Source organism: Procambarus clarkii, chromosome 40 (genome assembly GCF_040958095.1).
Source record: "Procambarus clarkii isolate CNS0578487 chromosome 40, FALCON_Pclarkii_2.0, whole genome shotgun sequence".
NCBI classification, from domain to species: Eukaryota; Metazoa; Arthropoda; class Malacostraca; order Decapoda; family Cambaridae; genus Procambarus; species Procambarus clarkii.
Genome location: NC_091189.1, coordinates 27,766,132 through 27,904,629, shown reverse-complemented (window position 1 = coordinate 27,904,629; position 138,498 = coordinate 27,766,132). Strand labels below are relative to the sequence as shown.

Here is a 138,498-nt window from a genome sequence, read left to right as displayed (position 1 = left end):
TCACATGAGACCAGAAGGCATGGCAGGATGTGCAGAATACCCCCGTTGAAAAGCAGAGGTGCAACAGCTACTTTGAGAGAGAACTCTTATCAACATCAGAGGGCCGAGACTGTTCAACACGCTTCCACTACACATAAGGGGCATAACTGGCCGACCCCTCACAGTGTTCAAGAGAGAACTTGACAAACACCTTCAAAGGATACGGGATCAACCAGGCTATGACTCATACGTCATTCTGCGAGCAGCCACGTCCAACAGCCTAGTTGACCAGTCCAGCAACGAGGAGGCCTGGTCGACGACCGGGCCACGGGGTCGCTAAGCCCCTAAATCACCTCAAGGTAACCTCAAGGTAAGGTAACACGGGAAGAAGGTGGCGGTGGGAGAACTCAGTAGGGATATCATAATCCGGTGCTGTGTGATGAGGTCTGGATTTGAATGTAGGTAAGGTATCAAAGTCATTACTCTGTATATTTAGGCTGGGTCTTTTTTCTTTAATGAGTACAGTACAGACATAGCTTCCGGTATTTACAGTCTTCTCTGGTCTATGGTGGATGCCAGGATTGTTTTTTTTTCTTTTCTACTAGCATGTTCCTAGTGAGTGTTGTGTTATGTACACTTTGCATATGGTTTCTGGGAGGCACCAGCTACCAGAGGAGATTGTAGATGGCGAGTAAGTCTTCTCGAAAGTTTTGTGGTGGTCATACCAATATAAATAGATCGAAGGTGACAGCCTTCATTGGGGCATGTAAATTGGCATACGACGTTTTCTTTTTGGAGAGGGTTGTATTGTTTATTGGGGATGTTTTTAAGTGTTAAATTGGCAGTCCTTTTTGTTTTGTAGTAAATAATGAATTTCAATCTTTGGTCTGTGGCTGTTGGTTTCACGCCATTTGAAATTATATTTTTAATTACTCTTTCTTCAGTTTTGTATTGTGAGCTCATTTGTTCTCTGTTATACAGTACTGTACCATTTTTCTAAATATTTTCTGATATGGGTGTTGACTTCTATTCATGTACCCGTTGTTCATTAATAATTCAAGGCTTCTGTCCAGTTCCTTGTGAATGTGATGCCAGTTAGAACAATGAGTAAGGGCTCCGAGTATAAATGCATTTACAGTATTTCCCTAGTCTTATATCTGTCTGGGCATTCGGAGTGACCATTCATACACATTCCAGTGTTGGTGAGTTTTGTATAAACTTCTGGGTTTAGCATTTGTGGGCTCAGCGGTCGGGTCATACAGTTCTTAGTGGTTTATGGCTCGGGACCATTCAAGCTATCTTTTACATTTGTAGGCCCAGCACAATCCATGAGTACCTGGATTTTATGAAAAACTGTGCCAAAATTGCACTACAAGATCCTCTGGGGGTTTGTCAGTCATGGAGCTCCTGTTATGAGCTCCAGGATTGACAGATTCTTATAGGTGATCAAAGGTGAAGTGGTTTCAGTATTGTGTTCACTGGTGAGTGTGCTCTGGCTAAGCAGATTCGAGTCCTGCATTAGATCATAGAGTTCTTTGTGGTATAAATATATATACACCGGTATGCCAATTGCAAAGCACTTTCAACCTAACTTAACTGGGCCATCATCAGTAGCAAAATGACAGAGGAACGGGCAGTCGAAAGTATAAGAACGCAGCAGGGGAACACATGTTAGAAATAAGGGAAAGAGAGAGAGGGGAGGCCAGGAAGTGACTAGATGAAATGTTACACTTGGTAATCCCACAAATACAGTATACTGGTACAAACACTAGAAAAAGAGATAAGGGGAAAATGAGAAGACACCCATGAATAACAAACAGTCAGAGGGATCTAAAGGTTTTCTGTATGCCCCATTTTCTATATGACTTTAAATGGAAGGCAGAAACGCTAATGTTGAATAACTTTTGATTCATCTCTGTCACACCGTCATTCCCACCCTGGAAAAGGTCTGTGTCACACCCTCCCTCCCATTTAAGCAAGGCATTATGAGCTAGATCGCACCCAATAGTCACCGATAGGTAAGCACCTAAAAATTATATTTAACACAAAGGCTTTATTGCAGCTGGTGAATGGCTCCAGCAGCACGTGTAAGCGTGCCATAGACCTTTCTGCTAGTCCATCGCCCGATAAAAAGCGATTACGAGAAAATGCATTAAATGAACAGGTTAGTGTGGCTTTTATTGTACAGTATAGGTGACTTGTGATCTTACAACCCATGCTCTTGTTTAAATAGTACTTTTTGTAACTGTGTGGCCCATTGTACATACATAGACGTACTGGACAATTAGATAGTAGAATTTGACACAGTATTCACTTTATAGAGCCCCAAAAATATAGCTAAAAACCAAACTTAAATATTCCTAGGCCTAGTATAGCACATATATGTACTATATTAGGTCTCAGATAGCATGTATTAGGCCTATGAAAGTAAGGTTAGGTTATGTTTTCTTTGCAACATCAATACAAAAATTTTTCTTGTTTATCAAAATTTAGTACCGATTTCTACTTTCTAATTGCCTTTTACGTCAGTATATGTATGATGGTTCTCATCATTACTATAAGCACTATCTAAACAGATCTGGATCTTATCATATGTATGGAACTGTGATCATGTGTATGGATCTATGATCTTACTTATAGAGCTGTAATCTTGTCATGTATAGAGTTGTGATCCTATCATGGCTAGAGTTGTGATCTATTACAGAGCATGATGTGATGTGCTGAAATATAACTGATATTATATTTTTTTTCAGACCATCCTTCTGTTTTGGTAGTACTTATAGTAACAATGAGGACAATAGTACTGTATATATACTGATGTACAATGAAATTAGAAAGTAGAAATCTGAACTACAGTATTGAGTTGGACAAACTGGGAAAACTATTTTTTTACTTGGGTTGCTTTGACAAGCTAAACTAACCTTTCTAGGTCTAATACACGATATCTGAGCCCTAATATAGTACATGTGTGCTATACAAGACCTAGGAATGTTTAAGATGTGTTTTAGCTTCATTTATTTCAAAAGAATTCCTCACTAGCCAGTACAGTATACTACTATCTAAAAGCTAAGAAAGTAGGAATTCTGACTATTGATGACCATCACAATAGGTACTATCTAAACAGGAGGATGGGTTGCTTTTGTTAGTATTTCCACAAATCATACTCCTAATTTTATTAAATGATTCTTATTCCCTATTATAAATTAATTTGTAACTCACAGTTGTTAATGTTGAACATAGTGGTTCAGGTGGTAGTGCTGGTACCTGAGGAGTTTAAGGGGGGGCCGGTTCACTCTCATTGTACTCCTTCAAGATTTTCTCCTGGATGTACAGTATCGTATTCCTGTAGTATTATTAGCCCAATAATAGTACACAGCATGTACAGTATATCCACTCATATCTTTTTTCTGGTAACAGACATTCTAATTGTGTAATATACCTAACAGATGGAGTCGGTTCAACGTGAATTTATCGCTCCAGTGGAGGACATGAGCTTACCATTGGATTTAAGCTGCCGAGGGTCAATGGCAACGAGGAATTGTGAGAGACCGGCGGCATCGTCAACGCCAGAGCCAAAAGGGTGCATTAAAATCCAAGAGAAAGACGATGCATTCAGCCCACCGTTATCAGAACACGACCCAACAGAGACATTCAATCACTCTGTGCTGTCTGATCGTGGGCCACTAGAGGATGAGAATGAAAATTTAGTGAATGAAGCCCGAGAACGGGAGAAAGCATTTTTTAATATGGCTCAGAATGAGCAGTATTTAACAGAGGATTCTACGGGCTTGGATCCTCCCCCACCTCTCCCACTTTATGGTGCTGGGGGTGTTGTGAGACATGTGCGAGTGAGCAGCGATGATGGGCCTCCTATGGTGTACAGTGTTCGGCTCCATGCAGAGCAGGTATGGAAAACAGTTTATTACTGTATACAGTTACTGTACCATAGGGAAATTGGAATTAAAAGTACTTGTACACCAAATTTATGCTTGAAAATAAAAAATAGTGTTCCATTCTATACTGTAGTAATATGCATAATAGAGTATCATATATATTGTATTTGCCAGCATATAAGATGCGCCTAATTTACAGGAATACTTGGTGGTAAAAATTTATTTTAGTATTGTACTGTATGTTTCATCATACATTTATTGAAAGTAATTTTCAAGGAGTTTTATATGGAAAAACACACCATTTTGTAAGTGTAAACACAATGTGTATTCAGTTGGTGGTGGACCAAAAGCATGTGTCCTACCCACTGACAAATAGAGTAATCATTGACAAACCTCAGGCTACGTTGGTGATTGACCTCTCTTAATTCGCTTGTAAAGGTGTAGTGGTGTTGCTAGCCATTATCAGAGTTGAAAATGCACTGTTGTAACCGCTTCATGGTTCATTATCTTTTTTATTTTATTTTCATGCTCACTATCTACACAGGTGTTGGTGTCAAGAATCCTGGGTGTTAATGATGAAACGGGTGACAAGATCGAGCTTTACAAGTGTTTTATGTGCAGCGTTGCATTCCCATCAGTGTCGCGGCTACAAGCTCACCTCTCTCAACACAAGCAGAGATTTGTCTGTTGTAAATGCAGCTTCTCGTGTGACTCTAGAGTCCAGTTCTCTTATCATGTTCAGCGTGAACATCTCTCCCCAGCAGTTCAGTCTCGCAGGTAAGAAACTCTGATTATAAATTTAGATATACATGTATATTTAAGTTTTCAATTCTTAGCTACAGGGCAGTGAGGCTCAGCTATCTCTTTACTCCGTGCCAAGTCTCCTTGTTGTACCTGTTGTGTTATACATTTAACTATTGTGACATCTTGCTTTACTCAATTTGTTGAGAGCAAGAAGTTCTTGTCACGCTTAACATCTTTAAGTGTAATAAAATATTGTTCAAGTCTAATATTTTTTCAAATTTTGTTCGGTTAAACAAGACGGAACAGTATTTAAGAATGGGGATCAATAAAAAGCAGTTATTATTGCTTTTCAATTTTTTTTTTATTTAATAATGCATTTTGTAGTTTGTTGCACACCTAATTTAAATATACTTAGTCATTGTGTATTTTTTTTATCATTTGCTCGCTATTGGACAAAATTATTGGGTGGATATAAATAGAAGCTTCATCGTATGGGCCCGGTAGGAACTGCCTCATATGGGCCCAGTAGGAACTGCCTCGTATGGGCCCAGTAGGAACTGCCTCATATGGGCCCAGTAGGAACTGCCTTGTATGGGCCCAGTAGGAACTGCCTCGTATGGGCCCAGTAGGAACTGCCTCGTATGGGCCCAGTAGGAACTGCCTCATATGGGCCCAGTAGGAACTGCCTCGTATGGGCCCAGTAGGAACTGCCTCGTATGGGCCCAGTAGGAACTGCCTCATATGGGCCCAGTAGGAACTGCCTCATATGGGCCCAGTAGGAACTGCCTCGTATGGGCCCAGTAGGAACTGCCTCGTATGGGCCCAGTAGGAACTGCCTCATATGGGCCCAGTAGGAACTGCCTCATATGGGCCCAGTAGGAACTGCCTCGTATGGGCCCAGTAGGAACTGCCTCGTATGGGCTTGGTAGGAACTGCCTCGTATGGGCCCAGTAGGAACTGCCTCGTATGGGTCCGGTAGGAACTGCCTCCTATGCGCCCGGTAGGAACTGCCTCGTATGGGCCCAGTAGGAACTGCCTCGTATGGGCCCGGTAGGAACTGCCTCCTATGGGCCCGGTAGGAACTGCCTCGTATGGGCCCAGTAGGAACTGCCTCGTATGGGCCCGGTAGGAACTGCCTCGTATGGGCCCGGTAGGAAGTGCCTCGTATGGGCCCCGGTAGGAACTGCTTCGTATGGGCCCGGTAGGAACTGCCTCGTATGGGCCCGGTAGGAACTGCCTCATTATGGGCACGGTAGGAACTGCCTTGTATGGGCCCGGTAGGAACTGCCTCGTATGGGCCCGGTAGGAACTGCCTCGTATGGGCCCGGTAGGAACTGCCTCGTATGGGCCCGGTAGGAACTGCCTCGTATGGGCCCGGTAGGAACTGCCTCGTATGGGCCCGGTAGGAACTGCCTCGTATTGGCCCGGTAGGAACTGCTTCGTATGGGCCCGGTAGGAACTGCCTCGTATGGGCCCGGTAGGAACTGCCTCGTATGGGCCCGGTAGGAACTGCCTCGTATGGGCCCGGTTGGAACTGCCTCGTATGGGCCCGGTAGGAACTGCCTCGTATGGGCCCGGTAGGAACTGCCTCGTATGAGCATGTTATAATAATTTTTTTTACTTTAGTATGGAATAACTCTATCCTATATGATTTATTTCAGTTTATGATAAATATAGTATACAGTGTTGGGTTTATTATCATTCTCTTTTATTATATTAGGATACATTTACATGAAGCTAATTTTTGTACATCCCACAGAGATAAAGTAGATGCACGATGTGACATGAGCGACGACTCTAGTAGTGCGGAGAACACTGTCACTGTGGCTGCACTCCTATCAGCTTTAAGAGAAAAGGCTCAGGAGAACAGACCTCTAAATTTAACGCCAAAGGACACATACGAGGAGGAAGAAGATGATCACGGGAGTGAAGATTCATATCCTGTATCTCCTTCTTCGGAATCACAAGAAGCTGGAGATCTACAAGAAGGGGGCAGTGGAGAGGATCTCTTCAAGATGTACACGTGCAGGTTTTGTGGCAAGAAGTTTGATCGTGCTTTTTCCTGCAACCGCCATGAACGTGTGCATACAGGTTACAAACCATGTTTTTGCCGTGTTTGTGGACGGGGCTTTTCCGAACCGAGGAATCTCAGGCACCATGTCATTCGTTTTCATAGTGATGGATCCTTGCGCCATCTCATTAAGAGGGACAGGCGTAAGAAAGGTGACGAGGATTCACCGACTCCCTCGGTGTCCCCCGTACCTCTAAAATATCCTGAAAGTAAGTCGACTAAAGGATGTCCTAAAAGAAACGGCAAATAAGCTTATCTCTAGTTCGAATATTGATATGTCTGGACTCTCAGGGAAGACTAATGGGTTAGAAATTACACTTACTAGTAAAACACTCAGTGACACGGCTAGTAATTACGATGATGGTATCAAAAGAGGAGTGATTCGGTCACCCACCCCTCCACAAGCAGACTTGGCAAAGGAACATGCAGCAGGTGACGTTACGGCAGCAGTCACCACATACACTACCAACCTCACCAAAATTATTGCCGCCTCACTTGACAGTAAGTTACACAACTTTTTTTAGATACACTATTACACATTGTGTATTTGTGTAGGGTGTTCTTGTTATAAGCCACAATGCACTGTCTTGACAATGGAACTGAATCTGATGTATATAATTTGTTGTATTTAACTGTTACTTTTAGACTCACGTCATGTACTTAGTTGTCCCTAAACTCTATACAATATTACATATAAACCTACTTATACAGAAATAATGGTACTGTATATTTTTCTTTGGTTTCTTACTTCTATTATAATGTATCACTTTACATTTAATTTCCTATAACTTATATAACTAGATGAATATATTTGTCTACATATCTAAACTGTATATTAATTGAAGGTTGCTCAGCTAATGCTTCAGACCAACCTCCCAAGACGTTCCAATCCAAAACATAGCATCTTGGTGCTTTTAATACCAATAAAAGAACAAATCCTAAACAAAATTCATTACTTTTATTGACTGAATTGAAGATATCAAATGATTCTTGGGCATTAAAATAGTTGTGTAGTAAAATTCATTAAATTTTATTAATTGCTCACTCAGAAATTTGGAATAATGTAAACTGGGCTTTGCATAAATTGCTGTTCCCGCCTTCCTGGTGTGTATCAACATCCCATCAGCACCTGCATATGGCATTTAGATTGGTGGTAAAAGCTACTCACAACTTACAAAGAGAAAATGGCCAATATGAAGATGAGGAATTTAAGTACATATGTTACAACTTATAATTTCCTAGTACAGTACTTAAATGTGAATAAAGGATATCAAATTATAACTTCATCAGATTCAACACGTGGGAGCAGACGTCACCCTGTTTTCGTCGACAGTTTCCGTAACGATGAACTCGAACCCGGAGAAATTAGATTGGACCGACGTACAAAGATTATTGATGACGGAGAGAGTGGACGGCGGTTGGTTATTGCAGATGACCAGTCTGACGAGAGCCTCGACCATTCACCGCATTTCTCCAATTATGCTCCAAGGTACCATACCTGTGTTGAGTGTTATTTGCTTATTTGCTTTTTGTATAATTTTTTTTTCTTTACATGCCTAATATTTCCAAATTTTTATGCTATACAGTTGAACCTCAGTTTTCGAATTTAATCCGTTCCCAGAGACGGTATGAAAAACTGAAAAATATGAAAACCGAAACAAATTTTCCCATAGGAAATAATGTAAATGGAATTAATCCGCTTCCACTTCCCCAAATATATTAACTAAAAATACATATTATACAGAATAATACTCTTAGGTACCTTACCTTTATTGAGGACTTGTTGGTGTATGGAAGACAGTGAGGAAAGGGGAAGGAGGAGAGGTGTTAGTGTTTGGAAGCGGAGAAGTCCCCCCTTCCATTATAACAGCAGTGATGACATTTCTGGGATACTCTTTCTCTTACATTTTGCAGGCATACCACTAGGACCGGGTTGAGGTTCACTGCTTGCTGTCTTACCAAGAATCTGTCAATAAACACTTTGTTTTCCCTACATTTTAACACTTGTCTATAGTGAGACATCACATTGTCTCACTATGAATGCTCTCTTGTTTTTCTCCTGTTGTCATCCTCACAACTATTTTCTTAGGTTGAACATTACCACTGACTTTCTTGGAACCCGTGGAATGATATATAATAAGAACTCTTATGTTCAGAAACCAAAAAAAGCACAAAAAATTAAATTCTTCACAAAGAATTCAAGTGCGATCATCACTAGGCGGGAGACACTGGTAAACTGAAGCACCGCTCGCTCGGTGGTCCCGTACGTGTATAAACAGACTCCGAACACTGAGGCAAACAACAAGTACCCAATCAAATTTTTCTAAGAAATTGAGTTCGAGTATTGAAAAATAGGAAAATCGAGATTGCACTGTATATTGTATGTTTATGATGCCATATAATAAATAGATAATATTTTAAACATTTTATTATCTTATTATCTAAACCTTCCTTTTCTATATTATTCACTGCTGTCTCTGGGCCAATGCCTTCCAATCCCCATGATAATTGGAATTATTTTCTTGAGCAATAATTCCCAATTGGATCCTTCTGGTAGAGTAGGAAGCTCAGTGCTCATAACTGTACAGTAGCAGGATCCTTCTGGTAGAGTAGGAAGCTCAGTGTTCATAACTGTACAGTAGCAGGATCCTTCTGGTAGAGTAGGAAGCTCAGTGTTCATAACTGTACAGTAGCAGGATCCTTCTGGTAGAGTAGGAAGCTCAGTGCTCATAACTGTACAGTAGCAGGATCCTTCTGGTAGAGTAGGAAGCTCAGTGTTCATAACTGTACAGTAGCAGGATCCTTCTGGTAGAGTAGGAAGCTCAGTGTTCATAACTGTACAGTAGCAGGATCCTTCTGGTAGAGTAGGAAGCTCAGTGTTCATAAACTGTACAGTAGCAGGATCCTTCTGGTAGAGTAGGAAGCTCAGTGATCATAACTGTACAGTAGCAGGATCCTTCTGGTAGAGTGGAAGCTCAGTGCTCATAACTGTACAGTAGCAGGATCCTTCTGGTAGAGTAGGAAGCTCAGTGTTCATAACTGTACAGTAACAGGATCCTTCTGGTAGAGTAGGAAGCTCAGTGTTCACTAACTGTACAGTAACAGGATCCTTCTGGTAGAGTAGGAAGCTCAGTGTTCATAACTGTACAGTAACAGGATCCTTCTGGTAGAGTAGGAAGCTCAGTGCTCATAACTGTACAGTAGCAGGATCCTTCTGGTAGAATAAGATAACAAATTATAACGTCATCAGATGGAACACGTGGGAGCAGATGCCAGCTTACTTTTGCCAACAGTGTTCGTGTTCATAACTACAAGCTGGCAGTCAGGATTCTGTGCTCATCATGCAAAGACAAAATTTGTTGGAGTGGTTCTGAGACTTCTACTTCCCAAGCCCGGGCTGGGGCCAGCTTATCTTGTGATAACTGATCTAGAAAGCTGTTGCAGCAGCCTGCAGGCCTGCATTTCCTGGTGCTGCTGGTCAGTACACCATTAAATGTACTGACCAGTGATCCATTATTTGGTTCACTGGTTGAGATAATCACACCAAGCAGAATTGCTTAGTGGTTTATAATGGTGCATAAACATGTAGATAGTTATATATAATGTGTATACAGCATAATAACAGCAAAAAGTGTCTTTTATTGTTATAAGAATATAATATGGTTGTCCATGTGTAAACAACCATATTATATGGTTGGATTCCTGATTATTATATGGAATTCTTGTCCAGGTGGGATTCTTATGCATATGGGATTTTTGTCAAACATGTGAGTCTTATCTACATGTGATTCCTTGTTTATGTGTAATTATTTTTTCAGGTGTACAGTAATTATTCTTCATGTGTGATTCTTGTCCATGCGTGATTCTCATTCGCATGTGATTCTTGTTCACATGTGATTCTTGTTCACATGTGATTCTTGTTCACATGTGATTCTTGTTCACATGTGATTCTTGTTCACATGTGATTCTTGTTCACACGTGATTCTTGTTTACATGTGATTCTTGTTCACATGTGATTCTTGTTCACATGTGATTCTTGTTCACATGTGATTCTCTTGATTCTCTTGCCTTCCTCCTCATGTATTGTCTTTCTTCAGACTCAACATCATACAAGACCCATAGACAGAGACAAGGCTCTGATGCCAATCACTGATGACATAGGACGAACGTTCTTCGAATGTCCTTATTGCCACAAGCTCTTTGGCAGTACTTTCTGATATGAACCGGCATCTGGACTTTCACGAAGGTACGTCCATGTTCTTGCTAAGTTGAAGATTACACTCTCATAGGTAATGATGTATCCAGAAACATATACTGTATATATTATTGTTTTTGCATGCCTATAAACTGTACTGTACTTTATATTAACCATATTTGTGAATTACATACACCATATTTGTCTGCAATAGGATGCATATTTTTGGTCTACCACCAATCCAACAGTGTATTGTATTTACATGTACAAAATCATGTTTTCTCTATAAAAACTTAAAAATTCCAAGTTAAGTTTTTGTACCCCAGATAAATATATTATATTGAAATATTGAATTTAGTGAAGTAAGTACTGTATAACAGTACTTAATGACGAATATATAACAAATGTGGTCATTTCTGCTTCCTATTTTGTCATCCTGTAACCATGAAATATATTGAGTTTATATGCCATATTAGAGGCAGATATGTTTTGGAGGCAATACTAATGTGTGGAAACATTTTTGTGTGCAACAGATCTGAGGCCCTACAACTGTGAATACTGTGACTACTCGGCACGAACCAACAGCCAGCTTAAGGTGCACAAGATGCGGCACGAAGGTACCCTCCACCAACAGTTTACTTCACCCCGCTCTCTTTTGATTAATTATCATATTTTGCTGGTGTGGTAGATTGAGAACTTGAATACATTCAAGCACTTGAGGCTCTTGAGTTCAGATTGCAATATTTTTAAGGGATGGAAACATTTTTGTTGTATAATTCAACATTTTTTGTTGATCAAATTGTTATTTTATCTGTCTTAACTCTTAAATTATGCAAGGGTTATATTATCTGTATGCCAATAGAAAAATATTTAAAAAAATATTTCTGGGGGGAGCATCTTCGGCTCCCCTGGAGCTATCCAGGCTGATATGGATATATTAGACTTTGTCATCAGTCAGTGTGAATGGAGTTCTTAGGCCTTCCAGGGACCACGAGCCCAGAACCTGACCCCCTCCGAGAGGCACAAGGAACAATGGCCTATAGAATGGCACATGTGATTTGGAGCATTCTATGTCTGACATCGACTGTGTCTGGCACCCAGAAAGGTAAACACCCCAAAACAAACCTCTATTCTGGTTAAACTACTGCTGAAAGCTAAATGAGTGGACAGAACTTCCCAAATGAAAACGAACAAATGAGCATGATGTCACATGTGCCGTGCCTCTTGTCTGCTGCAGCTCCCCCCTCCCCGGGAGGGGAATGAGGTGCCCTAAACCCCTCGCGCTGGCTATCCCCACCTGAGTTCTCGGCTGATGTGTATGACACGGAATGGACTGTTGACGCCGACTCATTCAGTTGGCTCTGCCGGAAGTGAAATCTCTTTGCGTTGGCGTGGTCGAGGTGTCTCCCGGTATATGTGGCGTCCTTCCCCGACTGCGAGGCCGTTGGGGTCGATGCCTTCAGGCAGGACTGGTCGAGGTGGGGCTACCTGTACCTCTTTCCCCCAGTTCAGCTGTTGCTCCAGGTTTCTGGCTTGCTTGGAGACTTACCAGGGGAAGAGTGTCCTCTTGGTCCCTTGGTGGCCAGCCCAGCCTTGGTTTCAGGCACTGCTTGCTCGGTATCCGAACCCAGGGATTTTCCCGCGGCTACGCCTCTTTCAGCAGCTTGGTCCAGTTCGTTACACGGCTGTTCGATCTTCACCTCGAATCTTCGCGTCTGATCTTTTGACCCGAGTCTATCACCATCTGTATGGCGATCAGGTGGCTTCTTTGATGGTGTCCCACTGCGTGCTTCATCTCGGAGGCAGTATGAAGTTCCTGGCGGTCCTTCCAATTCTTTTTGTCTCTTTGTAGGTGTGCTTTGCTCTCTGTTAAGGTTGTCCTGTCCTTTCTCTCGTGGTTGGTTTCGGGAGCTGTCATCTTATGCCCAATAATGGCGCCTCATATCGTGCAGCACTGGCGGAGTCGCTGCAGCTTGCTATCGGTATTGATGTTACTTCTGTGTCATTTTGCAAGCTGTCTCGGGTGTTGTTACATCTCCGGCCTGCTCATGCGCCACCTGAGCCATCCTGGTCTTTGGACAGGGTGCTCTCTTATCTCTCTTTTCCCCTCGGGTTGTAGTGGCTCCTTCGGTTCAGGATTGTTTTCTCAAAGGCTCTTTTCCTGTTGGCTTTGGTCTCTGGGGGTCGGGTTGGGAAGTTTCATGCTCTCTTCCGGTGCAGAGGTTTCTGCTCTTTTGGTTCTGGAACAGTGGTACCTCGGAATGGGATTGTCCCTGTATGCGAGGTTTTCGGAAGGCGAGGTGTATTTACTCCAAAAATTTGTCTCGGAAGGCGATGGTTACTTCGGGAGGCGAGTTTGGACGCGAGTTTGTTGATACGCGTACAGCCGACCTAGCGCGTTCGTCGCCCCTCCGCCCCTCAGTTTATTATTGTCTCGCGCTCAGTGACTACCCCCACATCAATTCTTCTCGCTGATTTTCAGTGTTTTGTTGGATTTTTGGTGATTGTCTATACAATTTGTTATTATATATCTCACCATGGGTCCCAAGAAAGCCAGTGGTAAGGATAAAGGCCAGAAAGCTCATGTGAGGATGACAATAGAGGAGAAACAAGAGATCATTCGGAAGCATGAGAACGGTACACGTGTTGTTGAACTTTGTAGGCAGTACAACAAAGCCACATCAACAATATGCACTATACTTAACACTTTCGCGCTATCTGAACGCGCCGGCGCGTCCGGTTTCGTCTAACGTAAACGCATAGTGGACATAAAGTTATGTCAACTTTTAAAATATTTGTATAAAAATCAATTTTTATCCGATTTACTTTGGGTTTGTTTTAAACTGCACGCTATGAGGCTCTCTTTCTCACCACTAGGCTGCATGGTACAATAAGTTCATGAAAGGTGTGGATAACTTCGATCAAATGGTATTTTGTCCCAAACGGGTTGCAGGTGGGTGACTTTAGCCGTTTATACTGGTAATGCTTTCCCCCATATCATGTATTATATGCATATGTCTGTTTAGGGAATTTTATTCCGATCAATATACAACCAAAAATAACTGTGTGCAACAAGTATAAACTTGACAACATAACAAAAGTAAAAACATTTCGTGTGTGTTTGACGCTCACTGATATGTTCCAGCGTTGTTTTTATATTTGGCGCTATTCTAACTTACGCTTTGTTGATATTTTTTACCTATGGGCACATAGAACATTCTATTGCGAACACATTGACACAAAAATGAATGACGTACATAGAAAATTAATGTCATGAGAGTGAAATAAGTATAAACTTTCAAAGCGCCGTGCGTCGTCCCGTCACCGATACCAGGTAACAATTTCACCACTTCCCACACTCTTGCGGGCGGGCCGCAATCATTATTCTACGCTTATATTCATATCACCGTGTTGGGACTTTTCATTGCGAGTCCATTGATACCAAAATTAACGCTGTAGAACAAGTGTGGAGGTGATTACAATCCCAAGAGTAAAAACATTTTGTTGCTGATGGGCGCTCACGGCGAGTCATCTTCGTAGTTATTTATTTGGTGCTGGTATCCCTATACGTTTCGTGACTTTTTTTACTGATGTTCTTCTAGAGAATTTTATTGCGAACACGTTGGTACCAAAATGAAATACGTAGCATGAGAACTAAGGTCAGAAGAGTAAAAGAGTATACACATTTTTGTTTTTACGCTTAAGCGATAAAAACGCAGCGCGCACATTCGGTTGGCTGAGTGACCCTTTGCGGAGAGCGCGAAAGTGTCAAGAAGAAAAATAAGATTATGGGTGCTAAAGTGGCAAAAGGAGTAAGAACATTAACGGCACAAAGACCACAAATACTTGAAGAAGTGGAAAAGTTGTTATTAATTTGGATACACGACAATGAGTTGAGGGGTGATAGTGTTTCGGAGGCCATTATTTGTGAGAAAGCCAGGGTGTTGCACGAAGACCTTCTAAAGAATACCCCTACAACGAGTGATGCAGATAGAAAGAGTTTAAGGCAAGCAGGGCTGGTTTGAAAAATTTAGAAAGAGAAGTGGGTATCCATAGTGTTACAAGGCATGGGGTTATGTGATGTGATTATGGAAGGGGACTCCCTTCCAAACAGTAACTCCTCTCCTCCTCCCCCCTCCTCACCATCTTCCATACGCCTACAGCACTCGACAGCAAGGTAAGTAATAACTGGAACACAGTTTTGTAGGTTTATTTAGATGAATTAGGTAAATTAGGTATAAAAATTTAGTTTGATGTGGGGTTTTTGGGGTAGTCAGGAACGGATTAATTCATTTCCCTTTATTTCTTATGGGGAAATTAACTTCGGAATGCGAGTTTTCGGAAGGCGAGGCGTTTCCAGGAACGGATTAAACTCTTATTCTGAGGTATGCCTGTAGTAGGTTTGTCTGTTTGCAGCTGTCTTCTTTTCTGGCAAAGAATGAGACGGCTGCTTTCCGGAGGGGTCCTTGGGTTGTTGATGCTTGGTTGGTTAAGCTGAGGGTGCATTCATGTGTTGTGTCCGGTTGCGGCTCTTTGTCATTATCTGTGCGCCACGGCTTCTGTGTCCAGGGACACGCTTTGGGTTGATCCGGTTTCCCTTCTTCCCTGTTCTAGGGTTCGGGTCTCCCAGGTCATCCACAGGGTTATTCGGTCCAGCCAGCCTGCGGTCTATCCCTGTGCCCACGACGTTCGTAAGTTTGCTGCACTTGCTGCCGTCTTCAGTAACATGTCTTGGGCTGACATTTGGGTGCGGGATTTTTGGCAGTCGAACAGGGTCCTAGCTGTGCACTACCTGGTCAATGTTCCAGGGCCTAATCGGGCCTGTGTTGCTTTGGGTCGGCAGTTGCAGCCAGTTGTCTCGACTTTGTGTTGAGGAGCGAGTACTGACTACCTCCAGGATAAGTCCCTCTTGCTTTATTCTTTTGTTAACCCTTAAACTGTGCAATGGTGTGTTGCGTAATTTGCTATAAATTGCGCATCATGTCACGTGATGTGTTGGAGTACTACGCAAGATTTAAATGGCCCACGGATACACGGGTTCACCTCACCTTCATCAGGGCTCTTGTAAACAGATGCCATTTGTAAAAAAAATCGTGGGCCACATTCCCAGGAGTGAGGTCCTCAGTACTGAGAGAGCCACCAAGGCTGGCAAATGTAGCATGAGCTCACAGCACTGCTGTTCAGCTTGTGACCACAGCATTGCCTAAAAATGCCATAATATATATGTACATGCTATTATTTAGCGATGATAGTATTACAGAAGACCCCTGACTGTGATCAAAATGACCAGGATTCTGATAATAGCAAGATTGTTGTGATAATTAGTGCTGTAGTGGGAGGAGTAATCATGGTGGGGAGGGAGGTAGCGTTGTCTGCTGACTCTGTGTGACCACCTTTTACTGTCTGGACTCACTATACCAGCTTAGTTGTTACCAGCTATGGTGAACAAAACATGCAGATACGTATATATAACGTCTGTATATAGTAAATAAAAGCAAAAATAATATGGTCGGAGGAGGAGGGTGGCGAGTCAGGTGAGGAGGGTGGCGAGTCAGGTGAGGTGAGGGAGGGAGCGAGTAACAGCCAGTGGCGGGCTGCTACTGGCTGCCACTGCCACTGCCACTCAGCATACCAACTTAGTGGTTCGTTATGGTGAACACAAATGTAGATACTTATATATAACGTCTGTATATAGTGAATAAAAGCAAGAACAGTATGGTGGGAAGAGGATGTGGGTGAGTGAGGAGTCATTGAGTGAGTGGCGGTGAGAGGCTGACTGGCAGATGTGGTGGCCACACCTCGCCGCTTTTTGACTTGCAATATCAACTTAGTGGTTCGTTATGGTGAATAAAACATGCAGATATGTATATATATATATATATATATATATATATATATATATATATATATATATATATATATATATATATATATATAACCTGTGTATATAGTGTAATACCCGACAAAGTATTTGTTTATTGTTTTATGAACACAATAATGAATCAATAATATGCTCACCATAATTTTGAGTACAGCAATGATTCACACATTTTATTATATAAATATATCACACGCTACACTATTGAATAATATTACAGAAAAAAAACGAAGAAAAATCAATCAGAAACATTGAAATAATTAGGTAATTATCTCTTTGTGGCCACTCCTGCCTGACAGCTGTAGCTGAGCAAACCGCCTCGGACGCACGCTGAGTCAGCGTCTCTTTTTTGCCAGACTTCCCCGCCCTATAGCGGGCAAAATATGCCACTTACGATTTTTTTATTATTTTTTCCGTGATCAGGGAACACAAATTAACAGGTTTAGAAGATTTTTTTTTTTTATGTGCCTGTGGGTGACAATGGCCAAATAGCTCTTAGCAACACAAGGGCTAAGTATCTCCAGGAAGCCGAAGGGGCTCCCCCTAAGAAAACCAGCTTTGAATGTAACGAAACGCCATTTTCTGGGTGAGACCTGGAAGCTTCCTGGCACCACTCCCTCCCTCCCCCTCAGTCGGCAGTGTTTTTTCGTGTGTTTTGACATCCAGCCTCGTAACTGAGGTGGGGATAGGCGGCTCAATGGGTCTGAGGCTCCCCCTTCCTCCTCCCAGGGAGGGAACATCTGCACAGACCAGCGGCACGTGTGACATCATGCTTGTTTGCATGTTTTCATTTAGGGGAGTTCTGTTCACTCGTTTAGCATTCAGTAGTAGTTTTAACCAGATCAGGGGTTTGTTTTGGAATGCTTACCTTTCTGGATGCCTGACTCAGTCGATAGCAGACACAGAATGCTCCAAATCACATGTGCAGTTCTATAGGCCATTGCTTCTCGTGCCTTTCTAAGGGGGTCCTCAGTAGGCCTAAGAACTCCATTCACACTCACTGATGCCAAAGTCTAATATATGGATAGCTCCAGGGAGCCTCTGGTCTTGCCCAGGAAATAGCATTTCATTACCTTCAACGCTGGTTTTTTGTGTTTCTCTAGTGGTAAAAACCGTGCCCCTGGGCATAGGAAAATTATCCCAAAAGTCTTGTCACTTTTCAAGATGACAGATGTTTACTCGAGGTTAACATCTTAACACTTACATTCTGATATTGCCAAAATGAGTCATCCAATTGCTATTTATAAACATTTGTATATTCACTGCAGTCATGCATAATCTGTTATAAATACACTCTTGATTTTTGCAGCTTTTCTCCAAATTTGCAAATATTTTGACACTAAATTTATAGTTATAATCCAAAAAATATCTTGGAAAATGTAAAATAATTGTAAACAGTTTAAGCATTGCCGAGTGGGACCTGTCGAGTCTATGATTAAGGTCGGGAGGGTGCGGAAAGGCCGGACTGCCTAAATGTTAAGATGGTATGCACACCATGGGTTAAATATTTTATTTAAGATGATAGTCCACCACGAGTCGAACATTTCAAGACAGTGTGCACATCATGTTTCGAACATCTCAAGATGGTATGTACATCATGGGTCAAACTTTTAAGATAATATGTACAAGAAACATTTTAAGATGCTATGCACATTCATAAATTAAGTTGCTCTTTGCACCATTGGTCGAACATCTCCCTGCAAACGCACACTGTAACAGTCCCTGTGAATTTCTTGTTACAACTTATAAGAAGATTTAACAACTTTATTACAAGTTTTTATGACATTAGAACAATGTTACAACTTGCTATATTAGTTGTTACAATTGTTAGGTGTTAAAACTTGCTCGAACGTTGTAGCAACGTCGTAGTTTCGTCGTGTGTTTTGCGGGCTTTGACCACTGTACGATGCTCACCGAAATATCTCGTTTGCTCATAAAGAAACCTGACTTGTAGGTATAGTATAGGGAATAGTTCAAAACTCCTGCGGGTACATGGGGCTCACATCTGCTTCCTCAAGCCCCCAGTAAACAAATGTTATCTTGAAATAAAATAATCTCCATCCCTCTTGGCTGTGAAAGCCTCAGTACTGAGTGAGCGAAAAAAGGGTAGTGCTGTGATGGATATGTGGGCTTGTGGGCCACTCCAAGCAACATCCTATTGGACCAAGCTCTCATAAATCAAGCCTGGCACCAGGCTGGGCTTGGGGTGTAGAACTCCCAAAACCCCAGTCCAGATGCAGCTGCAGGTTATAGCATCACTGTACAGCTCAGGGACATAGAATCAGTTAATAATGATGAATAAAATAAGTAACTGCAATTATTTTGCAATGATGGTGTCAAAGATGATCTTGACTGATAAAGACTATGTACAAGGTTCACTTATATCAGTGAACACAATGCTGATTAAGTAATGGTAATGTCTTCTTACAGACATAATAACATAGGATAAAAACCCACACTTGTGTATTTGTGAAATTTATGTAAGGAATTTACACCAAGTCTTTCACACTCTCCCGAGTACTTTGTCAAGGTCTGAGTGTGTTATTAGGACAAGATTTACACCTCAATGTCTTGATTAGACATTGAGATGTGTCTCAATGGTTCACTGGTTCAATAGAACCAGTGAAGAGCAGAGGTGCCATAGGCACAATCAGAGAACACTGTATGAACATCAGAGGTCCACAGTTGTTCGACATCCTCCTAGTGAGTAAGAAATATTGCCGAAACAACTGTGGACATCTTCAAGAGAAAAACTAGATAGTTTTCTTCAAGAAGTGCCGGACCAACCGGGCTGTGGTGGATATGTGGGCCTGCGAGCTGCTCCAACCAACAGCCTGGTGGACCAAACTCTCACAAGTCAAGCCTAGCCTCAGGCCAGGCTTGGGGAGTAGAAGAACTCCCAGAACTGCATCAAGCAGGTATACATGAAGCTCAATGAAGTCATAAGAATATGATCTATGAGTAAATATTTAGGCTGTATAGTGGGATTAACTACACACAGAAATCACAATACAGTAGCGTGATGCATCACATGAACAAATCCACAAGGGCCGTGACAAGGATTTGAACCTGCGTCCGAGAGCATCCCAGACGCTGCCTTAATTGACTGAGCCATGATATGGTATAAGAGTTGCAACCAGAAATTCTACCGAATACTTAGGCAGTGTCTGGAATGCTCTCGGACGCAGGTTCGAATCCTCGTCATGGCCCTTGTGGATTTGTTCATTAGTGAGATTAAGGTTGCATCCCTCGACTGCCCAGGCACATGACAAGTCCAGGGAGGCAGGTTTGATTTCATTGTACGACTGCAGTATTTCCTTACATGTGTCTAAATGTGCATCAACCTCTGTAATATCATTTGCAGTTTTCGTTATATTTTCTAGCCAGTTACCTGGCTATTAATTTTTAAATCAACAACAGAATTTATAGTTTAATCTTCCAAATTTTTTTAACATTACTTTCTAACCAACATATAGAAGAACTTTTACTTCTGCCTAACCCTTAAACAGCTCCAGCCACTACCTGTGATTACCTCCTGTGCTCTGATAGTTAAATGCACATTTTTTCATTGATTGCAAGAACTATTTTTTCTTGTGCCCCACAATATAGTACTCCCAGTTAGCCGAGTCATTTTAGGGATTAAAGTATACTAGTAGCTTTATGCAATGCCAGGATGACTTTTCTTCTTTCATCTTAGAGACTTGTCTGGGTAAAGCACCGCAATTATTGACATCCAAGTCGAGATCTATGACTAACCTGATTTTAAAAAAGGGCGTTACATCTTGGCAACTATTTAACAGACATATGAATTTACTATTAGGATATAAGAAGAAAGGAAATTGCAGAAGCTTTGGCCCATATGAGGCAGCTCCTATTTATACCCACCATTCTCTAAGTATTGATAACCATTAAGAAGCGTGAAGTAACTATTCTAAGGTTTCTACTTTGGTATTACTTGTCAGTTGATTTGATCACTCATAATGAGGCTATACATTTGTTTCAGGTATAAAATTGTATAGTTGCGACGTCTGCAATTACAATGGTGTAACTCAGAGTGACCTGAATAGACACAAGAAGACACAAAGTCATATTGCACGTAGCCAGAATGTCTGCTCCATGTGTGGACTTGGTTTCTATACAGCATCTCAGAAGCAGGTGAGATACTCTTTTACTTGTGCATTATTACCAATTTGAAATAGAATTTCAAAACAATTTGCATGGTTGTAAGACTACAAACTGTATTGTTTATACTGGTGTATTAATTATTTTTAAGAATTTAATGAGGCAATCTGGCCGCATAAGACATACTCAACTACCTGCTGTACAGTATTGGAACCACAACAACAATCCTTCTGCTGTCCTCTACCTCTCATGCATGCATGTAGAGGTCAGGGACAAGATTCACCAAGCAGTTATGCAAGCACTTACGAACGTGTACACCTTTCTTCAATCTTTGACGGCTTTGGTTACATTTATTAAACAGTTTACAAGCATGAAAACTTCCCAATCAACTGTTGTTATTGTTATCAACAGCCTCCTGGTGCTTCAGAGCTCATTATCTGTTTCATAATTATAACCAAAGCCGCCAAAGATTGAGAAAAGATGTACAGGTTCGTAAGTGCTTGCGTAACTGCTTCGTGAATCTGGCCTCCGGGATCTGAGTTCCATTCCACCATAAAGTTTCAATAGTTTTCTTATAGATCTATCACAAAATTGTGATTCCACTGTGCATGCTAACCTCTTCAAAAAGGAGGGCCAAGTATATCCAGATTGGTAATATTTTTCCTAGACCAATGACCGACCTTCCCCTAGATGCAACCCACAACAATTGCACCTATTTATAACTAGGTGAACTGAGGCATCAGGTGAAAGTAAGCATACCTAGTATGTCTGTCCTGGCTGGGGATTGAACCCAGATCTCTCAATTGTGAGGAAAGTACTGAAACCACTGTGCTACAGCTACTCTTTGTATTGACAGGTCCATGTGGTACAGTGTCACCCAGAAGTGGAAGGAGCATCATCACTGATTCAAATGAGTTTAGGACCTCCAGTTGCTCCACTGCTTTCGAGCTCGGAGTACTTTCCTCTCACCTCCACGACCCCTGCTAATGCTCCTCCTCCTCCACCTGCAACAGCAACAGCTCAATAGGAATCCAAGAAATGCAAAGCTGAAAGGTAAAAGCTGGAGAATGAGTGAAGTCATTGATATGACTAGTGGATGTGTTCCAGTGGTGTGATTCACTAACGAAAGAGTTCAAATGATGTGATCTATTATCGCAAGGGTTCAAGTGATGTGATCTACTATCGCAAGGGTTCAAGTGATGTGATCTACTATTGGAAGAGTTCAAGGCAAGTGGTGCAATCCACATTACATACAAATATAATTATTATCCACAGTTTTGTACAAAATATTTTTTAGGTAGAGGATTGCTGTGGAGAAATTCTAAATATGGATATTTGCTTGAAATACATTTTGTTATTTTGGATGTGATTGTTAAAAGTCTTTTGTATGGAAGATACACAAGTTATCTCTATTTAATGTGGCATTAACTTTATTTGTACGAAAATATCAGTGACGTGTACATCTGTCATAACATAAGTCAATAGGTTTTGGAAAGGTTATTCTTGGCCGTGGTGCCTAAAGAAAACATAAATCTAATTTGTTTTTCACCTGTATAAACAAGTAAGACTAGTGAAGCTTTTTAATGCAGCTGTCATTTTGGCCTGGCAGATTTTGGGCACATGATGCCATATTAATAGAATGAAAATTATTAGATAATGGAACTAGCTAACTACCACATTCCCTTAACAAGATACAGTGCATGTTTTCTTCAATGGGGTATAGGATGTAATCATGTTCATTTGGTACCCAAATCAGCTAACTCTACCCAGGAAGATGTGAGGCTTTTCAGAAATCTCAGGAGATGTTCTTTTGTAACATCTTTACCACTTAAAGCCCTAACATTGTTCCGGGGTTGCTTGACACCGCAGTATCACTGAACTCACGGCTTATTAGCTGATGGTTCAGTTCAGATTTGAGAACACTGATGTTTGTATTGGGCACACATGCTCTGCAGGTTTCATAGTTGGGCTCCAATATGAACATGCTGCCCTTGCCTGCATGTGCCACCCTATCAGCACAGGACATACTGTAACACATATTATGAGAAGTAGTTTTGTAATATAAAACCAGTTTATATGTGGGAAATTGGATGAGGTGTGTGATATGAAAGACTGTAACCCTTAAACTGCTAAATTCTGTAAAAGTCCTACATCCAGGTACACAGGACAAAAAAAGTATTGAAACCCCCATAAGGATCAATGTATTGCAACCTTGTAAGGATGATTCACATATGGCATTTGAGAAGTGTAAGGGTTAAAAGATGATGATGAGTGAATAGTCTTTAAGAATCTTGTGAATGACACACTAGTGAGAAGTTTTTTATCATTTTAAATTTGAATAACTATTCTTCATAACATGCTCATTTTGCTAATGGTTATTAAACAGGAAATGCCTGAAGTATGTAGTGTGTTAATGCTTAGACTATTAATGTGACTATTAAAACATCAATGAAAAGTTATGGGACTAGTAGCCCAGAATTTTATTATGAGGAAATGAAAATCTCTTCAGCAAGAACTAATGTTAGAATAACTTCGTACACATTATCAGGTAAGTAAATAGATTCACTGAAACACATTGCATATAATTAATTTCATCATGTGGGTGTTTGTCATAGTGTACAACCTATACTGCGTGTGTTTGTCAAGGGACACACACACACACACACACACACACACACACACACACACACACACACACACACACACACACACACACACACACACACACACACACACACCTGCACACCTGTGGTATGGTGTTTGTCGCAGTGTATAACCTTTAATGTGTGTGTTCGTCAAGGGACAACACACGTGTGCGTGCATGCGAGCACGCACGCACGCACGCACGCACACACACAACACACACAACACACACACACACACACACACACACACACACACACACACACACACACACACACACACACACACACACAAAACTGTGGTACCTAAAAGGTCAAATATCCTGTATTTACCTCACACCAGGATGTCTGGTCCATTTCCATGTATAAAGAGAAGCTGTACTATATACCTCTGATAAATAGATGTGAAATGAAACACGGAAGAGTGAATGAACTGTGGGTTTGTGCGCATGGTTTTGTACGCATGCAATATATGCTGCCCATCATGCCGAGTTGTACCCCTCGTTAAGAGTTTTGATCTTCATATTGTCCGTTTAAACCAAGGATTGTTAACACACTATACTATGTATTTCTTAATGACGTAGTCATCTTTTTATCGGTCCGATTAATCATTTTAACACTTCGTTTATAATGTGACTAGTTCATTTAATACTTCATTTAAAGTCAAGATGAAGGTCAAAGTATTTTAGCAAGTGGAACTAGTGTTGATGGATGCCAAGTACAAGTGTTTTATATGTTAATTGTGCTTTTGTGGTAGCTATGCTTACTAATTCTCAGGTGTCTTTTTCCTGGCAAAGTATTATATCACCATGTTTGACTTGATTTTTTTTTTTTAAATGTTGCCAAATTCACAATTTTAGATATCATTTACAGGTCAAGCTGGTTGATTTCAGCTTTAGCTGGTTGATGATAAGACTTGAGGATGATAATACCTTTTCAAGCAGATTTCAAAATTTCTAAACTTAGAACTTTCAGGCATATGTTATTACATTTAGAAACTCAGAATATACATAAAAAATATATATTAAAGCAACATGGTCCTAAATAGTGCAACACGTTACGTATTCATGTCAGCAGCCGTTATTAACTAATTATCATTTTTTAATCTATACAGATATACAGTAGTCATGAGTAGCTTCTTTAATTATATATTAATGGTATTATTTCAAATATATTTTATTCATTAACATTTCAGTTAAAAAAATGATCTTATTGAGGGTTTTAACATAAAAGTATTAATTGAATCTTGAAGTATAAATATAAAATTTGGGCTTTTATAATGCTTTAAAACAAGTATAAAAAAATTTGTGCTGCTTTAGTATTATTGATGGTTAATAAGTGTGGACGTAAGACGTGCAGGATTCTAAAGTCGTATTTAAATACATTGGAGTGCACTTGGAATTAACCTATGAACTTTATTCACATATTTCTCTTTTATAAATGTCCTCGAGACAAATAAATATGCAAATAGTAAAAAATATAAGAAGTTGAGGATGTAGAGTGACATCACGCGTGATGAAGCTACGAGCAAATGTTGAGAGCGTGCAGTGGGATGGAACTCTCATCCCTGGACTCCCCAGACATACCTTTATTGTGTCGGTAGCGAGTGTGTCCTGCCAGGGAGGCAGGTTCCTCCCATCGTATGCTCACTATTTTCTCATGTCAAGGGTCTGATGCATCTACAGTTCCTCTTACTTTAGTAACTACAGCAGAAATAAATTTACAGTGCATTTCCTCGTGATACTTAAGAGAAGAAAATATTATTACTCGGTACTTTATCCCTCGTTCATCATTTCAAAGTTCCGAGATTTGATTCTTCTGGGTTCTTAGACTTTCGTATCTTCCAGACTTTATTTTTTGTTTGCCTTAAGGCTAGATCTGAAAGACTTATCATAGGTACGTAAGATGTGTGTGCACAATTTATGGAAGTTAAATTTTTTTTATTAATATTAAAGCAGAATCTTTTTGTAATTACAGAATTGAAAATATGCTATAGTATTTTCTTAAAAATTTGTCTTGATTAACAGCAAGCCAGTCTTACCTACGGACATTAGTTTAAGAAATGTTGAGCTAGATATACCCACACCTGAGGTTGTGGCCTTTGTTCTCATGCTTCTCTTCCTTCAAACATTTGTTCATATCTTTTCTTATTCATTGCATTTGTTCTAATTCACATTTGTTTAGGATTTAAATAAGCTCTACCCCATTATTGTCTCTGATAAGCAGAATCTTGCTCCAAGCATTTGTATGTGGTGCTTTTTAAGTCTTTGTTTTAGTTCATCGTTATATTTGTTTTGAAATTGGAGATGAAGTTAGTCATTGAAAGCATTGTAAATTTAGAGGGAGACCTCTCTTGAGATCAAGTGTTACAATGAGAACCTAGTCAAAGGTATGTGATTATTGAAAAGTAATTGTTGGAAATAATCTTGTTAACACATTATGGAAATGACAGTGTGACTAAAAATAAGTGCAGTATCTTTCTTTCTTTCTTTCCTTTCTAACAAGAATGAAATTACCCTGTTGCACTACACCTATTGGCAATAAAGATTTTTATTCAAAATAACCGATTTCTACAAAAAAGTTTCATTAAAGCATACACACATCATATCTAGACTCTTCTGTTGGTAGGATAGATTTTAATGATTTGTGGATGGCTAAGTCACTTTGGGGTTGTACAATGTTCTGTACAGTAAAGGTTACATATTTTGACCATTGATAGTAGGCATCCATCAGCCTCAGGAGACTGATGGCCATTACTGAGGAGTAAATTCTCACTGGCCATGCAAGTACACTTCATTGAGGTATAGTAGCAGTTCTTTTTTTTTAAGTTGTTCCGATCCACTCATCAGGAAGTTTCATCCAGAAAGTAGAAGAGGTGGAGGAAAAAAAAAAGAGAGATGAGAGAAAGCAAAATTAGTAAAGAAGGCTGTAGGAGCACAAGGCTCAAAAAGTAGACTAAATGCCATCCCACTGGGCATCGAACTTTGACCCATCAGAGTGCACCATCGTCGCCCATCACGCCCCCTCACACCGGCAACGGGCTGGATAATAAGGGGTTAATGATTTAAGATTGTTTCAATATTCTTTAATCCTTGGATCCGAGTTGTGTTCTCTCTTTCTCCTTTTTCCGTCACATCTAAACTTGCCGTGTGAAAGACATGCTTTTGATGAAAGTGATTTCATCTCTGAATTACCTAACCTTTTTCTTGAGGTTATAATGCAGGAATATTTACCTCAATGCTAACCAAGCCCCATGTGGGTTGCAGCTTACTAGGCAGCAGCTGCTTTACAGGATAGGGCATCCTAGTCTAGGTTGTTGCAGTCCTGGTGTGGCTTGGAATGCCCCAGAGTTGGAGCTGAAACCCCCTTTTAATGAGATCTTGAAGTGTTTGGTTATGCAGACATGCTCAAAGTATGCGAGTTCAGTACATGAGGAAGTCATGTGGGTTTTATGCATCTGGAAGACTAAATCTTCACTAAAGTTTAAGAGTGAATACCACTATATTCAATCTTTTGGCAGAACCTCCTTAAGTCCCCTCAACCCTGTTTGATTTATAATTTCTTTCATTTGGTTTCTGTTAGATACTCTTACTGTATTTTCAAACTATGTAGGTAGGAAAGTGGAGAAGCACACCTCCCTTCCCCACTCAGTAGTCTACTTACATCTTACCAGTGGTATATATAGCTACAATCTATCAAGACAAATTGATAAGAATTACTGTTGCAAAATTTGTTTGTGGGAACTTGTTTCTGTAATTAGGTTACATGATCTTTTTGAAATCTAGCTGCTTATACATTGTAGATCATGCAAGTATTTTGAGTTATTGACACACGAAGGTGCATAGTTCATTAATTAACAACTGCAGCTTTTATGTATGTAATGTTGATCTAGGGTATAAATAGTTTATTAGAAACACAAGTCAAAGTGTTATGATCTATATATAGTAATATTATGTGCCAAATTATCAATGAATGTGTGCCATGCTGTTGCTATTTTCTTAAGTGAAAAAGCACCAAAAGTCACAATTTCAAAACTTATAGATTAACGAAGGAAAGTTGTCACCATTTACTTTTGACATTTTAACAGGCAAGTTTGGTACGTTTTTAAGGATGCAACAAAATTTCTAGCTTTTGATATCCAATGAATCTTTCCTTACTGTACAACACTTACAGTAACTCCACGTACAAGTTGTGCATGTTGGGATTGTGCTGTGCTACATGTCCACTGTGCACATGTTAGCCTCCACGCTGCCCTCTTACTAATGTCATCCTTGACAAAGGTATGCAGGAAATGGTGTCATTGGTTAACTTGATATACATACAGATTTACTTTCCTGAAAGTATGTAGTTTGGAGGTGCTTAACCAGTGGTGTAAAATTTGTTACATATAGATTTTTGTTATAAATATTTTGATAGTTTTCAACATAGTTGAGTAAAGAATATAGATCGGGCAGTAGAGGTTTGTTTTCAATTAAAATCCTGTTCCTTCTTTTAAGGTGATGTACAGAAGTAACACCTCTTAGTTAATGTTTTAGAACTTTAAAACTCTGCAGTCAGGTGTTACAGTCTGTGTAATAATTATACACATTTCTTTATTGGGGTTGTTCTCAGTATTCTCCAAGTGTAATACCGAGACATTGGATTAAGGAATGGTTTAAGGCTATTTCCTCGACTGTTCATTCCTTTCTGTGAACCCGATTTGTAAATACTACAATTACACTGGACTGCTTTGAATTATATTTTTGTTATTTTTCCTGGTGCTATGATAGTTTTTTCTTTTCCTTTTTTTCAAATACAGTATATGGTCATAATGACTCATATAAATAGACTTATTATTAGATGTTAAGACTAGACAAATGTCCGATTGTGATGGAACATTTTTCCACTAGATAGGTGCTGTAGGAATGTTTCTGTAGGCTTCTGATAAATGTTGCTAGATTTGAATGAAGCTATTGTTAAATAACATTCCATTGCCAGAATAATAATTTATATTTGTTTTAAATTCTATAACTTTATGGAGTAGTTTAGAGAGACGGAAGGTCTTGATACACTGCATCCTTCACACAGCTCTTTGGTAGAGTTTCCTGAAGGGAATTCTTTAAAGCTTTAGTTAAGGGTGCCAATCCTATTTCTTGGAAGTTTTGGCTCCATTAGCCACAACTCAAGTGTACAAGTAGACTTGTGGTACATCAGCAGGAATCACTTACCTCAGTGATTTACATTAATAATTGACTGAGGAGATTCTCATTGTAAATATTTTCTTACCATCAGAATTTTGAGTTGGTTATGTATTCAGCATTAGTTTGTTTTTCATGCTGTAAATCTGAAGTAAATTACACAATGCTGCTTTAGGTGTTTTTTTCTTACAATAAAATCTTTATTATCCAAGGGCTCAGGTACTAGTATTTGTCAACGTACTGCATTTCACGTTTTAAATTGTGAAAGCAGAACAAAGTACGTATGTATTTACAAAAATATTATCTAGGATAATGAAGATTTCTATTCAGTTATGTGAAGCCCAAGTAAAAGAAACAAATATTGTTTTATAAATAGAAATACAGTACAGTTGCTATTATGGACTAGAAATTTAATTCAGTCGTATATTTTGTGGCCAAAAGCTCCTCGCTTTGTTATGTAACAAGTGTGCTATGGAGTTTTACCTCTTATTCAGGGAAAATATTTTCCATGATAGAAATTTCAAAATGGACAATTTTTACATCAGCAGATGTTCATGTATGTCTTAAAAGATTCATTATTTTCAGGCTTATGTTGAAGTATAGTTGTTCCAAGAGCTTGTATGGGATAAATTAAAATACAATTTTCATACATGTCCGAGTACCTTCAATATGATCTTTGCAAGATGTGCAGTGATACAATTATTGAACATACAGTACTTCCAATGTCTTGTGCAAGTCTCAAGGCAAATCAATTTATCATACATTGCACTTTTAGTGTCAAAGATTTTTTTTTTTTTTTTGCAATATTTAAGAATTGTGTACTAATGCAACCCAAAGACACTTGTACAAGTAGTCAGTCCAGATAGTATGAATAATTATATTATTGATTAGTTACAGCACTGTGTCTTTAGGTTATCTTTAGATGATTTCGGGGCTTTTTAGTGTCTCCGCGGCCCGGTCCTCGACCAGGCCTCCACCCCCAGGAAGCAGCCCGTGATAGCTGACTAACACCCAGGTACCTATTTACTGCTAGGTAACAGGGGCATTCAGGGTGAAAGAAACTTTGCCCATTTGTTTCTGCTTCGTGCGGGAATCGAACCCGCGCCTCAGAGTCACGAGTCCTGCGCGCTATCCACCAGGCTACGAGGCCCCATACCCAGAAAAAATTTTCTGTGTGTACCCAGAAAAAATTTTCTGTGTGTACCCAGAAAAAAAAGCAAGTGGTGCTAATCATAACATTAAACCTGGAATTTTTACATTATTTTTAACCCAGACTGACATTCAAGTGTTGAGTTGCAGAAGCGTTCTCTATGGCCCCAAGACAAGACAAACTGTGATCGTGTTTGTGGAACATTGTGCTGCACGATTCCTATACACTACATGCTCCTTCATTTCCTTCAAAAGATTACATAGCACTTGTGTTAAATATTTGTCTTAACATGTGTTTTTTTTTGTTTTTGTAGTGAAGACAGAACTATATTTAGGTAATTGCCAACTGCATAATATTGACATTATTAAATTAAGTCATAAAAAGTTGTATGTGGTGTGTTAATGCTGCTACAACTTTAATTAGAAAGTTGAAATGTCTCGAGTGTTCCAGAATAACGGCCAGCACGTCTTTCTATCTGCTGACTGACATAATATTTATTTATGTGATTTATCAAACTTGTTTCTATTTTCAGACCTGTATATATTTGTATTTAAATATACTGTAATTTTACTCATTGTTTTCTGATAGTTAATTTTGTGCATTATATCAGATATTTATTAAAGTATTTTAGGTAACTTGGTGATGCTTGGTCTCGCACTACTGAGTTACATCCTGCTTTGAATGTCTTCTCTTTTGTTCTACTCAACTGTTAAGAGGTTTTAATATGTTTAGAATCTCACATCAGAATACATAGGTCAAATATGATTGTTTATGTGTAATTTAGTGCCATTATATTTCCTTGTAAAAGTGATCCTTAATTTGAAGTTAAGAGTTAGGAAACAATGACCTGGTTTTGTGCAGATAGTGGAGAACAGTTGTCTAGCATACATTGAGTCATTATATATTATATACAAGATATATAATTTATTCCATCCAGTGTATTGCATCATATTGTTTTATAGATAGCTTGTTCCTGTGAAAATGTTGTATGTTTGGCCATCACAGGAGCCCTTAAGTAGGGATGCTCTTAGTGTGATTTTGTTGCCTTAATCTTTGTAATATATAATGTCTCCAAAATACATCAATTGTTATAGGTGAAATAGTGTAACTTAGTACTAAACAAACATTCCGTATGTATTGAGATAATTTAATGTCCATAAGCTTTTTTTTTTAGTTAAATTATACAAGAAGTTTGATAACATTTAACACTAAATTAGCGGCGAGCAACGTTTCTTTGTTTCATTGAATACTCTGCGTCTTGTCAAAACAGACTTCTGACAACCTGGTGACTTATAAATGGTGCACACAAAAGACAATAAAAAGAACTCTGTATGTGTACACATTTTCATTTACCTTGAAGAAGCAGACAGTGGTAAAGATTGTATTATATAGGAAGGGGGGGGAGGTGGCCACCCTCCCCCTCTTATTTCTATATAAAGTTAAGCTTGTTCAGCAAGAGATTCTTCGTGAAAACTTTCTGCAAGAGTAATGTAACTTACATTTTTGTTTACAAATTTCTGACATGTTTCTGATTATACACTTATACAAATGCTGTAACTGATATTATTCACTTCATATACATCACAAAATCAGCCAATAAATTTATTACTTACCAAATTGCAGTACTATAGTTTAATATATAAACAGTTTCATGTGCCTAATAATGTCATTTATTTCAGGTTAGAGCATTAATGATATGTACTTGCTGATATGAAATAACATGATACCAAACTTTAATGCAATACTTAACAGTACAATATGTTTAGCTTTACAGTATCTACACAACTGCTGCAACAAGCCGAGAACGCACAAGCATGCAGTATTGGCTCTTTGGGCCCCAGAGATCTGGCATTACACTATTAAAAGAAATATAAATGAAGATTTGTAGATTCTGTGAAAACAAACTTGTTAAATATTTACCCATTTTTGTCCTATGCTCAAATAATCTATAATAATAAAAAAAAAAGATATCACAAGGTCACTCAATGCTACAAAATCTACAACAATGCATCACTAAGTTCTATCTGCATGTACAAGGTCATTACACCCAACTGTACAAGTATATATAGGAATAATATGTTATGGAAATATCTTTTCACAGATATTATATATAAACATAAGATAAAAAAACCACACATTTTGTTACAGCTGTGACAAATCAGTTTTATAGCTTTAAAAATTAGTGTAAACAAGGACATAGGCTGTGATAAGACAATTCAAGGACTCGTTAATTATATACAACGGCAAAGGCAAATGTTAATGTGCAACACTATAAACTATGCTAGAAACTCATTCCATATTACTAACCGGGATTTTGAATTGTGGATTGTATTTTTAGCCCCAATTAGCTTCACATTAAGTTGTTACTCAGATAAGCAACTCATTAAGAATGACACTTGCATGAACAATAAGCCAGAACTAAATGTGCTTTATATGTACTAACTAAATGTACTAACAAATATAGCTTTTTTACTAATATTACAAAACAGTCACAAATATTACTTTCCCAGCTTATAGTTATAGACAACTTGCAGCCATCTTAACATAAGCAGTTATTCTATTATACGTAACTTTATCAACTCTATTTTATTTTTAAGTTGCTTTATTATTTTAATACCATATACATTACAGTGTTTAAATTAAGTTGGCTGCCGATAGAAGTAAGTAAATATCAAAAGAAGGCACCGAACCGGGAAGGCTATGTAGCACCGGCTGCCCATTGAAAAATGGCAGTTTGTCACCTCTTGCTAATAAAAAACTTTTCACTGTCTTAATCTCTGATAAATTCACTTTTCACTGACAACCCACAAGTAATGTTTTTTTCAACCCAAGACAAATGGCTCCTTACACGAATAGCCCTGCTAGTAACAAATTATTAGTTTCCTAATTAAGTCAGGTGTAATTACAATACAACATTACAGGTTGACCTGATCTTTGCAAATAGTTGACTTGCTGTTTTAAATTAATTTTGTCCAATAGTTTCTATAACTTTAGTGACTGTGTGGAATGACACATGAAATGCTACTTTCACATTATTTGTGAAACCTGTGGAATATATCAAACAGTTATAATGAATACTGTACGATACTTTTTGAGACTTAACACTTTTGGGCTGGTCAGTCAGATTTGAATTTGTCAATAAATTAATGTATTCTTGTATTCATATTGTCACCCAACCACATCACTCATTTTCTTTACAGCATGTACAATTTGTGTGAAGGTTTTCTCCTGATGACTGTTAAACGACACTTCGTTGGGAGCTTCAGAAAGTAAAGCACAGGTTTCCTAGCCCCATGGGGTGTACCCATATATGGTAAATATTTAATTAAAAGTTTTATTTACTCGAGGGCGGCCAATATCATTCTAATGCCCTCAATAAGGACAGGAAGCCGGCAGCTTTTCAAAGGGTCCCCCAATTTGTCTTTGTGATTTTATAGAGTTGGATTTTGAAATTCAGCAGGGTTTTGGCATTTATGGCTTCGGTGGGTAGGTAGGTAGGTCCATGGGTTTATTACCATAAAAAGTATCTTTTGTTCTCAGTCCTACATTGTGTCCTGTTAAGATTGAAACACTTGCTCCTTGCTTGTGTTACATTTGACCTTTTAAAGACGTTGTCTGGAGCAATATTTCCAAATTGTTCAGTATTTTAAAAGCTTCAATGAGATCAGCCCTGTCATGTCTGGTTTGTAGTGTTTAGTCCTGTGGCCCTCAACCACTCCTGGTATGCGAGTTGACTTAGCTCTGGAATGAGTTTTGTTGCCCGGTGTTGAACTTTCTCCAAAGCAGCTGTCTCTGAAAATGCAACCCATGCTCAGACCAAGTCAATTCCATCCAGCGGTCAACCTCTAAGATGCATTCCTAAATTTTAACATGCTGTTCATTCAAAATGGAATTCTCAAATATAACGTAATATTTTATATTAGCATATTTTGCATATTTTAAACACTAGTTAGGTTATGTGTTCAGGTTCTGTTGGCAATTATTTGTATTTGTAGTAGGTGGGTGAAGCACTTACAGTGTTGTGGTTCGAACAAAAGTCGTCAGCAAAGCACTTGTTCCGAAAGTGTTTGGACGTAATCAGTTATGAGTCATGTGTAAACCGTTTTTTATTCATAAACAACAACGGTTTATGACCGTTATAAATCTTCACCCACTATTTTGGTGGGTGAATGGAATGGACTTTGGCCTTTGTTTATGCGGATGGACTGGAAGATGAGGTCTCCATACTTGGATACAATAGTCCAAATCTCTGGTGTGCCAGAGATATACAGTTGAATAAACACCTTTTCCTTTAAGTCAAAGAGTTGACTATACCTAGGATTTGCTTTGCCTGTTTTTTTCAGGCAAAGTGATTGATGGAATCTGACTCCAAGGTGCTTTTCTTCAAGCTGCTGCAAGGTAGTAATTTTTTATTTTTAATGTAAAAAAAAAAAAAAATACAAGGTCTTGCATTTTTTACATAAAAATGTATTTGCCAGTCTTCCAACCATTTATAGAGTTCATGTAGATCTTGGGGTAGATGTCATCAGCAAATTTGATGATGTGCTTTGTAACAGTCTCACCTGTGTAAATGATGTATATTACAAAAAGGGTTCCTCAAAATGGACACTTGTAGTACCCTTCTCACCACAATTCTCCAGTCAGATTCAGTTCTGTTTAGGACAACCATTTGTTTTCTTTGTTTTATCCGTTTTAGTACCTGCCATTTATTCCATGTGTTTGTACAGTAATTTCCTTACTAGTCTTATGTGGTACCTTGTCAAAAGCTTTGGCAAAGTCCATGTTTAGTACACCAACTGGAAGTCCTTTGTCTGAATAGATGTTACAGTTTCCAAAAATGTGAACAGGTTTGTAAGGCAGGATTTATATTTAACAAATCCATGTTGCATTGAATATACTAAACTGTTCATGTTGCGATGGTCAATTATTCCCTTCCTTAGGATTCTCTCCAGAAGCTTGCATATGTATCAAGTCAAAGAGATTGGATGGTACATTTCTGCTGAGATCTTTTTGCATTTTTTTGAAACTAGGTGACATTTGCACATTTTCAATCTAGAGGAACTATTCCTTGGTAGAGATTTTCTGAAAAGGAATTCAAGTGGTAAACAGCTTATCTGCCAAGTCATCGACTTTACATTGAATTCCATCCACACCTCGGGGCTTTTGAATCTCGTAGAAGGGTATTGACAATATTACTATATCACACATTATAGCAATATCTCTCAATTCATTCTCTTCACCTGCTTCAAACACTTGCATAGGTATTAGTGGAATATTGTATAATCTCTCTAGTGTGAACACTGATGTAAAGTATTTAGTGTGTTTGCTGCCTCTTATCATATGTTATAACCTTAGAGAATATATGGCATAAGAAGATTAAACAAGCAAGGATTTATGAATGATATAATAAAATGGCTGACACTGTATTTGTTGCACAATTCTATGTTAATATTGGGGCACAAATGCAACAGTAAATAAAAGAAACAATTATTGTACAGTACTTCAGACCTGGAGATTTTGGCGTGCTAAGACTGTGAGCAGTGGGGCGGAGACAAGGGGAGGGGCCCGCTTCTAATTATTTTGACGAACCCTGTTCTAAATAGACCTGATCAAAACACCTTTAATAAAAATTAAACAAAACCTTTTGCAATAATGTTTCCAATCAATACAGTAATTAATAAAGCATAGAATGTGTTACATGTTTATTGTTCCATATACAAACTGACATTTGACCATTGTGGAAGGAGAGGGAGTTAAAGCCACCATACGTGCTCATTGACCACCTGACAACTATACTTTACCCCTCAATATGATCCAGGACTAAAGTAGACAAGTGAACACACTCCCAGAGGGGGATTACACACATTTTGGTTGTTTATTATGCACCCCATACTAATTATGCGAGCATTTTATTGTGCATTCCATACTCGTCCTGCGAGCAGTTCATTGTGCACCCCATACTCATCCTGCGAGCAGTTCATTGTGCACCCCATACTCATCCTGCGAGCAGTTCATTGTGCACCCCATACTCATCCTGTGAGCAGTTCATTGTGCACCCCCCATACTCATCCTGTGAGCAGTTCAATGTGCACCCTCCATACTCATCCTGTGAGCAGTTCATTGTGCACCCCCATACTCATCCTGTGAGCAGTTCATTGTGCACCCCCCATACTCATCCTGTGAGCAGTTCATTGTGCACCCCCCATACTCATCCTGTGAGCAGTTCATTGTGCACCCCCATACTCATCCTGTGAGCAGTTCATTGTGCACCCCCCATACTCATCCTGTGAGCAGTTCATTGTGCACCCCCCATACTCATCCTGTGAGCAGTTCATTGTGCACCCCCCATACTCATCCTGTGAGCAGTTCATTGTGCACCCCCCATACTCATCCTGTGAGCAGTTCATTGTGCACCCCCCATACTCATCCAGTGAGCAGTTCATTGTGCACCCCCATACTCATCCAGTGAGCAGTTCATTGTGCACTCCCATACTCATCCTGTGAGCAGTTCATTGTGCACCCCATACTCATCCTGTGAGCAGTTCATTGTGCACCCCCCATACTCATCCTGTGAGCAGTTCATTGTGCACCCCCCATACTCATCCTGTGAGCAGTTCATTGTGCACTCCCATACTCATCCTGTGAGCAGTTCATTGTGCACCCCATACTCATCCTGTGAGCAGTTCATTGTGCACCCCATACTCATCCTGTGAGCAGTTGTACTAGAAAGATTACAAAGAACACGAATGGTCTTAAATCAAACTTCACCGGGTATTTTTACATTAATTACTCACTGCATTAATATACTTTTTTGCGTCTTAGTGGTTTTATTTAATACGCAACCTCTGTTCTTGCAAATAAACCACCATACAAGGTTATACATATTTAATGAATAAATTATAAAGACACTATGGCCTGTAACTTTGACCCGGAACCCGCCCCAGCCATACATAAAATATTTTGTACCGTTTTCGGACCAAATGCATAATGTTACCTTATTTTATATTATTCTAATGCAAACAGAGCCCCTTTTTTGGCGTTGCGGGCAGTGGGAGGGGTCGAATCTTCCACAAACTTCAACAAGGCTCTTTAAAATTACCAAAACTGTGCATGAAGAGTGGTTACGATGCAGCAGCTTAGGATGTTAAATTAAGCTCCATTGGGTTGGGTTAGTTTCAACTCCGTTGGCTAATTATCTTTGGAATACTTTACTCCCTTTTGGGTTTGTTCCCAACTTCTACCCAGTCCTACCTAGGTAAGTAATTATCAAAAGAAGGCACCAAACCGGGAAGGCTATGTAGCACCATCAAATGTGCGGAATAATCAGAGGGCGCTAAATATCACCAAGGATGCCAATACGAGAACAAAAACGCATAAGGCGAACGATATCAAAAGTATCCGAGTCACCAAGAATACTATCGAGGGACAAGCGACCGCGGGGGACGGTCGGTAAACAAGACACACGCTCGTTCCGGAAGTCAGGACATTCAACAAGGATATGCACAACCGTAAGAGGGACAATGCAATTTGGACAATAAGGAGCAGGGCGGCGCTCCCTCAAGTGACCATGGGTTAAGCGAGTATGGCCAATACGCAACCTCGCCAGAGCAGTTTCCCATCGCCGGTTACGGTGGCAGGAGGACGGCCACGAGGACACACAACCTTTAAGAGAACGTAGTCTGTTACCAGTAACAGACGACCAACAAGCCTGCCAACGGGTAAGGATGGAGGAATGGATAACCGGGTAAAAGTCAGAATAAGGAATGCCTATACAAGAGATGGGACAAGAGCGGACAGCTTCCCTGGCGGCAGCATCCGCACGCTCATTTAAAGAGACGCCAATATGGCTGAGAACCCAACAAAACTCAACCGACTTAAATTTACTGTGAACAAGAAACAGCCAATACTGGATCTCGACAACTACTGGATGAACCGGATTAAAGGACCCGAGAGCCACGAGGGCACTACGAGAGTCAACAACAACTACAAAGGAAGATTGATAACGAGAAAGCAGGAGACGAAGAGCATAGAGAATAGCATATAGCTCCGCTGTGAAGATGCTATAGTCTCCGGTGGTAAGCGACACAAGTGTGATCAGGAAAAACAACAGAGTAGCCCACACCCTACCTAGGTAAACTGTCCCTTAGCTTCACATTTACAGTGAATAAATACCCCTTGGGTATAATACCTGTATTTTGTATTATTCCATGTATTGTGTAGCTGTGAAACCCGTCCTAACAAAGCGTCGCATTTTGACACTACATAAGCCCAAAAATTGTCATACTAGCAAATGGTAGCGGCTGAACACTTGCCTGCACAAAGGTGCAGGCAAGTGTTGGCACCACCGCCACTAACATGTCACGGCTGACAGCAAGACGGCTCCTGTAGCACTACTTGCAGCCTTACCCGTCAACTCATGATACCAGGTTCAATCCCCAGGCACGACAGAGATCGTTGGCCATGTTTCCTTTCACCTCATGCATCTGTTTACCTGGCAGTAAATAAGTACAAAGGAGTTGTGCAACTTATGGATTACATGATGGGAAAAGGCCATTTATTTGCCCAATATGAACCTCGCTAAGCCTAACAGCCTTCATGCCCCCAGACTGAGTAACCAAAATGGTCAATTCTTTCCAACCTCAAGTCAATTTTACCCACCTGCAATTTAATTTTGTAACTAGCTCATCAAGATTGTAACTTGCTTAGCTAAATGAATTGTGGGGTTCAGTTCCTGAGCCCATTATGTGCCTTTGTAACCCTTTCCACTACCGCCCACAAGATGGGTATAGGGTGCATAATAAATGAACTAAACTAGAAAGATCGCAGACAGCCCAAGCTGTAATTTAAATTAGAAAGGAACGAGTCTTACACAATCTTTAGTGATACTTGGCTGTAAAGTGGAGCGAGTCGTCCACGTTAGCCCAACAAGTGGAGCGAGTCGTCCCCGTTAGCCCAACAAGTGGAGCGAGTCGTCCCCGTTAGCCCAACAAGTGGAGCGAGTCGTCCACGTTAGCCCAACAAGTGGAGCGAGTCGTCCACGTTAGCCCAACAAGTGGAGCGAGTCGTCCACGTTAGCCCAACAAGTGGAGCGAGTCGTCCACGTTAGCCCAACAAGTGGAGCGAGTCGTCCACCAAAAAAAACCAGACCGTTCTATCATCCAGACTCCTCAGACTATTCCCCGCCAGCATCCAAGTAAATAAAGGACTGAAGACAACCACACTACAGGGCCAGCACGTCCCACACCTCACTGAGCCACGTCAAAAAAATAAGCACCGTCCACCGGTCCGTCTAATTACCACAATCAACCACAAGCTTCCTGGTAATACGTTAGTAATGAATAAATATGTATGTTAGGCTAACCTAACCTACGCTTGGATCGTCGACTTGATTTGGCGTCACCAGCTCTTTATTTTCGTCTAATTTCTCCATAAAAAGATACTTTTTCAGATTAAAAAAAAATTCGTGTTGTACATTCAGCACCAACATTATAATGAGTAAATATCATTTATAATGTTGGTGCTGAATGTACAACACGAAAAAAATTTTAATCTGAAAAAGTATCTTTTTATAGAGAAATTAGACGAAAATAGAGCTGGTGACGCCAAATCAAGTCGACGATCCAAGCGTAGGTTAGGTTAGCCTAACATACATATTTATTCATTACTAACGTATTGCCAGGAAGGTTTGTGTAGCTTGTGGTAATTAGACGGACCCCCGTCCACAAGTCATAGCACCTTTTGGGTCTTTGGTAAATGGCACTTAATTATTATTATTGCTGTTAACATCAAGCCCCTGCTGCCAGTCGTGGCCAGTGGCAAATTAACGTGGCAAACTACCACAGTGGCAGTACATCACAAACTACCACAGTGGCAGTACATCACAAACTACCACAGTAGCAGTACATCATGGTGAATCAAACTACAAGTCTTCGAATACTCGGTCACAATGTGGCTGAGGACGAGTCGCTCAACCAACAAATCTTGAAATATAGGAACCGACTTCATAATGGTCCGGGACAGACAGAAACACCATGAAATCCTTTATTTTCAGATTCGTGGGATGGGTGTTTAAGCTCTGAACATTTGACATGTAAATTAACAAAACATTTGGGAGTTTAATTATACTTCACAAGCATTCTAGTTCCTGCGGGAACAGGGTAATTTGGTCCATATTGACACGCATGACACTCAGGGGTTAACTATAGTATTAGACAAGAATTACAGGAAGTTAATTACATCAATACGACAAACAAATTTAACAATTCATAAATACATGCTAAACATTAAATACAAAAATATCTACTTTAGTCACTAGTCTAAAACAGCGTACCAGTGGTCGTATGAATTATCCTTACAATGACCAAGTCTAAATATACATTAAAGGCTGTCACTAAAACAAGGCTAAATTATACATTTTGCTAAATACTCGCTTAATCTCTATATAGTGAATGACTAAGCTTTATATGCTGGTATATAATATACAAAAATTAATAATTCATAACTGATTATGTAGATACTAGTGGAGTGACTGACAAGTTGTATAGCAAAGACTGCAGTACAACATACACAAGTACACCATGTATATGTTCCTGAAGGTTACGTGGAAACAACTGGAATGACTGTTTGCTACAGTGAAAGAAAGAAAGGAAGAAGTATTAACCATATTACAGGATAACAAATCCGGATTAGCTGCATGTTCTGGCTTGACGCCATCCGGACCCACCGACACCCATCACTCATAACTTGTACTCATAACTCCTATAGCACCAGATTCACCGCTCACAAACCCACCTCCGCCTGCAGGCACAATAATGCCCATGTAATTTCTGGACAGAGACTCGGCTGGGAAAGAGGTACTTTACATGGTCCTTGTGACTAGTTTTGAATGCATCTCGGCCGAGTGTGTTTGGTGCATGAAGTGACCAGCGGAGGTGGAAGGAGTCGGAGGTGGTCAGGTCACGTGTGGTACAGGGGCGTCTACTGGCATGTCAGTGACAGGTCAGGGTGTTTTGTCATGCCTCGGTGACTGGCAGTAGACGTAGGGAAGTCCCCAGGTCCGGCGCGGCCAGTAGCGCAGCTCGGGACGGGACTCTGGGACGTCCTGCGTGGCGTGGAAGTAGCAGAAGAGGACCTGCATTGAGTAGGCGGTGATGAAGATGAGGACGTGCCACAGGCCGTGCAGGACTGTCAGGTCCAGCGCCTGCCACATGGCACACATGAAACGGTCACAGATCCAAGATGTGGCGGCCAAGACCAGGGCGGCCAAGGTGACCTTGCCCAGGCGGACCACACTGACCTCTCGCGACACCCTCAGCTCCACTACCAGCATCGCCACCGCTGGCAAACCCACCATGAAGAGTGCATAGGCGTTGACGGCGGGCTGCACGAAGGCCGACGCTGTGATCAGTACAGATATAAGCGCCATAAATGCTGCGTAAAGGTGCTGATTGGAGCGCAGGAACTTGGGGCGGTAGCGGATGGGCGTGAAGAGTGTATAGGAGACCATCAACACCCACAAGATGGAGAGTTCGTCCAGCAGTTGTCCCAGGAGGGAGAGAGTAGCGTGGAAGTAGGCCGAGGACAGGCCTATCACCACGAAGAACACCCACACAACGTGTATACCGCGAGAGACGTGCCGCGCGTAGCTGGCCCAGAGCTTGGTGCAGGCGGCGGGCACCAGCAGGAAGACAACGTTGGTGACCGTGTTGACGAACTCTGCGATGTGCGGCGTCACCGTGTAGTTGCCTTCACACCAGTCCACGGGAGACGTGCCGGGACCCGTCCACCGCAACACCACTCCCTCAGCCGCCGTCATCCTTCCAAAACCTGCAACACAAAATGAGGTCCATAATGTTGTCACCGTGCATGTGCGCGTGTGTGTGCGCGCAGGTGAGTGAGTGAGTGAGTGAGTGAGTGAGTGAGTGAGTGAGTGAGTGAGTGAGTGAGTGAGTGAGTGAGTGAGTGAGTGAGTGAGTGAGTGAGTGAGTGAGTGAGTGAGTGAGTGAGTGAGTGAGTGAGTGAGTGAGTGAGTGAGTGAGTGAGTGAGTGAGTGAGTGAGTGAGTGAGTGAGTGAGTGAGTGAGTGAGTGAGTGAGTGAGTGAGTGAGTGAGTGAGTGAGTGAGTGAGTGAGTGAGTGAGTGAGTGAGTGAGTGAGTGAGTGAGTGAGTGAGTGAGTGAGTGAGTGAGTGAGTGAGTGAGTGAGTGAGTGAGTGAGTGAGTGAGTGAGTGAGTGAGTGAGTGAGTGAGTGAGTGAGTGAGTGAGTGAGTGAGTGAGTGAGTGAGTGAGTGAGTGAGTGAGTGAGTGAGTGAGTGAGTGAGTGAGTGAGTGAGTGAGTGAGTGAGTGTGTGTGTGTGTGTGTCAGCTCCTTCACTTTCTCACCCATCTTAACTTATTTTGTCCAACCACTTGGGCTGGACGGTAGCGCGTCATGCAGGTCGGCGTTCAATCCCCGACCCTCCAAGTGGTTGGGCACTATTCCCCCCCTTCCCTTTCCCATCCCACATCTTTATCCTGACCCCTTCCCAGTGCTATACAGTCGTAATAACTTGGCGCTTTCCCCTGATAGTTTTGTTTTATCGACATTATCTTGCTATAGACAAAACACACGAGACTAGTTATGTTGTGTGGAGGGGTGGCATTATTGGCGAGTGTTGCTCATGTATTAGTTCATCATGACCCCCGGGTACTTGTCTCGTAGTGTCAATAAATCAATAAATCATGGAGACAGGCAGCCAGGTTATACACCGACTGATTCACTACACAGATCACAATAGTGTGGTGTATCAAATGAACAAATACAAACACACAAGTGTGTGTATTGAAGTAAGGGCGAAGAGGCAGACTAGCAGGTTGACAGCGCCCGGATGCACGGGGGGGGGGGGGGGGGGGATGATCGTGGCGAGGGCAGCAACACTCCAGGTTGCAATTCTTTGACCATGTCGTGGCTCAGTTGACTAAGGCGCGTCAGGGATCATCCCGGGACGCAGGTTTGAACCCTCAGCACAGCCCTTGTGGATTGTTTTTGTTATAGATTCAGCTACTCGGAACAAGTTCCAAGTAGCACGGGCTATGGTGAGCCCGTAACTTACCTGGCACAGGAGCGGGGCAAGAAGCACGGGCTATGGTGAGCCCGTAGTGGACGGGAGATGTCTCCTGTCTGGGAGGGGCTTGTGGATTTGTTCAGACTGACTGATACAGAACAAGCCACCACGAGAGGCGGCACGGCCATGAGTAGCCCCTAGTTTATACACAGTACGTGTTAGGCTTATATCGAGGCCTTCAAGGGCCGTGACGCGGGTTCGAACCTGCGTCCGAGACCATCCCAGACGCTGCCTTCTCGGACGTAGGTTCGAACCGTCGTCACGGCCCTTGTGGATTTGTTCCTTTAGCTAAGCCAGTCATGAGTTAGTTCCGTAGTTCACCGCACTCATCACCAGTCATCACACTGTTACCGTGACGCCAAAACGTGCAACTGGTTCACCAGGCCCTGTACCCCGTCCCGCGGTTCACCAGACCCTGTACCCCGTCCCGTGGTTCACCAGGCCCTGTACCCCGTCCCGTGGTTCACCAGGCCCTGTACCCCGTCCCGTGGTTCACCAGACCCTGTACCCCGTCCCGTGGTTCACCAGGCCCTGTACCCCGTCCCGTGGTTCACCAGGCCCTGTACCCCGTCCCGTGGTTCACCAGACCCTGTACCCCGTCCCGTGGTTCACCAGGCCCTGTACCCCGTCCCGTGGTTCACCAGACCCTGTACCCCGTCCCGTGGTTCACCAGACCCTGTACCCCGTCCCGCGGTTCACCAGACCCTGTACCCCGTCCCGCGGTTCACCAGACCCTGTACCCCGTCCCGCGGTTCACCAGACCCTGTACCCCGTCCCGTGGTTCACCAGGCCCTGTACCCCGTCCCGCGGTTCACCAGACCCTGTACCCCGTCCCGTGGTTCACCAGGCCCTGTACCCCGTCCCGTGGTTCACCAGACCCTGTACCCCGTCCCGTGGTTCACCAGACCCTGTACCCCGTCCCGCGGTTCACCAGACCCTGTACCCCGTCCCGCGGTTCACCAGACCCTGTACCCCGTCCCGCGGTTCACCAGACCCTGTACCCCGTCCCGTGGTTCACCAGACGCTGTACCCCGTCCCGCGGTTCACCAGACCCTGTACCCGTCCCGTGGTTCACAAGGTTGTTACAGAGTTTAAGTACTGGATCGCAATTATGTTAAACTTACATTTGGTGCCAGTTAATCAAGTTACATATAATAGTAATTTACTTGTACCCCCTCACCCCCCTAATCCTGCCTTCATATACAAACATTACAATCCTGCGCACTCATGATTACTGCTCCACTGTATGGGTTGTGAGCACCTTGAGGCACCTGTATTAGGGCGCAGAAATAGTCCAAGATAATCTAAACTTTTGCGATGTTATCTTTTATGAACTTCCTTGAACTGAAGACGTGAATTTACTTGGCTCTTACCAAGTGGCTCTCACCAAGTGGCTCTCACCAAGTGGCTCTCACCAAGTGGCTCTCACCAAGTGGCTCTCACCAAGTGGCTCTCACCAAGTGGCTCTCACCAAGTGGCTCTCACCAAGTGGCTCTCACCAAGTGGCTCTCACCAAGTGGCTCTCACCAAGTGGCTCTCACCAAGTGGCTCTCACCAAGCGGCTCTCACCAAGCGGCTCTCACCAAGCGGCTCTCACCAAGCGGCTCTCACCAAGCGGTGTGCCAGTAAGGGCCAGCAAGTCACTTGTCTCATACCGTCCACCGGCTCACACACCAGTGCCCAAACGTTACCGCGGGAAGCAAGTTTACCTGTAGTTGTTGCCAGAGTTCTTACTCAACCCAAGGAGTTCACGAGCTCCGAAGCTCGCGCACAATAACACTCTTAGGTTATGTACGACCTCGTCAATGGTTTAGTAAATACGGCACTGACTAAGCCGCCATGATGATGGACCTCTTGGAACTAGCGAGCCTCGAACCTCGACCCGACACCTGACCTACGAGTCAGGTGTCTGACCAATAAAACACAATAAAACTTCAGGAGACTAATTGGCCAATAAGAACAGTTACTCTATAGATTCACCTTGAGATATTTCTAATCTTCGCTTGAAACAATCGGGGTCAAATGGGGAAAAAGCGAAGACACCATGGAGGGGACATGACCACGACCCACAAGATCCTTGAGAGGTGTGAACACGGTGTGGAGCATCATTATGATACCGTTAGTCTCAGGCAGCGGGTGGCGAGTATCCTAGCAACAGTGTGCAACACACACCAGTATGGTGCACAGTGTTGCTACAGTCTCCACCTACAGTTAGTACACACTTGTATAGTTATGGACCACCATACTGGGTTAGTGTGGGGGGGTGACATTGTTGCTAGTGTGGGGGGTGGCGGCAGTGTTGCTAGCGCACGCCACACATTAAGGATAACACTTTCCAACGCAGAAATGAAGAAAAAGCACGTATTGAGAACTGTAACAGAGCTAACTGCCATTGTTATGGCGTTAAGGTTTCTTGAACGGAACACTAATGGTGCAGTGATTTGCACCGATTCAAAAGCAGCACTGCAAAGCCTAAGTAAAAATCGGGCAGAAAATCTTGCAATAGTCGCTGAAATTGAGAGAGATGTGAGAGTACTTACCAATCAGGGAAGAGTCATCAAGTTTCTGTGGATCCCCTCCCATGTTGGTATATGTGGGAATGACCGAGCAGATGTGCTGGCTGCTGAAGGCGCTGAAGGAGACCATATTGAATACTTCATACCCAAGACTCTTCAACAAATTAGAGGTATTGTCAGGCAACATCACCGTGACAAGGTAACTGAGGAAAGGAGGATAGAAGCACAAACCAGTGAATCTGTACAATGGTACAACATGGTTGCAGCTGGCAATCCCAATCATTATGGACGAAGGAGGAGGAGGACGAGGGAGAGAATCAGTAATAGCGAGAATCCGTCTTGGATACAAATATCCATGGAGATACGGAATGGAAACAACAGTTGATCAGCGAAGTTGTAGAATCTGTGGTGAGAGTGACGGACACCGCCTTGACCACTATCTACGTGAATGTGAACACCTGAGAGACATTAGGAATAACTGTAGAATAATAAACTCCACATTGTTTGAGTTAGGAAAACACTATGTCAAATGTTGATACTGTTCTTAAAAGATTTCCTCATTTTGCACCTGCAAGATAACGTAAGATTTTAAGGGTTGATAGATAATAATCTTCTTGTTTGAGGAGCTGTTCACTTGAGACAGTTAAGCAAGTCCCAGCTGTGTCTGGGTACAAGTGACAGGATGAACAAACCAGCGGGTTTTCTTCCTATTGGGGAGTGTTGTACATGCTGCTATGGCGGTGTGTCCACTCACAGGATGAGTGGCGCTGCCCAATACTGTCAATATGGCGGTGTGTCCACTCACAGGATGAGTGGCGCTGCCCCATACTGTCACTATGGCGGTGTGTCCACTCACAAGATGAGTGGCGCTGCCCAATACTGTCACTATGGCGGTGTGTCCACTCACAGGATGAGTGACGCTGCCCAATACTGTCACTATGGCGGTGTGTCCACTCACAGGATGAGTGGCGCTGCCCAATACTGTCACTATGGCGGTGTGTCCACTCACAGGATGAGTGGCGCTGCCCAATACTGTCACTATGGCGGTGTGTCCACTCACAGGATGAGTGGCGCTGCCCAATACTGTCACTATGGCGGTGTGTCCACTCACAGGATGAGTGGCGCTGCCCAATACTGTCACTATGGCGGTGTGTCCACTCACAGGATGAGTGGCGCTGCCCAATACTGTCACTATTGCGGTGTGTCCACTCACAGGATGAGTGGCGCTGCCCAATACTGTCACTATGGTGGCGTGTCCACTCACAGGATGAGTGGCGCCGCCCAATACTGTCACTATGGCGGCGTGTCCACTCACAGGATGAGTGGCGCCGCCCAATACTGTCACTATGGCGGCGTGTCCACTCACAGGATGAGTGGCGCTGCCCAATACTGTCACTATGACGGCGTGTCCACTCACAGGATGAGTGGCGCTGCCCAATACTGTCACTATGGCGGTGTGTCCACTCACAGGATGAGTGGCGCTGCCCAATACTGTCACTATGGCGGTGTGTCCATTCACAGGATGAGTGGCGCTGCCCAATACTGTCACTATGGCGGTGTGTCCACTCACAGGATGAGTGACGCTGCCCAATACTGTCACTATGGCGGTGTGTCCACTCTCAGGATGAGTGACGCTGCCAATACTGTCACTATGGCGGTGTATCCACTCACAGGACGAGTGACGCTGCCCAATACTGTCACTATGGCGGCGTGTCCACTCACAGGATGAGTGACGCTGCCCAATACTGTCACTATGGCGGTGTGTCCACTCACAGGATGAGTGGCGCTGCCCAATACTGTCACTATGGCGGTGTGTCCACTCACAGGATGAGTGACGCTGCCCAATACTGTCACTATGGCGGTGTGTCCACTCACAGGATGAGTGACGCTGCCCAATACTGTCACTATGGCGGTGTGTCCACTCACAGGATGAGTGACGCTGCCCAATACTGTCACTATGGCGGTGTGTCCACTCACAGGATGAGTGGCGCTGCCCAATACTGTCACTATGGCGGTGTGTCCACTCACAGGATGAGTGGCACTGCCCAATACTGTCACTATGGCGGTGTGTCCACTCACAGGATGAATGGCGCTGCCCAATACTGTCACTATGGCGGTGTGTCCACTCACAGGATGAGTGACGCTGCCCAATAAACTCGCCCCTCGGGGCAAAATTTAAAAAATCCCACTAGGGTGCGTGTATAAGCAGCGGCGGCAGTGTGGGGTAAGTATTACCGTCTGCTGCTTCCTTTATTCTTAAAGAAATTTAAGCCATTCAAGAGGATATAAAACTCCTTCCAGGAAGAGTTAACTAAGCCATTCCCCCCCCCCTCCCCCCCGGAGCACGGCAAGCCAGGGTACCCTCCTGGCCTCGTCACACAAAACTATGTTGGAAAAAGTTGAGCGGTATGCCATGAGACTAGTTCCAGAACGGAGAGGTATGAGCTACGAGGCAAGGCTAATGGAGCCACATCACCCGTCACTGGAAGGCAGAAGGGTTAGGAGAGGCATGATTACCTCGTACAAAATCTTGAGGCGGACATGGCTGGCACACCAACATGGGGACCCAAATAAGTGGCAGAGTCGTCGCCTGGACTATCTTCAATACCTGGGGCCTGATTCACGAAAGCACTTACGCTAACACTTACGAACCTGTACATTTTTCCTCAATCTTTGAGAGCTTTGGTTACATTTATTAAACAGTTTACAAGCATGAAAACTTGCCAATCAACTGTTATTGTTATAAACAGCCTCCTGGTGCTTCGGAGCTCATTAACTGTTTAATAATTGGAAACAAAGCCGCGAAAGATTGAGAAAAGAAGTACAGGTTCGTAAGTGTTTGCGTAAGTGCTTTCGTGAATCTGGCCCCAGGGTAGTGAAGTAATGTTCGGTGTTCCCACTGGTGGCGCTGCCTCCCCCTGCACACTGGGGGGGGGAGGGGGAGTACCTTACATATACCATTAATCTTCTCTTATCCCCCCCCCCCGGCTCCACGATAGCGGTCTGGGGGACAGCGTTGATAATTATGATTAAAGTGTTAGGCTAATATGAAGATTAAGTTGCATAAAAGTTGGCGATGGTACAGGAGGCTGTGAGTGTTGGTGAAAGGCATGCACATTGTGGGAGGGTTCAAAGTTCAAGTATGTTTATTGAGATAGGCAATAAATACATCTCAAAGGGATAGAGTAGCTTAGGCTATTTCTACCCCCCCCCTGGGAGGGTTGAGGAACCCTCCACACGGCGCTGCACCACAACAGTCACCACCCCAGACATCACCACCACAACAGTCACCACCCCAGACATCACCACCACAACAGTCACCACCCCAGACATCACCACCACAACAGTCACCACCCCAGACATCACCACCACAACAGTCACCACCCCAGACATCACCACCACAACAGTCACCACCCCAGACATCACCACCACAACAGTCACCACCCCAGACATCACCACCACAACAGTCACCACCCCAGACATCACCACCACAACAGTCACCACCCCAGACATCACCACCACCTCCAACACTCACCACAAGTAATAGTGAACATCAACACAATGTTCACCACGAGGGACACTCCCAGGCAGTTACAGGTGGAGACTCTGTACCCACATGAGCCACACGGACGTTTGAAGGAACTTTTTCAGTGTCAGAGTAGTTAACAGATGGAATGCATTAGGCAGTGATGTGGTGGAGGCTGACTCCATACACAGTTTACAATGTAGACATGATAGAGCCCAGTAGGCTCAGGAACCTGTACAACAGTTGATTGGTCCCGCCTCAACTGTCAAAGAGCCAAAGCTCAACCCCCCCCCCCGCAAGCACAGCTAGGTGAGTAAACAAGCAAACTTGGGGCCACGATGGAGGCGTGGTGTTGGTACTGTTGAGCCTGTGGGGGTGAGCCTTCGTGGACCAGGTTCGAATCCTCGAGGGGTCAGTTGACAGTTATGCGTCACGTTTGAATCGAGATCTCCCCCCTCCCAGGTCGAACTACTCCACCTTCACTTCTAACACACCACCTACTCCCCGGCCACTGTCCAGGGGTCTGACAGGCGAGTGGATAGCGCTTCGGATTCGTAGTTTTGAGGCTCCAGGTTCGATCCCGGTGAAGGCGTAAACAAATTGGCAGAGTTTCTTTCACCCTTTACTGCTAGAATCCACTCAGTAAAACATCTAAACTATTGGGACCGACTAAAGAGCCTAAAACTGTACTCCCTTGAGCGCAGGCGGGAGAGGTACATAATAATTTACACGTGGAAAATATTAGAGGGGCTGGTCCCAAACCTGCACACAGAAATAACACCACATGAGACCAGAAGGCATGGCAGGATGTGCAGAATACCCCCGTTGAAAAGCGGAGGTGCAACAGGTACTCTGAGAGAGAACTATCAACATCAGAGGTCCGAGACTGTTCAACACGCTTCCACTACACATAAGGGGCATAACTGGCCGACCCCTCACAGTGTTCAAGAGAGAACTGGATAAACACCTCTAAAGGATACCTGATCAACCAGGCTGTGACTCATACGTCAGGCTGCGAGCAGCCGCGTCCAACAGCCTGGTTGATCAGTCCGGCAACCAGGAGGCCTGGTCGACGACCGGGCCGCGGGGACGCTAAGCCCCGAAATCCTCTCAAGATAGCCCCGTGCACCTGTTTACTGCTAGGTGCACAACCATCAACTGAAAAGGTGCCCAATCACTGCTGTCCACGCCGGGAGTTGAACCCGGGGTTCCAGATTATGAGAGGAGAACGAAGCCAACTGTGCTACAAGAGGCACAGTTGAGGCTACAGCATACGGGTGCCAGGGTGCCTGTGTGTCTATACACCTGACGGCCTCTAGTATTATTATTAGTGCTGTTTTAGATTTAGCTACTCAGAACGGTATGACCATGTAGCACGGGCTATGGCGAGCCCCTGAGGGCTGTATGTGTCCTGTGTATTAATACATGTTGAGTCACCTGTCTACTACTGCCCCTGCCCCCCCCCCCTCCTGGAAATTATGGCCTGTGTGTCGGGTTGGGTGCGTGCGTTGGTGCGTGCGTTGGTGCGCGCGTTAGCGTATCATATGTTGGAGCGCGCATGCGTACTCGCCTAGTTGAACTTGCTATGCTGACCTGCCCTCCTAATAAACCGTCGCATTTTGACGTACACTCTCCCTAAGGCTGAAAATGGTCGTACTAGAAAATAGTAGCAGCTGGCGAAATGTACACACTGTCCCGTTTTCTGTTTAGGGTCGTGTGGTAGGTTAGGATAAGGGCACTTTAGTAGGACAGTTTCTTGACGTTGGTGACCTTAGGAGGACGGGCTGGAACACCAGGTGTTAGGCCCGGCTTTTTGACCATCAGTGGTTCAGTGCAGCGCCTCCCAGGTCTCTATAATAATTAGTTTGAGACTTGGGTCCCATAGTCCTGCATATTTGGTCAAGTTGTGTTGGGTAGGGAGTTCCATGCCGGGCCAGCATACTCAAGGGTGAGAAACATTCAGGTAGTTCTTTGTGCAGGGTCTACAAGGCTCTCTGGACGGTGGTCAGGTTGGCCCATCATCATGATAGTCTGTTTACTGTCAACACGAGAGGCAGTAGACATCGTAGACACGCCATCAAATAGTAGACATAGTAGACACGCCATCAAATAGTAGACATAGTAGACACGCCATCAAATAGTAGACATAGTAGACACGCCATCAAATAGTAGACATAGTAGACACGCCATCAAATAGTAGACATAGTAGACACGCCATCAAATAGTAGACATAGTAGACACGCCATCAAAGTATGTTTCACAAGTGGTGAGTTGCCTCCGTGACCCTATACGATATTCACACTTCTAGCGGTAATTCCTATCCTCATAACCTTGCCATTGTCAGGGTTCAAGTCTAGTGGCCATTTCTTGAACCATTTCTGGAGAGCGGTTGATGAGGCAATGTGTCGTAGTGGTGGGTTGACACTGTTCCTCACCGGCTAACACACACTCACCACACACACACAGTGAGAACAATGGCCAGGCCTCACCTGCCTCCAAACATTACCAACACTTGCATGATGATATACAAGGTTATTCAACAAGTGCTACAGAGGTCCCAGAACCACTACCTACTTATAACTAGTTAAACCACCTGTCAACTACACTTCACCACCACATTATTAGTGGAAAATAAAGGTATTATTGGTTTCCTATTTTTGTAAGATATTTGGAAGAGTGAGAAATAGTGTTTTATTTGAAATAAAATCTATACCAAGCAAATATCAGCCGTCAGATGAATTTTGTATTCTTCTATTTTATTAAAGCCCTTCTACGCAGGTGTATACAATCCATGACCCTCACGCGAAAATAAATCATACAAAAATAATACATTTGGCAGACACTTGTATCTCAGCCAGGAGATATTGGAAAGTCCAGCGGTGACGTCACCGTGTGGGCGTGGCCTACCCTCTGACGTCACACATCCATGCCACATCTCGCCATGCGCAGCTTTACAAATATCGCATTCTTAAATGATCGCCATAATTAAACAATCGTTAAGCCAGAGTATGTCAATTTACGAATGGATGTCTATATGACGGAGAATAAACCCATGGTAGAAACAAGCCGGATAAAAGAAAATATAATACCTGGGAGCTGCCATCGCCAGGAGGGAAGAGTTGCCAAGTATGGGTTAAAATTTACGAGCGGGAGTGTAGCCAGTATACCTCAGAGGTCACTGGCAGTTAGAAGGTCACCATGTGTACATTATTCACTCCGCCTTCTATAATGTACCACTTGCTGACACACCCACATGATTAATATCACAAGGTATTATGTGACTGAACACTGTACACAAATCTCTAGTGTACTGTGTATAAGTGGTTAAGGCATGAGGGAGCATGTGTGTACACTCCAGGGACCCTTTGTCCGCCTCAGGTGTGTGTGTGTACTCTCCTAGTTGTGCTGGCGGGGGTTCAGCTCTGGCTTTTGCGGCCCGCCTCTCAACTGTCAATCAACTGTTACTAGCTACTATCTCTTTCCCCCCCCTCCCAGGAACCAGCCCGAAACAGTTTTTTGGGGGTCTCGTAGCCTGGTGGATAGCGCGCAGGACTCTTAATTCTGTGGCGCGGGTTCGATTCCCGCACGAGGCAGAAACAAATGGGCAAAGTTTCTTTCACCCTGAATGCCCCTGTTACCTAGCAGTAAATAGGTACCTGGGAGTTAGTCAGCTGTCACGGGCTGCTTCCTGGGGGTGGAGGCCTGGTCGAGGACCGGGCCGCGGGGACACTAAAAAGCCCCGAAATCATCTCAAGATAACCTCAAGTTGTCTAACTCCGAGGTACCTATTTACTGCTAGATAACAGGGGCATCAGGGTGAAAAAAACTGCCCATCTGTTTCCGCCAAATCCGAATCGGGTCCGAATCCGGACCCCGTGATTACGAGTCCCAAGCGCTGTCCATTCAGCCACGCCCCCCCCCCTGCCCTGTGTGCGTGACAGAAAACATATGTAGTAGATATAATAGATGAAAAAGATGGGTTAGAAAGGCGGGGTCCAAGAGCTAATAGCTCGATTCTGCAGACAAATAGTAGATAGTTGTACTCGCCTAGTTGTGCTTGCGGGGGTTGAGCTCTGGCTCTTTGGTCCCGCCTCTCAACTGTCAATCAACTGGTGTACAGGTTCCTGAGCCTACTGGACTATCATATCTACATTGTAAACTGTATGGAGTCAGCCTCCATCACATCACTGCCTAATGCATTCCACATGTTAACTACTCTGACACTGAAAAAGTTCTTTCTAACGTCCCTGTGGCTCATGTCGATACTCAGTTTCCACCTGTGTTCCCTTGTTCGCGGACCACCAGTGTTAAACAATTTGTCTTTATCTACCCTGTCAATTCCTCTGAAAATTTTGTAGGAAGTGATCCCCCTCTCTCGTGCGTGTGCGTGTCCGCGTGCGTGTACCCACCTAGTTGTGCTTGCTGGGGGGTTGAGCTCTGCAGCCATAACTGCTGTCTAACTTCCAGGTACCTATTTACTGCTAGATAACTGGGGCATCAGAGTGAAAAAAAAACTGCCCATTTTTTCTCGCCGGCGCCGAGAATCGAACCCCGGTCCACACGATTACGTGTCCAGCGTGCTGTCCACTCAACCACCGGCGCCCGTCGTGAGAGTGAGAGTGAACGCCAAGAAGCAGACCACGCCGCAGTTATGGACAGACACACATTTGCTTCACAGTTTGTTCACGCACAAATACTACACACTTTACTGTACTACATATTACTATGTAATACTATACAGTACACATACCCATACTACCCCCCCCCATACTGGAGGGCAGGAAGCTGGTACTGGAGGCCCCCCCCCCATACTGGAGGGCAGGAAGCTGGTACTGGAGGCCCCCCCCCATACTGGAGGGCAGGAAGCTGGTACTGGAGGCCCCCCCCCCATACTGGAGGGCAGGAAGCTGGTACTGGAGGCCCCCCCCCATACTGGAGGGCAGGAAGCTGGTACTGGAGGCCCCCCCATACTGGAGGGCAGGAAGCTGGTACTGGAGGCCCCCCCCCCCATACTGGAGGGCAGGAAGCTGGTACTGGAGCACCCCCCCCCATACTGGAGGGCAGGAAGCTGGTACTGGAGCACCCCCCCCCCCATACTGGAGGGCAGGAAGCTGGTACTGGAGGCCCCCCCATACTGGAGGGCAGGAAGCTGGTACTGGAGGCCCCCCCCCATACTGGAGGGCAGGAAGCTGGTACTGGAGGCCCCCCCCCATACTGGAGGGCAGGAAGCTGGTACTGGAGCACCCCCCCCATACTGGAGGGCAGGAAGCTGGTACTGGAGGCCCCCCCATACTGGAGGGCAAGAAGCTGGTACTGGAGCACCCCCCCCCCATACTGGAGGGCAGGAAGCTGGTACTGGAGGCCCCCCCCCATACTGGAGGGCAGGAAGCTGGTACTGGAGGCCCCCCCCCATACTGGAGGGCAAGAAGCTGGTACTGGAGCACCCCCCCCCCATACTGGAGGGCAAGAAGCTGGTACTGGAGCACCCCCCCCATACTGGAGGGCAGGAAGCCCCCCCCATACTGGAGGGCAGGAAGCTGGTACTGGAGGCCCCCCCCCCATACTGGAGGGCAGGAAGCTGGTACTGGAGGCCCCCCCCCATACTGGAGGGCAAGAAGCTGGTACTGGAGCACCCCCCCCCCCATACTGGAGGGCAAGAAGCTGGTACTGGAGCACCCCCCCCCATACTGGAGGGCAGGAAGCTGGTACTGGAGCACCCCCCCCCCATACTGGAGGGCAGGAAGCTGGTACTGGAGCACCCCCCCCCCATACTGGAGGGCAGGAAGCTGGTACTGGAGCACCCCCCCCCCATACTGGAGGGCAGGAAGCTGGTACTGGAGGCCCCCCCCATACTGGAGGGCAGGAAGCTGGTACTGGAGCACACCCCCCATACTGGAGGGCAGGAAGCTGGTACTGGAGCACCCCCCCCCCATACTGGAGGGCAAGAAGCTGGTACTGGAGGCCCCCCCATACTGGAGGGCAGGAAGCTGGTACTGGAGCACCCCCCCATACTGGAGGGCAGGAAGCTGGTACTGGAGCACCCCCCCCATACTGGAGGGCAGGAAGCTGGTACTGGAGCACCGCCCCCCATACTGGAGGGCAGGAAGCTGGTACTAGAGGGCAGGAAGCTGGTACTGGAGGCCCCCCCCCATACTGGAGGGCAGGAAGCTGGTACTGGAGGCCCCCCCCATACTGGAGGGCAGGAAGCTGGTACTGGAGGCCCCCCCCCCATACTGGAGGGCAGGAAGCTGGTACTGGAGGCCCCCCCATACTGGAGGGCAGGAAGCTGGTACTGGAGGCCCCCCCCATACTGGAGGGCAGGAAGCTGGTACTGGAGCACCCCCCCCCATACTGGAGGGCAGGAAGCTGGTACTGGAGCACCCCCCCCCATACTGGAGGGCAGGAAGCTGGTACTGGAGCACCCCCCCCATACTGGAGGGCAGGAAGCTGGTACTGGAGCACCCCCCATACTGGAGGGCAGGAAGCTGGTACTGGAGGGCAGGAAGCTGGTACTGGAGCACCCCCCCCATACTGGAGGGCAGGAAGCTGGTACTGGAGCACCCCCCCATACTGGAGGGCAGGAAGCTGGTACTGGAGCACCCCCCCCCATACTGGAGGGCAGGAAGCTGGTACTGGAGGCCCCCCCCATACTGGAGGGCAGGAAGCTGGTACTGGAGCACCCCCCCCATACTGGAGGGCAGGAAGCTGGTACTGGAGCCCCCCCCATACTGGAGGGCAGGAAGCTGGTACTGGAGGCCCCCCCCCCATACTGGAGGGCAGGAAGCTGGTACTGGAGGCCCCCCCCCCATACTGGAGGGCAGGAAGCTGGTACTGGAGGCCCCCCCATACTGGAGGGCAGGAAGCTGGTACTGGAGGCCCCCCCCATACTGGAGGGCAGGAAGCTGGTACTGGAGCACCCCCCCCATACTGGAGGGCAGGAAGCTGGTACTGGAGCACCCCTCCCCCATACTGGAGGGCAGGAAGCTGGTACTGGAGCACCCCCCCCCATACTGGAGGGCAGGAAGCTGGTACTGGAGCACCCCCCCCCATACTGGAGGGCAGGAAGCTGGTACTGGAGGCCCCCCCCATACTGGAGGGCAGGAAGCTGGTACTGGAGCCCCCCCATACTGGAGGGCAGGAAGCTGGTACTGGAGCACCCCCCCCATACTGGAGGGCAGGAAGCTGGTACTGGAGGCCCCCCCCCATACTGGAGGGCAGGAAGCTGGTACTGGAGGCCCCCCCCCATACTGGAGGGCAGGAAGCTGGTACTGGAGCACCCCCCCATACTGGAGGGCAGGAAGCTGGTACTGGAGCACCACCCCCCCATACTGGAGGGCAGGAAGCTGGTACTGGAGGCCCCCCCATACTGGAGGGCAGGAAGCTGGTACTGGAGGCCCCCCCCCCATACTGGAGGGCAGGAAGCTGGTACTGGAGGCCCCCCCATACTGGAGGGCAGGAAGCTGGTACTGGAGGCCCCCCCCCATACTGGAGGGCAGGAAGCTGGTACTGGAGGCCCCCCCATACTGGAGGGCAGGAAGCTGGTACTGGAGGCCCCCCCATACTGGAGGGCAGGAATCTGGTACTGGAGGCCCCCCCATACTGGAGGGCAGGAATCTGGTACTGGAGCACCCCCCCCCATACTGGAGGGCAGGAAGCTGGTACTGGAGCACCCCCCCCATACTGGAGGGCAGGAAGCTGGTACTGGAGCACCCCCCCATACTGGAGGGCAGGAAGCTGGTACTGGAGCACCCCCCCCCCATACTGGAGGGCAGGAAGCTGGTACTGGAGGCCCCCCCATACTGGAGGGCAGGAAGCTGGTACTGGAGCACCCCCCCCATACTGGAGGGCAGGAAGCTGGTACTGGAGCACCCCCCCCCATACTGGAGGGCAGGAAGCTGGTACTGGAGCACCCCCCCATACTGGAGGGCAGGAAGCTGGTACTGGAGGCCCCCCCCATACTAGAGGGCAGGAAGCTGGTACTGGAGCACCCCCCCATACTGGAGGGCAGGAAGCTGGTACTGGAGCACCCCCCCCCATACTGGAGGGCAGGAAGCTGGTACTGGAGCACCCCCCCATACTGGAGGGCAGGAAGCTGGTACTGGAGGCCCCCCCCATACTAGAGGGCAGGAAGCTGGTACTGGAGCACCCCCCCATACTGGAGGGCAGGAAGCTGGTACTGGAGCACCCCCCCCCCATACTGGAGGGCAGGAAGCTGGTACTGTAGCACCCCCCCCCATACTGGAGGGCAGGAAGCTGGTACTGGAGGCCCCCCCCCATACTGGAGGGCAGGAAGCTGGTACTGGAGCACCCCCCCATACTGGAGGGCAGGAAGCTGGTACTGGAGCACCCCCCCATACTGGAGGGCAGGAAGCTGGTACTGGAGCACCCCCCCATACTGGAGGGCAGGAAGCTGGTACTGGAGCACCCCCCCCATACTGGAGGGCAGGAAGCTGGTACTGGAGGCCCCCCCCCCCATACTAGAGGGCAGGAAGCTGGTACTGGAGCACCCCCCCATACTGGAGGGCAGGAAGCTGGTACTGGAGCACCCCCCCATACTGGAGGGCAGGAAGCTGGTACTGGAGCACCCCCCCCATACTGGAGGGCAGGAAGCTGGTACTGGAGGCCCCCCCATACTGGAGGGCAGGAAGCTGGTACTGGAGCACCCCCCCATACTGGAGGGCAGGAAGCTGGTACTGGAGCACCCCCCCATACTGGAGGGCAGGAAGCTGGTACTGGAGCACCCCCCCCCATACTGGAGGGCAGGAAGCTGGTACTGTAGCACCCCCCCCCCATACTGGAGGGCAGGAAGCTGGTACTGGAGGCCCCCCCCATACTGGAGGGCAGGAAGCTGGTACTGGAGCACCCCCCCATACTGGAGGGCAGGAAGCTGGTACTGGAGCACCCCCCCCCCATACTGGAGGGCAGGAAGCTGGTACTGGAGCACCCCCCCCCCCATACTGGAGGGCAGGAAGCTGGTACTGGAGCACCCCCCCATACTGGAGGGCAGGAAGCTGGTACTGGAGCACCCCCCCCATACTGGAGGGCAGGAAGCTGGTACTGGAGCACCCCCCCCCATACTGGAGGGCAGGAAGCTGGTACTGGAGCACCCCCCCCCCCATACTGGAGGGCAGGAAGCTGGTACTGGAGGCCCCCCCCCCTATACTGGAGGGCAGGAAGCTGGTACTGGAGCACCCCCCCCCCATACTGGAGGGCAGGAAGCTGGTACTGGAGGCCCCCCCCCATACTGGAGGGCAGGAAGCTGGTACTGGAGGCCCCCCCATACTGGAGGGCAGGAAGCTGGTACTGGAGGCCCCCCCCATACTGGAGGGCAGGAAGCTGGTACTGGAGGCCCCCCCATACTGGAGGGCAGGAAGCTGGTACTGGAGGCTCCCCCCCCCCCCGCCTCTGGTGCTACAAGCTGACAATGACAATTTATCATAATATTTAATGCTACAACTTTCAGGTCTTTGTGAATTTGTTAGGTCGGTGAGATCTTCATTAGATGTTTAAGTATTCTCTTTGTCACTGCTAATGAAACACCCATATCAATTTCTACCACTGGTTTTCTGCAGGCTGACTTAGCAAGCATATCAACAGTGTCATGCCTTGAGATGCCAACATGTGATGGTATCCACAGGAATTTAATTTCAAATCTGTTTTCTTTAGCAGCTAAAACATTCATTCGAATATCACTGACTATTTTCTGGGTGTCACTACTATGTGCGTTCAGTGCCAGGAGTGCACTCTGCGAGTCACAGTATACAAGTCCACTGCCTTTGTCTTAAAAATTTAGTGGCAAGGTATATGCCTGCAAGTTGGGTTTGAGTTGTACTTGCCCAGTCATTGACGCGCTTCATTGCTCTATGTACCAGAGAAGATTTAGATATATTACATGCACATCCGCCGTGTTAATGTTTTACATTACCATGTATGGGTTCCAGGCTGGAGCTGCATACTCCGACTGGTGTCTGACGTACGTCGTGTACATTAAATGAACAAATCCACAAGGGCCGTAACAAGGATTCTAACCAGCGTCCGAGAGCATCCCAGACGCTGCTATAATGGACTGAGCTACGACATGGTCAAAAGGAGTTTAAACCGAAGTTCTACTGAACTTACTGGATCCTGCAGCCTCTCCGAAGCACACACCAGGGTTTTACACAACCCCCCCCCCCTGCACTCTAGCTATGTCAATAGGCCGTTCTTCCTCTTCGCCCTTACATCATCACACACAACTCAATTTCAACTCCTTTTGACCCTGTCGTAGCTCAGTCGATTAAGGCAGCGTCTGGGATGGTCTCTGACGCAGATTCGAACCCTCGTCACAGCCCTTGTGGATTTGTTCATTTGATGCATCACGCTATTGTGATTTGTGTGTCGTGTACATTACCTTAGCGTTACCTTGCGTTGATTCCTGGGGTCAAGGTCCCAGCGGCCCGGTCCTCAACCAGGCCTCCCGGTTATAGACCTGGTCAACCACACTGTTGGAGGCGGCTGGTCGCAGTCTGCCGTGTGAATCAGCCAGGTTGATCAGGTATCCTGTGGAGGGGTTTATCCAGCTGAGATACTCTCAAGAATTTGATAATTTAACTGAAATGACCATCTCACTCTTGTATTGACGCGCACCAGACCCCCACCCCCCACAAGGAGTGGAGGAAGGCCCCCCCCCCCCCCAGCACCATACGGGGGGTGGCAGCGGCCCCCCCCACACACAAGGAGTGGAGGAAGGCCCCCCCCCCAGCACCATACGGGGGGTGGCAGCGGCCCCCCCCCCACACAAGGAGTGGAGGAAGGCCCCCCCAGCACCATACTGGGGGTGGCAGCGGCCCTCCCCCACACCCCACACAAGGAGTGGAGGAAGGCCCCCCCCCAGCACCATACAGGGGGTGGCAGCGGCCCCACCCCCCACAAGGAGTGGAGGAAGGCCCCCCCCCCAGCACCATACGGGGGGTGGCAGCGGCCCCCCCCCCACACAAGGAGTGGAGGAAGGCCCCCCCCAGCACCATACTGGGGGTGGCAGCGGGCCCCCCCCCACACAAGGAGTGGAGGAAGGCCCCCCCAGCACCATACTGGGGGTGGCAGCGGCCCCCCCCCACACCCCACACAAGGAGTGGAGGAAGGCCCCCCAGCACCATACTGGGGGTGGCAGCGGCCCCCCACACAAGGAGTGGAGGAAGGCCCCCCCAGCACCATACAGGGGGTGGCAGCGGCCCCCCCACACAAGGAGTGGAGGAAGACCCCCCCCCCCACCATACAGGGGGTGGCAACGGGGGGCCCCCCCCCCACAAGGAGTGGAGGAAGGCCCCCCCAGCACCATACTGGGGGTGGCAGCGGGCCCCCCCCCACACAAGGAGTGGAGGAAGGCCCCCCCAGCATCATACTGGGGGTGGCAGCGGCCCCCCCCACACCCCACACAAGGAGTGGAGGAAGGCCCCCCAGCACCATACTGGGGGTGGCAGCGGCCCCCCACACAAAGAGTGAAGGAAGGCCCCCCCCCAGCACCATACAGGGGGTGGCAGCGGGACCCCCCCCCCCACACAAGGAGTGGAGGAAGGCCCCCCCAGCACCATACAAGGGGGTGGCAGCGGGGCCCCCCCACACAAGGAGTGGAGGAAGGCCCCCCCCCCCCAGCACCATACTGGGGGTGGCAGCGGCCCCCCACACAAGGAGTGGAGGAAGGCCCCCCCAGCACCATACAAGGGGGTGGCAGCGGGGCCCCCCCACACAAGGAGTGGAGGAAGGCCCCCCCCCAGCACCATACTGGGGGTGGCAGCGGCCCCCCACACAAGGAGTGGAGGAAGGCCTCCCCAGCACCATACAGGGGGTGGCAGCGGCCCCCCCCACACAAGGAGTGGAGGAAGACCCCCCCCCCACCATACAGGGGGTGGCAGCGGGACCCCCCACACAAGGAGTGGAGGAAGACCCCCCCCCACCATACAGGGGGTGGCAGCGGGACCCCCCCACACAAGGAGTGGAGGAAGGCCCCCCCCAGCACCATACAGGGGGTGGCAGCGGGACCCCCCCACACAAGGAGTGGAGGAAGGCCCCCCCCCAGCACCATACAGGGGGTGGCAGCGGGACCCCCCCACAGGAGTGGAGGAAGGCCCCCCCCCCCAGCACCATACAGGGGGTGGCAGCGGGGCCCCCCCACACACAAGGAGTGGAGGAAGGCCCCCCCAGCACCATACTGGGGGTGGCAGCGGGGCCCCCCCCCCACACAGGGAGTGGAGGAAGGCCCCCCCAGCACCATACAGGGGGTGGCAGCGGGGCCCCCCCCCCACACAAGGAGTGGAGGAAGGCCCCCCCAGCACCATACTGGGGGTGGCAGCGGGGCCCCCCCCCCACACAAGGAGTGGAGGAAGGCCCCCCCCAGCACCATACTGGGGGTGGCAGCGGGGGCCCCCCCCACACAAGAAGTGGAGGAAGGCCCCCCCACACAAGGAGTGGAGAAAGGCCCCCCAGCACCATACTGGGGGTGGCAGCGGCCCCCCCCCACACAAGGAGTGGAGGAAGGCCCCCCCAGCACCATACAGGGGGTTGCAGCGGCTCCCCCCCACACAAGGAGTGGAGGAAGGCCCCCCCCCCAGCACCATACTGGGGGTGGCAGCGGCCTCCCCCCCACACAAGGAGTGGAGGAAGGCCCCCCCCCCCAGCACCATACAGGGGGTGGCAGCGGGCCCCCCACACACAAGGAGTGGAGGAAGGCCCCCCCCCCAGCATCATACAGGGGGTGGCAGCGGGGCCCCCCCCACACAAGGAGTGGAGGAAGGCCCCCCCCAGCACCATACAGGGGGTGGCAACGGGGGCCCCCCCACACAAGGAGTGGAGGAAGGCCCCCCCCAGCACCATACAGGGGGTGGCAGCGGGCCCCCCCCCCACACAAGGAGTGGAGGAAGGCCCCCCCAGCACCATACGGGGGGTGGCAGCGGGGCCCCCCACACAAGGAGTGGAGGAAGGCCCCCCCAGCACCATACAGGGCGTGGCAGCGGCCCCCCCCCCCACACAAGGAGTGGTGGAAGGCCCCCCCCCAGCACCATACTGGGGGTGGCAGCGGCCCCCCCCCCCACACAAGGAGTGGAGGAAGGCCCCCCCCAGCACCATACTGGGGGTGGCAGCGGGCCCCCCCCCCCCCACACAAGGAGTGGAGGAAGGCCCCCCCAGCACCATACTGGGGGTGGCAGCGGGCCCCCCCCACACAAGGAGAGGAGGAAGGCCCCCCCCAGCACCATACTGGGGGTGGCAGCGGCCCCCCCCCCCCACACAAGGAGTAGATAAAGGCCCCCCCCAGTGTAACACCACCAATTGTACCACTACTATAATGCACCACTATAATGGAACACCACTATAAAGGAACACTAAACTAATAATGTAAACACTACTTATCCTGAGTAACACTTCCCCATTGGTTGCACTTGGTAACACTTATGAAACACGGTAATGTGAGCTGACATATGATGGTTACACCGGAACTACAAAGTACACTGCCAACAAGGAGATGCTAACACAGGATGAAATACGCTGCCACCATCTTCCTTTGACCATTGAGACTATATCAAGCAACGAGGCAAGAAACATTGCTTGACTTGGAGAGTACTTTCTATGACTGTCATTAATTATAGAAACGGTTGTCAGCCACTATATCCAAAAGGCTAAGAGGATTCAACAATTGACACAGACGGGAAATTTAACATGAGTATTGAGACCAAAATTATGTCAATCACCACTTATAAATCCTACTCTAACACTGGCAAAAAGTTAAGAAATTTGGACATGGAACAAAACCTCAGATCACACACAGTACCTTAAGACCTCTGTCTCTCCCTGGCTGAGATGTTCTTCACAGCCCTCTCTGGACCCCGGTGTCCGGCACTCTGTCCTTACTAAGTCCCTACAGGACCTCTATATACAACCCCCACAGGGGGGAGGGGGGAGATCTGCTGTTGCTACCTACACCAAGAATGTAAGAGATCGGCCACACATGAACAAACACTCAAGAAATATTTCAATAAGCTTGTTTGACATTTACCATACACTCTTCAAGAGAGGAGTTATTAATTACGTGTGTGACTGACCTCTGACCTGGCCAAAAGGGGGAGATCCAAGGATGTTTACACATAAGAATCTGGAGTCTAATGCCCTTGCATGAAATATTACATCCTTGAAACTATGCTGACTAAGACTAACCCAGGAATTTTTTTAATCAACATACAAGATAATCCGGAGGTCATCTGGGCTGACCTCTTGGAGAAGGCTTCCCTGGGTGTGAACTCTAAGGGGGGGGGGGTCCTGGGTGTTACACCAGCACCATACAGGGGGTGGCAGCGGGGCCCCCCCACACAAGGAGTGGAGGAAGGCCCCCCCAGCACCATACAGGGGGTGGCAGCGGGGCCAATCACACAAGGAGTGGAGAAAGGCCCCCCCAGCACCATACAGGGGGTGGCAGCGGGGCCCCCCACACAAGGAGTGGAGGAAGGCCCCCCCAGCACCATACAGGGGGTGGCAGCGGGGCCCCCCACACAAGGAGTGGAGGAAGGCCCCCCCCAGCACCATACAGGGGGTGGCAGCGGGGCCCCCCACACAAGGAGTGGAGGAAGGCCCCCCCCAGCACCATACAGGGGGTGGCAGCGGGGCCCCCCACACAAGGAGTGGAGGAAGGCCCCCCCAGCACCATACAGGGGGTGGCAGCGGGGCCCCCCACACAAGGAGTGGAGGAAGGCCCCCCCAGCACCATACAGGGGGTGGCAGCGGGGCCCCCCCACACAAGGAGTGGAGGAAGACCCCCCAGCACCATACTGGGGGTGGCAGAGGGCCCCCCCCACACAAGGAGTGGAGGAAGGCCCCCCCCAGCACCATACAGGAGGTGGCAGCGGGGCCCCCCCACACAAGGAGTGGAGGAAGACCCCCCCCCCAGCACCATACTGGGGGTGGCAGAGGGGCCCCCCCACACAAGGAGTGGAGGAAGGCCCCCCCCCCAGCACCATACAGGGGGTGGCAGCGGGGCCCCCCCACACAAGGAGTGGAGGAAGACCCCCCCCCCCCAGCACCATACTGGGGGTGGCAGCGGCCCCCCCCCCCACACAAGGAGTGGAGGAAGGCCCCCTCCCCAGCACCATACAGGGGGTGGCAGCGGGGCCCCCCCACACAAGGAGTGGAGGAAGACCCCCCCAGCACCATACTGGGGGTGGCAGCGGCCCCCCCCCCCACACAAGGAGTGGAGGAAGGCCCCCTCCCCAGCACCATACAGGGGGTGGCAGCGGGGCCCCCCCACACAAGGAGTGGAGGAAGGCCCCCCCAGCACCATACGGGGGGGGGGGGTGGCAGCGGCCCCCCCCCCACCACACAAGGAGTGGAGGAAGGCCGCCCCCCCAGCACCATAGGGGGGTGTGGCAGCGGCCCCCCAGCACCATACTGGGGGTGGCAGCGGGGCCGGCCGCCCCCACACACACACAAGGAATTACTGGGTGTGGCAAGAGGACGGGCTCCTTAACAATGGAATGCAATTACATAGTTATAGGTAGTTAAGGTGTGATGATTTTAGAGTGGTCTCGCGTGCTCACATGGCTAGGCTTATATGGGCGCGTCCGGACCCCTCTACTCTCCTGGGTGTGCTGGCGGGGGTTGAGCTCTGGCTCTTTGGTCCCGCCTCTCAACCGTCAATCATCTGGTGTACAGATTCCTGAGCCTATTGGACTATCATATCTACATTTGAAACTGTGTATGAAGTCAGCTTCCACCACATCACTGCCTAATGCATTCCATTTGTCAACCACTCTGACACTACAAAAAAAGTTTTCTAATATCTCAGTGGCTCATTTGGGCACTCAGTTTCCACCTGTGTCCCCTTGTGTTAAATAGCCTGTCCTTATCTACCCTATCAATTCCTTTGAGAATCTTGTATGTGGTGATAATGTCCTCCCCTAACTTTTGTCTTCCAGAGACGTGACGTTGAACTCCCGTAGTCTCTCCTCATAACTTATACCTCTCAGCTCGGATACTAGTCTGGTGGCACACCTTTGAACCTTCTCCAGTTTAGTCTTATCCTTGACTAGATATGGACTATGCTGGAGCTGCATATTCCAGGATTGGCCTGACATATGTGGTATACAATGTTCTGAATGATTCCTTACACAAGTTTCTGAATGCCGTTCTTATGTTAACCAGCCTGGCATATGCCGCTGATGTTATCCTCTTGATATGGGTTGCAGGGGACAGGTCTAGCGTGATAACCTCCAAGTCTATCTCTAAGAATTTCATCTCCCAAATGATATATTGTATCTGGCCTCCTGCGCCCTACGCCTATCTTCATTACATTACATTTGCTTGGGTTAAACTCTTAACAACCATTTGTTCGACGATTCCTGCAGCTTGTCCAGGTCTTCTTGAAGCCTCAAGATGTCCTCCTCTGTCTTAATCCTTCTCATAATTTTGGCGTCGTCAGCAAACATTGAGAGGAATGAGTCTATACCCTCTGGGAGATCATTTACGTATATCAGAAACAGGATAGGTCCAAGTACAGAGCCCTGTGGGACTCCACTGGTGACTTCCCGCCATTCTGAGGTCTCACCCCTCACTATAACTCTCTGCTTCCTATTGTTTAGGTACTCCCTTATCCACTGGGGAGCCCTACCAGTTACTCATGCCTGTTTCTCTAGCTTATGCATCAACCTTTTATGGGGTACTGTGTCAAAGGCTTTCCGACAGTCCAAAAAAATGCAGTCCGCCCACCCTTCTCGTTTAATCTTTGTCACCTGATCGTAGAATTCTATCAATCCTGTAAGGCAAGATTTACCCTCCCTGAACCCATGTTGATGGGTTGTCACAAGTCTCTTCTCTCCAGATGTGTTACTAGGTTTTTTCTCACAATCTTCTCCATCACCTTGCATGGTATACAAGTTAAGGACACTGGCCTGTAGTTCAGTGCCTCTTGTCTGTCACCCTTTTTGTATATTGGTACTACATTAGCAGTCTTCCATATTTCTGGTAGGTCCCCCGTTTCCAGTGACCTACTATACACTATGGAGAGTGGTAGGCAAAGTGCTCCTGCACTCTTTCAATACCCATGGCGAGATTCCATCCGGCCCAACAGCTTTTCTCACATCCAGCTCCAATAGGTGCTTCTTGACCTCATCTCTTGTAATTTCGAACCTATCCAAGGTCACCTGGTTTGCTGCCACCTCTTCTAGCGCCGCGACATCTCCCTGTTCTATTGTAAAGACCTCCTGGAACCTTTTGTTGAGTTCTTCACACACCTCTTTGTCATTCTCTGTGAACCTGTCCTCGCCCACCCTAAGTTTCATCACCTGTTCCTTCACTGTTGTCTTCCTCCTGATGTGACTGTGTAGTAGCTTTGGTTCGGTCTTGGCTTTATTAGCTATATCATTTTCATACCTTTTCTCAGCTGCTCTTCTCACACTGACATACTCGTTCCTGTTTCTCTGGTATCTCTCTCTACTTTCTGGTGTTCTGTTATTACGGAAGTTCCTCCATGCCCTTTTGTTCAGCTCCTTTGCTTTCTTACATTCCTTATTAGACCACGGATTTTTCCTTTGCTTCTCTTTTTTTCCTGTCGGGCTGGGACAAACCTGCTTACAGCCTCCTGACATTTTTGGGTGACAGTCCATCATGTCTTGTACAGACTTGGTTCCGAGTTCTGTGTCCCAATGTATATCCCATAGGAATTTATTAATTTCCTCATAGTTTCCCATTCGGTACGCCAGCCCTTTGGTTCCCAGTTCTTTTTTGGGGGTGATAATTCCCAGCCCAACCAGGTACTCAAAGCTCAATACACTATGATCACTCATTCCCAAGGGGCTTCCAACTTAACTTCCCTTATATCCGACTCATTTAGGGTAAATATCAGATCAAGCAAGGCTGGTTCATCCCCTCCTCTCATTCTTGTCGGTCCCTTGACGTGTTGACTTAGAAAGTTTCTTGTTGCCACATCCAGCAGCTTAGCTCTCCATGTGTCTGGGCCTCCATGTGGGTCTCTGTTCCCCCAATCTATCTTCCCATGGTTGAAGTCTTCCATGATTAGAAGTCTGGATCCGTTCCTGCTAGCCACAGAAGCTGCTCTCTCTATTATATTGATGGTGGCCAAGTTGTTTCTATCATATTCCTCTGTCTGTGTCTCTGTCTCTCTGTGTGGTGGGGTGGGGTGGGGAGGGGTGGTGTGGTGGGGTGGGGTGGGGAGGGGTGGTGTGGTGTGGTGTGGTGTGGTGTGGTGTGGTGGGGTGGGGTGGGGTGGTGTGGTGTGGTGTGGTGGGAGGCATGAGTGGAGGAACACATGAGAGCGTGTGAGAGACCATTGTGGAGGTAACTGCTACACCACAATTATGATCACCGTAAGAGTGCCGCTCTACAATATCACACACATTTACAACCACACAAACACACTACTTACCTAAAGTCCCACTTTTATACACAAACTGATCTTCAGGGGAAAAACACACAACTTAATGCGTCTTATTTTGTACGCTGTGGTCACCTATCTTGAAGTTATCTTGAGATGATTTCGGGGCTTTAGTGTCCCTGCGGCCCGGTCCTCGAGCAGGCCTCCAACCCCAGGAAGCAGCCCGTGACAGCTGACTAACACTAAGTTAGTCAGAAAAAGTTAGTTAGAAAAGTTAGTTAGAAAAGTTAGTTAGCTAAGATAGAAAAAGTACCTATTTTACTGCTAGGTAACAGGGGCATAGGGTGAAAAACTCTGCCCATTGTTTCTCGCCGGAGCCCGGGATCGAACCCGGGACCACAGGATCACAAGTCCAGTGTGCTGTCCGCTCGGCTCCCTACGTACAAATTACTATGAAAAGCCCACCTGTTGACAAACATCCACATTGTCAATGTAATATTAAGTTAGGGCAGGCGGGTTACTACGTTTGTTATTAGCTTACCACGTTATATTTGACACTGTGGTAGATGAGGAGAACCCGGGGACACAGTCACCAAGCTGTTACACATGTACTTACCAACGTTGACCACACCACACACTAGAAGGTGAAGAGACGACCACGTTTCGGTCCGTCCTGGACCATTCTCAAGTCGATTCTCAATCGACTTGAGAATGGTCCCTTCACCTTCTAGTGTGTGGTCTGGTCAACTTACTTTAGCCACGTTATTGTGACTCATCGCCTGCAACTTACGAACGTTTTCCTTCTTAACATCTTCGTAGCGGCTACGTCGGTATTCAGGTAGGCATCTAAGTATGAATATCTTCGTAAGTATACACCGTCGCGCTAAGGACGCTCTCGACCACTCGTAGCTTTACCTAAACTGGATAGAACTATTTCTCTCTACTACACAACACGGAGGATTGATTTTTGTATAAACAAACATTTTAGCCGGCGAGTTTCATCAAGGAGTCCTTCGTGTTAGCTGTATATACATTCTCTGCTCGAAACTTGTAGTAAATGTTTTATGATATTAGAATTAGTTTTATAATAGCAAGATATTATACCAGTAGTTATTAAATAAATAAACACGGGTGAACATGAAATATGAGATGTGGTGGTGATGATCCCGGGCTCGTGGCAGCATTTACTATCACCAAATGCCCCTGTTCACCTAGCAGTAAGTATAGCTTGGCGTGTACCTTAGCTATACATACCCATTTTTAATATATTTTGTTTGGTTTTATTTTAAAATTCAATCTGGATGAGACAAAAAAGAAAAATATGGTGCACAAATGATGTTAGGCAAGGGTAAAAAAATTCAAAAGCCTTTGTCATTGAATACTTAGGCCTATAATTATGACTATACGGACCTCTTATGGCCTGCTAAGAGGAGGAAGGAGGTGATAGTGGGAAGGCTGAAGGGGATGGGGACTGAAGAGGGTCAATGGTGGAATGTGGGGGGTGAGAGGATAGACAATCCTGGACACCAGTCTACCATCCTTCACGCTGTATTACAGTATTGCTGTATTTGTCTACATTACCAATACTATACGGCGTTGCTCTACACGGCTCAAACAAAATTATCACCAACTGGTGAGGCAGCTACTTATTTGAGGAATGCTTATTTTATTTACCTTATAAGCTGAGGCAGCTTATTTTATTTGAGGAATGCTCAGCTGATTCCTCTACATTTAGCATGGAACAAATTTGTGTCCAAGACCTCTTCCTGTTACACAATTTGGCTGTGTGTAACATTAAGTAAGTAATTATCAAAAGAAGGCACCAAGCCGGGAAGGCTGTGTAGCACCATTGCCTGTAACAATAAACAATTTTTTTTAACAGCTAATGCACCTGTGAGTAAAACAAATCCTGTCAGTTGTAAAAATATTGATCCAGTTATTTAAATGAAAAAAATAATCAAAAAAATATTTATGGGTTGTTTAAACTTGTTCTTTCTACTGTATATCCAAAGAAATGAAAAATTGGGACAATGCACAATTTAATGAATGATACAAAATAAATATGATTATTACATACCAACATGAGATCTTGGTGATCCATGGTTAACATGATTTAATAAGGATAATACTGGTAATAATATAAACTAATTTAAAACCTTTATTACTGATTTTATTTGTTAAGAAGCTTAGGTATACACAGCAATGTGCTGCTTCCCTATTCTGTATGAAAGATTACACAGTAGATAACAACTTCGCTATTTTCACAAGAGACAAGCAATTACCCTCACCAGTTTCTACAAGACTCCTCTCAAACAATGTATTTTTGTTAATAAGCTTAGGTATACACAGCAATGTGCTGCTTCCCTATTCTGTATGAAGGACCACACAGTGTAGATCAAAAACCAGCTACAAGCTCATCCAACATCCTCACCTCACAGGATGGCCAGTCATACATGGAATCAGGAGAGAACAAAATACTTAATGCTGATCTATTAGCCTCTACTGGCAAAATCTTGGTGCAGCACAAGAATATCTTCCAATATTCCTGAATGTATGAAGTAATTACAGAGCTGAAAATACCTCATACCATTTGGTATGAAGCCACTGATAACAGGGCAATCACAGATATAGTGTTGGAGAGTATGTCCTCTTAAGTAGGACTGAAAAAAGATGTTTTTTCACTCAGATGATTATAAACCCATGGAACCGCCTACCCGCTGAAGCCGTAAATGCCAAAATCCAGCTTTAAAATATCATTTGGGCAATTGGCGGGACCTTTAACAAGCCGCCGGCTTTTTGTCCTCGTCGAGGCCACTAGATAGTTAGTGGCCCTTGGGTAAATTTAGGTAAATATATACGCAAACAAATACCAACGCCTCTCAAATCTTGGGAGCGACAAGGAAAGCCTCACAATATCGCTTAGAATCACGTAAGTAAACCAAAAATATACCATTTGTTTACAACAATGTCGGTGCTGACTGCAGAAGTTGAAAAAACAGTTGTACTTCAAAATATACTAATTTTATTAGAAAATTAGACGTAAATAGGTGGCAAGTGACAATGGAGGAGCTCCGATATGTAGCCGCCGTGATTGGCTACAGCTGCAAGATGAAAAATGTTACCTTCTTTCTGATTGGCCAAACGAAAAGCCCTAGTGACATCTAGCGAGACTTGGGTAAAGTTGCTAAAAATCTTCGTAAGTATATCTTTTTGAATTGGACGTAGGAACGTTCTTAGGCAATACTTAGAACCTTCGTAGTACACTTACTTACGAAGAAACTACTTGTGTTAAGGAGGAATATATATGTTTCTCTCTCAGAATGTTCGGTAATACGTTTATTGCTTGTGATGTGTGTATATGTATGTATTAACACTATGTACTGAACGGGGTGAGAATAGCTTGAGCTACCTCATCCCTTTGTGTGTATTTTACCTCAATAAACTTAATTGATTTTCAATTTCAATTACGAAGAAACACAAGGAGCTTCGTGACTAGGTGCGAGGCTTGGCAACCGCTCGTCCACCGCCGACCCCCCCCCCCCCCCCCCCCCCCCCCCACGGGGACAGAGTACGTCCCATTTGGACGTAGTGTGTGTGTGTGTGTGTGTGTGTGTGTGTGTGTGTGTGTGTGTGTGTGTGTGTGTGTGTGTGTGTGTGTGTGTGTGTGTGTGTGTGTGTGTGTGTGTGTGTGTGTGTGTGTGTGTGTGTGTGTGTGTGTGTGTGTGTGTGTGTGTGTGTGTGTGTGTGTGTGTGTGTGTGTGTGTGTGTGTGTGTGTGTGTGTGTGTGTGTGTGTGTGTGTGTGTGTGTGTGTGTGTGTGTGTGTGTGTGTGTGTGTGTGTGTGTGTGTGTGTGTGTGTGTGTGTGTGTGTGTGTGTGTGTGTGTGTGTGTGTGTGTGTGTGTGTGTGTGTGTGTGTGTGTGTGTGTGTGTGTGTGTGTGTGTGTGTGTGTGTGTGTGTGTGTGTGTGTGTGTGTGTGTGTGTGTGTGTGTGTGTGTGTGTGTGTGTGTGGCCTCCCAGACCACAAACTGACGTATTAAAAATCACAGCGGTTCACAAAATTAACGTGATGTCCCCTTTTCTATTCGCGGGTGCACGGTTAGGTTGGGGCACTTTAGTACATGAGGTTAGTGAGGTTGGGAAGGTCGGGGTGCATGGTTTTGGTCAGCGGAGAGGATGGGCGTCTTAAACAATCTCCAACATACTGTCCCAGCCATTATAAGGAAGTAAGGACGCTGCAGTAGGCCTATACAACAACTTACTTCACCTCACTTCTTCTATGACAATGTTGAGACGGTGAGTGACACGCCTCTCTTACCGCCAGCCCATAATATAACTAAAATGAACTTGGCAGAGTTAATTTTTCAGCTTCCTTCTCAAGTGAAAAACATTCTCTTACATTCGATAACATTTGATTTACTTGGATCATTGGTCCCTTGAAGTGCAGACCGCAGCAGCAACGAGGCTGTCCTACCGACCCACCCACCATCACTCACTATCTTGAGGTTATCTTAAGATGATTTCGGGGCTTTAGTGTCCCCGCGGCCCGGTCCTTGACCAGGCCTCCACCCCCAGGAAGCAGCCTGTGACAGCTGACTAACACCCAGGTACCTATTTTACTGCTAGGTAACAGGGGCATAGGATGAAAGAAACTTTGCCCATTCTTTCTCGCCGGCGCCTGGGATCGAACCCAGGACCACAGGATCACAAGTCCAGTGTGCTGTCCGTTCGGCCGACCGGCTCCCCGGAAGTAGGCATCCTTACTATAAGGAAGGATGCTTGTTACGAACCCGGATCCAGCGTCCGGGCACGGAGCAGTGACGACCGCGCCATCTGTGGGTCAGCTCCCGAAACCCCCTCCAAACGGACGACGACACCTGGTGAGGACGACGTGTACTGGCCTCGAGGGCCAGTTTCCAGTCCTGTTCAGCGCTCAACACAGCCGCTGCTGACCTCTGGTGAGGTGGTGCTCAGACACCAGCGCCATCTATGGAGTGGATAGGTGGGCGTTTGTGTCTGAGCCTGTAAGTGAGGTGCCTTAGTGTGTCCCAGTTATTGATGATGTGTCTGTTTACAGAGTCGACCTGGGACTGCTGTGATGGAAGTTGAGTCAGTCTACCCAAGGCAGCCGTCCCCATACCTTGTGCTTTGCTGTAGCAGCTGTGAGTCGCCTCCCGGAAGAACACTGTGGTGTTGTTACCTTGCCAGTGGAGTGGCAGTAGAAGGATTACCCGGGACCGACTGCTGGAGACGATTATCCACTGGGGTATTGAGGACAGGAGAGTGATTTGTGGTATCACACGAGGCTCCTGTCTAGGGCGTTACCCTCATATCGTTCGTGGAGTGGCCTGACCAGCGTTGCCGGTCCGGAACCTGCCAGCAGACCTGCTGGACTTGTGGTTGACGGCCTCCACAGTGGTGCCCCCAGTGGACCTGTGTTTTGGCTGACCTGTGGCCAGGGTAGACTCAGCTTCTCAAAGGATTCGTTGTGAGGCCACGAAAGCACCGAGGATTTAGCACCGAGAGCTTGGATCCAGAGTCTTCAGGAGAAGACGATTGTGTACAGTGTTAATACCCCTCCCCCCGTGTAATCTTTTTATATAGTATTTATAGGTGGTGGTCAATATATTATATTAAGTTTTTGCCTTTATTTCCCTTCCCCTTTAAGTTACTTGCGTCATGGATCACATCCCTTGAAAGCCACTACTGGCTTGGGGTCGGATACAACTTCCTCTAACAACATCAGAGTAAGAACCCCGTTGCGTCCCGAGAGGGCCGTAACACATATTCGTTGTGAGGCCACGAAAGCACCGAGGACTCAGCACCGAGAGTCTGCATCCAGAGTCTTCAGCAGAAGACGATTGTGTGAATAATTCCCCTGTATAGTGTTAATACCCCTCCCCCTGTGTACTCTTTTTATATATTATTTATTGGTGATGGTAATTATAGTCTTAAGTTCTTAACTTTCTTTCCCTTCCCCCTTTAAGTTTCTTGCGTCACGGATCACATCCCTTGAAAGCCACTACTGGCTTGGGGTCGGATACAACTTCCTCTAACAACATCAGAGTAAGAACCCCGTTGCGTCCCGAGAGGGCCGTAACATAATTATGTTACGGCCCAATTATGTTACGGCCCTCTCGGGACGCAACGGGGTTCTTACTTTGATGTTGTTAGAGGAAGTTGTATCCGACCCCAAGCCAGTAGTGGCTATCAAGGGATGTGATCCGTGACGCAAGTAACTTAAAGGGGAAGGGAAATAAAGGCAAGAACTTAATATAATATATTGACCACCACCTATAAATACTATATAAAAAGATTACACGGGGGGAGGGGTATTAACACTGTACACAAACGTCTTCTCCTGAAGACTCTGGAATCAAGCTCTCGGTGCTAAGTCTTCGGTGCTTTCGTGGCCTCACAACGAATCCTCTGAGAAGCTGAGGCTACCCTGGCCACAGGTCAGCCAAAACACAGGTCCACTGGGGGCACCGCCGTGGAGGCCGTCAACCACAAGTCCAGCAGGTCTGCTGGCAGGTTCCGGATCAGCAACGCTGGTCAGGCCACTCCACGAACGATATTAGGGTAACGCCCTAGACAGGAGCCTCGTGTGATACCACAAATCACTCCCCTGTCCTCAGTACCCCAGTGGATAATCGTCTCCAGCAGTCGGTCCCGGGTAATCCTTCTACTGCCACTCCACAGGCAGGGTAACACCACAGTGTTCTTCCGGGGGACGACTTCACGGCTGCTGCAGCAAAGCACAAGGTATGGAGACGGCTGCCTTGGGTAGACACACAAACATATTTAACTGAAAAACCGTTGAGTATAGTAGAGGCTCGAGGCTCAGCTGGTAAGACTGACTGCTCTTGTGGTCTGCCGTTCCAGGTTCCCAGGGTTCAAGTGAATGAAATATGTCAACAATGTGGTGGTTACCAATATATACATGTGTATACATTTCATTCACTCGTGCTATCGGAGCCTCACACTCAGTGAGTGGAAGACAGGAGCGGTACCGACTTAGCTACGAACACCCACAATAAGATATGACCCTGGAGAGAGAACTGGTACCCATCTGGGCCCCCCTCTCCTGGGGCATCACATTAGTTTGGTGGGGTCCCATACAAGTTGAAACACCCCAGTTGCATACCATGTGTGTATGGGACCCTCTCTTATTGTGGGTATTGGTAGTTAGGTCAGTAGAACCTTGTCTTCCACTCCTGTTGTCGCGGGTTTCCAGGCTTCGATGGTACAGGTAAATGAAATGTTATTTCCACATTCATTGTGTGCAACTAATGTATATACATATATACGCGCACACATACAGTTAAAGCTTTACTAGATGGTGGGTAGAAGAAGTTGTTAGGTGTGTGTGAAGGCTCACAACACATGGTTGAGAGATGACAAGAGACGTGTGAAGGCTCTCCCGACACACTCCGCCTCACACCTCCCCCGTAGCCACACAACACACCCCAGCAAACAATGGGTGTGTTTGTTCCTCACATGCACGATCATCATACCAAGCAAACATTGATAACTCATTATACACTTCAACACTACTTTATACTGCACAACTGATACAATGGTGTACTCGCCTAGTGGTGAGTAAGGGAGAGATGAGCCACGGCTCTTGGGTCCCGCCTCTCAAAACCCAGTGTAGAGGTGATGATGCCATGTGACGGCCTTAACACCACACACGCTCCAGTAAATCACAGACATCACGCAGTGAGCCTCACTGTGTTCCCGCACCACAAGCAACCATCAGGGCGTGGAGAGGGGGGGGGGAAAGCGGCTAGTGAGGGGGGAGGACGGGGTTGGACCATAATAGTGGGGCACGAATGGCGGTAAGGGGGGGCGGGGGAGGAATAATAATAGGGGGGGGGGTAGTAGAGGCAGAGGAACTAACGTAATGATAACGTTCACTGCTCCACAAGTCACGCAACTCTTCAACTTGTTTATATCACAGACACAGACATACACAGACAGAGAGGTTGTGTTACTGTATCCCGTGTCTAAGGTCTCACTAACCTCACGCCAACACATTCCACAACCCCCCTACACCTCCACATTTCCTGTCTACAAAATCCACTACTCCACCACACACCTTCAAGGTCAAACAATCCCCGCTCATTCTCTCTCACATGGGTAGGTCTCTGGGCATGTATACAGCTGCCCTGGACTATATGAAGGGTTACAGTGTCAAGAGATAAGCTCATTACAATCCCCATCTCACAGGATGGTTAATACTGCACTTTGATGAGCCGCCTACACTGCCAAACCCTGGCTGCCTAGAGGTAAATACCGGTTTAAAAATAGTATTGTTGATTTATGGAGCAAATTACCAGGTAACAACACAACCCAGCTGTTTCAAGGTTATTATAATGTGTGTGTTATAAGTGTACACATCTGGGGTGGTATATAGAGCGCCTGGCACGGGGCAACAGGCCTCCTGTCGTTACTTGTGGTATCCTCTTATGATAACGGATAAGATTGGATAAGATAAGGACAACTACAGGTACCTCGTACTGACAGGCGTCAAGGGAATAATGACGGGATATTCAACACTCTTAAACACCAAGTCCACTCAGGTGAGCATGCAGGGAGTGAGGAGGCTCGGGTCCGTGTTGGATCATCATGAATGATGAGACTTGATGCTGCTGCTACTGCTGCTACTGCTGCTGCTGCTGCAGGAAGGTGTGAAGAGTCATCACTTCCGTTACTGGCGGGTGTGTGGGAGGAGCTCCGGTGGTGGTGATGGTGTTGGTCCAGTACACGAGTGATGACCGCGGGTCATGCTAGCAGTGTTAACACCCAGTACTCTGCCACTGTGAGAGTCCTCACCTCCTGCCTCAGGCAACACTAGACCAGCCTCACCCTGGTAGTTACCCATCACACTGTGGCACGCTCTCTGCTCATCACCACACTCTCCCACACACAAATCTACGCCCTTCAGATGAGTTGCTGTCAGTGTCAAAATGTCCATCCTGTAGTGAGAAAACCTCCCATACAACACTACAGTTTGGTACAAACTTGGTACCCAAGTGAGGACTTGGAAACATTTTTTTGGAGTCAATATTAAAGACGTGAGAGTCATTAAGTAGTGACGTGCTGGAGGCAGACTCCATACACAGTTTCAAGTGTTGATATAAGACATCAACACTCACCAACTTTCATACTAGTTGACCGATGGTCTTAAGAGATGGGACCAAACAGCTCAAGCTCAACTCTTGTAAGTGCAATTAGGAGAGTACACACACACACACACACCTCACACACCTAACTAACCTTTTGGAATTCTATCTATGATAAAATAACGAGGATAAGACAGGACAGAGATGGTTGGGCATACTGCATATTTCTGGACTGCCAAAAAGCCTTTGATACAGTAACGCACATGAGACTGCTGTTCAAACTCGAGAGGCAGGCGGGGGTGGGAGGAAAGGTCCTAGCATGGGTAAGGAACTACCTAACCGGAAGGAGCCAAAGAGTTACGGTAAGGGGGGGGCGAGAAGTCTGACTGGCGAACAGTAACAAGTGGAGTACCTCAAGGATTGGTGCTGGGACCAATTCTATTTCTAGTATATGTTAACATGTTTACAGGAGTAGAGTCCTACATGTCGATGTTCGCGGATGACGCAAAGTTGATGAGAAGAGTTGTGACATAAGGATTGCAGGATCCTCCAAGAGGACCTGAACAGGTTGCAGAGATGGTCAGAAATGGCTACTGGAGTTCAACACGAGCAAATGTAAAGTTATGGAAATGGGACTAGGAGATAGGAGACCAAAGGGATGTAACGGGGGGTGGGGGAAATAGCTCTATCTTGTCCATTATTCCACCCCCCAGTTAACTAACGAAGCCGGGGGAAACAGCTCTCTCTAGTCCGTTATCCCGTCTCCAGTTAGCTAACTATTCTAGAGCACTCCCAGAGTTCCTAAGGCAACCTCTCTCGTTCAACACCTTGTAACCTAGGTATTTGACTACCTAGGTGCTAAGACTACAAGGCACCGTAACTTGACCAGCTACCCGAAACTCTAGAGAGAACTCTAGAATACATAATCATTGCCACAAACGTACAAGAGAAAACGAAAGGAAAGAAATGAATAGTGAAGTAATTAGTGAGGGTTTGGGGTGAGAGGCAGAGAGGTGGGAGGAGCGAGGAGGGTCATTAGTTGAAAGTGAGAGTTCAGAGAGGGGTGGAGGGAGAGGTGTAGATAGGTAGAAGTAGAAGAGTAGATAGTAGAAGTCGAAAGTAGATAGTAGAAGACGAAATGCTGCCACCATCCATTCATGATCATTACATACAAGACAAGGAATGGAACTTGCCTGTATCACAAAATTCTCAAAGGATGTTATCATGAGTTCATTATTAGTATGTTCCCTCTGTACCATGTATCAACTCCAAACAAGTACTCATTAATATCTTGAATCTAGTAACCACCGAGGCTTTCTCACCTCAACTCAAAGCTCTAGGGAACAAAGACGATTTAAATAATAAGTTCATGTATTTCACATACTAAGTATCATAATATAAGCAATCCAATTAAAATGTTAAAGATTAATATTCAAAGTGAGTCATCATCCAAGAATTCGAGAACCCTACAACTTGACTGCCCCTGATCATCACACAACATATGTAAACACGACCAGGTCACCTTAATGCTCAACTCACCGAGGACTGAGTAAGTCAAATAGAGAGGGGGGGGGGTCTGTACCTTGACAGAGACTGTCTCGCCCCTGCCGGCCGACAGCCTCCCTGCTAGGGACGTCTTCTCTGCTCTGCTGTCTGCTGTTCTCTTAATGCTTCAATGCTCTATGCTCCCTCAGTATATATTGGGGACCCTAGAACTAACTCCGCCCACAAGTAGATAGCCTCCGGCACTACCAAGCCACTCCTTAAACGTCGGCATGTTTGAAGGCTACCAGACTACAATTATAAGCTTAGCGGAAGCAAGGTGAAATTCTCATGATCTGACCTCAGGTCACTTGGGGTCATTAACGGTTTGAGGTGTGAGATCTCAGGCAGACAACTGGCGCCTCTCGGATCCTTGTCTGTGACTCGTGTACTCTATGTATGTATTAAACTAAACCAAACACTTTTACAGTGTTACAGGGACAGTACACAATGAAGGGGAACAGCCTACCTGTGACGACGCGAGAAAGACCTGGGAGTGGACGTAACACCTAATCTATCTCCTGAACCACATATAAATAGGATAACGACAGCAGCGTACTCTACACTGGCAAAAGTTAGAACATCATTCAGAAACCTAAGTAAGGAGGCATTTAGAGCGCTTTACACTGCCTACGTGAGGCCAGTCTTAAAGTATGCCGCCTCATCATGGAGTCCCCCATCTGAAGAAGCATATAAGGAAACTGGAAAAGGTTCAGAGGTTTGCAACGTGACTCGTCCCAGAGTTACGAGGGATGGGGTATGAGGAGCGCCTGAGGGAACTGTGCCTTACGACATTAGAAAGAAGAAGGGAGAGGGGGGGGGGACATGATAGGAACGTATAAAATACTCAGGGGGATTGACAGAGTGGACATGACGAAATGTTCACACGGAATAGTAACAGAACGAGGGGACATGGGTGGAAGCTGGAAACTCAGACGAGTCACAGAGATGTTAGGAAGTTTTCTTTTAGCGTGAGAGTAGTGGGAAAATGGAATGCACTTAAGGAACAGGTTGTGGAAGCAAATACTATTCACAATTTTAAAACTAGGTATGATATGGAAACAAGACCAGAGTCATTACTATAAACATCCGATGCTCGAAAGACGGGATCCAAGAGTCAATGTTCGATCCTGCACACACAAATAGGTGAGTACAACTAGGCGAGTACACACACACACACACACACACACACACACACACACACACACACACACACACACACACACACAGTGAAGAGTGTGCGTGTGTTGGCTGGAGTGAAAGGGAAGGTACTCCGTTGAATACAGGAGTACCTAAGCAACAGGAGACAACGAGTCAGCGTGAAGGGTGAGGTCTCAGATTGGCGAGACGTCACGAGTGGAGTCCCGCAGGGGTCAGTCCTTGGACCTATACTGTTTCTGATATATGTAAATGATCTCCCAGAGGGTATAGAATCGTTTCTCTCAATGTTTGCCGATGATGCAAAAATTATGAGGATTGAAACTGAGGACGATAGGAGGCGGCTACAAGATGACCTAGACAGACTGAGTGAATGGTCCAATAAATGGGTGTTGAAGTTCAACCCGAGTAAATGCAAAGTAATGAAACTAGGCAGTGAAAACAGGAGGCCAGACACAGGATACAGAATAGGAGATGAAGTACTTAATGAAACGGACAGAGAAAGATCTAGGAGTTGATATGACACCAAACCTGTCTCCTGAAGCCCACATAAAGAGAATAACGTCTGCGGCATATGCGAGGCTGGCTAACATCAGAACAGCGTTCAGGAACCTGTGTAAGGAATCATTCAGAACCTTGTACATCACATATGTAAGACCAATCCTGGAGTATGCGGCCCCAGCATGGAGCCCGTACCTTGTCAAGCACAAGACGAAGCTGGAAAAAGTCCAAAGGTATGCCACTAGACTAGTCCCAGAACTAAGAGGCATGAGTTACGACGAAAGGCTGCGGGAAATGCACCTTACGACACTGGAAGACAAGAGTAAGGGGAGACATAATCACAACCTACAAAATTCTCAGAGGAATCGACCGGGTAAACAAGGATAAACTATTCAACACTGGTGGGACGTGAACAAGGGGACAGGTGGAAACTGAGCACCCACATGAGCCACAGAGACGTTAGAAGGAACTTTTTCAGTGTCAGAGTAGTTAACGGATGGAATGCATTAGGAAGTGATGTGGTGGAGGCTGACTCCATACACAGTTTCAAGTGTAGATATGATAAGAGCCCAGTAGGCTCAGGAATCTGTACACCAGTTGATTGACAGTTGAGAGGCGGGACCAAAGAGCCAAAGCTCAACCCCCGCAAACACAAATAGGTGAGTACACACACACACACACACACACACACACACACACACACACACACACACACACACACACACACACACACACACCTCCCCCTCCACCGTTGCAGCACAAAAGCACCATGTCTGAGATAATGAGGATGACGAGGCACTACACTTCAGTTGGTGGTCACATTAGCCAGTGAGAGTGTCCAGCCACGCCCGGGTAATGTCCAGCGGGCATGTGCCCCCACGGGCGCCCACCTGGTATGGGCCACCACAGTCAACACCTGAGGCGTCTCCGTTGTCAAGGCAACCAGCGTCCCGCGCCTCGCCCTGCGCAATGATTGGTCAACACCAGGAGACGTTTGCCTAATCCTCTCTCATTGGTGGATGTCATTATACACACGATCATATTCTGGAAGCTCCACTAACTTATACGGCTCTTTACGCAATGTTCATCTTATATTCTGGACCTGGTGAGAATATGATGATATGAACATTACCAGAGACGGAAGGTGTTCATTATACAGGTGTGTGTGAACGCTGCCGCAGGTGAACATTACGTAACCCCCCCCCCCACGGCTCCTGGTGACTGACACACTCACCACCTTAAAGGTCACACTTACTCCAAGCCTAAACACACACACACACTGTAGCTCTTGTGTTCATCTTAGTTGTGACCACCACCTTAAGTTCCCCACAACCCCCCCCCCTCCGGTGGAGGTCAAGGCATGCACCGCCTGCCAGAACCACTAGTCAGATGGGTCAATATACCACACCTCACACATGGACACCATCTCACACCTCCCCAACCACTTCTGGGGTAAATAATGAAGCCGCACTTCAACTGGTCGGTAGAGCAGCGGCCTTAGCGAGTATCTTGCAACGTCGGAGTTCGATCCCCGATGGTCAAAGTGGTTGGGGTCCCTTCACTCCGTCCTCGTATGGCTCCCAAGTGGTGTATAGTCATACTGGCTCAGCGTTTTCTCCTGACACGTGTCCTGAGAGTGAATACCAAGTGTGAGCTACAGGAGAGCCAGTAGTGTGTCATTAGGGTGTCTCCAATTGCAGTATTACCCGTCCACTACGTGTACAGAATCTCACCACTAGTAATTAATGAACAAGATGGAATTCTCAGTGGTTGGCTGAGGCACGCCTCTATCCCCCCTCCCCTCCCCCCCCACACGCAAGCTAGCACCCCACACCCTCACCCAAGCTAGCACCCCTCACCCTCACCCAAGCTAGCACCCCACACCCTCACCCAAGCTAGCACCCCACACCCTCACCCAAGCTAGCACCCCTCACCCTCACCCAAGCTAGCACCCCACACCCTCACCCAAGCTAGCACCCCACACCCTCACCCAAGCTAGCACCCCTCACCCTCACCCAAGCTAGCACCCCACACCCTCACCCAAGCTAGCACCCCACACCCTCACCCAAGCTAGCACCCCACACCCTCACCCAAGCTAGCACCCCTCACCCTCACCCAAGCTAGCACCCCACACCCTCACCCAAGCTAGCACCCCACACCCTCACCCAAGCTAGCACCCCACACCCTCACCCAAGCTAGCACCCCACACCCTCACCCAAGCTAGCACCCCACACCCTCACCCAAGCTAGCACCCCACACCCTCACCCAAGCTAGCACCCCTCACCCTCACCCAATCTAGCACCCCACACCCTCACCCAAGCTAGCACCCCTCACCCACACGCAAGCTAGCACCCCTCACCCACACGCAAGCTAGCACCCCTCACCCACACGCAAGCTAGCACCCCACACCCTCACCCTAGCTAGCACCCCACACCCTCACCCAAGCTAGCACCCCTCACCCAAGCTAGCACCCCACACCCTCACCCAAGCTAGCACCCCACACCCTCACCCAAGCTAGCACCCCACACCCTCACCCTAGCTAGCACCCCACACCCTCACGCAAGCTAGCGCCCCTCACCCACACGCAAGTGAGTGAGTGACATGTGAGAGGCAAGGAATGAGACGGGTTAGTGGGAGACATCACGTACCTCAAGGATTGGTGGGTCAACACGGGCGGGCGGGCGGGCGGGAACAAAATGTCACATACTGTAATGTCTAATAGATGATAAAGAGGCCACACCTAAAACACACATTATATAAAAAGATTAAGCCCCTGTGACAATGGAAGATATCGTAGTGGTTATCAAGGGCACGCTGTCCGTTTGTCCTCTTACAAATTACGTCGCAATTTGGCCGTTTGTCCTTCTGGTCGAAAATACACCTAATTTGAAAATGAAAAAAATTAAATAAACTTGCGAATTTTATTATCCAAAACTAAGTTAAGGTTCCTCTGGTAGGGTAGGGGGGGGAAATTATCATAAAGTTTCAAAACGTTATGAAAAAGGTTAATTGCAGGAAGGGTGAGAGGGAAGAGGAGTGGAGGGTTAGTGGTGGAGAAACTATAGACACAGAACACTAAGAGAGCAGAGAAAGATACCAGAGCGCCAGGAATGAATACGTCAGGGTGAGAAGAGAGGTAGAGAGGCAATATGAAAATGACATAGCGAGCAAGGCAAAGACTCAACCCAAACTGCTGCATAGCCACATCACGAGGAAAACAAGTGAAGGAACAGGTAATGAAACCGAGGATAGGGCCAGAAAGATTCAGTACAAACGACAAGGAAGTGTGTGAGGAACTCGATAAGAAATTCCAGGAAGTCTTCACCTCAGAGCAAGGAGAAGTCCCAGAGATAAGGGAGGGAACATCAAACCAGACACCATTGGAGGAGTTTGTGATTATCAGTGGGAAGGTGAGGAAGTATCTGCTAAAGTTGGACGTGACAAAGGCTATAGGCCCAGATAGAATTTCACCATGGATACTAAAGGAAGGAGCAGAAGCTCTGTGCCTGCCACTCTCCATAGTGTGCAACAAGTCACTGGTAACAGGTGAACTGCCAAAAACTTGGAAGACGGCCAATAAAGTCCCAATATACAAGAAAGGTGATAGGCAGGAGGCACTGAACTACAGGCCAGTGTCCCTAACTTGCATTCCATGCAAGATAATGGAGAAGATTGTGCGAAAAAAGCTAGTGGAACATCTGGAGCGGAAGAACTTTGTAACACAACATCAACATGGGTTCAGGGATGGCAAATCATGCCTAACAGGTTTAAGAGAGTTCTATGCCCAGGCAACAAAAATCAGGCAAGAGAAAGAGGGCTGAGGAGACTGCATATTTCTGGACTGCCAGAAAGCTTTTGACACAGTACCCCATAAGAGACTAGTGCACAAACTGGAGATGCAGGCAGGAGTGAAAGGGAAGGTACTCCACTGGATAAGGGAGTACCTAAGCAACAGGACACAGCGAGTCACCGTGAGAGGTGAGGTCTCGGAGTGGCGGGGAGTCACCAATAGAGTCCCACAGGGATCAGTCCTTGGACCTATACTGTTTCTGGTATACGTAATTGATCTCCCAGAAGGAATTGACTCGTTCCTCTCGATGTTTGCTGATGACGCAAAAATTATGAGGATCAAGACTGAGGAGGATAGTACGAGGCTACAAGATGACCTAGACAAACTGAAGGAATGGTCCGACACATGGCTACTAAAGTTCAACCTAGGTAAGCGTAAGGTAATGAAACTATGAGGAGGAACTAGGAGGGCAGTCACTGGATACCGAATGGGAGATGAAGTCCTTCACGAAACGGACAGAGAAAGATCTAGGAGTTGATATCACGCCAAACCTGTCTCATGAAGTCCACATCAAAAGAATAACATCAGCGGCCTATGCAAGGCTGACTAACATCAGAACTTCTTTCAGAAACCTGTGTAAGGAATCCTTCAGTACCTTGTATACCACATATGTAAGACCAATCCTGGAGTATGCAGCCCCAGCATGGAGCATATCTAGTCAAGCACAAGATGAAGCTAGAAAAAGTCCAGAGGTATGCCACTAGGCTAGTCCCAGAGCTAAGAGGCATGAGTTATGAGGACAGACTACGTGAACTGCACCTCCCGTCGCTGGAAAACAGAAGAGCTAGGGGAGACATGATCACCACATACAAAATTGTCAGGGGAATTGACAGGGTGGACAAGGAAGCATTATTTAACACGGGTGGTACACGCACAAGGCGGGGACAGGTGGAAAGCGAGTACCCAAATGAGCCACAGAGACATTAGAAGGAACTTTTTCAGTGTCAGTAGTTAGTAAATGGAATGCATTAGGAAGTGATGTGGTGGAGGCTGACTCCATACACAGTTTCAAATGTAGATATGACAGAGCCCAGTAGGCTCAGGAACCTGTACATCAGTTGATTGACGTTGAGGGGGGGGGGGGGGCCAAAGAGCCAGAGCTGAACCCCCGCGAGCGCAACTAGGTAAGCGCGCGCGCGCGTGCACACACACGCACACGCGTGCGCGCACACACACACACGCGTACAAACACACACACGCACACGCGTGCGCACACACACACGCGTACAAACACACACACACACACACACACACACACACACACACACACACACACACACACACACACACACACACACACGCGCGCGCGCGCACGCGCACGCGTTTTGCCTCACCACAAACGTACTAACCCAATGAACCCACCTAACCTATCGAGGCCGATGCATAGAAAACGTGAATATTACGTCACCGTAATTGTTAAAGAGTGTCATGTTGAGGTGATGGATCAATTAGTGGGGAGGTAAAGACCGGCTCAACATGGTAGCCTCCGCACCGTTTACACAGTACTTACAGTACTAATTTTCAAGAGGAAACTAGATTTATTCCTGCAAGGAGTGCCGGACCAACCGGGCTGTGGTGGGTATGTGGGCCTGCGGGCCGCTCCAAGCAACAGCCTGGTGGACCAAACTCACATAAGTCAAGCCTGGCCTCGGGCCGGGCTTGGGGAGTAGAAGAACTCCCAGAACCCCATCAACCAGGTATCACCAGTACCCAGGTGGACCAGTGTACGTGTCCACGGCACACACAATTACAAATTATAATTTGGTGCCATTGAAAACAACGGTAAAGGTTTTATATTTATGTTGGTAAGGAAGTTTAGCCCTACCATCGTGGGTCTACTACACTAAGGCCTACCACAGTACATGCGCTCTACTAGCTCCAGGAATATTGAACTTAGTTTTTTTTTAGCTTTATTTTTCTGCACTCTTTAAAAAAGTGAACATTACAAATTATAATTGTGTATTACGTCAATATATGTAGGAAGGTGCACATTGTTACAATATGTAGTGTCTGGCCAGGGGGGGGGCCAGAGGTGTTACTGTACCTTATGTGACGTGTGGTGAACTGTTAGTAACGCTTGGGGAGGGAACTGTCCTACAGTGGGGAGAGGGGGGGAGGGGGGTGAATAATGTGGAGGGGGGGGGGGGACTGTGCCACAGCTAATTTATTATTATTATTTTCTACCACAGACGTGGCCACACATTTACAATGCTAACCAGCATATATACATTTTCTTCTGTCCTCCATGGACAGGGTTAGAGAAGTGTTAAACATACAGTTCAAGGGTTTATTGAACACTCAACCACAGAAGGTGATTGTAGTGCTTTTAAAATGCTAATCTAACCTACATACGTAAATACATAGATACAGAGAGTTCCGTGTGTCCCACAGGGGAGTGAGGGGGCCCGGGGCCCCTAATGTAAGGGACACAGAGGGGGGGAGAGGGAGGGGGGGGGGTGTTAAGACACACCAGATGGAACCAGTCTCCAGGAAAATGTCAACCACCACAAAGAAAATTAAAGTTTCAGGAGGAAGGTCTGGTACGTGTGGCTCTAGTCCTGTTCTCAGCTGACATGTCTTACCCGTGCCCGAGGGCGTACCTGAGGGCGTGCCTGAGGGCGTGCCTGTGGGCGTGCCTGAGGGCGTGCCTGAGGGCGTGCCTGAGGGCGTGCCTGTGGGCGTGCCTGTGGGCGTGCCTGTGGGCGTGCCACTGGCGGTGCCCGTGACAATCGCGGGCACGGGAACACACAAGCTATTGTATGACGTAACACACACTAAATGTGTCACGACTGAAAAGGTAGACTGGTGGTGGTGGGAGCCCCCGGGTGTGAGGGCCGCTGGACCCCGCCCTCAACACCACATCAGTCACACAGGTCCCACAACGGCTGGAGATAGTCGCCGCACGCTACCAAGTGACTTACAGTCCCTGAGAATGACCTTGACCATCAACATGTCTCTCAGTAACACACACACACACACACAACATGTATGTGCGGGGGTCCAACACCAGGAGGTCAATGGTCACACTGATCCAGACGCACACAGACGTACACGCACCCCTTCAGAACGCGCGCGCGCGCGCGCGCGCGCGCACACACACACACACACACACACACACACACACACACACACACACACACACACACACACACACACACACACATTAAAGTTTTACTTTAATGTAAATAGTAAACTTTTAAAACTAGGTATGATAGGGAAATGGGACAGGAGTCATTGCTGTAAACAACCGATAGCTAGAAAGGCGGGATCCAAGAGTCAATGCTCGATCCTGCAAGCACATATAGGTGAGTATATAGGTGAGTACACACACACACACACACACACCTCACCAGCGGCGTGGATACCTTACGCTGGGTTCCTGCCGGTAAGTACTGAAAGGTAAGTATCTGAACCGGATCTGTCCCACAGTGGCGGGCCGTGTGTGGGAGGCTGCACAAGTATGGTGTAAGGCCAGGGAAACCCGCCACCATCCTCCCACCCCACACACCACCGCGAGAGGCACACACACACGTGGGGGAGGGGGGGCCTGGTAGCCTGGTGGATACCGCGCAGGATTCTTAATTCTGTGGCGCAGGTTCGATTCCCGCACCAGGGGGGAATGGGCAAAGTTTCTTTCACCCTGAATGCCCCTGTTACCTAGCAGTAAATAGGTACCTGGGATTGCTACTTTCAGGGGGAAACAGGAGAAGCAAAAAATGACATCACAGATCAGTCTGCTACCTGGAAGAGCTTCACCTGCTTGAGCAAGCCCGTGAGCTCCTGCCTGTAGAGAGGTTACCTCCCTGGGAGGATGACTCATGCAAGATCATCATCAATGAAATGGCAATGAAAAAATCCAACATGATACCACAAGAAATGTGGCACAAGTATCTCGAGGAAATTTATAAAGAAGCCGGAGATGAAGTAGATCAAATCTACACTGACGGGTCATGTAATTCTGTCAATGGCATGGCTGGTGCAGCATACACGGTAATTAAGGATAATGCTTTCCAACGCAGAAATGAAGAAAAAGCACGTATTGAGAACTATGCCTCTTCAACGCAAGCAGAGCTAACTGCCATTGTTATGGCGTTAAGGTTTCTTGAACGGAACACTAATGGTGCAGTGATTTGCACCGATTCAAAAGCAGCACTGCAAAGCCTAAGTAAAAATCGGGCAGAAAATCTTGCAATAGTCGCTGAAATTAAGAGAGATGTGAGAGTACTTACCAATCAGGGAAGAGTCATCAAGTTTCTGTGGATCCCCTCCCATGTTGGAATATGTGGGAATGAACGAGCAGATGTGCTGGCTGCTGAAGGCGCTGAAGGAGACCATATTGAATACTTCATACCCAAGACTCAACTACAAATTAGAGGTATTGTCAGGCAACATCACCGTGACAAGGTAACTGAGGAAAGGAGGATAGAAGCACAAACCAGTGAATCTGTACAATGGTACAACATGGTTGCAGCTGGCAATCCCAATCATTATGGACGAAGGAGGAGGAGGACGAGGGAGAGAATCAGTAATAGCGAGAATCCGTCTTGGATACAAATATCCATGGAGATACGGAATGGAAACAACAGTTGATCAGCGAAGTTGTAGAATCTGTGGTGAGAGTGACGGACACCGCCTTGACCACTATCTACGTGAATGTGAACACCTGAGAGACATTAGGAATAACTGTAGAATAATAAACTCCACATTGTTTGAGTTAGGAAAACACTATGTCAAATGTTGATACTGTTCTTAAAAGATTTCCTCATTTTGCACCTGCAAGATAACGTAAGCTTTTAAGGGTTGATAGATAATAATCTTCTTGTTTGAGGAGCTGTTCACTTGAGACAGTTAAGCAAGTCCCAGCTGTGTCTGGGTACAAGTGACAGGATGAACAAACCAGCGGGTTTTCTTCCTATTGGGGAGTGTTGTACATGCTGCTATGGCGGTGTGTCCACTCACAGGATGAGTGGCGCTGCCCAATACTGTCACTATGGCGGTGTGTCCATTCACAGGATGAGTGGCGCTGCCCAATACTGTCACTATGGCGGCGTGTCCACTCACAAGATGAGTGGCGCTGCCCAATACTGTCACTATGGCGGTGTGTCCAATCACAGGATGAGTGGCGCTGCCCAATACTGTCACTATGGCGGTGTGTCCACTCACAAGATGAGTGGCGCTGCCCAATACTGTCACTATGGCGGTGTGTCCACTCACAGGATGAGTGGCGCTGCCCAATACTGTCACTATGGCGGTGTGTCCACTCACAGGATGAGTGGCGCTGCCCCATAAACTCGCCCCTCGGGGCAAAATTAAAAAAAAAAAATTAAATTTAGGTACCTGGGAGTTTAGTCAGCTGTCACGGGCTGCTTCCAGGGGTGTGTGTGTGTAGTGTGGAAAGCAAAAAGTAGTTAGTAAACAGTTTATTGACAGACGAGAGGCGGGTCGAAAGAGCAAAGCTCAACCCCCGCAAACATAACTAGGTGAATACACACACACACACACACACACACACACACACACACACACACACACACACACACACACACACACACACACACACACACACGTGTGTGGATTGAGGAGGATTGAAACAGAGGATGATAGTAGGAGGCTACAAGATGACCTGGATAGACTGAGTGAATGGTCCAACAAATGGCTGTTGAAGTTCAACCCGAGTAAATGCAAAGTAATGAAACTAGGCAGTGGAAACAGGAGGCCAGGCACAGGATACAGAATAGGAGATGAAGTACTTAATGAAACAGACAGAGAGAAAGATCTAGGAGTTGATATCACACCAAACCTGTCTCCTGAAGCCCACATAAAGAGAATAACGTCTGCGGCATATGCGAGGCTGGCTAACATCAGAACGGCGTTCAGGAACCTGTGTAAGGAATCATTCAGAATCTTGTACACCACATATGTAAGACCAATCCTGGAGTATGCGGCCCCAGCATGGAGCCCGTACCTTGTCAAGCACAAGACGAAGCTGGAAAAAGTCCAAAGGTATGCTACTAGACTAGTCCCAGAACTAAGAGGCATGAGTTATGAGGAAAGGCTGCGGGAAATGCACCTCACGACACTGGAAGACAGAAGAGTAAGGGGGGACATGATCACAACCTACAAAATCCTCAGGGGAATCGACCGGGTAAACAAGGATGAACTTTTCAACACTGGTGGGACGCGAACAAGGGGACACAGGTGGAAGCTGAGTACCCAAATGAGCCACAGAGACGTTAGAAAGAACTTTTTCAGTGTCAGAGTAGTTAGCAAATGGAATGCATTAGGAAGTGATGTGGTGGAGGCTGACTCCATTCACAGTTTCAAATGTAGATATGATAGAGCCCAATAGGCTCAGGAATCTGTACACCAGTTGATTGACGGTTGAGAGGCGGGACCAAAGAGCCAGAGCTCAACCCCCGCAAGCACAATTAGGTGAGTACAATTAGGTGAGTACACACACACACACACACACACACACACACACACACACACACACACACACACACACACACACACACACACACACACACACACACACACACACAAACAAAACCCTCGAGACATTGACACAAGGAAAGGCATTGCAGGTCTGGAATCAGGATAAGCTGATAATTTTAAATGCCTACAGCCCACCAGCAACACTACAGCCCACCAGCAACACTACAGCCCACCAGCAACACTACAGCCCACCAGCAACACTTGGACAAAGTGCGTGCGCCTGTGTTGTTACCTAATTGTACTCGCCTAGTTGTGTTTGCGGGGGTTGAGCTCTGGCTCTTTGATCCCGCCTCTCAACCGTCAATCAACAGGTGTACAGGTTCCTGAGCCTACTGGGCTCTATCATATCTACACTTGAAACTGTGTATGGAGTCAGCCTCCACCACATCACTTCCTAATGCATTCCATTTGTCTACTACTCTGATACTGAAAAAATTCTTTCTAATGTCTCTATAGCTCATTTGGGCACTCAAATTTCCACCTGTGTCCCCTAGTGCGTGTGCCCCTTGTGTTAAATAGCCTGTCTTTATCTACCCTATCAATTCCTTTGAGAATCTTGTATGTGGTGATCATGTCCCCTCTAACTCTTGTCTCCTCCAGTGACGTGAGGTTTAATTCTCGAAGTCTCTCCTCGTAGCTCATGTCTCAGCTCGGGTACTAGTCTGCTGGCAAACCTTTGAACCTTTTCCAGTTTAGTCTTATGCTTGACTAGATATGGACTCCATGCTGGAGCCGCATACTCCAGGATTGGCCTGACATATGTGGTATACAACGTTTTGAAGGATTCCTTACACAAGATTCTAAAGGCCGTTCTTATGTTAGCCTACTTGTCATATGCCGCTGATGTTATCCTCTTGATATGGGCTGCAGGAGACAGGTCTGGCGTGATATCAACTCCCAGGTCTTCCTCTCTCTCAGACCCTTGAAGTATTTCATCTCCCAAATGATACCATGTATCTGGTCTTCTGCTCCCTACACCTATCTTCATTGCATTGCATTTGCTTGGGTTAAACTCTTAACCATTTGTTCGACCATTCCTGCAGCTTGTCCAGGTCTTCTTGAAGCCTCAAGCTGTCCTCCTCTGTCTTAATCCTCCTCAATTTTGGCGTCGTCAGCAAACATTGAGAGGAACGAGTCTATGCCCTCTGGGAGATCATTTACGTATATCAAACAGGATAGGTCCGAGTACAGAACCTTGTGGGACTCCACTGGTGACTTCACACCAATCTGAGGTCTCACCCTTCACTAACTCTCTGCTTCCTATTGCTTAGGTACTCCCTTATCCACTGGAGCGCCCTACCAGTTACTCCTGCCTGTCTCTCCAGCTTATGCATCAGCCGTTTATGGGGTACTGTGTCAAAGGCTTTCCGACAATCCAAAAAATGCAGTCCGCCCATCCTTCTCTTTCTTGTTTAATCTTTGTCACCTGGTCGTAGAATTCTATTAATAAATTAAGCCTGTAAGGCAAGATTTACCCTCACTGAACCCATGTTGATGGGTTGTCACGAAGTCTCTTCTCTCCAGATGTGTTACTAGGTTTTTTCTCACAATCTTCTCCATCACCTTGCATGGTATACAAGTTAAGGACACTGGCCTGTAGTTCAGTGCCTCTTGTCTGTCACCCTTTTTGTATATTGGGACTACATTAGCCGTCTTCCATATTTCTGGTAGGTCTCCCGTCTCCAGTGACCTACTATACACTATGGAGAGTGGCAAGCAGAGCGCTCCTGCACACTCTTTCAGTACCCATGGTGAGATTCCGTCCGGCCCAACAGCCTTTCTCACATCCAGATCAAACAGATGCCTCTTGACCTCATCTCCTGTAATTTCGAACCCTTCCAAGGCCGCCTGGTTTACTGCCATCTCTCCTAGCGCAGTGACCTCTCCTTATTCTATTGAGAAGACCTCCTGGAACCTCTTGTTGAGTTCCTCACACACCTCTGTCGTTCTCTGTGTACCTGTCCTCACCCGTTCTAAGTTTCATCACCTGTTCCTTCACCGTTTTCCTCCTGATGTGACTGTGTAGTAGTTTTGGTTCGGTCTTGGCTTTATTAGCTATATCATTTTCATACTTTTTCTCAGCTTCTCTTCTCACACTAACATACTCGTTCCTGGTTCTCTTATCTCTCTACTGTCTGGTGTTCTGTTTTTTCGGAAGTTCCTCCACGCCCTTTGGTTCGGCTCCTTTGCTTTCATACTCCTTTGCCCTATTAAACCACGGATTCTTCTTTTGCTTCTGTTTTTTCCTGTAGAGCCGGGGTAAACCTGTTTACTGCCTCCTGACACTTTTGGGTGACATAGTTCATCATGTCTTGTACGGACTTGGTTGCGAGTTCTGTGTCCCATGGTATATTCCTTAGGAATTTTCTCATCTCAATTTCCCTTTCGTTACACCTGCCCTTTGTTTCCTAGTTCTTTTTGGGGGGATAATTCCTAGCTCAACCAGGTACTCAAAGCTCAATACACTATGATCACTCATTCCCAAGGGGGCTTCTATCTTAACTTCCCTTATATCCGACTCATTTAGGGTAAATATCAGATATATCAAAGCTGGTTCATCCTCTCCTCTCACTCTTGTCGGTCCCTTGATGTGTTGGCTTAGAAAGTTTCTTGTTGCCACGTCCAGCAGCTTGTGCGCGCGTGCGCATGTACTCACCAATTTGTACTCGCCTATTAATGCTTGCGTGGGTTCAGCTTCGGTTCCTTGGTCCCGCCTCTCAACCGTCAATTAACTGGTGTACAGATTCCTGAGCCTATTGGGCTGTATCATATCTACATTTGAAACTGTGTATGGAGTCAGCCTCCACCACATCACTGCCTAATGCATTCCATCTGTTAACTACTCTGACACTGAAAAAGTTGTTTCTAACGTCCCTGTGGCTCATTTGGGTACTCAGGTCCCACCTGTGTCCCCTTGTTTGTACCACCAGTGTTGAATAGTTTATCCTTGTCTACCCTGTCAATTCCCCTGAGGATTTTGTAGGTAGTAATCATGTCTCCCCTTACTCTTCTGTCTTCCAGTGTCGGAAGGTGCATTTCCCGCAGCCTTTCCTCATAACTCATGCCTCTTAGTTCCGGGACTAGTCTAGTGGCATACCTTTGAACATTTTCCAGCTTCGTCTTGTGCTTGACAAGGTACGGGCTCCATGCTGGGGCCGCATACTCCAGGATTGGTCTTACATATGTGGTGTACAAGGTTCTGAATGATTCCTTACACAGGTTCATGAACGCTGTTCTGATGTTAGCCAGCCTCGCATATGCCGCAGACGTTATTCTCTTTATGTGGGCTTCAGGAGACAGGTTTGGTGTGATATCAACTAGATCTTTCTCTCTGTCCGTTTCATTTAGTACTTCATCTCCTATTCTGTATCCTGTGTCTGGCCTCTTGTTTCCACTGCAGTTTCATTACGTTGCATTTACTCGGGTTGAACTTTAGCAACCATTTGTTGCACCATTCATGTGTACATGTGCGCGTGTACACAGTACTGGGCCGCGACGCACCAATATTTACTACGATACAAACACAACCTTGACACACAAATGTGGGTAGTCCGCTCTTAACAAGCACACATTCCTTTATGTAATTAACGGTAAACACAACAAACTGAACTAAAAGCTGCACAAACAAGAAGGGTAAAACAACGCCGCGTTTAGTAGTGTTACTTATGTAGCCAGATGTGAGTGTTTGAGTCATTTCTATCAGCCTAGGCCTACCACACTGGCCTCGTCCAGTAAGCACAAGAAGGTTCTCTATGATCACAGCCTTCACCAATATTATTACCCCCTAAGTCCTCCTCCAACGGTGCCACGTGTACCCACTCTACATCACACTACATACACATAGTGCACTCACACACCCATTATCTACAACTGTTATACTACAGCTCCAGAGACAAACTATACCACTCTCTCATCCTTTGTATATGACACCAGGAGTTTTATGAGAGTAGACAACGTAGAGGACACGGCAAATCTCCAGTCACATGTAGATCAGGTCTTTCTATGGGCTACAGAAAATAGTGTTAACGAAGATCATGCGCTCCAGTTCCAGCTCATGCGCTACGGAAAAAATAAAAAAAAAAATGAAACCACGTACAAAACTCAGGCAAATCATAACATAGAACGAAAAGGCAATGTAAAGGATCTGGGTGTACTCATGTCGGAAGACCTTACCTTTAAAGAACACAATAAAGTAGCCGTCACAACTGCAAGAAAAATGACAGGTTGTATAACAAGAACTTTTCACACTAGAGATGCTATACCGATACTTTTCAAAACGCTTGTGCTCTCTAGAGTGGAGTACTGCTGCACAATGACAGCACCTTTCAAAGCTGGAGAAATTGCTGACCTGGAGAGCGTGCAGAGATCCTTTACTGCTAGAATCCACTCAGTAAAACATCTAAATTACTGGGACCGACTAAAGAGCCTAAATCTGTACTCCCTTGAGCGCAGGCGGGAGAGATACATAATAATTTACACGGGAAAATATTAGAGGGGCTGGTCCCAAACCTGCACACAGAAATAACATCACATGAGACCAGAAGACATGGCAGGATGTGCAGAATACCCCCGTTGAAGAGCGGAGGTGCAACAAGTATTCAGAGGCAACATCAGAGGCCCGAGACTGTTCAACACGCTTCTACTACACATAAGGGACATAACTGGCCGACCCCTCACAGTGTTCAAGAGAGAACTGGATACACACTTCCAAAGGATACCTGATCAACCAGGCTGTGACTCATACGTCAGGCTGCGAGCAGCCGCGTCCAACAGCCTGGTTGACCAGTCCAGCAACCAGGAGGCCTGGGCGAGGACCGGGCCGCAGGGACGCTAAGCCCCGAAACCATCACAAAGTAACCACAAGGTAAGGTACCTAATATAGAATATACAGGTACTTATTATGCTAGCAACAGCGAATATTTGGCCTAGGCTGTCTCATAAACAACATTTTGTCTATGCCTCAAAAAAACAATTAATGGTAAAGCCATCATGTGTGTGTTCTCTTATGTAACCCAGTGACCAAAACAGCCGCAACACGCAATTCAATTTCAATTTCTTTATTATGCACCCCATACCCATCCCGGGGGCGGTGGTGTAAAGGGTTACAGAGGCACATGATCGGTTCAGGAACTGAACCCTCTAGTTCGTTTAGCTAAGCCGGTAATCTTTTGAAGCTAGCTACACAATTAGTAATGTTATATATACATGTACACACATACTTACGTCTACATATACAATCACTTACACAAATACACACCAATAATATTTTGTATAAAGTGATCAACAAGAGGGTCACAACAGTCACTATACAAGGCACTTTACATCTATGGTGAGTCACACAGTTACTAGTCTTGCTCCACACCCACCCAACTGGGCGGCAGCTTTACAGTCATGTGCTCCACACCCACCCAACTGGGCGGCAGCTTTACAGTCATGTGCTCCACACCCACCCAACTGGGCGGCAGCTTTACAGTCATGTGCTCCACACCCACCCAACTGTGCGGCAGCTTTACAGTCATGTGCTCCACACCCACCCAACTGGGCGGCAGCTTTACAGTCATGTGCTCCACACCCACCCAACTGGGCGGCAGCTTTACAGTCGTGTGCTCCACACCCACCCAACTGGGCGGCAGCTTTACAGTCGTGTGCTCCACACCCACTCAACTGGGCGGCAGCTTTACAGTCATGTGCTCCACACCCACCCAACTGGGCGGCAGCTTTACAGTCATGTGCATGCATTACCTACAGTAAGCAAATTTTGGATACTTCGCTAAGATTTCGGGCAGCACATCATTATGAATGAAGTACTTACACATTTCTTGGACACTATTGATGGTGTTATCTCTGAATTCCGCGATTTTTCACATTCCATTATATAATGACGCAAAGTATGCGAATAGTTCTGTTGACAGTTTACCTTTAGTCAAATCTACATCAGCAGATGTTACAAATTCCCAGAGGTACTTGTAGCCGAGCCTAAGCCTAGCAGTGGTAACATCTAGAAGTCTGCTAACATTACTGGATGACCCATAGACGTGCGGTACTTCCTGCATAATAGAATGATGATAGATGGAGTAACTGGTGTGAATTTCACTTTGCCTCAAGTCTCTGCAATTTAGTTGATGTTCCTGGGATATTGCTGCCCTCAGGCTGCTCAAAGGCAGTCCAAGTTGGTAATCAATTCCCTCTTTACGAGCAAAAGTCTTGGCCAACTCATCAGTTCAATCATGCATTCGGAGACCAATATGGGAAAGAATCCACAGGAGAAACTCTCTTCATTATATCTGTGTCTAGCTTCAGAGATAAGCACGCCACAGTTATGCCTTGGGGAGCTGAGGGCAGTCAAGGATGACAAGGAGTCACTTACAATTAGCGTGTCAATTTCCCAAGTGTAAAGATTTACAAAATGGACAATATTATTTTAGAATAATTTAACACAGTCGGGACCGCCCTCCCACCAGCCCCCATTCCCGTATATTCCACCATTCATTACTCTTCAGCTGTGATTGGATGGGGAGGGGGGGGGAGGGGGTGCATACGGTGTGGGTTGACGCCGCTATGGGCGGGGTGCGGGTGGGCGGCTGGGTGGGGGTGGGAATATAGTTGGTGAAGTGGTCGTCAAAGTGATGTGGGTGGTTGTGTGGTAAGCAAGGCAGAGTGCCGGGTAGGGGCAAGAATAAGGATGTGATTGCGATTAGGATTGTAATGTGGATGGGTGGGGGTGTGGATAACCGAGGGATGGCCATACGATGGGTGGGGGTGTGGATAACCGAGGGATGGCCATACGATGGGTGGGGGTGTGGATAACCGAGGGATGGCCATACGATGGGTGGGGGTGTGGATAACCGAGGGATGGCCATACGATGGGTGGGGGTGTGGATAACCGAGGGATGGCCATACGATGGGTGGGGGTGTGGATAACCGAGGGATGGCCATACGAATAATGTGGGTGTAAAAATAAATAAAAAATAAATAAAATAAATAAATAATAAAGGGCCGGGCAGAGGTGACCATTTACGAGTGCAGGTGTAAGAAGACACTTGTCTGAGCCAGCCGTGCACCACCAAGGCCACACACCAGTGATGCTTCACCGACGTGCACCACCAAGGCCACACACCAGTGATGCTTCACCGACGTGCACCACCAAGGCCACACACCAGTGATGCTTCACCGACGTGCACCACCAAGGCCACACACCAGTGATGCTTCACCGACGTGCACCACCAAGGCCACACACCAGTGATGCTTCACCGACGTGCACCACCAAGGCCACACACCAGTGATGCTTCACCGACGTGCACCACCAAGGCCACACACCAGTGATGCTTCACCGACGTGCACCACCAAGGCCACACACCAGTGATGCTTCACCGACGTGCACCACCAAGGCCACACACCAGTGATGCTTCACCGACGTGCACCACCAAGGCCACACACCAGTGATGCTTCACCGACGTGCACCACCAAGGCCACACACCAGTGATGCTTCACCGACGTGCACCACCAAGGCCACACACCAGTGATGGTTCACCGACGTGCACCACCAAGGCCACACACCAGTGATGGTTCACCGACGTGCACCACCAAGGCCACACACCAGTGATGCTTCACCGACGTGCACCACCAAGGCCACACACCAGTGATGCTTCACCGACGTGCACCACCAAGGCCACACACCAGTGATGCTTCACCGACGTGCACCACCAAGGCCACACACCAGTGATGCTTCACCGACGTGCACCACCAAGGCCACACACCAGTGATGCTTCACCGACGTGCACCACCAAGGCCACACACCAGTGATGCTTCACCGACGTGCACCACCAAGGCCACACACCAGTGATGCTTCACCGACGTGCACCACCAAGGCCACACACCAGTGATGGTTCACCGACGTGCACCACCAAGGCCACACACCAGTGATGCCTCACCGACGTGCACCACCAAGGCCACACACCAGTGATGCTTCACCGACGTGCACCACCAAGGCCACACACCAGTGATGCTTCACCGACGTGCACCACCAAGGCCACACACCAGTGATGCTTCACCGACGTGCACCACCAAGGCCACACACCAGTGATGCTTCACCGACGTGCACCACCAAGGCCACACACCAGTGATGCTTCACCGACGTGCACCACCAAGGCCACACACCAGTGATGCTTCACCGACGTGCACCACCAAGGCCACACACCAGTGATGCTTCACCGACGTGCACCACCAAGGCCACACACCAGTGATGCTTCACCGACGTGCACCACCAAGGCCACACACCAGTGATGCTTCACCGACGTGCACCACCAAGGCCACACACCAGTGATGCTTCACCGACGTGCACCACCAAGGCCACACACCAGTGATGCTTCACCGACGTGCACCACCAAGGCCACACACCAGTGATGCTTCACCGACGTGCACCATATTACCATCAACGATAGTCAAGGTTAGATCACCATCGTCTGGGGTGTCCCGCCACACACCTGTTCCCATATACAAATTACATATGGTAACTGGGCCAACATGCTGCGTGCTACATCAGTAAATCGTTACTGCATTTGCACATATCTATGGATCATGGCCACAGTGTTAGGATAGAAGTGGTGCAGGTGACCTGGGGTGAGGTAAGTGACCTGCATACTAAGGCTCTACACGCCCCAGTGACGTCACAAATATGGGAAGAACCAATCAGATGATAGGTCACTGTAGAAGCTACATTTGATTGGTACATTCACACCGACGTTCGGTGAGGCTAACAAGCAAGGCTTGAGATCAGTGCGGGCCGCCAGCATCCTCCTCACCCAACATAAGAACCATGGGCTTTGTGCTTTGCGGGACCAAAGAGCCAAAGCTCAACCCCCGCAAGCACAACTAGGTCATTACGTGCCCTTGCAGTACTAACATTAAGCTAGCGAAGCAGTGAGGAAGGTAGCCGTGGTGTTGGTGTGGACACATCACCACCATTACACACACACATCTGGAGAAACAACAGTGAAGGAACAGGCAATGAAACTGAGGATAGGGGCAGACAGATTCACTACAAACGACAAGGAAGTGTGAGGAACTCAATATGAAATTCCAGGCGGTCTTTACATTAGAGAAAAGAGAAGCTTCGGAGATAAGGAATAGTTAAGCAGGCACTACTAGAGGAGTTTGGGATTACCAGTGGGAATATAAGGAAGCTCTTGCTAGAGTTGGATGTGACAAAGGCTATAGGCCAAGATGGAATATCACCATGGATACTAAAGGAAGGAGCAGAAGCACTCTGCCAGCCACTCTCCATGGTGTGTAACAAACCACTGGTAACAGGTGAACATCCAAACATTTGGAAGACGGCACATGTAGTCCCGATATAAAAGAAAAGGGATAGACAGGAGGCACTGAACTACAGGCCAGCGTCCCTAACTTGCAAACCATGCAAGTTCATGGAGAAGATTGTGCGAAAAAAGCTAGTGGAACATCTGGAGCGAAGGAACTTAGTGACAACAACATGGGTTCTGGGATGGCAAGTCATGTCTTACACGATTAATTGAATTTACGACCCGGCAACAAAAATCAGGCAAGAAAGGGAAGGGTGGGCAGACTGCATATTTTTGGACTGTCAGAAAGCCTTTGATAAAGTACCACACAAGAGACTTGTGCAAAAGCAGGAGGTGCAAGCAGGAGTGATAAGGTAAGGTACTCCATTGCAATGACAAGGGAGTACCTCAGTAACAGAAGACTGAGTCACTGAGGGGTGAGGTCTCGGTTCAAGTATGTTTATTGAGACAAGAAATACATCTCAAAGAGAGAGTAGCTTAGGCTATTTCTACCCCCCTAATGTGGTCTCAGATTGGCGAGGAGTCACCAGTGGAGTCCCGCAGGGATCAGCCCTTTGACCTATACTGTTTCTGATATATGTAAATTATCACCCAGAGGGTATAAAATCGTTCCTCTTATTGTTTGCTGATGATGGAAAAATTATGAGGAGGATTAAGTCGGAGGAAGATAGTATGAGGCTACAAGATGACCTAGACAAACAATGAAAGGTCCAACAAATAGCTACTAAAGTTCAACCCGAGTAAATGTAAGGTAATGAAACTAGGCGGAGGAAACAGGAGGCCAGACATAGGATACCGAATGGAAGATGAAGTTCTTCATGAAACGGACAAAGATCTAGGAGTTGATATCACACCAAACCTGTCTCCTGAAGCCCACAAAAATAATAACATCGGCGTGTGCAAGGCTGGCTAACAGAACTGCCTTCAGACACATGTGCAAGGAATCATTCAGAACCTTGTATACCACATATGTAAGACCAATCCTGGAGTATGCGGCCCCAGCATGGAGCCCGTACCTTGTCAAGCACAAGACGAAGCTGGAGAAGATTCAGAGGTATGCCACTAGGCTAGTCCCAGAACCAAGAATCATGCATTACGAGGAAAGGCTGCATGAAATGCACCTCACGACACTGGAAGACAAGAGTAAGGGGAGACATGATCACTACCTACAAAATACTGAGGAATTGACAGGGTAGATAAAGATAGACTAACACGGGGGAACTCTAACAAGGGGACACAGGTGAAAACCGAGTACCCAAATAAGCCACAGGGAAATTAGAAAGAACTTTCAGTGTCAGAGTAGTTAACAGATGGAATGCAATAGGCCGAGATGTAGTGGAGGCTGACTCCATACACAGTTTCAAGTGTAGATATGATAAGAGTCCAGTAGGCTCAGGAATCTGTACGCCAGTTGATTGACAGTTGAGAGGCGGGACCAAAGAGCCAGAGCTCAACCGCCGCAAGCACAACTAGGCGAGTACAGCAGACGACAACCAATAGTGCGCAACGGTTACGGAACTGCGGCAACATGAGAGCTGATAATCGCTGGCCCGGCGACTCGCACACGCGCGCGAGCACTCCCCCCCCCCCCCCCTCCCTGGCTTTATGAATGCATTAGGCAGTGATGTGGAGGAGGCAGACTACACAGTTTCAAATGTAGATTTGATAGAGCCCAATAGGCTCCCGAATCTGTACACCAGATTAAACAGTCGAGAGGCGGGGCCAAAGAGCCAAAGCCCAACCCCCGCAAGCACAACTAGACGAGTACACACCTGGCGTGAGTGAGCAGTGGCGTCTGAGACTGGAGCACCCAGGCATGTCTTACAAGTCCTGCTCAGTCGTGCAAGTGTAGCTATATGTGTAGCTTTCACCATGTGTACCTATATTATATGTACGAGATTACATTGTTTATGCATGTAAATTGATGTCCCAAGTATCACATTGTAACTCCTATAATCCCAATTACGGCTGTGACGTCATAAATGTAGTATTAACACCCTGACGAAGGTTTGCATCGTTCTGCAGGAGTGACCTATTAGTTGTGTGTAAGACACTTCGTAAACAACTCCCCAAACCCTACACGTAGCATTACATTGTAATAGTTACTTTAATTACATAAACCTGTCGGCCCCATCATGGAAACACATTCACGCTAGTACTATATAAAAATATATATATCTAAGGAAACCGAGACTTAACTCCATGCACAAATACAGGTCCAACACACACTACCAATAGTCAGGCGAAAATATTAATTTGGATTCTATCGTGTTGCTCCACTCTTTACACAGGATAATCTCTAAGCTGTCTGTCGTATTGCAACTGCCGATACTGTAAGCAGAGGTGATCCAGATAAAGTCATTTTAAACCATTCCTGGCATCAGTCTGGGATGCATCATTTTATACTGGATTTGCTGAAAAATTATTTCCCAGAGTGGTACTCTGAAGAATATCATTTGCACGCACAAATTGGTGCGTGCGAAGACGGTACTCATTGGATATAAATTAGGTAAGTTTAGAGTCAGGAATGACCAGGGAAAATACTGGTTTAGAAACATGTTTGTTGATTTACGGGTCAAACTATTCTAACAATACAGGTTGACTCAATAGATAGTTTCACGCTCAGGTTAACACATGTATGAATGAGTTTGGGAGGATATCAATGGGAGCTGCCTCGTATGGGTCAACGCTGTTTCCTTTATTCTTATGTATTCTTATTATTCTTATGTATATTTATTCCTTAGTGAAATAAAGATATTTATCAGAAGGCCAATTAAAATAGATGTTATTTGGTTACTGAGCAAAAACTTAAATAATTGTTTTTTATCTTCAAATTTGATTCACATAAACACGGGTAAAGTCATTGCATGGAATCCAAAACCATCTTTTATTGACCTTAAGTGCCAAAATTTTAAGCGCACCATTAAGTACTCAACGTTTCAGGTCCATACTGCCAAGTGCTCTACAAATTATAATTTCCATTGTCGGTGACAGGAAGCCTGTACTGAAATTTCTCCAGGTTTTCCTAGGCCAACTACTGATCGTCCCCATGAAACGACCCACAACAGTTCCCTATGAGTACCCATGTTACAGCTTGCTGAACAATACTATCAGGTAAAAGTAAACTTGCCCAATCGTCTCTGTTCTACCCATAGAGAGAATCATGGTACAAGTCTAGGATATAGACCACCGCCATGATTAGGCAAAATTTTAAATAAATTTTGTTAATAATACTGTGCCATAGACCTCAACTCTAAACAATCTAGTCCGTTCACTTGGAAACAAAATGTTTAAAACCCATAACAATTCACAAAGTATAACTACCAAGTCTAAAATTACCGCAAATTCTTAAAGTTAAAGTAACTATCGAGATAATACCAAAATGATAGAGTAGTTTAGGCTATGTTCACCCTCCATTGGTAAGGCGGCTTTCAATTATATAAAAACAGGACATTTCGGGACGAGCATCGGTAGAATTAATTCCCCAAGTTACGAAATCTACGAATAGAAAATAGCCCTTTAATATTAATGTGCAATTGTTTTTCACAAAATAAAATACACTGTACAAATAAATGGATAACAAGCAACCCAATTCACAGTAAATTCCATTACATGGACAACATGTGCAGTAGTGTACCCGCCGGAAGCCTGGGTAATCTGAATCACGCCTGCCGGAAGCCTAGTCAAATACAGTACATGTGCACTGTACAGTAAAAACACAGTACATGTGCACTGTACAGTAAAAACACAGTACCTGTGCACTGTACAGATGTATTGTACAAATCAGTCCAGTAAATTTACCGGGAGCCTAGTCCAGATAATTATCAGAAGAAATTACCTTACCTAGGCTTGCGGGTAATCAACATGTGCCACTCTGAAGCAGACTTGATACAAGACAACTTGTCCGCAACGCCACAATCCTGGCCAGAGTGAACAAGTGTGCTGGGCGGCGGTCACACTTGCACACCCCACCCGTACGAGTGAACATGTGAACATAATTATGTAAATGAGGCCCAGCGCCGGGCAGACCGTAGCCCCGTACTCAACCACTTGTACTTGTGAACAGTATTGATGAACCAATTACCCGCTCACGTTAAATTGGGGTAATTTGGATAAATTATTAATTAACCCACACTGCAGTTACCATTAACCGCGGGTTAACGTTGTTAGTTTAATGCCGCGCGTTAGCAACGACTGGAAAGGCTCGCTTCCTGTTCAACGTCTTCCAACGGAAGTGCTCACCCCTCAAAGATATACGAGGAAATTTCAACAAACTTCTTATTTTTCAATGTGTCGTGGTTTACTCTGTATGGAAAATGAATTTTCTAAATGTACACCGGCTTTAGAACATGTCTGGGCGGGATAAATGTCGTTAACTGCAGTAACACTTGGACCTTATACAAGATTTTGGCAAAATCAACGGTAAACAAAAATTGACAGCCTTTTTTTTGGCCGCAGAAACCCTAGGACATAGGAGCTGCTGGGACAGAGGGCGTGGGACCTGCTGGGACAGTGGGCGTGGGACCTGCTGGGACAGTGGGCGTGGGACCTGCTGGGACAGTGGGCGTGGGACCTGCTGGGACAGTGGGCGTGGGACCTGCTGGGACAGTGGGCGTGGGACCTGCTGGGACAGAGGGCGTGGGACCTGCTGGGACAGAGGGCGTGGGACCTGCTGGGACAGAGGGCGTGGGACCTGCTGGGACAGAGAGCGTGGGACCTGCTGGGACAGAGGGCGTGGGACCTGCTGGGACAGAGGGCGTGGGACCTGCTGGGACAGAGGGCGTGGGACCTGCTGGGACAGAGGGCGTGGGACCTGCTGGGACAGAAGGCATGGGAGCTGCTAGGGCAGAGGGCGTGGAATGTCCGCAATTGTGATTGATTTCCAGCTCCTGCAGGAGGGAGGTCGGGCCGACCCTCCTGAGGGAGGCCATGCCGGCCGCCCCCAGCACTTCTTTCATCCTTTTCTCCTATTGCCCATAATGACGACGCTACCTACCTGGGCAGGGCAGTGTCCCTCGCTCTCCACTACCATCCAGCGCCTCCACGAATACCGACTTGCACTTCGCTGGCAGGGAAGACCAGCAGAATCTCACCAACACGACAAGATGATTTTTCTGTGTGCGTGATGAGAGCGGAGCGAGACGTATACCCTCCACGGCAGTCAGGGCGGCACTGAAACTCTTCTCGACGCCAGGGTCGATGGTTGCCGCAAACGTTGCCGATTGCATAATTTTCATCTCCAATTTTTATCGTGTTTTCTCATTCTCTCCGTCTCTCTCTCTTATGTAGGTGGTGGAAGGGTGCTAAGGGGAAAAAATAGTGTGGATATTTTATTTGGGGGGTTGTAACCAAGGGCCTTGTTCCAAGGTAGGAAAGATTTGCTTTTTTTTCCCCTGGCCAGGATGCTCAGCTGGGCGATGGTCGACGGTTGGGAAATTGGTGAGTGGCAACTCACGCTACTTTTGTTATCTCTTTTTATATATTTTCAAGTGTTTTTGTTTTGTCTCTCTCTCTCTCCTTCCCTCTTTTTTTGTTTTAAAATCGGCCCCCACCTTAAATCTCAGGCACTTAGTATCTTGGATATGCCCCTATAACCAGTGGTGAGAGGTAGACATTCACAGTGTTATCATGTCAATTATAATAGTCCCTAGAACACAGTGATAGAACACCCAACTGTTATTACCAGGTCTATGTTACCACAGTGGTCGACCTGGACACTCTTGACCACAGTGGACGACCTGGACACTCTTGACCACAGTGGTCGACCTGGACACTCTTGACCACAGTGGACGACCTGGACACTCTTGACCACAGTGGACGACCTGGACACTCTTGACCACAGTGGACGACCTGGACACTCTTGACCACAGTGGACGACCTGGACACTCTTGACCACAGTGGACGACCTGGACACTCTTGACCACAGTGGACGACCTGGACACTCTTGACCACAGTGGACGACCTGGACACTCTTGACCACAGTGGACGACCTGGATACTTCTTGACCACAGTGGACGACCTGGACACTCTTGACCACAGTGGACGACCTGGACACTCTTGACCACAGTGGACGACCTGGACACTCTTGACCACAGTGGACGACCTGGACACTCTTGACCACAGTGGACGACCTGGACACTCTTGACCACAGTGGACGACCTGGACACTCTTGACCACAGTGGACGACCTGGACACTCTTGACCACAGTGGACGACCTGGACATTTCTTGACCACAGTGGACGACCTGGACACTTCTTGACCACAGTGGATGACCTGGACACTCTTGACCACAGTGGACGACCTGGACACTCTTGACCACAGTGGATGACCTGGACACTCTTGACCACAGTGGACGACCTGGACACTCTTGACCACAGTGGACGACCTGGACACTCTTGACCACAGTGGACGACCTGGACACTCTTGACCACAGTGGACGACCTGGACACTTCTTGACCACAGTGGACGACCTGGACACTCTTGACCACAGTGGACGACCTGGACACTCTTGACCACAGTGGACGACCTGGACACTCTTGACCACAGTGGACGACCTGGACATTTCTTGACCACAGTGGACGACCTGGACACTTCTTGACCACAGTGGATGACCTGGACACTCTTGACCACAGTGGACGACCTGGACACTCTTGACCACAGTGGACTGACCTGGACACTTCTTGACCACAGTGGACGACCTGGACACTCTTGACCACAGTGGACGACCTGGACACTCTTGACCACAGTGGACGACCTGGACACTCTTGACCACAGTGGACGACCTGGACACTTCTTGACCACAGTGGACGACCTGGACACTCTTGACCACAGTGGACGACCTGGACACTCTTGACCACAGTGGACGACCTGGACACTCTTGACCACAGTGGACGACCTGGACACTTCTTGACCACAGTGGACGACCTGGACACTCTTGACCACAGTGGACGACCTGGACACTCTTGACCACAGTGGACGACCTGGACACTCTTGACCACAGTGGACGACCTGGACACTCTAGACCACAGTGGACGACCTGGACACTCTTGACCACAGTGGACGACCTGAACACTTCTTGACCACAGTGGACGACCTGGACACTTCTTGACCACAGTGGACGACCTGGACACTCTTGACCACAGTGGACGACCTGGACACTCTTGACCACAATGGACGACCTGGACACTCTTGACCACAGTGGACGACCTGGACACTTCTTGACCACAGTGGACGACCTGGACACTCTTGACCACAGTGGACGACCTGGACACTCTAGACCACAGTGGACGACCTGGACACTTCTTGACCACAGTGGACGACCTGGACACTCTTGACCACAGTGGACGACCTGGACACTTCTTGACCACAGTGGACGACCTGGACACTCTTGACCACAGTGGACGACCTGGACACTCTTGACCACAGTGGACGACCTGGACACTCTTGACCACAGTGGACGACCTGGATACTTCTTGACCACAGTGGACGACCTGGACACTTCTTGACCACAGTGGACGACCTGGACACTCTTGACCACAGTGGACGACCTGGACACTCTTGACCACAGTGGACGACCTGGACACTCTTGACCACAGTGGACGACCTGGACACTCTTGACCACAGTGGACGACCTGGACACTCTTGACCACAGTGGACGACCTGGACACTCTTGACCACAGTGGACGACCTGGATACTTCTTGACCACAGTGGACGACCTGGACACTTCTTGACCACAGTGGACGACCTGGGCACTCTTGACCACAGTGGACGACCTGGACACTCTTGACCACAGTGGACGACCTGGACACTCTTGACCACAGTGGACGACCTGGACACTCTTGACCACAGTGGACGACCTGGATACTTCTTGACCACAGTGGACGACCTGGACACTTCTTGACCACAGTGGACGACCTGGGCACTCTTGACCACAGTGGACGACCTGGACACTCTAGACCACAGTGGACGACCTGGACACTCTTGACCACAGTGGACGACCTGGACACTCTTGACCACAGTGGACGACCTGGACACTCTTGACCACAGTGGACGACCTGGGCACTCTTGACCACAGTGGACGACCTGGACACTCTAGACCACAGTGGACGACCTGGACACTCTTGACCACAGTGGACGACCTGGACACTCTAGACCACAGTGGACGACCTGGACACTCTTGACCACAGTGGACGACCTGGACACTCTTGACCACAGTGGACGACCTGGACACTCTTGACCACAGTGGACGACCTGGACACTTCTTGACCACAGTGGACGACCTGGACACTCTTGACCACAGTGGACGACCTGGGCACTCTTGACCACAGTGGACGACCTGGACACATGACACACAGCCTGAATAAGGATTGTTATGTGTCCTGTAGAACAGTAGTCTATACGTCAATGGCTCCCAACCAAAGGACTCAGGTTTAGTCTCTGGGCAGGACAGAGACGGTTGGGCACATTTACTTTCACCTGATCCCGCTATTCACCTAGCAGTAAAATAGGTAAGCAAGAGTTATGGAATGGTGATGACTCAGGTTGTATCATGATTTACGTTTGTTGTTGTTTTAGATTCAGCTCCTGGGCCCTCAAGGTGTATGTAGCACGGGCTATGGTGAGCCCCGTAGTGGACTTACCTGGCACAGGAGCGGGCTATGGTGAGCCCCGTAGTGGACTTACCTGGCACAGGAGCGGGCTATGGTGAGCCTGTAGTGGACTTACCTGGCACAGGAGCGGGCTATGGTGAGCCCGTAGTGGACTTACCTGGCACAGGAGCGGGCTATGGTGAGCCCCGTAGTGGACTTACCTGGCACAGGAGCGGGGCTATGGTGAGCCTGTAGTGGACTTACCTGGCACAGGAGCGGGCTATGGTGAGCCCGTAGTGGACTTACCTGGCACAGGAGCGGGGCTATGGTGAGCCCCGTAGTGGACTTACCTGGCACAGGAGCGGGGCTATGGTGAGCCCCGTAGTGGACTTACCTGGCACAGGAGCGGGCTATGGTGAGCCCGTAGTGGACTTACCTGGCACAGGAGCGGGCTATGGTGAGCCCGTAGTGGACTTACCTGGCACAGGAGCGGGGCTATGGTGAGCCCGTAGTGGACTTACCTGGCACAGGAGCGGGGCTATGGTGAGCCCCGTAGTGGACTTACCTGGCACAGGAGCGGGCTATGGTGAGCCCGTAGTGGACTTACCTGGCACAGGAGCGGGCTATGGTGAGCCCGTAGTGGACTTACCTGGCACAGGAGCGGGGCTATGGTGAGCCCCGTAGTGGACTTACCTGGCACAGGAGCGGGCTATGGTGAGCCCGTAGTGGACTTACCTGGCACAGGAGCGGGGCTATGATGAGCCCGTAGTGGACTTACCTGGCACAGGAGCGGGCTATGGTGAGCCCCCGTAGTGGACTTACCTGGCACAGGAGCGGGCTATGGTGAGCCCCGTAGTGGACTTACCTGGCACAGGAGCGGGCTATGGTGAGCCCGTAGTGGACTTACCTGGCACAGGAGCGGGCTATGGTGAGCCCCGTAGTGGACTTACCTGGCACAGGAGCGGGCTATGGTGAGCCCCGTAGTGGACTTACCTGGCACAGGAGCGGGGCTATGGTGAGCCCCGTAGTGGACTTACCTGGCACAGGAGCGGGCTATGGTGAGCCCCGTAGTGGACTTACCTGGCACAGGAGCGGGCTATGGTGAGCCCCGTAGTGGACTTACCTGGCACAGGAGCGGGGCTATGGTGAGCCCCGTAGTGGACTTACCTGGCACAGGAGCGGGCTATGGTGAGCCCCGTAGTGGACTTACCTGGCACAGGAGCGGGGCTATGGTGAGCCCCGTAGTGGACTTACCTGGCACAGGAGCGGGCTATGGTGAGCCCGTAGTGGACTTACCTGGCACAGGAGGGGGGCTATGGTGAGCCCGTAGTGGACTTACCTGGCACAGGAGCGGGGCTATGGTGAGCCCCGTAGTGGACTTACCTGGCACAGGAGCGGGCTATGGTGAGCCCCGTAGTGGACTTACCTGGCACAGGAGCGGGCTATGGTGAGCCCGTAGTGGACTTACCTGGCACAGGAGCGGGCTATGGTGAGCCCCGTAGTGGACTTACCTGGCACAGGAGCGGGCTATGGTGAGCCCCGTAGTGGACTTACCTGGCACAGGAGCGGGCTATGGTGAGCCCGTAGTGGACTTACCTGGCACAGGAGCGGGGCTATGGTGAGCCCCGTAGTGGACTTACCTGGCACAGGAGCGGGCTATGGTGAGCCCCGAAGTGGACTTACCTGGCACAGGAGCGGGCTATGGTGAGCCTGTAGTGGACTTACCTGGCACAGGAGCGGGCTATGGTGAGCCCGTAGTGGACTTACCTGGCACAGGAGCGGGCTATGGTGAGCCCCGTAGTGGACTTACCTGGCACAGGAGCGGGCTATGGTGAGCCTGTAGTGGACTTACCTGGCACAGGAGCGGGCTATGGTGAGCCCGTAGTGGACTTACCTGGCACAGGAGCGGGCTATGGTGAGCCCCGTAGTGGACTTACCTGGCACAGGAGCGGGCTATGGTGAGCCCGTAGTGGACTTACCTGGCACAGGAGCGGGCTATGGTGAGCCCCGTAGTGGACTTACCTGGCACAGGAGCGGGCTATGGTGAGCCTGTAGTGGACTTACCTGGCACAGGAGCGGGCTATGGTGAGCCTGTAGTGGACTTACCTGGCACAGGAGCGGGCTATGGTGAGCCCCCGTAGTGGACTTACCTGGCACAGGAGCGGGCTATGGTGAGCCTGTAGTGGACTTACCTGGCACAGGAGCGGGCTATGGTGAGCCTGTAGTGGACTTACCTGGCACAGGAGCGGGCTATGGTGAGCCCGTAGTGGACTTACCTGGCACAGGAGCGGGCTATGGTGAGCCCGTAGTGGACTTACCTGGCACAGGAGCGGGCTATGGTGAGCCCCCGTAGTGGACTTACCTGGCACAGGAGCGGGCTATGGTGAGCCTGTAGTGGACTTACCTGGCACAGGAGCGGGCTATGGTGAGCCCGTAGTGGACTTACCTGGCACAGGAGCGGGCTATGGTGAGCCCCCGTAGTGGACTTACCTGGCACAGGAGCGGGCTATGGTGAGCCCGTAGTGGACTTACCTGGCACAGGAGCGGGCTATGGTGAGCCCGTAGTGGACTTACCTGGCACAGGAGCGGGCTATGGTGAGCCCCGTAGTGGACTTACCTGGCACAGGAGCGGGCTATGGTGAGCCCCGTAGTGGACTTACCTGGCACAGGAGCGGGCTATGGTGAGCCCCGTAGTGGACTTACCTGGCACAGGAGCGGGCTATGGTGAGCCCCGTAGTGGACTTACCTGGCACAGGAGCGGGCTATGGTGAGCCTGTAGTGGACTTACCTGGCACAGGAGCGGGGCTGGTGAGCCCGTAGTGGACTTACCTGGCACAGGAGTGGGGCTGGTGAGCCCGTAGTGGACTTACCTGGCACAGGAGCGGGGCTGGTGAGCCCGTAGTGGACTTACCTGGCACAGGAGCGGGGCTGGTGAGCCCGTAGTGGACTTACCTGGCACAGGAGCGGGGCTGGTGAGCCCGTAGTGGACTTACCTGGCACAGGAGCGGGGCTGGTGAGCCCGTAGTGGACTTACCTGGCACAGGAGCGGGGCTGGTGAGCCCGTAGTGGACTTAAGTGGCACAGGAGCGGGCTATGGTGAACCCGTAGTTGACTTAACTGGCACAGGAGCGGGGCTATGGTGAGCCCGTAGTGGACTTACCTGGCACAGGAGCGGGCTATGGTGAGCCCGCAGTGGACTTACCTGGCACAGGAGCGGGGCTATGGTGAGCCCGTAGTTGACTTAACTGGCACAGGAGGGGGGCTATGGTGAACCCGTAGTGGACTTACCTGGCACAGGAGCGGGGCTATGGTGAGCCCGTAGTGGACTTACCTGGCACAGGAGCGGGCTATGGTGAGCCCGTAGTGGACTTACCTGGCACAGGAGCGGGGCTATGGTGAACCCGTAGTTGACTTAACTGGCACAGGAGCGGGGCTATGGTGAGCCCGTAGTGGACTTACCTGGCACAGGAGCGGGGCTATGGTGAGCCCGTAGTGGACTTACCTGGCACAGGAGCGGGGCTATGGTGAGCCCGTAGTGGACTTACCCGGCACAGGAGCGGGGATCTTAACTCTTTCAGCTGTGCCATTCTGAATTTACTGACTTACGGTAAGAAATAAGCCTATGAGAACCTTCATCTGATGCCTCTTCTCCTAGCAGTTAAGTAGGTACCTGGCAGTTAGCGATGTGGGCTGCGTCCTGAGGAAGGTTAGTAGTAGGTGGCCTAAGGAGGGGGCGGGGGGGGGGGGAGTGAACGGGACAATGGGAATTTTAATCTGTAAACAATTTGAAACGAATTGTCCGTCAGCATGAATCATTAACCTTGGACGCCTGTGTCACTCCGGTATAAAAAGTGGGATTATAATTTCGGATATAAAAGCATTCCCAGGAAGGTCACATCCGGTTATTGCCTGCAGGCCATGGTGCGTAGAGCGGAGTTATCCTGGTAGTGTAGACTGTGTACCACCACCCGTCCCCAGCCCTCAACCCGTCCCCAGCCCTCAACCCGTCCCCAGCCCTCAACCCGTCCCCAGCCCACAACCCGTCCCCAGCCCTAAACCCGTCCCCAGCCCTCAACCCGTCCCCAGCCCTCAACCCGTCCCCAGCCCTCAACCCGTCCCCAGCCCTCAACCCGTCCCCAGCCCTCAACCCGTCCCCAGCCCTCAACCCGTCCCCAGCCCTCAACCCGTCCCCAGTCCTCAACCCGTCCCCAGCCCTCAACCCGTCCCCAGCCCTCAACCCGTCCCCAGCCCTCAACCCGTCCCCAGCCCTCAACCCGTCCCCAGCCCTCAACCCGTCCCCAGCCATCAACCCGTCCCCAGCCCTCAACCCGTCCCCAGCCCTCAACCCGTCCCCAGACTACAACCAGTCCCCAGACTACAACCCGTCCCCAGCCCTCAACCCGTCCCCAGACCACAACCCGTCCCCAGCCCTCATCCCGTCCCCAGACTACAACCCGTCCCCAGCCCTCAACCCGTCCCCAGACTACAACCCGTCCCCAGCCCTTAACCAGTCCCCAGACTACAACCCGTCCCCAGCCCTCAACCCGTCCCCAGACTACAACCCGTCCCCAGCCCTCAACCCGTCCCCAGACTACAACCCGTCCACAGCCCTCAACCAGTCCCCAGACTACAACCCTTCCCCAGCCCTCAACCCGTCCCCAGACTACAACCCGTCCCCAGCCCTCAACCCGTCCCCAGCCCTCAACCCGTCCCCAGCCCTCAACCCGTCCCCAGCCCACAACCCGTCCCCAGCCCTAAACCCGTCCCCAGCCCTCAACCCGTCCCCAGCCCTCAACCCGTCCCCAGCCCTCAACCCGTCCCCAGCCCTCAACCCGTCCCCAGCCCTCAACCCGTCCCCAGCCCTCAACCCGTCCCCAGACTACAACCCGTCCCCAGCCCTCAACCCGTCCCCAGCCCTCAACCCGTCCCCAGCCCTCAACCCGTCCCCAGCCCTCAACCCGTCCCCAGCCCTCAACCCGTCCCCTGACTACAACCCGTCCCCAGCCCTCAACCCGACCCCAGACTACAACCCGTCCCCAGACCACAGCCCGTCCCCAGCCCTCAACCCGTCCCCAGCCCTCAACCCGTCCCCAGACTACAACCCGTCCCCAGACTACAACCCGTCCCCAGCCCTCAACCCGTCCCCAGACTACAACCCGTCCCCAGCCCTCAACCAGTCCCCAGACTACAACCCTTCCCCAGCCCTCAACCCGTCCCCAGACTACAACCCGTCCCCAGCCCTCAACCCGTCCCCAGCCCTCAACCCGTCCCCAGCCCTCAACCCGTCCCCAGACTACAACCCGTCCCCAGCCCTCAACCCGTCCCCAGACAACAACCCGTCCCCAGCCCTCAACCCGTCCCCAGCCCTCAACCCGTCCCCAGCCCTCAACCCGTCCCCAGCCCTCAACCCGTCCCCAGACTACAACCCGTCCCCAGCCCTCAACCCGTCCCCAGCCCTCAACCCGTCCCCAGCCCTCAACCCGTCCCCAGCCCTCAACCCGTCCCCAGACTACAACCCGTCCCCAGCCCTCAACCCGTCCCCAGACTACAACCCGTCCCCAGACCACAACCCGTCCCCAGCCCTCAACCCGTCCCCAGCCCTCAACCCGTCCCCAGACTACAACCCGTCCCCAGACTACAACCCGTCCCCAGCCCTCAACCCGTCCCCAGACTACAACCCGTCCCCAGCCCTCAACCCGTCCCCAGACTACAACCCGTCCCCAGCCCTCAACCCGTCCCCAGACTACAACCCGTCCCCAGCCCTCATCCCGTCCCCAGACTACAACCCGTCTCCAGACCACAACCCGTCCCCAGCCCTCAACCCGTCCCCAGCCCTCAACCCGTCCCCAGACTACAACCCATCCCCAGACCACAACCCGTCCCCAGCCCTCAACCCGTCCCCAGACTACAACCCGTCCCCAGCCCTCAACCCGTCCCCAGACTACAACCCATCCCCAGACCACAACCCGTCCCCAGCCCTCAACCCGTCCCCAGACCACAACCCGTCCCCACCCCTCAACCCGTCCCCAGCCCTCAACCCGTCCCCAGACTACAACCCGTCCCCAGCCCTCAACCCGTCCCCAGCCCTCAACCCGTCCCCAGCCCTCAACCCGTCCCCAGACCACAACCCGTCCCCAGCCCTCAACCCGTCCCCAGACCACAACCCGTCCCAAGACCACAACCCGTCCCCAGCCCTCAACCCGTCCCCAGACTACAACCCGTCCCCAGCCCTCAACCCGTCCCCAGACCACAACCCGTCCTCAGCCCTCAACCCGTCCCCAGACCACAACCCGTCCCCAGACTACAACCCGTCCCCAGACCACAACCCGTCCCCAGCCCTCAACCCGTCCCCAGACTACAACCCGTCCCCAGCCCTCAACCCGTCCCCAGCCCTCAACCCGTCCCCAGCCCTCAACCCGTCCCCAGCCCTCAACCCGTCCCCAGACCACAACCCGTCCCCAGACCACAACCCGTCCCCAGATCACAACCCGTCTCCAGCCCTCAACCCGTCCCCAGACCACAACCCGTCCCCAGACCACAACCCGTCCCCAGACCACAACCCGTCCCCAGCTTTCAACCCGTCCCCAGCCCTCAACCCGTCCCCAGACCACAACCCGTCCCCAGACCACAACCCGTCCCCAGCCCTCAACCCGTCCCCAGCCCTCAACCCGTCCCCAGACCACAACCCGTCCCCAGACCACAACCCGTCCCCAGACCACAACCCGTCCCCAGACCACAACCCGTCCCCAGACCACAACCCGTCCCCAGCCCTCAACCCGTCCCCAGACCACAACCCGTCCCCAGACCACAACCCGTCCCCAGACCACAACCCGTCCCCAGCCCTCAACCCGTCCCCAGACCACAACCCGTCCCCAGCCCTCAACCCGTCCCCAGCCCTCAACCCGTCCCCAGCCCACAACCCGTCCCCAGCCCTAAACCCGTCCCCAGCCCTCAACCCGTCCCCAGCCCTCAACCCGTCCCCAGCCCTCAACCCGTCCCCAGCCCTCAACCCGTCCCCAGCCCTCAACCCGTCCCCAGCCCTCAACCCGTCCCCAGCCCTCAACCCGTCCCCAGTCCTCAACCCGTCCCCAGCCCTCAACCCGTCCCCAGCCCTCAACCCGTCCCCAGCCCTCAACCCGTCCCCAGCCCTCAACCCGTCGCCAGCCCTCAATCCGTCCCCAGCCATCAACCCGTCCCTAGCCCTCTACCCGTCCCCAGCCCTTAACCCGTCCCCAGACTACAACCAGTCCCCAGACTACAACCCGTCCCCAGCCCTCAACCCGTCCCCAGACCACAACCCGTCCCCAGACTACAACCCGTCCCCAGCCCTCAACCCGTCCCCAGACTACAACCCGTCCCCAGCCCTCAACCAGTCCCCAGACTACAACCAGTCCCCAGCCCTCAACCCGTCCCCAGACTACAACCCGTCCCCAGCCCTCAACCCGTCCCCAGACTACAACCCGTCCACAGCCCTCAACCAGTCCCCAGACTACAACCCTTCCCCAGCCCTCAACCCGTCCCCAGACTACAACCCGTCCCCAGCCCTCAACCCGTCCCCAGCCCTCAACCCGTCCCCAGCCCTCAACCCGTCCCCAGCCCACAACCCGTCCCCAGCCCTAAACCCGTCCCCAGCCCTCAACCCGTCCCCAGCCCTCAACCCGTCCCCAGCCCTCAACCCGTCCCCAGCCCTCAACCCGTCCCCAGCCCTCAACCCGTCCCCAGCCCTCAACCCGTCCCCAGACTACAACCCGTCCCCAGCCCTCAACCCGTCCCCAGCCCTCAACCCGTCCCCAGCCCTCAACCCGTCCCCAGCCCTCAACCTGTCCCCTGACTACAACCCGTCCCCAGCCCTCAACCCGACCCCAGACTACAACCCGTCCCCAGACCACAGCCCGTCCCCAGCCCTCAACCCGTCCCCAGCCCTCAACCCGTCCCCAGACTACAACCCGTCCCCAGACTACAACCCGTCTCCAGCCCTCAACCCGTCCCCAGACTACAACCCGTCCCCAGCTCTCAACCAGTCCCCAGACTACAACCCTTCCCCAGCCCTCAACCCGTCCCCAGACTACAACCCGTCCCCAGCCCTCAACCCGTCCCCAGCCCTCAACCCGTCCCCAGCCCTCAACCCGTCCCCAGACTACAACCCGTCCCCAGCCCTCAACCCGTCCCCAGACAACAACCCGTCCCCAGCCCTCAACCCGTCCCCAGACTACAACCCGTCCCCAGCCCTCAACCCGTCCCCAGCCCTCAACCCGTCCCCAGCCCTCAACCCGTCCCCAGCCCTCAACCCGTCCCCAGACTACAACCCGTCCCCAGCCCTCAACCCGTCCCCAGCCCTCAACCCGTCCCCAGCCCTCAACCCGTCCCCAGCCCTCAACCCGTCCCCAGCCCTCAACCCGTCCCCAGACTACAACCCGTCCCCAGCCCTCAACCCGTTCCCAGACTACAACCCGTCCCCAGACCACAACCCGTCCCCAGCCCTCAACCCGTCCCCAGCCCTCAACCCGTCCCCAGACTACAACCCGTCCCCAGACTACAACCCGTCCCCAGCCCTCAACCCGTCCCCAGACTACAACCCGTCCCCAGCCCTCAACCCGTCCCCAGACTACAACCCGTCCCCAGCCCTCAACCCGTCCCCAGACTACAACCCGTCCCCAGCCCTCATCCCGTCCCCAGACTACAACCCGTCTCCAGACCACAACCCGTCCCCAGCCCTCAACCCGTCCCCAGCCCTCAACCCGTCCCCAGACTACAACCCATCCCCAGACCACAACCCGTCCCCAGCCCTCAACCCGTCCCCAGACTACAACCCGTCCCCAGCCCTCAACCCGTCCCCAGACTACAACCCATCCCCAGACCACAACCCGTCCCCAGCCCTCAACCCGTCCCCAGACCACAACCCGTCCCCACCCCTCAACCCGTCCCCAGCCCTCAACCCGTCCCCAGACTACAACCCGTCCCCAGCCCTCAACCCGTCCCCAGCCCTCAACCCGTCCCCAGCCCTCAACCCGTCCCCAGACCACAACCCGTCCCCAGCCCTCAACCCGTCCCCAGACCACAACCCGTCCCAAGACCACAACCCGTCCCCAGCCCTCAACCCGTCCCCAGACTACAACCCGTCCCCAGCCCTCAATCCGTCCCCAGACCACAACCCGTCCTCAGCCCTCAACCCGTCCCCAGACCACAACCCGTCCCCAGACTACAACCCGTCCCCAGACCACAACCCGTCCCCAGCCCTCAACCCGTCCCCAGACTACAACCCGTCCCCAGCCCTCAACCCGTCCCCAGCCCTCAACCCGTCCCCAGCCCTCAACCCGTCCCCAGACCACAACCCGTCCCCAGCCCTCAACCCGTCCCCAGACCACAACCCGTCCCCAGATCACAACCCGTCTCCAGCCCTCAACCCGTCCCCAGACCACAACCCGTCCCCAGACCACAACCCGTCCCCAGACCACAACCCGTCCCCAGCTTTCAACCCGTCCCCAGCCCTCAACCCGTCCCCAGACCATAACCCGTCCCCAGACCACAACCCGTCCCCAGCCCTCAACCCGTCCCCAGCCCTCAACCCGTCCCCAGACCACAACCCGTCCCCAGACCACAACCCGTCCCCAGACCACAACCCGTCCCCAGACCACAACCCGCCCCCAGACCACAACCCGTCCCCAGCCCTCAACCCGTCCCCAGACCACAACCCGTCCCCAGACCACAACCCGTCCCCAGACTACAACCCGTCCCCAGCCCTCAACCCGTCCCCAGACCACAACCCGTCCCCAGACCACAACCCGTCCCCAGACCACAAGCCGTCCTCAGACTACAACCCGTCCCCAGCCCTCAACCCGTCCCCAGACTACAACCCGTCCCCAGCCCTCAACCCGTCCCCAGACTACAACCCGTCCCCAGACCACAACCCGTCCCCAGACCACAACCCGTCCCCAGACCACAACCCGTCCCCAGCCCTCAACCCGTCCCCAGACGACAACCCGTCCCCAGACCACAACCCGTCCCCAGACTACAACCCGTCCCCAGACCACAACCCGTCCCCAGACCACAACCCGTCCCCAGACTACAACCCGTCCCCAGACCACAACCCGTCCCCAGACCACAACCCGTCCCCAGCCCTCAACCCGTCCCCAGCCCTCAACCCGTCCCCAGACTACAACCCGTCCCCAGACTACAACCCGTCCCCAGACCACAACCCGTCCCCAGACTACAACCCGTCCCCAGACCACAACCCGTCCCCAGACAACAACCCGTCCCCAGCCCTCAACCCGTCCCCAGCCCTCAACCCGTCCCCAGCCCTCAACCCGTCCCCAGCCCTCAACCCGTCCCCAGACCACAACCCATCCCCAGTCCTCAACCCGTCCCCAGACTACAACCCGTCCCCAGACCACAACCCGTCCACAGCCCTCAACCCGTCCCCAGACCACAACCCGTCCCCAGCCCTCAACCCGTCCCCAGACTACAACCCGTCCCCAGCCCTCAACCCGTCCCCAGACTACAACCCGTCCCCAGCCCTCAACCCGTCCCCAGACTACAACCCGTCCCCAGCCCTCAACCCGTCCCCAGACTACAACCCGTCCCCAGCCCTCAACCCGTCCCCAGACTACAACCCATCCCCAGACCACAACCCGTCCCCAGCCCTCAACCCGTCCCCAGACCACAACCCGTTCCCAGCCCTCAACCCGTCCCCAGACCACAACCCGTCCCCAGACCACAACCCGTCCCCAGACTACAACCCGTCCCCAGCCCTCAACCCGTCCCCAGACCACAACCCGTCCCCAGACCACAAGCCGTCCCCAGACTACAACCCGTCCCCAGCCCTCAACCCGTCCCCAGACTACAACCCGTCCCCAGCCCTCAACCCGTCCCCAGACTACAACCCGTCCCCAGACCACAACCCGTCCCCAGACCACAACCCGTCCCCAGCCCTCAACCCGTCCCCAGACCACAACCTGTCCCAAGACCACAACCCGTCCCCAGCCCTCAACCCGTCCCCAGACTACAACCCGTCCCCAGCCCTCAACCGTCCCCAGACCACAACCCGTCCTCAGCCCTCAACCCGTCCCCAGACCACAACCCGTCCCCAGACTACAACCCGTCCCCAGACCACAACCCGACCCCAGCCCTCAACCCGTCCCCAGACTACAACCCGTCCCCAGCCCTCAACCCGTCCCCAGCCCTCAACCCGTCCCCAGCCCTCAACCCGTCCCCAGACCACAACCCGTCCCCAGCCCTCAACCCGTCCCCAGACCACAACCCGTCCCCAGACCACAACCCGTCTCCAGCCCTCAACCCGTCCCCAGACCACAACCCGTCCCCAGACCACAACCCGTCCCCAGACCACAACCCGTCCCCAGCTTTCAACCCGTCCCCAGCCCTCAACCCGTCCCCAGACCACAACCCGTCCCCAGACCACAACCCGTCCCCAGCCCTCAACCCGTCCCCAGCCCTCAACCCGTCCCCAGACCACAACCCGTCCCCAGACCACAACCCGTCCACAGACCACAACCCGTCCCCAGACCACAACCCGTCCCCAGACCACAACCCGTCCCCAGCCCTCAACCCGTCCCCAGACCACAACCCGTCCCCAGACCACAACCCGTCCCCAGACTACAACCCGTCCCCAGCCCTCAACCCGTCCCCAGACCACAACCCGTCCCCAGACCACAAGCCGTCCCCAGACTACAACCCGTCCCCAGCCCTCAACTCGTCCCCAGACTACAACCCGTCCCCAGCCCTCAACCCGTCCCCAGACTACAACCCGTCCCCAGACCACAACCCGTCCCCAGACCACAACCCGTCCCCAGACCACAACCCGTCCCCAGCCCTCAACCCGTCCCCAGACGACAACCCGTCCCCAGACCACAACCCGTCCCCAGACTACAACCCGTCCCCAGACCACAACCCGTCCCCAGACCACAACCCGTCCCCAGACTACAACCCGTCCCCAGACCACAACCCGTCCCCAGACCACAACCCGTCCCCAGCCCACAACCCGTCCCCAGCCCTCAACCCGTCCCCAGACTACAACCCGTCCCCAGACTACAACCCGTCCCCAGACCACAACCCGTCCCAAGACTACAACCCGTCCCCAGACCACAACCCGTCCCCAGACAACAACCCGTCCCCAGCCCTCAACCCGTCCCCAGCCCTCAACCCGTCCCCAGCCCTCAACCCGTCCCCAGCCCTCAACCCGTCCCCAGACCACAACCCATCCCCAGTCCTCAACCCGTCCCCAGACTACAACCCGTCCCCAGACCACAACCCGTCCACAGCCCTCAACCCGTCCCCAGACCACAACCCGTCCCCAGCCCTCAACCCGTCCCCAGACTACAACCCGTCCCCAGCCCTCAACCCGTCCCCAGACTACAACCCGTCCCCAGCCCTCAACCCGTCCCCAGACTACAACCCGTCCCCAGCCCTCAACCCGTCCCCAGACTACAACCCGTCCCCAGCCCTCAACCCGTCCCCAGACTACAACCCGTCCCCAGCCCTCAACCCGTCCCCAGACTACAACCCATCCCCAGACCACAACCCGTCCCCAGCCCTCAACCCGTCCCCAGACCACAACCCGTCCCCAGCCCTCAACCCGTCCCCAGACCACAACCCGTCCCCAGACCACAACCCGTCCCCAGACTACAACCCGTCCCCAGCCCTCAACCCGTCCCCAGACCACAACCCGTCCCCAGACCACAAGCCGTCCCCAGACTACAACCCGTCCCCAGCCCTCAACCCGTCCCCAGACTACAACCCGTCCCCAGCCCTCAACCCGTCCCCAGACTACAACCCGTCCCCAGACCACAACCCGTCCCCAGACCACAACCCGTCCCCAGACCACAACCCGTCCCCAGCCCTCAACCCGTCCCCAGACGACAACCCGTCCCCAGACCACAACCCGTCCCCAGACTACAACCCGTCCCCAGACCACAACCCGTCCCCAGACCACAACCCGTCCCCAGACTACAACCCGTCCCCAGACCACAACCCTTCCCCAGACCACAACCCGTCCCCAGCCCTCAACCCGTCCCCAGCCCCCAACCCGTCCCCAGACTACAACCCGTCCCCAGACCACAACCCGTCCCCAGACAACAACCCGTCCCCAGCCCTCAACCCGTCCCCAGCCCTCAACCCGTCCCCAGCCCTCAACCCGTCCCCAGCCCTCAACCCGTCCCCAGACCACAACCCATCCCCAGTCCTCAACCCGTCCCCAGACTACAACCCGTCCCCAGACCACAACCCGTCCACAGCCCTCAACCCGTCCCCAGACCACAACCCGTCCCCAGCCCTCAACCCGTCCCCAGACTACAACCCGTCCCCAGCCCTCAACCCGTCCCCAGACTACAACCCGTCCCCAGCCCTCAACCCGTCCCCAGACTACAACCCGTCCCCAGCCCTCAACCCGTCCCCAGACTACAACCCGTCCCCAGCTCTCAACCCGTCCCCAGACTACAACCCGTCCCCAGCCCTCAACCCGTCCCCAGACCACAACCCGTCCCCAGCCCTCAACCCGTCCCCAGCCCTCAACCCGCCCCCAGACTACAACCCGTCCCCAGCCCTCAACCCGTCCCCAGACTACAACCCGTCCCCAGACCACAACCCGTCCCCAGACCACAACCCGTCCCCAGACCACAACCCGTCCCCAGCCCTCAACCCGTCCCCAGACGACAACCCGTCCCCAGACCACAACCCGTCCCCAGACTACAACCCGTCCCCAGACCACAACCCGTCCCCAGACCACAACCCGTCCCCAGACTACAACCCGTCCCCAGACCACAACCCGTCCCCAGACCACAACCCGTCCCCAGCCCTCAACCCGTCCCCAGCCCTCAACCCGTCCCCAGACTACAACCCGTCCCCAGACCACAACCCGTCCCCAGACAACAACCCGTCCCCAGCCCTCAACCCGTCCCCAGCCCTCAACCCGTCCCCAGCCCTCAACCCGTCCCCAGCCCTCAACCCGTCCCCAGACCACAACCCATCCCCAGTCCTCAACCCGTCCCCAGACTACAACCCGTCCCCAGACCACAACCCGTCCACAGCCCTCAACCCGTCCCCAGACCACAACCCGTCCCCAGCCCTCAACCCGTCCCCAGACTACAACCCGTCCCCAGCCCTCAACCCGTCCCCAGACTACAACCCGTCCCCAGCCCTCAAACCCGTCCCCAGACTACAACCCGTCCCCAGCCCTCAACCCGTCCCCAGACTACAACCCGTCCCCAGCCCTCAACCCGTCCCCAGACTACAACCCGTCCCCAGCCCTCAACCCGTCCCCAGACCACAACCCGTCCCCAGACCACAACCCGTCCCCAGCCCTCAACCCGTCCCCAGACTACAACCCGTCCCCAGCCCTCAACCCGTCCCCAGACCACAACCCGTCCCCAGACTACAACCCGTCCCCAGCCCTCAACCCGTACCCAGACCACAACCCGTCCCCAGCCCTCAACCCGTCCCCAGACCACAACCCGTCCCCAGCCCTCAACCCGTCCCCAGACTACAACCCGTCCCCAGCCCTCAACCCGTCCCCAGACTACAACCCGTCCCCAGACCACAACCCGTCCCCAGCCCTCAACCCGTCCCCAGACCACAACCCGTCCCCAGACTACAACCCGTCCCCAGCCCTCAACCCGTCCCCAGACCACAACCCGTCCCCAGCCCTCAACCCGTCCCCAGACCACAACCCATCCCTAGCCCTCAACCCGTCCCCAGACTACAACCCGTCCCCAGCCCTCAACCCGTCCCCAGACTACAACCCGTCCCCAGACCACAACCCGTCCCCAGCCCTCAACCCGTCCCCAGACTACAACCCGTCCCCAGCCCTCAACCCGTCCCCAGCCCTCAACCCGTCCCCAGCCCTCAACCCGTCCCCAGACTACAACCCGTCCCCAGCCCTCAACCCGTCCCCAGACTACAACCCGTCCCCAGCCCTCAACCCGTCCCCAGCCCTCATCCCGTCCCCAGACTACAACCCGTTCCCAGACCACAACCCGTCCCCAGCCCTCAACCCGTCCCCAGCCCTCAACCCGTTCCCAGCCCTCAACCCGTCCCCAGCCCTCAACCCGTCCCCAGACCACAACCCGTCCCCAGCCCTCAACCCGTCCCCAGACTACAACCCGTCCCCAGCCCTCAACCCGTCCCCAGCCCTCAACCCGTCCCCAGACCACAACCCGTCCCCAGCCCTCAACCCGTCCCCAGCCCTCAACCCGTCCCCAGCCCTCAACCCGTTCCCAGCCCTCAACCCGTTCCCAGCCCTCAACCCGTCCCCAGACCACAACCCGTCCCCAGCCCTCAACCCGTCCCCAGCCCTCAACCCGTCCCCAGCCCTCAACCCGTCCCCAGCCCTCAACCCGTCCCCAGACCACAACCCTTCCCCAGCCCTCAACCCGTCCCCAGACCACAACCCGTCCCCAGACTACAACCCGTCCCCAGACCACAACCCGTCCCCAGCCCTCAACCCGTCCCCAGCCCTCAACCCGTTCCCAGACCACAACCCATCCCCAGCCCTCAACCCGTCCCCAGCCCTCAACCCGTCCCCAGCCCTCAACCCGTCCCCAGCCCTCAACCCATCCCCAGACCACAACCCGTCCCCAGCCCTCAACCCGTCCCCAGCCCTCAACCCGTCCCCAGACCACAACCCATCCACCAGACCACAACCCGTCCCCAGACCACAACCCATCCACCAGACCACAACCCGTCCCCAGACTATAACCCGTCCCCAGACAACAACCCGTCCCCAGACCACAACCCGTCCCCAGACTACAACCCATCCCCAGACAACAACCCATCCCCAGACTACAACCCGTCCCCAGACAACAACCCGTCCCCAGACCACAACCCGTCCCCAGACCACAACCCGTCCCCAGACCACAACCCGTCCCCAGACCACAACCCGTCCCCAGCCCTCAACCCGTCCCCAGACCACAACCCGTCCCCAGACCACAACCCGTCCCCAGACCACAACCCGTCCCCAGCCCTCAACCCGTCCCCAGACTACAACCCGTCCCCAGACCACAACCCGTCCCCAGACCACAACCCGTCCCCAGCCCTCAACCCGTCCCCAGACCACATCCCGTCCCCAGACCACAACCCGTCCCCAGACCACAACTCGTCCCCAGCCCTCAACCCGTCCCCAGACCACAACCCGTCCCCAGACCACAACCCGTCCCCAGCCCTCAACCCGTCCCCAGACCACAACCCGTCCCCAGACCACAACCCGTCCCCAGACCACAACCCGTCCCCAGCCCTCAACCCGTCCCCAGACCACAACCCGTTCCCAGACCACAACCCGTCCCCAGCCCTCAACCCGTCCCCAGACCACAACCCTGTAACAAACTAGGTTTGTTGTAAGAATTATCCAGAAGGTTCCAGAAGTCTGGTGTAGAAACCTGACCCCAGCAACGGGCATCCCCCAGGGAATTCGCGGTGAAAATAATTGACGTCTTTGTTCATAGTTTCGTATAATGAATCATCCTATAGTATTCACTTATATAGAGAAATTAGTCTTACCTGGGACGCGGTCGGGTCAAGATACCTGCTCCGCACCTTCCCCCTCCCCTCCCTCCATGCTGGGTACTGAGATGGAGACTCAGTCACCAGTAGAACTGGCTACTTCCCACGGAGATATTAACATGGACTCTGAAAGCAGCCAGTCAGACGAGGAGGGCGTGTTTCTAGAAGTTCTGACAAGGAATAAGAAGAAACGGAGAAGACAGGAGGCAAGGCGTAGTGTGGACAGTAATGGTACACTTAACGGAAACGACAAGAGAATGAAGAACGACGCCGAGACTGATGCAGACAAACGGACGGAACGATGTGAGGAAGGTGAGGGTCAGCGGAGATGGAGGCTTCTCTTCCCTGCCTCATGCACGCTGGCCTATCATCAGAAGCTGCTGTGGACCGTCACACTTGGCAGAGAACACCGCAAGTTCGAGCCCCTGCTGAAGGAAGGTGTAAACAGACCTTACTTAACGGTAGGTTCTATGGAGGCAGTGACGTTTCTTAGCCAGCAAGGATATGATGGAATTGTTATGGAAATACCGGAGGGGAACGAGAAGCTGACAAAGGTAATTATTTACAAATACCCTCAGATTCTGGACCCCGAGTTTATACTCGACGACCAACGATTTGTGTGGGCCAAGCGTCACCTTATTAAAGGTGAAGCTAGGAATCAGGTGGTGGCTCTAGTGAGAGGTGAAGTTCCCGAGAAAGTGTTCATCATCGGGGCTGGCTACAGGCATGTAGCAAAGTATGTGGAAGAGCCCATAATATGCCTGAAATGCTGCAGATGGGGGCATAAATCCTGGAGCTGTCAACATGATCCACGATGTCGTTTCTGCGGAAAGTCTCACCCCTCTAATGTGTGTAGAAACAGGCTTAATCTGGGTGAGAAAATAGTTCCCAGATGCTGCAACTGTGGAGGTGTTCGCAATGCCAGCTCGGCTGTGTGTAGCAAGAGGCCGAGTATGGATGTTCCCCGGCCGGTGAATGTTACAGAGCAAGCAAGAGCTCTTACCCAGACACCGGGAGCACAGCAAAACAGTCTGCTCCAAACAGTGCCAGTGAACCGGACGAATGCGTGGGTAAAGGAGTCACCTTTACTTAGGCAGGCTCAAGCAACAAGCAGCCACGCCACCCCTCAGGACTCCGGCAGTGACAGTGTAACGGTGAGTGAAGTGGCTACTGTGGCTCAGAAAGAGGGCCATAATGATATGGTCAAGGAGGTGTGGGCTGAACTTAGAAAAGTTGGTGAGTTCCTCCGACATCTTGGGCAGAGAATCGAGTCCATCGAGGCGAAATTGAACGTTCAGGAGGTCAAGGAAAATCACAAAACGGTGAAGGATAATCAGGATATAGTGGTTGAGGGCAATAATGAAATATTGAGTGATGAAATGAAGGAAAGTGAAGTGTGTGTGAATGATGATAGTCGTAGGGAAAGGAAGAACCCTATAATTACACATAAAATAAAGGAATCATTTGGGCCAATAATGGACGTCACAGGGCTGAAAAAATCTCTTGAGAATCGCAATGTCGCTTTTACTGGTGAACTTGAGAGGAGGTGGGAGATGTTATACAAGGTATGGCTATCATTTAGTGAACTTATTGGGGATGACTTAGGCAGTGAACTGATTAATAATGGATCACCCTAGACTGAAAGTGTTGTCATGGAATGTTAATGGTTTGAGAAACAGGGTTACAGATGTTCATTGTTATGTGATGGGAAATGATATTGATGTTGTAGCTCTCCAGGAGACAAGGGATAGGAATGAAGGCTTATTGAAATTAAATGGCTATAAAGGGTTTAACCTCTTCGCCGCAAATAACGTCAGAGGCACGTCGATTTATGTTAAGAACTCCATACCAGCAGAGTTAGTAGAACCGCCATCAAAAACGCAAGGTATAGAGAGTGTCTGTGTTAAATTATCATTAAGGGAAGGGGAATTTATTGTAGTTAATTTGCATGTATCCAGGAACTGCTTCGACGCTAACTATTTACCTGACTGCATTTATACTAATCCTTCACTGGTCATTGGGGACCTTAATGCTCGGCACACAAGCCTTGGGACAGTGGGTAGTATTAATGCTAATGGGGTCAAGTGGTTACAGTTTCTACAAGATCATCCAGATACCTGTCTCTTGGGAAACAATGAACCAACTCACATCAGGGGAGGACGGCTTGACTATGCCTGCATGTTAAACTCTCAGGGGATTATGGGGGAGGCTCGGGTTGTTCGGGAACTACTTAGTGACCACTTTGCCTTGAACGTTGAATTACCACTGGGGAAAAAACAAGTCCACTTTCAGAGGAAAAGGCTACATATTAATAAAGATATGAAAACTTATTTTATTCAAAATATGGGAGATTGGTATCAACATTACACGCCGCTCTGCGTTGATAGTTTTTACGAGGACATGGTCGAGAACATAGAGAAATTAGTACAGAGGGAAAATAACGGGGGCAGGGGAAGCAAGACGCATGGACCTAAGAAATTTAAATATTCCAATGATCAGCAAGTCAAGGGGTGGGAGAGAATGCTACGGAGTGCACATAAAGAATGGTTAAAATATGGAATGAGTGATGAAGAGAAAAATACAATGTTGGAAGTGGCTATAGGGAATGCAGTCAGGTGAGGAAGGAGGCGCGGGACAGATACTGGCAAGACTTGCTCAGTCCATTGGTAATACTAAGAACCTTAAAGACATATGGAGAGCAGTAAACAAAGTCAGGGGTTGTAAGACCAAATTCATTGCTCACTCAGATCCAGGGAAGGTTGCTAATGAGTTAGTAGATAAATGGGCAAGTGCTGCTGGTATGGAGTCCTTACCTGCAGACACGAGTCACCATTGAGTCATGGGAAAATATTAGAAATGGAGTAACTTTATGTGCCTTAAATACAAGATCTATAACATGCACTGAGATAACTCACGATGAGCTACTGGATGCTATAAAAAGTGGCAGCTCCACTGCTCCGGGAAAAGAAGGAGTAACGTATGACATACTTAATTATTTAGCCGGTATGAAACCTAGTCCCTTAATTGATTTGTTTAATATGAGTTATAGAGAGGGAAAGTTACCAAGAAAATGGAAAGAGGCTGTCATCATTCCTATCCCTAAGTCTAACGGAGGCTACAGACCTGTCTCCTTAATATCCTGCTTTTGTAAAATGATGGAAAGGATTTTGTTAAATAGGCTACTCTACCTTGTAGGTGATAACATGTCCAGTAATCTCTTTGGTTTTATCAAAGGCAAAAGTACTGCGGATTGTCTCTTAAAGTGTTTGTCTAATGTGGATGACAATTGTAGAGTTTTTGTTGATCTACAAGGAGCATTTGATAAAGCCAATGGGGAAGTAATCTTATACGAATTAGCCAATCTGGGAATAACAGGGAGATTGCTACACTGGATAAGGGATTATCTACAAGGCAGAAAAGGTCAGGTGTATTATCAGGGATACATGTCTGAGGAACGGAGGTTTCAGTTAGGTACCCCACAAGGGGGAGTATTAAGTCCCACCTTATTCAATGTATTAATGAACAGATTAGCATCAGAGATGTATCCTCCAGGGGTCACGACGATCATATATGCTGATGACATTCTTATACAAGGCACTTCTGGGAACAAAATTCAAACTGCTCTTAACATACTTGGTACAACCTGTCACAAGTTAGGCTTAGTTATAAATGCAGGTAAAACCAAATACGAGTATAGGAAACGAAGAAATATAACACTTACTCTAAATGGTGTGGAACTGAGCCGTGTTCAGAAGTACAAGTATCTGGGCATGTATGTTGGATACACATGTGAGAGTAAAAATGCTGAAATAAATCATATCAGCACCTTATGTAAAGCCCGTCTGCATCCTCTAAAAGCACTGGCTTTTTCTGGTAAAGGTGTTGGGGTACCTATCTTGCGGATGTTATACATAAGTACTGTTCGGTCCCTGATAGACTACGCAGCACCCGTATTGTCTTACACAGGCCAAGGCAGAATTCAAAAAATAGAGCTGATACAGAACGAGGCAATGAGGATTATTCTTGGATGTCAAAGAAATGCAATGATTGAAATAATGAGAATGGAATTAAATTTACAGAGTGTGTGTGATAGAGTCCGTGACATTAACACTAGAGTATCTATTCGTTTCATGCGGAGAAAAGGAGGGGATAAGCTGTTTGAGAGCGTTCAGACCTGCTTGAGTGACGTACACACTTCCAGGAAACTGAGGGAGACACGCTACACGAGGGGATTAGCTCATGACCTCAGGGAATATGACGTACTTGACTGCTGTAAACCCTCTCGACAGTGTAATATGTCTGCTCCCTGGAAAGTACAGAAAATAGACGTCGAAATTGTAACCCTCAAGGCGAAAAAGATTCATCATGAACCGGGACAATTACGGTGTTTGTATGGAAGCATGATATCTCGGTTACCAAGAGGCAACAGTTTACATGTATATTGCGACGGGTTGGTGGCGGAGGATGGCAGGGCCGGGTGTGGTGTCCTAATAAGGGATTATACGGAGTTTGGGACTGTGGACAGGATAATTGAACTCCGGCTTAGTAATTATATATCATCCACACAAGCTGAACTGCAGGCCATTCTGGCGTGTTTGGAGGAAGTACGTCATGACGACAAAAATGTTTTTGTATTTGTCGATAGCCGAGGAGCACTGGAGTCCTTAAACAGTCGAAACCCAGTCTTCATGTCTATAGTTGAGGATTGTAAGAGAAGAATAACTGAGATACAGCTGAAAGGTTATAGTGTGAAATTCATGTGGATTCCATCTCATGTTGGAATAGTGCTCAACGAGGTGGCGGATGACTTGGCCAAACGTGCCACATCAAAACCACAAGTTGACATTGAATGTGAATTCACAATGAGACAAATAAGAAGCAAAATCAGAAATATTCAGGCACAGGCAGGAGTGGAGAGGAGAGGGATAATGTATGAGAGAAGTCTAACCATGCAACACTACATGTATGTGAGTCAAAACACCCATTTCACTTATGGTAAAAGGAGAAATGCTTGGAGTGACTCTGTGTACATGTGGCTCAGGCTTGGGTACAAATATTACTGGGAATATGGGATAGGTGTTCATGATAATGACACGAGGTGTAAACTATGTGGTATGTTAAGGTCTCACACCCTGGCCCATTATGTTCTTGATTGTCCGTTGATTAATGTATATAGAAACACTGAGATAAGGACTGTTCCTGAACAAATAGCCTGGATGTGTCACAACGGAAAGGTTGATGATATTCTTGAGAGATATAAGAATTTTGCACCAAGATTGTAATATTTTGTTGAATTATCTGCATGTCTCTTGCAAATTGTCTATACAGTATACCTAGGTCATAAAAGTATTTGTGTGTACGTCTGATAACATACTCCTTGTGAAGGAGGAAATGTATATGTTTACCTCTCAGAATGTTTGGCAATATGTTTATTTGTGATGTGTGTCTATGTATATATTAACACGTTGTACTGAATGGGATGAGAATAGCTTGAGCTATCTCATCCCTTTGTGTGTATTTTACCTCAATAAACTTTTTTCAATTTCAACATCTAGCTGGTCGCCCAAGGTAGAGTTGCTTTACGAGTAATTGTAGGGAATAGGTCACTCATTGCCGATCTGGTCAATTAGGGAGTGTTCAAGTCAGGGAGTACCATTTCTTAGATTTTGTTTTAGTTTTGAATAAATTGATTAGTTATTAATTTTCATTTTCATTATTTTCCATGTGTGTGTTATATTTATGTGAATTTGTCCTTGTCACGTGGTCCCCATGAGGCCGAGTTGAATTGGGCGCCGATTCTAACATCGAATCAGGATTATCATTCCCGGATTTGTAATTAATTCCACACTTAAGATCCAAGGGTATATGTTACTAGTGGGGATCAAGCCCCAAAGTTATTGATTAGCATGATCGATCCAGACCTCGATCATTGCTCAGTGTAACTGGTCTGGTGGTGGCGGCGGAAAGGCGACCCTAGGGTTTTGCTGGAAGCTTAGTCCATGTCATATGGGTGTAGAATCTCAAGTCGGTAAATCGTCTTGAGACCACGTGGCGTGGGGTCGGCTCAAGTGAAAGTTTTGGGGTCCCTTGGTAGAGAACAAAAGTAAGAATACGGGCAGAGGGAGAGAAAAGGGGGTAAAGAACATTTCAGAACCCCCCCCTCTGTGTTACAATGGTGGCAGCGGTGACCCTCCCCGTGTTACACCACCACCAGAGTGTGACCACCACCAGAGTGTGACCATCCCCAGAGTGTGACCACCACCAGAGTGTGACCATCCCCAGAGTGTGACCACCACCACCAGAGTGTGACCACCACCAGAGGGTGACCACCAGAGAGTCACCCCAACAACCACAACTCAACCAGACCAAGAGGCTGACACAGGCGTCACCGTTGCCATGGTGATGGTCCGTGATCAAGGCCTGGTTTGTTGATGTTTGGGCGTAACCATGACAACCACGGAGACCTGTTGTAAGATTTACGAAGACTTTGCCGTATTGACGGTCATGTTGCAGGTGCCAACTTATGCAACATGTCACTACTTATCACCCATCCCGGATGTGGAATATATTATACGCCTGTGGAATATATTATACGCCTGCCATCGGGGATTTAACAATCGTAACGTTGAAATTCGTTGCAAAAACGTTATGATTTTTCAACCCCCCCCCCCACACACACACACACACTAGCTACATGCAACAGAGCTAGGAACAAATATATTAATCAAAGGAGAGAATCAGATAGAAATTATGGAAGCGATATTGTGATCAAAGCCAAATAGCAATGTAAATTACTACACAGCCATATAAGACGGAAAAATGTCAGTGACCAAGTGACAAGACTGGGGAAGCCAGAGGGGGGCATATACAGAAAATGACAAGGAAATCTGCGAGGTACTGAATGCCAGTTTCCATGGAGTGTTCACAGCCGAGCCTGAGCAGCTCCCATTGTTGGAAGAGATTACCCAAGATGAAAGACTAACAGATATAGAGGTGACAGCAGAGGAGGTAATGAAACAGTTGACAACACTGGATGCAGCTAAAGCAGTTGGACCAGACAAAGTATCACCGTGAATACTAAAAGAGGCAGCGCAGGCTCTCAGCGTGCCTCTGGCAAAGATCTTTAATAAGTCACTTACGAAGGGAGAGTTGCCTAATACTTCTTGGGGAGCTGATAGGCGCACGCTCCTCTCTTTGCATTCCTCTCTCATACCGTCTAAACTTGATTATGGTTGCCCTGGTTACTCTTCTGCTTCTCCTTCTACTCTTCGCCGTCTTGATCCTTTGCACCATACTGGGTTGCACCTCAGCTCTGGTACCTTTTGTTCAACTCCCGCCCTCAGCCTGTATGTTGACATCGGCTTCCTGTCTCTCCAGGACCGCCGAGATCGCTACTGTCTTCGCTACCTTACGCGGTCCTTACAACACCCTCACTGTCGCCTGTGTCGTGCTTTGACTTTTGCCCCTTCTGTGGTCCCTGTTCCCCTTCACCGCCTACCTCTTTCTGTCCGGTTGTCTCGCCTGCAACATTATCCTTCTGTTAGTATTACTAATATTTCTCCTCGTGTTCTGTCCTTGCCCCCGTGGAGGGTCCCCCCTTCCTCAATATTGCAAATCCCTGACCCACGTGACTAAAGCCTTTACTCCTCCTACAGTTCTGAAACGCCTTTTCCTTGAACAATTTTCTTCACACTCTCACTCAGTTTCCGTCTTCACTGATGGGTCTAAGTCTGCTGACGGTGTGGGCTACTCTGTTGTTTTCTTAACCACACTTATATGTGTCGCCTGCCTCCGGAGACTAGCATCTTCACAGCAGAACTTTATGCTATTCTCTATGTTCTTCGTCTCTTGCTTTCTCGCTGTCAATCCTCCTTTGTGGTTGTAGTTGACTCTCACAACACCCTCATGGCTCTGGAGATCTTTAATCCAGTCCATCCGGTGGTTGTCGAGATTCAACATTGACTGTTTCTTATCTCCAGTAGATTTAAGACAGTAGAGTTTTGCTGGGTTCCCAGCCATATTGGTCTCTTTAAATGAGCGTGCGAACGCTGCCGCTAAGGAAGCTATCCACACTTGTCCCATCTCCCATAAAGGTATTCCTTATAGACTTTTACCCAGTTATTCATTCCTCCATCCTTGCCCGTTGGCAGGGTTGTTGGTCTTCTGTTACTGGTAACAAACTGCTTGCTCTTAAGAGTAGTCTGACCCGTGGCCTTCCTCACACCACTGTAACCGGTGGTGGAAAACGGCTCTGGAGAGGTTGCTTATTGGCCATACTTGCTTAACTCACGGGCACTTAATGGAGTGCCGCCCTGCTCCTTATTGTCCTAACAGCAATGTCCCTTTTACAGTTGTGCATATCCTTGTTAAATGTCTTGACTTCCAGGACGAGCGTGTGTCTTGCTTTCCGACCGTCCCCCGCGGTCACCTGTCCCTCAATAGAATTCTTGGTGACTCGGATACTTTTGATATCGTTCGCCTAATGCGTTTCTGTTCTCGTAGTAGCATCCTTGGTGATATTTAGCGCCCTCTGATTATCCCGCACATTTGATGGTGCTACATAGCCTTCCCGGTTTGGTGCCTTCTTTGAAAATTACTTACTTACTTGCACACTTCCTGGAAAAAGACAAACCTGGTACCAATTTTCAAGAGAGGCAGACAAGAGGCGTCTGGCTGCTTCACCAACACCAACATGTCTCCCGCTGTCATCAACACTAACTTTCTCACACGGAACTTTTCATAGTATGTAGCTTGACCGATGGGCACCAGAGTGTTCAGTGGAGAGGCCGGGCTGGTGGAGAGGCCGGGCTGGTGGAGAGGCCAGGCTGGTGACGAGGCCAGGCTGGTGGAGAGGCCAGGCTGGTGACGAGGCCAGGCTGGTGGAGAGGCGGGGGTGGTGGAGAGGCCGGGCTGGTGGAGAGGCCGGGCTGGTGGAGAGGCCAGGCTGGTGACGAGGCCAGGCTGGTGGAGAGGCCGGGCTGGTGGAGAGGCCAGGCTGGTGACGAGGCCAGGCTGGTGGAGAGGCCGGGCTGGTGGAGAGGCGGGGGTGGTGGAGAGGCCAGGCTGGTGGAGAGGCCGGGTTGGTGGAGAGGCGGGGGTGGTGGACCTGGACAATAGGTCTGGACTCAGTGGAGCAGATCATTCATCGTCTTTCTTCCTGTGTTGTGTTGTGTGTCTGGGGTGTAGCTCCTCTCCCCTTTATCCTGGTGCAGCACCGCTGGACACACCAGGAGCCCACTCGATACACCAGGAGCCCACCAGACACACTAGGAGCTCACGTCTCCTCCTCCGAAGAGCCAACTGGAAAACGGAATATATCTAAATTCCCTGTGAGGCTGGACGAGAAGGACCTGACGCGTTGTTACGACCCTGGGTTTCTTAGTGGGAAACCAGAGGTCAAATACAACTCTAAATAAGTTACTTTACATTATTTGATGCGCTTGTTGAAGCGCGTTTGTTCCAATCTTCCTTGCCAGTCGTAAGACGAATCTTGTTTCTCACAGAGCATTAAAAGACTGAGCTTGTTGTTGATTATTAATGATTAAACTAGGTATCAACTATGTTTACAAATGATTAGAACGTATTAGTAAAGTAGGTCTGAGTAAACTTGGATTGAGGGCTGCTGTACGATTAGCTGAGTATTCGACCGGCAGCGATTCAGCTGGAGAGAGCTCAGACTGTAGGCTCACGTTCTTCTCTGGTCTGCCTGTGTGGTGTTAACAACTTCCTGTGGGGGCTCTGCCTCGATTTTTCTCCTCTTTCTCCTCTTCCCTTACCTTATCCTGTGTCTAGTTTACAAATCTAAGTACCAAGCTGCATGTACGTTTTCTGGCATAAGTGTGTAGTAATGTGTATAGGCTACGCTAGTGTTTATATTGCTAAGTTACTCTAAGGGGTCTCAGAGGAACCACATGTGCTCAAGTGGTACCAAGGTACCTAGAGTCCTTGCTAGTGTCCCTTGCCAAGTAGACTTTACCGTAGCTTGTCCTAATTGTAAAACCTTGTATCCTGCCTATGTGGACCAAGGCTTTTAAAGTAAGATAGTGTGGTAAAGTACTTATTGTTATTGTTGTTAATGTATATGGGGGGTTGTTAAGTGGGTTTAATAAAAAAGTTAGTTTTAAAGGAGTATCCATTCTTCCTGTATAGTGGAACAGTGATCAGCCGCTAGACGGACATATTAAACTTAAAGCCAGATATTGAATATTGTTTGTTTTTATAGGGGCCGGGCCTATCTGATCTTCACTAAATTTGATACTTCCTGATTCTAATTGCTGGCCTTATCATTAATACTCTATACCCCTCATAACAGCAGGTAATTCATAACAGGTGGTTGGCCTGACCGGGAGGAACCTTTTAATTGTAAAAAGATTAAATTTTTGAGTGCCAAAACTAAAAATTCTTGAATTCCGCAGAACGGTTGTGTGCTAGCCTAGGGTCCAGCTCATCTAGCAAAGGATATATCTTGTACTGACTGGACACCCAGCTGGATCCCTTCACGATTGAAGTAAGTGTAGTCTTGTGATAGGGGCTGTGCAATTTTTTTTTTTTTTTCAATTTTTATTTTTTAATTTTTTCTTTGGCTAGGAGCTAAATTAATTAGTGATGGCAGCTAAAATGCAGGAACTGGCAAATGACCCTTCAGTGGTAGAGATTAAGAAGCTCAACAAATCTAATTTAGTATTGTTAAGCAATGAATTTGGCCTCATGTTAAATGACAGATAAAAAGTGGACCTTGGTGAATAAAATATTACAACATTGCAAAGACCAAGAACTATTGCCAAGTGATACACCTTTATGCCAGCCTAGCCAAGCTGAAAGTGCAGCTCATAGGGACAGAGAGGTAGCACTAGAATTAGCAAAAATAAGACTAGAGGAGCAAAGACTCAAAACGGAGGAGGCAAAAATTAGAGTGAATACCACTGGACTACCACCCGCCGGGGATTCAAACCCCAGGCATTATGATAAAAAACATAACTTGCCTGAATTTTCAGTCAGACCCTGAAAGGTTTTTCAGCCATTTTCAGAGATTGGCCATGTCCATGAACTGACCAAAGGAAGAGTGGGTGAAAATCCTACAGGGAAGACTTAGGGGGTAAGGCCCAAGATATTTTTATAAACATGCCTGACGACGAGTGTTTTGAATATAGTAAACTCAGGGAACGGATTTTGAGGGCATATGAAATTATGCCTGAAGCTCACCGCCAAGCTTATCGCATCCTTAGGCCTACTCACAACCAACCTCTCACTGAATTTGCTAATGACCAAATTAGATTGTTTGAAAAATGGATTCACTCGGCTAAAGCCGAAACATACGAGGCACTCAAGAATTTAGTTGTAGTGGAAAACTTTATAGATAATATGCCAGAGCATGTAGCACGGTATCTTAGAGGAAGGGCAGAGGTAGATTCTAATATTATGGATTTGGCCAAGATGGCAGAAAACTACCAGTTGGCGGGCAAAAGCCCAATAAAAATAATTATAGCCCACAGAGTAACAAAACTTATACCCACAGCCAGTCCAGACCAGCTCATTCTAACCCTATAACTAATGCACCTTCTGTTTCAGACATAACTAACCCTGTTAAATTGTCTAGCCCCACGTCACCTAAGGGTGAACCAAAGGGCAATCCTGTTAGTAATGTCTCTTCTTCCCGACGTATCTGTGGTCACTGTAAACATCCAAACCACATTACTAGCCGTTGTTGGCAACTGTAACCGGAAAAAAAGACCCAATGCTCTAGTTGTGACACAAGGCTTGAGGCCTTCTGAAGGGTTAGGGAGTAAGACCTCCAACCCACAGTGGTTGGACTTGCTTACCCCATTCTTTTCGAAAGGGAGACTACTTTTGTCTGAGGGTTCTTCCTGGAAGGACGTGGTGATCTTTCGAGACACCGGTGCCATCCAGATTTTAATTTTAGAGAGTGCTTTGCAAGGTGCCAACACTCTCGGCACAGGAGAGGTGGTACTGGTCGAGGGTGTCACTAGTGATACTCGAGCAGTACCCCTCTATAAGGTTACCCTGGAATCTGATTTCCACAAGGGTGTTTGTACAGTCGGAGTCACTTCTTACCTACCTTTCCCTAATGTTGATGTAATATTGGGTAATGATTTAGCATGGGATAAGGTAGGGGATGCCAGACTGCCTATTATGTTGCCTACCCCTAAGGTTTCCCTGGATCTACCTGCCGCAGAGGATAATGTTGTGTACCCTGCGTGCGCGGTGACCAGGTCTATGGGACTTAAATGTAAGGGCTTGCCAAGGTGGTAAAGCCCGAGGACACAAGGATCTTTCCGAGTGGTGAAAGCCAAGTGGACCTTGCGGACACATTCATGGCCCAACTCGATGATGTGGCCAAGGACATTGGAGAGCCTACCCTCACCTCCTACCGAGAGTAGTGAGGGAGGTGGAGGAGTACGCTGTTGAGCCTCGGCTACTGGCATCTGACCAAGGCCTGGACGCCTCCTTGAGTGATTTACAGAAAGCTGACCCCAGTCTTGCAGAATGTCACGAGGTAGCTCTCTCTAAGGAGGAGATTGTAGATGCAGCAACTGGGTACTACTACAATGATCAGATTTTTATGAGAAAATAGAGACCACAGAGTGCTCCCTTGTCAAATGAGTGGGAGGTAGTCCACCAGGTTATGTTGCCGACCTGCTATAGAGAGAGAGTTTTGACAGCTGCTCATGATGATCCTATGGGGGGGACACCAAGGTATTAATATTACTTATCACAAAATTTTCAAATATTTTTTTTGGCCCAAGCTGAAAAGCGATGTTGCGAAATTTTGTAACTCGTGTATTCCTTGTCAGCTTGTTGGGAAACCTAACCAGACACCACCTAAAGCTCCTCTATGGCCTATTGTCATGCCAAAGGAACCATTTTCTCATGTGGACTAAGTCTGGGAATATTTACCTAATCACGATGATGTGTATCACGACTGTTACCCTGAGGCTTTTGCTGTAAGGAACATCCGAGCAAAGACTGTTGTTGCTCGTATGTTGCAATTTTTTTCTACTTTTGGACTGCCTCGGGTCGTGCAAACTGACAATGGTACTAATTTTAAGTCTGATATTTTTTAACCATTCTGTAAGGACCATGGAATAACTCATAAGGTTTCCAGCCCATACCATCCACAGAGTCAGGGGGTAATTGCGTGCTTCCATCTAACTCTGAAGCAGATGTTGAAGACATCGTGCGAGAGTTCCCACACCTTCTGGGATGAGAACTTCCCGTATGTTTTGTTTGCTGCTCGAGAGGGGTTACAAAGTTCACTGGGTTGTTCTCCTTTTGAGTTAGTCTTTGGTCATAACGTTCGTGGACCCTTGCAAATGTTACAGGAGAATCTGTTAGGGAACGTAATGTTAACCGAAGGTTCAGCTTTCTTTGCACAACACCGCCAGAGACTCAAGGACTGCAAGGCGGCTGCACTAAAGTATCTTGGGAAGGCCCAAGAAAATATGAAAGAACGACACTATGTTAAGGCTATGTTGTGGGTATTTCAACCTGGTGACCCCTGTCCTGGTACTAAAACCTCGACTAGGGAACAATATGTCTCACAAGTACGAAGGCCCTTATATTGTGACAGAAAAGGCTGGGGACCTCACGTACAAAGTGAGGCACTCTGACAAGCGTAACTAGGTGATGCTCGTACACTTGAACCGGCTGAAGAAGTTCCAGGGCCCCAGGCCCATCGCACTAACCAATGTTTCCTTTTCCAGTGAGGGAGGGGATGATTGTTCTGGGGACCCAACTAATCTCATTCTCTATAATTCTAGTTCTGTGAATGCTGTGGAGGAGGGACTGTCCCATTTGCAGATGGCCCAACGTGGAGAGGTGCAGTCGTTGCTTGACGAATTCTCCAGTCTGTTAGGAGAGGTCCCGACCCAGACTGATGCCATCTACCATGATGTCAAGTTGATGGACTGTCCCATTTGCAGATGGCCCAACGTGAAGAGGTGAGGGAGGGAGGGAGTGAGAGAGGGGAGTGAGGGGAGGGGACCCCCATTCGCCTTCAACTCTACCAGTTGAGTCTGGAAAAGAAGGCCATCGTACGGAAAGAGGT

At 48.9% G+C, this 138,498-nt stretch overlaps 2 protein-coding genes across 2 annotated transcripts in view; one reads left to right on the top strand and one right to left on the bottom strand.

Moving 5' to 3' along the window:
• LOC123758011 (zinc finger protein 236) overlaps positions 1 to 31,183 on the top strand; it is a 135,421-nt gene extending 104,238 nt beyond the window's left edge. Inside the window, 7 exon segments of the mRNA XM_069338904.1 lie at positions 6,898 to 7,188; positions 7,978 to 8,194; positions 10,802 to 10,898; positions 10,900 to 10,933; positions 11,416 to 11,499; positions 20,764 to 20,915; positions 21,739 to 31,183. Of these exon segments, the coding sequence (XP_069195005.1) occupies positions 6,898 to 7,188; positions 7,978 to 8,194; positions 10,802 to 10,898; positions 10,900 to 10,933; positions 11,416 to 11,499; positions 20,764 to 20,915; positions 21,739 to 21,909 (1,046 nt within the window). The 3' untranslated portion in view covers positions 21,910 to 31,183.
• An 8,695-nt stretch (positions 31,184 to 39,878) lies between these two features.
• On the bottom strand, positions 39,879 to 104,590 carry bwa (alkaline ceramidase). Its single transcript, XM_045742137.2, has 2 exons — positions 104,335 to 104,590; positions 39,879 to 41,677 (listed from the first exon to the last, which is right to left on the bottom strand). Exons 1-2 carry the CDS (start codon positions 104,573 to 104,575, stop codon positions 40,851 to 40,853), a joined length of 1,068 nt encoding a protein of 355 aa, XP_045598093.2. The 5' UTR covers positions 104,576 to 104,590; the 3' UTR covers positions 39,879 to 40,850.
• Positions 104,591 to 138,498: the final 33,908 nt, after the last annotated feature.

Bases quoted from the DNA above. Each gene is read 5' to 3' on its own strand.
- bwa (XM_045742137.2), bottom strand. From the start codon at position 104,575: ATGAAAATTATGCAATCGGCAACGTTTGCGGCAACCATCGACCCTGGC. The intron at 41,678-104,334 runs GTAGGTAGCGTC...TTTGTGTTGCAG, and splicing joins AGGGACACTGCCCTGCCCAG to GTTTTGGAAGGATGACGGCG.